This window comes from Podarcis liolepis (genome assembly GCF_965112155.1).
Source record: "Podarcis liolepis genome assembly, chromosome: 7".
In the NCBI taxonomy this organism is placed as follows: Eukaryota; Metazoa; Chordata; class Lepidosauria; order Squamata; family Lacertidae; genus Podarcis; species Podarcis liolepis.
The window spans coordinates 55887349-56031527 of NC_139561.1; the positions used below are offsets into that span (position 1 = coordinate 55887349).

Sequence of the window (144179 nt, forward strand, 5' to 3'; positions counted from 1 at the left end):
TAGCTCTATGAAGTATTTAAAAGTCATCCAGTTTATGGGGGGGGGGGGGACCCTTTGAACCCAGAAAAGGAAATAATTATGTCCCAACCTTCTTAGATAGCCTCAATTTTGAATGCCCACTTATTCTACTATCAGAGAAGAGACCAAAAAGACTGATTTAATGATAGCAGGAACCAAAGTGTTCCATGACTGAGTGCATGGAGGGAAGCAATTCTGAAAAGCACCAGCAGAGGATCAAAACTTAGGGCGGCAGCCATCTTGACATTGGTTGTTGACAGTCAGTGTAGACAGTACTAGATGGACCAATGGTTTGATTCGGTGTAAGGCAGCTTTCTGTGTTTCTATGTTCTTATCATTTTGCAAGGTTTCACAGAGAATGGTGTCCAAAGACAGTCTTCATGTATCTAGAAACTCACTCATGAACATATGAAGCCACCTTAATCCATGTTCAAGCATTCAAAGTATGGACTGCTGCTTAAAGGAGTCATGACCAACTCTGTGCCCTCCATATGTTTATTGTTGGGCTACAACTCCCATCAACCTTTGGCCATACTGGCTGGGGCTGGTGGGAGTTGGAGCCCCACAACATCTGGAGGCAGCCATGTTAGCTACCGGTCATAAAACAAATAGGGCCAGAGGGGCCCGTCTCCTGAATTTGCTTAGCAACACAAGTGTGATCATTAAGAAGAACTTTCTGGTGGTAAGAGCTGTTCAACAGGGTAACAGATGACCTTGGAAGGTGGTGGACTCTCCTTTCTTGGAGATCTTTCAACAGAACTTGGATGGCTTTCTGTCAGGGATTCTTTCAGCTGTGATTCCTGCATTACAGGGGGTTGGACTAGATTACTGTTGGGATCCCTCCTAACGGTACAATTCTAGGATTCTATGCTTTGTTCCTGATTGCGGGAAGACTTGAAGTGACTTCTGTCAAATGTGCCTTACAACTACGGGGCCAAATGTCCCGTTTCGCAGATCTCTCTTTGAAGCCACCCTCTATTTGCAGGGCTGTCTGGTCCAAGTGTAGTTTAAAGAACCCCAAGGAGGCAGGACCTACAAGGGTGGCCTGGAAGCTGCCAATTAGCAAGGAGCACTAGGAGAGCAGACTGAACAGGAACACAGCAAGTTACCAGGCCACAACCTCCCGCACTGCAGGGGTGGGGCAGGAAAGTATTACATTATTTATGCAGATACATTATCGTATTTCTAAGGGTGTGTACACACCATGCATTTAAAGCAGATGTGAACCCCTCCCCCAAGAAAGAACACTGGGAACTGTAGTTTAATAAGTGTGCTGGGAACTATAACTCCATATGTGGTGAACTGCAGTTCTTTTTTTGCAGGTGTTTGCTTAAAATGCATGTTGTGTACATCACCTAGACATAAACAAGATGAGCTTGAGCTCTTGGTACAGCAAACTAAATATGACATAATAGGCATCACTGAAACCTGGTGGGATAAGTCCCACGATTGGAATGTAATAATGGAGGGATACAATCTATTTCAGAGAAACAGACCAGACAAGAAAGGAGGAGGAGTGGCGTTATATGTCAGGGATGTGTATACCTGTGAAGAGATCCAAGATTTAGAACCTCAAAGCCAAAGTGAGAGCATTTGGGTCAAAATTAAGGGAGAGAAGAATAACAGAGACCTCATTGTGGGAGTTTACTATAAACCCCCAAGCCAAACGGAGGACATAGATGATGCCTTCCTGGAACAGATGGCCAAGCATGCAAAAGGAAGGGAGATAGCAGTAATGGGGGACCTCAATTACCCGGATATTTGTTGGATGTCAAACTCAGCCAAGAGCATAAGGTCAAACAGATTCCTCATCAATGGTTCCTCTTCATCCTGGAGAAGAGTGACTAGTGGGGTGCCACAGGGTTCTGTCTTGGGCCCAGTCTTATTCAACATCTTTATCAACGACTTGGATGATGGACTCAAGGGCATCCTGATCAAATTTGCAGATGACACCAAACTGGGAGGGGTGGCTAACACCCCAGAGGGCAGGATCACACTTCAAAATGACCTTGACAGATTAGATAACTGGGCCAAAACAAACAAGATGAACTTTAACAGGGAGAAATGTAAAGTATTGCACTTGAGCAAAAAATAAAAAATAATAAAAAATAATAATGAGAGGCACAAATACAAGATGGGTGACACCTGGCTTGAGAGCAGTACATGTGAAAAGGATCTAGGAGTCTTGGTTGACCACAAACTTGACATGAGCCAACAGTGTGACGCGGCAGCTAAAAAAGCCAATGCAATTCTGGGCTGCATCAATAGGAGTATAGCATCTACATCAAGGGAAGTAATAGTGCCACTGTATTCTGCTCTGGTCAGACCTCACCTGGAGTACTGTGTCCAGTTCTGGGCACCACAGTTCAAGAAGGACACTGACAAACTGGAACGTGTCCAGAGGAGGGCAACCAAAATGGTCAAAGGCCTGGAAACGATGCCTTATGAGGAACGGCTAAGGGAGCTGGGCATGTTTAGCCTGGAGAAGAGGAGGTTAAGGGGTGATATGATAGCCATGTTCAAATATATAAAAGGATGTCATATAGAGGAGGGAGAAAGGTTGTTTTCTGCTGCTCCAGAGAAGCGGACACGGAGCAATGGATCCAAACTACAAGAAAGAAGATTCCACCTAAACATTAGGAAGAACTTCCTGACAGTAAGAGCTGTTCGACAGTGGAATTTGCTGCCAAGGAGTGTGGTGGAGTCTCCGACTTTGGAGGTCTTTAAGCAGAGGCTTGACAACCATATGTCAGGAGTGCTCTGATGGTGTTTCCTGCTTGGCAGGGGGTTGGACTCGATGGCCCTTGTGGTCTATTCCAACTCTATGATTCTATGATTCTATATAAATCAGGATATGCATTATGAAAATCTGTGCCCTCTTTGCCCTAATTTTTTTTTGCAGGGTGTTTGTGTGTGTGATGCCTAGATGGCTTCACTAGCTTAGAGACTCTTCAGATCTTCCTGCTCAGTAAGGGAAGACCAGAAGGTGGAGCGGCTAAGAACTGGGATGATTCCGGGGTGGGGCCAGCACATGTACCTCTAGTCCCCTGCCTCACTCGCTGCTCTCATGCATTCTTTGAGCAGGGTTTCTTTATATGGAGCTCCAACCGTTGGTCTGCCTAGACCGTGTGCCCTCTAAAAAGCTGGGAGTGACTCTCTAGCTGGTCCCAGGCAGAAGGCCTCTTTCTGTCCACTGTGTAAGCTCCTTTAAGTGAAGGTGTGCCTGCTGTTTAGCAGGCATGTTCCCTGCCACAGAGACCACCTGGGACCACCTGCACAGCAAGCATGTGCTCTCCCACTGAGCAACTGTCCCTCCTGTTGAGTGCAGGAGTACTTTTGACCTTTTGTCTTTGAACAACTGATTGCTCTGCTGCTCTGCAAACTGCCTTTAGGAACCCTTCAGTTTCAAAAGTGGTTTGCCATGCACCTTGGGAGACCACAGAATCCAAAAATGCAAGTCCAAATCTTTCTTGGACATGAAGAATGAATGGTGTGGTCCTCTGCATATTAGCAAACTTTCAGAATAGAAAAATTGAATTATTAAGGGATGCTGATAGCAGTGTACAAATATATTTGTTTTATGTTGTAATGCCATTTTGTTTCTGTTAGTAATTTTTTTTAATATATATATATAGAGAGAGAGCTGTTCACTGCTATCTAATTAAATGTAAACTAATTTGTAGACTGGAGGTTTTCAAAACAGCGAAGCCTCCAGTTCTTTTATTTTACACTCTTGGCATTCAAGAAGTTGCATTCAATATGATGCAGGTGATGTGTAGGAGTTGGATTAATTTTCAAAGGAAAAATTGAAACAAGCAAATTGAACCAAAGTAAATGATTTTCTCTGTTCAGTTAGCAAAGGTGATGATTAGCTGGTAAAGTTCAGCTTGGAAAAACTGAAGTGCTGATGGAAGAATTTGCCTGTGAGCAGAGCCCCATCCAGCGATATGGCTTTCTAAGCTGTTGACCCTTTACCCACCCTCTCCATGAGCAGAATGAAGGGGCAGGAGGTCGCTGGGCTTCCATTCACGTGTGCTCACACATACGTCTCTTCTGGATCCACATCAATCCATACATTTTAAAAAAAGAAATCTGCAAGGAAACCCATATTTAAAACATGCGTTTTGACTTATTTTCCTCTCAAAATATGAATTCGTACTCTAGACTCCTGTAGTAGATGGACCAATGGTCTTTTTACTTATCATTTTACAAAGTTTCACAGAGAATGGTGTCACAGTGGGCAGGTCTGGTCTGTGATATTTTGTTGCTCAAGCCAGAGGACAAGATGGTGCCCTCCTCCCCACTCCATATGCAGAAGATGACTGGACTGGTGGTTGAACGTGACCTCAGCACTGGTCGTAGGATAGGGTCCTCCATTGCAGCAGGCGAGTTTAGGGTCCCAGGTCAGGCTGAATGGTGAGCACAGCTCCATCCTCCCAACAGGAGCTATAATATTATGATTCTGTAATATGAATAGCTTCCCAGAAGTGTTTAGTATGCCACCATGGAGTGAGAGTCAGGATACTGGGCTAGATAGGCCTTTGGTTTGATCCAGCAAGGTTGCTCCTATATTCATAACTGATAATTGTCCTGTGACAACAGGCAATCATGATATTCCACCCACCCACCACCACTCCAAGTATCATTAGGTTTGCCAGTTAGGAAAGTGTTCCTGGCCACAAAATATTACGTCTTGAGTTCTGGGAGAAGGCAATGATATTGCAACAGAAGCATCACTTTGAGGAAGGATTCTGCCTTGCTAGCTGCCTGTCCCAACAATCCCGGAACAATCCCGATGTTCTGCACAACAACTCCCATCAGCTCCAGCATTATACAAACCATGTTTCCTGGGGCTGTTGGGAATTGTAGTCCAAAATATCAGCAGGCCGAGGAAGACTGATTTGTGGCAAGCAGCAAATGATTAACAGCTGCACGTCTATTGGACAGAACCTTGCTTTCGTTTGTTTTGGGAAAGCCCTATGGCACATGTGCCCATCGAACCGTCTTTTAAAAAATCTTCACGTCTGGTTTCCTGGGGTGCCATACTTTTAATAGCATCTGGACCTGCAGAAAATAACCGGGTTTCTTAAATGCCATCTTGATTTAAGGAGATTTCACGTTGCTAATAGATATGTTATGGTATTCACATGATAATTGCAGTTATCACATAATAATTTGAAATTGCTCTCATTGGTCCTAATGGCTCACTGCCTCTCATGACCTAAGGCACTTGCCTAATCTTGAGAGCCATTCTTGAACTAGAGGAGCGTATTACGGCCTGGGTGTTTTCTATTAGGTGATTGCTATTGAAGGCACGAATTGGCTTTTTGTCATTTCGCCTTCTAAGCCATTCCTAAAACAAGCTATGTATTTACGATTTGTTACATTTCTATCCCATTTTCCTTCCTTGATGAAACTCCAGGCAGTATAGAGTGGGAATGGAGGCAAGGGACCCCAGGTGATCTCCTGTTTTGGCACTGACCAGACGCAGACCTGCTTAGCTTCAGTAAACCTCTATCGCATGGCCTTCGGACCTGCAGCTTGGGAGGTTGCAGGTATTGTCAAGTAGGGTAAATGATGGTTGGGTGAAATCACAAAAAGAGTGTTGCTGCAGGCTTTCCTTCATTGGAATGAGCCCATGACCTCTTTTCATTACCCTGTCATTCATTATAGGTGACATGATAGAAGTTTATAAAATGATGCATGGCATGGAGAAAGTGGAGAGAGTGTTTCCCCCCCTCCTGATAACATTAAAACTCACGGACATTCAATGAAGCTGAATGTTGGACGATTCAGGACAGTCAAAAAGAAAGCCCTTCTTCATGCAGCGCATCATTAAACTATGAAACTCGCTCCCACAGGAGGCAGTGATCAGTGGTGGGCTTTGGGCTCTCAATGCTAAAATTTGGTAGCCTCCCCACCTCTCTCACTCCATTCTACAGCATTATTGTGGTGCCCCCTGCAGCAAGGCACCCAGTTGCAACAGGTGCATCATCCTAAAACTGCCTTTGCAGTGAGGGCCACCAAGCTGGATAGCCATAATGGAAGATGAGAGAAATTCATAGAGGAGAAGGAAGGCTATTGATGGCTGATAGCCGTGATGGCTGTGATCTGCCTCCATGGTTGGAGGCAGAAATGTTTCTGAATACCAGTTGTTGGAAACCACAGGAGGGGAGAGGGCTCTTATGCTAGAGTCCTGCTTATGGGCTCCTCGTTGGGACATCTGGCTGGCCACTGTGAGAACAGGATGCTGGACTAGATGGGCCTGATTGGCCTGACCTAGCAGAGCTCATCTTATGTTCTAATCTTCCAATCCCAATTCCACCCCCATTCTTTGCCTTAAAGAATTTTGATGGTAGACATACTACTTCTGCTGCAGAACCCAGTTGCTGTTACACCTCATACTCACATTTGGGTTATACAGACTTGCAGGATACACACAAGTTTGGCTATGTGTTGGCATTGTTTTCTCTTATTTGTCATCTGCCTGCGTACTGGACTATGCATTTGCTTATAAAATAAATGGAACAGAATTATCCTAAAACTCCATCCATCACATTTAGGAATTCTTAGCTGGTTACCAGTGCTCCTTAATGAAATGTGCATTTTTTGTTATTAAATCAGAACTTTAAAATTGTTTACATGCTTTCACAGGTTGAACGTACCATGTATGTGATGTTCTTGTCAAAAACTCACAGCTTTGCAACATATTTTGCGGTACAGAATGTGTAACTTCATTTGTTAAAATGGCTGAATGCAAAGAGCATCTTAACTACTCACTTAATTTTTTTTAAAAAAAGGTTTTGGGTGGCTGGTTACCATAGTACTGACCCCACAGTCACCTCTCTCTTATACCTGGGCATTTTTGATCTGTAGTCTTAGCATCCAGAATTGTTCCTTCCTTTGGAGTTTCAGCAGCTAAATAAGTTGCAGGCCCTTCAGCTATTCTCATAAAAATTTGCTTCCAGACAACATGGTCTGTTTATTGTGTAATAATCGAAATGGCACTAAATTGCAATGATTGTTGAACACTTAGGAATTGCATTAACCACTTAGCCGCTAAACTCATTTCTCTGTTTTTTCCTCAGTTCTTCTCATTCAGAAGTGCTGGGTTTTATTTCCATTTGTCTTAGTGCTGTTTGCTTTGACACCAAGAAACATTGTGGCCTGTCACACACATCTTTTAGTCTGTTGGCTGTGACCTTGACTTAGAATTTTCCAGAGGTTTTAAAGAGCTGTGAAACTGATACAGTATCTGAACACCCACACCCACACACCCACACACCCCTGCAGTTGGGGAGAGAAAGTGAGGATACTGTATCTGTTCTTGGGGCTGTTTTAGGGACATTTTGCTGCTTCAAGCAACTGAGAGGGTGCCCAGGAAGGATGTCTTTTCATTTTGCAGAATGTGTTTTCAACTGCATGCCCAGCATTCCAACATAGCACTGGATTGGACACTTCTTCACTGGTGAGCCTAGTGCTATGGTCACTGCCAAAGAGACTGCCTGTATTTCTTGTGCACTTTGACCAGCCTTCAGGCTCATCCACAATTTCATTTAATGTGGATAGGGATCACCCTGTACCGCCATTAATTCTCCATTGCCCATACGACGTTCTCCTCCAAATCACTGCATTCTCACGCTTTCCCCTCCCTCAGTCTGGATTTACTCATACTAGGGATACTCTAACAATAAGAGAGTATGAGGCAACCCAGGTTGATGAAGGGGAAAATGTGGAATGGCAGTGATTTGGAGGAAGAATGTAATGTGGACAACAGAGAATTAATAGAGGTACAGGAAGCTCCCTTTCCACATTAAACAACAGTGTGGATGAGTCCCTAGATAACCCCTCTTTGCTATCTTCTTTGAAAGGGGAACAATAAAGGAGAAGTAAGCCAATGGCGGACCTCAGGGTCTCAAATTTCAGTGGCGCACTGAGTGACACCAAAATTTGGTGCCCCCTGCCTCTCACCTTCCATTCTACATCATAGTTGCAGCACCCCCTGTGGTGCCCCCAAGACTCCACACACATTGCGGCCGAACCAGTTGCACTCCCGAAATCCGCCTCTGAATAAGTTGTTTCCCTTCCGGCATTCTCTAGATTTCCTACATCTCTCGCTGTGGGATGTCCACTTCTCTCCGCACTTAAGCAATTAGGGGATGTTATTTTGAAACTGGACTATAGTCAAATGTGAAAAATTTAATCATAGTTCTATAAAAAGGGCTTTAAAAATCTCACGTATCCTTACAACACCCCTGTAGATGGTGGAGAGGGAGGTAGAGAGGTTTGCCAGTTCATAGCTCAGTCTCCCAAAACACTATCATTTAATGAAAGAACTAGACAAAATATTGTTGAATACATTTCCCTCTAGAAATCTGTCGCTTTCCCCCTTCCTCATCTGTCTGGTGATAATGCTTCTACAGTGGAACCTCGGGTTGCGAACGTGATCTGTGCGAGAGGCACGTTCGCAACCCGCAGCATTCGCAACCCACAGTGCCGTGTCTGTGCACGTGCAGGTCACAATTCGGTCTTCTGCACGCGCACAAAGCACAATTTAGTGCTTCTGCACATGCACGAGCGCCGAAACCCAGAAGTAAGCTGTTCTGGCACTTCCAGGTTTGGAGCAGTGCGCAACCTGAAATCGTGTAACCTGAAGCGTATGTAACCCGAGGTACCACTGTACTTAATTACACCCCCCCACAATTTCTACTTCTAAAAACCCCACAACCTGGTCACTTCCAAGATGTATGGAAACTTTGTTAGTAAAGTCAAAATATTGGAAGGGCATTTCCCTGAGAGGTGCATCCTCTGTGTTGATTTGTATCTCTGAGATAGGAATGGGAAGAGCGAGAGAGAGAATGAGGGAGGGCTGCCTCTTTCTCCATGTTAAACCATGTTGAAATCCTACAAAACCAACAAGGCAGCTGGCATGATGATGATGCGATGCAGGTAAGGAAGAGTTAACCGGGAGCAGAGCAGGGGATGGCTGGGGGGCAGGAGTGCTTCAGAACAGAGCAGTGTTCGTGCGAAGGCAAGTCATTTCCCGAAACACTGCAGACACATGGCCTCCGGCTGTCTAAAACCTTTGGAGACCAAAATGGCTCGCAGGAGTTAGAAGTAATAAGGTGTTTTTCCCTGCTTTCCCCTTCACTGAAATTCTGTGAGGTTGCTATAGATTACCAAAGGAACAATGTGGCTGCTTTTTTCCCTTCCTGCGTGTGAGCACGCCTGTGTTTTATATGGGTATTAAGATCCATTACAATCTGACATTTTTAAGATTGGTGATCCTGTAGTTTGGTGTTAAATTGAAGTTGTTTGTTTTTGAATCTAATTCTTTCATTTTTCAAAGGTGGTGGGGAGGCAGCTATACTGCACTGAGAGCTTACTGAGCTATGCCAGGATTTAGTGATTTGATTCGAATCTCTCTCTCTCTCTCTCTCTCTCTCTCTCTCTCTCTCTCTCTCACACACACACACACACACACACAACTTGAGACACAATTATTCTTTTAAAAAATATCCCCAAATCATTCAAATTATCTGCTGCACATTATATCTGTGTTTCTCTCCCCCTCCCTCTTTCTCTTTCTCTCTGTGTGTTTCAGGTAGGTATTGGAGAGATCTTCTGCAGATGCTTGCCTTCATGCATTCCTTACATGATACCGCTTGGACAATGGTCTGCCCAGCATTTCTTATGCCTAATATAGCCTGTTCATGATTATGATAACTCTATATGTCTGCAGCAGCTAAATAAACACCACATCAAGTAAATTACTGCAGCTCTGCTCTTAGGGCCAGGAGGAATTCTGAAGGACATCTGTTAGCTCTTTCTCAAACGCCCGAGCCTCAGTCTTGGGTTCCAAACGTTTCTGTTGTTAATTACTACTTGAAGTATATGAAATAGCCGTGGAGATGTCCCCAGGAAGGCGAATCTGGTTTTGTCTAATTCTTCGGCCTGTCCTCGGTTCCCTTGCCAAACCTCTCAGTCTGTTATTCTTAAATGGAAATCATTTTTATATACTTTGGTAAGTTGGTGCAATACAATTGTGCCTGATTTTAAATAGATAGAAGTAGCAGCCTCCGTGATTGCCTGTGCAGGCAAATCATTGTAAGAATGTTCTGTTTGTTGTTATTGTTGTTGTTTAATGGGAAAGAATTGTATGTGCATCTTAACATTTTGGGGGATAAGTGGAGAATTGTTGATAACTATATTTCTGCAGCATCTAAATCAGCCTTTGCCAACCTGGTTCCATCCACATGTTTTGAACCAGAAGCTCCATCAATCCCCGCCAGAACAGCCATACTTGCTTGTTGTCTTGCTGGCAGGTGAAGGCTGCTTTATTCTGACAGGCCTTTGGGAACTGAACGTGTGTTTTTGTGTGTGTGTGTGTTTTTTAAGGAAAGAGTTTTTAATAGTACTGTTCTGTTTTTACTATCAGTATTTTCAATAGATTTTTTTTACATTGTTTTACTTCTATTAAAGTTTAATTGTGTTTTAACTATTATCTTTCATATGTTTTTAGCTTTTTGTATTTTATCTATGTCATTTTAATCAGTATAAGCTGCCTTGAGCAGAATAATAATAATAATAATAATAATAATAATAATAATGTCCACCAGTCAGTCACAGCATTAGATGGAGCCAGTCACCATCACCTGCTCTACCACATGAGCCATACAATGGGGTAACCCGGGTCAAACCCGTAGTTATTAGAGATCTGGGATTCTAACACCAGCACTTAAAAGGAGAGCGACATTAACAACTTGTCACAGACAACTAATTAATAATTGCCCTTTACATGTGAAGAAGATCTGAGGCAGAGAGAAATGATTAAACCTGCCATTGCTCCTTTTCTCCCCTTTTCAGATTCTGTCTGATTTTTATTTTATTGGAAAGACTGAATCACAGTCTTTACTGTGCAGCTAATTCATCTTTATGATTTGAAACATCCGGTCGAGGCCTTCTTGAAACACCCAATACAGAAAGCTGACTTAGCTACCCAATGGACATTGTACAGTCAATGTTTACTGGCAGACATTTACTCTTCAGGGTTACAAACGGGGCATACCTAGACCTACCAGGAGATGCTGCCAGGGACAGAACCCAGGACCTTCCATACACAAAGCAGATGCTCAGCCACTTCCCCAGACAAACAAGGTTTAGCTTTGCAGACTGTCTGGTGCCTTTGTTGTTGGGAATAGACATTTTTCAGGGCTTGCCACACTTAGCTTTCCTCTGCTCTTTCCAGGCATGGTCCAAGCTTTCAACTTCCATGTTGGAGTAGTCTCCCTGCCTCCCCCCCCCCGCTCTTTAAAGCTTAATTGGAATAAGCAGCAATCCGTGGAACACCTGAAACACCATTCATTTTGCTTTACCTTTAAACAGTGTGTTTTTGCATGGATAGTGCTGGGGCACAAGAAAGAACACTTGGGCATGGGGCTTCTAAGCACAGACCTGCGCCTAGAAAGAGTGGGGCAAAGGGTAAGTGTGGATAAGCCTCAGTGATCACTGAGGAAGTCTCGTATTTAGTACTCACCAATAGGGATGGGTGGGCGGGGGGCAGATTCAGTTGAGTTCACATTTTATTGTGAACTTTGCAATTCTGGAACCAATACATGAACTGAAATGCAGCAAGCCTTCAAAACCTGCAATTCTTCAACCTAAAAAATGTGCACAAAATGTATATATTAGGGTGGTCAGGGGGAAAGGTGCATACAAATGCATTGTTAGTGAAAATAACACACACAAATACGTTATATTAGGGGGAATTGCTTACAAAGATGTGTGCATTAGGAAAAGTACCTAGGAACAGTCTGCTGGATGAGGCCAAAGGGGGCCCATCCAGTTCAGCACCCTGTTCTCACAGTGGTAGACCAGATGCCTCAACTGTTAGAATTCCTGACCTTTGATTGCAGTCATGGGATTTTTGTCTTTCACACGACAGTATGTGTTTTGACTCCACAGAGTGGGAAGTGACGGAGACAGGATGTTTGTGTTACTGTGTTCCGTGAAGTGGAACTATTGTCCTTTGTTCTTTTCTCTTTGTTGTCTGATGCTAGAGAGAGAGGAAGCCATGTTGCAGTGCTCTGTGTGTGTTTATATGTAAATAAAGTAGATTAGCCAAAATGCTGAGTTGCTGAGGTCTGTCACGTGCATGATGCGCAAATTCTGCGGATCCCTAAGTGTGCAGGTGTCGGTAGGCATCAGTTGCTGTGATGTTCGGGCAGAAGAAAGCTTATGAAGCTCCCAAACGATCGACCAGGAGCGAGGGAACATGCCAGTCGGGTATGTGTCTCTGCCAGGGTCCTACTCGAGTGTAGGCTGAACTCCTGACACCAATGAGGAGTCCACAAGCAGGAGTCTAGCAGAAGAGCCCTCTTCCCTCCTGTGGTTTCCAGCAACTGGTATTCAGAAGCAGAAGGTTGTCTTATCCCCCATGAATGTGTGCAGCCCTCTTTTAAAACCTTCCAACTTGGTGGCCATCACTGCCTCCTGTGGGAGTGAGTTCCACAGGTTAATGATGCTCTGTGTAAACAAGGGCTTTCTTTTATCTGTCTTGAATCTTCCAACATTCAGCTTCATTGGATGTCCATGAATTCCAGTGTTATGAGAGAGGAAGAAAAACTTTGCACACTAAAATACTGGGGATTTTAAAAAAATAATTGAACCTTTTAAAAAGGAAGACAATAAACTGCTGCAGAATTGTGGCGAACTGAACATAAGTTTGGCAAAATGAAAAATTGGGACGGGCAGATTTCTTCATCCCTGTTTGGCAGTCGGAGGGCCTCCATTTAGAGCCGGCTGTGGCAAGCGTCCTTCCAGCCCCCCAGCACCTTGGCAAGATGACAAACAACGAAGCCACTGCCTCAGGAGATGTGGGGAGCTTGAGGAGGGCATTATTCTTAATGATTAACGGTGACATTTTCTCCCTCAGTCTGCAGTGACCATGTCTGGCATGGATTTTTCATACTTGAGAAACTCAGCTGCTCTGGGCTGCTGTGTTGTGTGAAAATTGTTGTCGTCTGCTGAAGTGTTGGGCGGGGAGGCAGAGCTGGACAGTGGGAGTATAGTAAGCTGCCTTATAACCAAGTTAGACAATTGGGTCCATCTACCTTAGTCTTGCCTACACTGGCTGGCAGCACTTTTCCAGGGTTTCAAGAAGGGTTCTCTGCTCGCCTGACCTGGAGATGCCATTGGGAATTGAACCTGGGATCTTCTGCATGCAATGCAGATGTTCTACCACTCAGCTATGGCCTTTCCCTTGAAGGGCACCAACAAGCTCATGGTCAGCCATGGTGATTTTTCTGACTGGAGATGTAGAGTCAAGTGACTACCCATGTATGGGCCAGGACACCAGGCCTCCCTAAAGGGAGAATCAGAGAAACTATTGAGTGGATACTCTCCTCTTATCTTAGGGACAGGTGTCTGTCTCCTTTGAAGCAGTCTGGCTGGCCCAGAGCATCCTTCTGTTCTCAGGTCAAAGACCCTTCTTCATCATACTACAGTACAGCCTTAGCCAACCTGGTCATGCAGGTTGGGGGCCAAAGGGAGCTGTGGTCCAAAACATCTGGAGGGCACCAGGTTGGTGAAGTCTGCTAGATCAGTGCCCATGTCAGCAGTGATGTGGCTGTCGAGTGCAAAGATAAAGATTTTTCAAAACCAAAGTGATGAAAACCTTATAGATTTGAATTGGACCCAAGTATCCTTGCCCAAGTTACATCAAAACCAGAATGGAAGATACCACCTACACACAGCCCACAATACTCAGCTATCAAGTGGATAGAAAATTTTACTTCAGAAGAGAAAGCCTTAATGCGTCAATATTGGATTTTGCCAACCATGGCCCAAATAGAAATCCTGGAAAGGCTAGACTTATTGAGAAGCTATTTAACAGGACTCTGTAAAGGACCTCTGGACAGTTAAGTCCATTCAAAAGCGACTATGGCGTTATGACGCTCATCTTGCTTTAAGGCCGAGGGAGCCGGATTTGGCCACAGACAGTTTTCCAGGTCATGTGGCCAGCATGACTAAATTGCTACTGGTGCACGAAGGATCGTGATGAGTGCCAGAGTGCATGGAAACGCCATTTACCTTCCTGCCGCAGTGGTACCTATTTATCTACTTGCAGTGGTGTGCTTTTGAACTGCTAGGTTGGCAAAAGCTGGGACAGAGCAACGGGAGCTCACCCCTTCGAGAAGCTGTTTAACAGAACTTAATTTGTGCAGTGCAGAAGAAGAAATGGGCTTAAAATTAAAATTAAAGGAATTTAAGTTACAAGTGATAAAGGAGATAAAAATGGGAAAGGGAGAACAAGTCCCAGGAAAGGCAAACCCAGAGATGAGATGGATGATGGTACAGTGAATGGCCAGATCATTTCCCAAAATGACCCAGCACAGCAAAGGGTTATGGCAGAGATAAATCTGTTATCAAAAAATAATGTATGAAGTAAAAAATAGGAAAACTTACTTCCTCCTGCAACATAAACAATTCAGCAGATGACAAATCCTGAGCTCTGGACAGAAATGAGATACCTAGATGAGGAGGAATTTGGATCAACACAAAAGGAAATTACTCTGGTGGCCAATTTAGATAGGAGAGGCCCAGTGATTACAAATGTGAATATAATATACCCAATGACTGAAACCATTGGATATCCAGATACTACCTCCAGTAATGAAACAGCAAAAAACAATGACATTGAGCTGCAACAAAAATGGGCAAACCTAAATAAAAATGCATTGCCCTGGGACTGACATGGATTAAATCGTTGCAAAACTAAAGCTAAATTAAAACGCCTGAAAGTTTGTGATGATTACATCCTTCCTGCTGCTAAACAGCTAAGAATTGAAGACTTTTACCCACCACAGACTTCTATTTCCAATTGCTTTGCGATTCCAGCCGAAAGGGACAAAGATGACCCTCCAGAAACTACTAACAGGGATAAGGTGAGTGCTATAGAATTTGCCCAAAAGGATGATGCTCCCTGGGCAGGTCAACCAGATGACCCAGGCCTGGGTATAAACATGCCATTGGAAAATGAGACCCTGGGAGAAAATCTCCAAGAACCTTCACAGACCCTTTCTGAGCAAGAACAGCAGAGAATTATAGCAAAACATGACCTGTTAAAGGAAAACCTACCCACGAGTAAAGAAAAATCTCCAAACCCTCTAAAGCCATCTATGATTCGACCAATCTGTGACTCAAATATTAAACGGAACATCTCAGCAGTGCCCTTCAAACTGAGAACAACATCTTTCTCAGATCTAAAGATAATACACTTAACTTAATACCCTCAATAATTGAGGGAAATCAAACTGGTGAAAGCAATGGTGCCAAGTTTTTATTCCTTGAAAACCAAGAATCCCCACAACTGAACTGGAAATTTCAAACCCCACTGATAGACCTGAATTCAGAGGATATGGAACTTACCGCAACCCTCCCTAGTGCCCCTGATATAAAAGACTATGTCCCTTTGGATGGTCATAGACCTTTGGATCAAACTGTAGAACCTGATTGGCAATAAGCAGGTGGCCATATTGGGAATTTTTTGCCTCATCTCTTGGAACATTGCTGGATGAGGGGCAGAAAGCTAGTGACCCAGACTTCATAGAATATCTTAAAAGCTTTTATTGTATATTACTGCAGGAAACCTGGTTGCGTGTTCAGACCCAGAAACCTCCCTCCTAAATAACACATGGCTCAAATTTTTGGTTTTGGTTTTTGGCAGAATTTAGGTCACAGCTTTATTGATAACAGAAAGTGACTGGTTGCATAGGCTCTGGTCTGACTAGCTCCCTGCCATGCAGGTAGCGCTGACCCAGGGTTCCAGCATAGGTCAGCCAAGGGTGAACACCTGGACCCCGGCACGGGCACAAGCCCCTTTCAGGAGTTGACCAAACCACCGAGTCCCTGGATTCCTTTAACAGAATACTATTCACATAGGGATGGAGACAGCTTTCTCCCATCCCTATCACCTGAACCAGAGCCTATCTGCAACCTTACAAGTTGTGATGATTTGCTACGTGGCTGGTGAAACTCAAATGGCAACAGCCAATCAGCCAAGTGGGGGAAATTCCTGCTGTGCCCCTGTCCCAATGACAGATGACACATGATGGCATAGCAAGGTCAAGCCCTAAAAGTAGGGAGAAGTGGGAAGGTGTTCCGAATGCACGTGCTGAAAGAGGAAGCTCTGGGTCATGTGCATGGGCATAAATAGGTCCCTTGAACCATTTGGATTGCATCCCATTGGCCAGATTGCACCCAGCTTCGAGGGACCTACCAATCGGGTGTTGTGGCTGTCCAAACATATCCACCCACAACACAGGGTGTCGGTTGTCCAGCTCTCACCGCAATACGCGCCCTCTTTAAGGGAGGACCCGAGTTAGTGACTGAGGTAACCATTTTTGGGTTTTCTTCATATAACTTACCTGCTCATAGACAATTCTCCAAAGGCACCACAAAGCTGGCCTATTGATCTTAATCAGATCTGCTCTGCCATTTGAAGCAACTCCTCTTGGCACTTATCCTCTATTAGCCCAGGCTTACCTTTTAACTATGAATAACCAACAAGTAATTTTTGTAAATGTCTACTTCCCTCCCTCAGAAGACAAGTCTGTAATCCAGTATTTGTTGAGGGATGATACTCCCAAAACTACCAAGATTGTTTCGGGGTACTTAGCTGAGATCTTTAAAGTTAAATTTAAAGTTGCCTGATTTATTCAATGGTGGTTATCTAGTCTTTTATATATTGTATGTGTTTAGATTATCAATGTACTGGTATTTGGATGACTTTGTATGATTTTGTGATTTTACTGTTTTCACTTATGCCAATAAAGGCTAGCAATAGTAGTAGAAGAATGATGAAGCTCCAGTAATTAGATGCTTTGTTTTGTTTGTGAATCAGGATTCAGCTCCGGGGTGCCAATCTAGAAGAGCCTGTGGAACTGCACTATGAGTAATTTTAATCAAGGGTGAAGAATGTTTACATGGTGGGGCGAATATGCAGAAAATGAAAAACTGAAGTTCCCTTTACCTATACAGTGAGGTATGCATCAGATCTGTTATTCATTAAGGTTGTCATCACGTTAAATATTGGAAGAAGGATTTTCATGTCTGTTCCCCCCTCCAAATTAATATCTACTTCTTGCCTCTGAACTGCTGGACACCTCCTCTTTCGTAGAAGCCCACTGGAATGAAGAGAACTTGCTGGTGCTCTGAGTGCATGGGTTGTTTGTTTTGGTACTTCTGGAAACCAACATCTTCCTCTTCAGCTCATGCATACCTAGAGGACGCAGGTTGGTGCAGCAGAGAACCACCCTCAAGCAACTAGGGGAATAGGTTGGGGGTGAGTTCAAAGAGCAGTGCCACTTCTTCCTCCTTTAAGAACATAAGATGAGCTTACTAGATCAGGACCATTTCGTCCAGCATCCTTTTCTCACAGTGGCTGACCAGATGCCTGTGACAGTGGAAGTAGAACATAGCCATCTTGGCTAGTAGCCATAGACAGTGGCGTAACATGGGTTGTCAGCACCCGGGGCAAGGCAAGTAATTTGCGCCCCCTAACCCTAACCCCAAGATGTTGCGCCCGGTGCAGCCGGCCCCCCTGCACCCCCCACGCTACGCCACTAGCGAGCGCCTCCTAAGCATGTGCAGAGCGCCTCCCTCCGCCCCCGCCACGCGGAGCTCAGCCTGCGCATGGGCAGGCCCTTTGCGTCACGCGCGCTTGGCAATCCCCGGCACCTCTCCTCTCCTCTCTCTCTCTCTGGAGAAATGAAGCAGTGACCCGACAAGGAGTAGCGAAGGATGGGCGTGTTTCGTCCCTGATCCGGATGAGATTAAGGGGCCGGCAACGGGAAGGAGGCGGGGGAGAAGCAGGAGCAGGCCAGCCGGGGCTGCTCCAGACCCCCCCCATCTCTCCCATCGCCGCTGGAGGGGTCATGGAGGCACTGAGCCCGGGAGGCGGGTAGCCAGCCAGGGCGCACCTAGCCAACCTCGCCGCGCCCAGGCGCGCTGCTCTCTCCAGCTTCCTCCTGGCCGGGCCAGCGGCTCCACCTCTTCCTTTGCCTCTTTGAGCCGCTTAATTCCCAGCAAGCGATTAGCAGGCTCGGATCGGATCCTGCGGCAGGCGGCGCCTCCACCTCCTCCTCCTCCCGGCTTTGCTGCTGCTGCTGCGCGGCTCTTTTCCCTCCACCGACGGCGCGCTGCGCCTTGGAGAGGTTCCCGCTTCCTCGAGGGGGGCCGGCCAAACGGAGACGACGACCCCCCACCCCAAACAAGCCTCGATTGCTTGTCCCTTCCCTCTGGACTCGCCCCCCCCCAGATGTTGCTCCCGGTGCGGCCGGCACCCCTGGCACCCCCCACGCTACGCCACTGGCCATAGATAACCTTGTCCTCCATGGATTTGTCTAATCCTCTTTCAAAACCATCTAGGTTGGTGGCCATCACTGCCTCCTGTGGGAGCGAATTCCATAGTTTAACTATGCACAGTGTGAAGAAGGACTTTATTTTATCTGTTCTGAATCTTCCAATGTTCAGCTTCACTGGATGTCCACGGGTTCTGGTGTTATGAGAGTGTGAGGAAAGCTCTTTTCTCTCCACTTTCTCCAAGCCATGCATAATTTTATAAACTTCCATCATGTTGTCTTTTACTTGCCAATTCCCAAATTCCCAAACACGGCAGCCTTTCCATCCTGTTGATCGTTTTGTTTGCCCCTTTCTGAACCTTTTCCAACTGCAATATCCTTTAACCCCTCCCCCTCCTCTCCCTCTTCTTCACATGCAGGTAAGTAGACACAAAGCAAGCAATTAATAGTGTGTATGGCTGAAATAAGTCACAACTTGCTTGTACCAGAGGCTGGGGGAGCCAGAGGCAACGGGATATGTGTGATATTTCCTACAGTTCATTCACCATCCTACTGCTGCAGATTGTCATTCCTGATTGTGCCTTTGAAAGGGTGCAGCATAAATGTTCTTCCAGAACTGGAAAAACAAAAACAGTCCACAATCCAAAGCTGTGTAAACACTGCCCTGATCAAGTGCTTTTCCATAGCACTAAATAATTTATTTGGTGTGTGGAGATGGGAAAGAGTGTGGAAGGGAATTGGTGTGTGTGTTGTTTTTTGTTTTAAGTTGGGACATATTAAGCACACACACAATAGATTAAGCACACACACCCCTCCACCTTGGCCCCAAACAGATGACTAGTGCTATCACTGAGATTGCAATAGGCACTCCTGGCTCTTCGAATGACCCATTCATCTTAGAGAAATGTGGATATAGCACCTGTTGGATTACCTGGGCTCAAGAGCTGATGAAATGGAAATACATCCCACAAGCTCAACCTTTGCAACATATTAATTAATTAATTAATTAGTTACAATTATATCCCACCTTTCCTCCCCAAAACGCAAGATGGTGTGCACCTCCACCACCCCATTTTATCCTCACAACAACCCTGTGAGGTAGGTTAGGTTGAGAGGCAGTGGCTGGCCCCCTAGGTCACCAAGCAAGCTTCATGGATGAGCAGGGATTTGGACACTGGTTTCTCAGGTCATCTGCCTGGCACTCTAACCACTACACCACACTGGCTCCTGTAGGAGTATAGGAAACTGTCTTCTACTAAGTCAGAACAGTGGCCCATTTAGTTTGGTATTGTCTACACTGACTGCCCTCTTCCAACCATGTTTTTAAGCTGGGACCCTTATCCCACTCTGCATCTGTATTGGAATTGTTTCCAAGACATTTTTATTGTTTTGTCACTTCTTCTGTGCCACCCTTGCTGCCTGTGGAAGGGTAGGATATACATTTGATAAATGAACAAATAACAGTGCTGAGCTGTGACCCATCCTCAGACTTCCTGCCCTCCTGAGGTTTTGGACTGCACTTGTCCTGGCTGTGCTGGGTGGGTCTGATGAGAGTTTCAGTCCAAAACATATGGAGGATTTCAGGTGGGGAAAGGCTTCATCATATAAGCTTGGCAACCTGCATTATAGGCATTTACTTGTACAAGTCACAGACTTCCATATGCCATTTGCATCTTAAACAAAATCACTTGAGAACAGCCTCTATTTTGGGCTCCATTTCCGAGTGTTCTTATCTACACACTTTATGTCGGTGCCTCAAGATAACACTGAATAACATATTTAAACAATTCGTGTGTGAAAAACTAGAATTGTAGTTCATGAGCTGATGTCTTCACACACTGGTGAAAATTTAACTCTTTTCCTTCAGATGCCATAAGCGCAGAATTTTTGTGAAAAGGGTATAAAGGTAGCCATAGAAAGCAACAGAGTTGTCTGTCTCTTGTCTAGACCAGCCTTGGATTTAACTACTTGCCTGGTTGCCAAAGGTGACCAGGAATTCCAGGCAGGTGAGTGACAGCTGCAAAATGAGGGGGTTCCTCTCATGAAATGCATTTTTAATGTTTTATTTCAGTGTGTGTGTGTGTGTGTGTAAATTCCACTCATATAATGCAATTTTGGGTTGGAAAACTGCATCACAAAATTTAGAAAAATGCAGATTTCAAAGGATAGCTACCTCTTGGTGCAAGTATTGATTCTTGTAGTCCAACTTGGGTAGGTTTGTATTAAAATGAGAACAGCACCAATTTATCCCCTTTCCTTGTGTAAGGGAGTGTCTTTGACTGCTGGTCATTCCTGCTGGTGTTTAGTAACTATATTCTGCAGCAGTGTGCAGAAAGAAAGAGTCTGGCAAAACTGCTGGTTGGAGGGATAACGTCAGGTTTATTTGTCATGGCAAACAAAGGCAGTCTAAGCCTAGGTTTTACATGTGGCCAAGATGAGGCTGAGAAGTTAACACTAGCATATACTGCCTGAACTGGGAGAAGAAGCAGGAAGGAAGTAAAGCCTGGAAGGAAGTGATTTAATTTACCAACAAGTTCTTACCATAAGAGAAGGAACCAGGAGGAAGAACTGGTTGGTTGTCTTCCTGGAATAGGTAGCTTATTGCAAGCATTGTTGTTTTCCCTCCCTTAGGATAGAAATGAGGTGTGCAGTGCATAGGTTGGCTTGCTGGCTGACATTCATCACCTCACTGGTTAAAACCACAAGGGGCTTCTTTCCTGATGTACTGCCCTTTTAACGGAAACTGCCCACCTCTAATTCTGAAGCCAATCTCATAGAAGGTGGCAGACTCTGGAAGATTGAGTTTCCTGCTCCATAGGATACATGCTCACCGCTCCAGAGCTTCTCTCTCATGCAGAAGATAGTTTGGTGGCTTCCCTTTGGCTCAGATCTGGGGGCTCTTCTTTCTGGAGCTGGTGGAGCTATCATCCAGAGAAGACTTGCCCCCCACTGAAGGATGAGACCCCTTCAAAGTTTTGCCCATAGCCCCCTGGAACAAGGGTAACCCCACACTCCAGAAGAACCCCACATGCTGGTGTTCCATGGAAGAGGCAGCACTCCTTGCTGAATGTGGCTGGCTTTGGCAGTGATTTTTTTTTTTTAAAGGATGGATGGTTTACCATCCCAATAATTTCAGTTCTTTCCTCCTCTTTGCCACCAGCTGTAAGCTCCTGCCAAGGAAGGCTGGCTGTTAGACCTAGGCTGGATGAGGGAGAGCCTTATGGCTCCAGTGTGTTTCTGAGTGAACCCTTTTAAATCATGAGATGAGCACAGAAATCTGGAAATTTGAAAGCCCAGGGTAGTCCGTCTTCTTTCCTTTTGCCTGCAGGCTTTGGAGCCGTGATGCTCTTCATTTGTCTTGCTTTCAGAGAAACCTCCATGAGCGAGAGAGACAGCGACTAGAAGCAGCCCTTTCATTAGCAGCTCAATGTCTCCTCCGAAGGTTCCTTTCAAAGGCAGTCAAAGGGCTCTGCAGAAGCTGCCCCCAAGAGCCTCCCGGGGCTGCAGATATCAGGATATACAATATCAGTTGCTGTGGTGGATGAAGTGCCAATGGTACCCTTGGAAATCTGCTCACCAAACTCTTTCATCAAGCAGAAAATCAGTTAGTTTGCAGGAGATGGCCTGTGGACCTTTGGACATAAGCTGAGCCTGCTAGATCAGGTCCATCTAGTCCAGCATCCTGTTCACGCTGTGGTCAGCCAGTTGCTTGTGGAAAACCCTCAAGCAGGACTTGAATGCAAGGGCAGCCTCTCCTCCTGCGATTCCCAACAACTGGTCTTCTCTGGCAGTGGAGAGAGAGCATAGCCATCATGGCTAGTTGATAGCTTGCTTCTCCATGCATTTACCCAGTCCTCTTTTTAAAGACATCTGAATTGGTGGCCATCGCTTTCTCCCGTGGGAGCAAGTTCCATAGGTTAACTAACTAGGACTTTCTTTGATCCGCCCTGAGTCTTCCAACATTCAGCTTCATTGAGTGCCCACAATTCCACAGGGAAATATTCCAAGGTGGAACAATCCAATGAGAGTCATAGTGGTGGGGAACACTGGACTCATTCACTGCAATCCAACTGCAATAGAGGTAAATGGGCTTTAGCCCACGGAAACCCGGCGGGCTTTTTCACACTTAACTCTGTTGGATTATGCCCATGGGTGGCTGGGGAGATAAGCATCATTGTGCAGCGTGCCTGAAGTGGGCAAGAAAATTGCATTGAAAAAGAGAAAAGTGTAGATTGATTAGCACAATCCAGTAAGATTAAATGTAATTTTTTTTTTTGGCATGATCAGCACTCCAAAATGAGTAGAGCCTCATTAATACTTGAAGAGTTTGAAGCTGTCTGCCAGGTGAAATATGAATGCAACAATGTGAGATTTATATTGTGCAGATGTATGAATGGAGGTTTGCAAAGGGCAAATCTTGGAGCACAAACACACTTGAAATTGCGCCAGCAAATGGAGACATAAAGAAATCAATTTAAATTTAAGCCTACCTTTCTGTTTAGCCTTTTTAACACTGTAAGTATGGTCTGGGTGGTGGGAAACCAGCAGATTTTCATTTCATTTGTTAATTGCGTGTTTTATCATGCATTATATGTTGTAACCTCCCTTGGGGGTCTTGTGACAATGGGTGGGATATATGTTTTAGAAGCAAGCAAGCAAGCAAACAAACAAACAAATAAACAGGTGCAGACCTGAAAATAACTCCAATGTCTAGTTTCAGGATCTGATTGAGAATGTTGAAAACTTCCTTCAGGGAACAACCCAGGGAAATTCAGTGTTGTACAGTTTCCAGTGTGCATAACAGCAGCTAGGGATGGAAAGAACTGTCTGTATTGGTTCTTACAGATTCACATTTTTTCCAACCTGAAATTCGGTTCTCCACATTTCTACGACAATTTCCATTTTTAAAAAAAATCATCATAAAAATTCTTCAGCATTTTATTGGAAATTATTCCTAATAAACATGTTTTTGTCTGCAGTTTCGAATAATCCACACATTTTTGCAAGCAATTTCTCCCAATATAATGCATTTTTGTAAGTTATTTTCACTTATATATTCTTTCTTATGCACACTTTCCACTAAAATATGCCATTTTGTAAAAAATAATTTGGTTGAAGAACTGCATCACAAAATTCAGAAGTGCAAATTTCGTAGCTTGTTTGTGTTTGAGTTTTCATATTGTTTCGGAAAATGGAAATCTATTAGTTTTGGGAGGGTGGGAGTAAAAAGTTCCCATTTTGCCTCAGGTGGTGAAACAGGATGCCCCCCTCCCAGTGTAGATTTGATAGATTTGACTTTAAATGTGAACTTTCACTTTTTGAAGGAAGCCTTCTTGTCTCTCGTAGCTTCTTAGTGCTCACCAAACACGCTGACATCCACTTGGCCCAAGTGGCCCCTTTCTCAGTTGAGCTTCCTACCTACCTACCTACCTACCTACCTACCTACCTACCTACACCTAAGTATTTTAAAGTGACTTGACCCTCTTAATCCAGAAAAGGGGGGCTGTCCCTAGCTAATACAGTTCTGAGAATGCTGTTCCTTTCCTGTTAATGGTGTTAGAAGGTCTTTGTGGAAGGGGCTAGAGAGACAAAGGGCGAAGGAATGCCTCCAACTGTCTTCATGTTCACTCCAGAATAACACAACTCATCTGGAAGGATATAGCTCTTTGTCTAGGCAGCACACTTCTGCTAGAACACACACAACAATTAAATGGTATCAAATGTATTAACTGTTGTTCTGAAAGTGAGACCTAAGTATTTCAAAGTTATATTTTTAAGGGCATGATTTCTTGAATCAGATGGGTGAGGTATAAATAAATAAATACAACAACAACAACAACAACAACAACAAAAGTTTCTGCCCTTGGTAGCCAAAATTGTAGCCATGCAATGGATGCTACACCCTGAGAAAGCAGAGAACAAATGACTCAGTAGTGATGAGAGAAATGCAGAAATATGGAATAAGAGTGTTGCACTCTTCAGCTAAAGTGCCATGCATTTTAGTCCCTTATTCCTTATGGAGCAAGTGACAAATAAATCATAAAAAATAATACACGTCATTGGGGAGCAATTCAAAATAAGTTGATACATCTAAGGCTTGATGTTATTTAATCTCTTAAATGATTTAAGTAGTAAAATAAATATTTAACAAATGATTTCCCACAAGGATGGAGAACCTATGGTGATTCAGATGACACTGGAGCCAGGTTGCCTACAGCTGGAAGCGTTTTGCAGGAGGGATTCAATGGCAAACTGGAATTTAGGTTTGCACAATTAAAACGGATTAAAGCACATGTATCCCTTAGTGCAACAAATCTTCATGTTCGGGGGGAAGCACATAGTTTTTGTGGTTAGAAAGTGATGGCAATGAGTACTGGAAAGTGTGGGATTAATAAATGATTAACATGAAGATGCATAAACACTGCACAAGCAAATCGGGATGAATGCATATTTCCATATAACTGCCCTGCAAATGAATGCTTTGCAGAAATGTGTAATTTAGGCAAAATTGCATACAAAAATGTGCATATTAGTAGAAATTTGCACTAAAATGCTGATTAATTTTCAAGAGCACTTAAAAAAAAGAAAAAATGTGGAAATGTGGAAAACTGAACTTAATATCGGAAAAATGAGAAGCAAAAATTGACAGATTCTCCCACCTTAGAGAAAATCTGTAAATTTATTTCTTTTTCATTTTTGTAAATAATTTTTATTGTGATTTTTCATCAAATTTTAACATATTCAGAAAATTCAGATTACATTTTACATTTTCAATTTACCCCCCCCCCCCCGACTTCCTCCAACTTCCCTTTCTGGTTTAGAGTATATAATTTCTGTTCTGCATATAATTTTGCATACCTTCTATGCTAAAGTAAGTTTATTTCCTAATATATTCTTAACCTCTTAGTCCCTATTTGTGTTTACTGTTTGTATTTGTTCATTGTAAGTGTATTACTCAAATCCTGCAAGTGAGTTCATTTCAATGCATTGCTTCTGTATATATATCTTTAAAAGCTTCCCAATCCTTTTAAAAGTCATTATTGGCTTTAACTTTAAAGTCTCTCAGTTAACTTTGCCATTTCTGCTTATTCCATTAACTTTTCTTGCCATTGTTCTTTCATTGGTATTTTGTCGCTTTTCCATCTTTGAGCTAGTAGCATTCTGGCCGCTGTTGTCATGTACATAGATTCTTGTCTTTTGGTAAATCTTGACCTACAATACCCAATAAGAAAGCTTCGGGAGTTTTGAAACAGGTTATCTTAGAAAATCTGTAATATTTTTTAAAAAAAAATTTGCATAGCAAGCTGCAAAAATCCCTAAATGCAGCAATTTCACTTTGTCAGTTTATGTTTGCTTTTTGATTCCCCCTGCCTTTTAATGTACTTTTTAATATTCTGTAACTATTACATTTTGTTTCTGGTTGGTGGACCGTAAGTGAAATGAGGTTTGGATTTGGATTTGGACTTGCCCCTGCCTCAAAGAAATTCAGGATTTTAGTCCTGCTAGTGTTCCTTTAGAGTTCAGCTCATCAGCTGGTTTTCGCTTTTGTTTCTGGGCCCTGCAGGCGATTTTGGCAATGATTTTTTAAGACACAATAGAGCACATCCTTCCAGGTGAAGGTTCATTGGGCTGAAGTTGCTTTGTGAAACACATTGCCTGTGTTGTAGTCAGACTTCGCATCTGTCTTTCACATGCAAGCAACACTCTGGAATATGCTCTCTCGCTGCATCAACTCCGGCGGAGCTGCATCATGTGATACAGACAGAAAAGTGTTCCAGAACAAATTTAATGAGGGATTTCTCTCTTTGTTTGTGTGCATTTGTGGCTCCCGTATGCCTAGCCTTCTCCACATTTCATAACATTAAAAATGACTGCAGCACATCTGTGAAATGTTGCAACGGTGTTGGTATTTAAGGCACTTGTAAATACTCGTGCAAATCAGTCCCCCCCCCCCATGATCATTTGACTGCAGGGTGATGGGTGTGTTCCTATGCCTAGAGGAAGCGAGGTGGATTTGCATCCAAGAGGGTGTAGTAAGAGAGTGTGTGCCAAAATAGTCTTTAGGAGCAGTTGCTCACAGTAGAGGAGTCAATGCAACAGGAAAGGACAGGCTTGCACACTGAACCAGTTTTGTACATAAGTACTGCTAACTGAGATTTGCATTTTTTTTCCATTCAAAAGAGAATGTTACAAAAATATCACCTGGAATCATCTCCGTTGTCTGTAGAATCTGCTAATTAACATACCATACCCTGCGTTCTCCCGATTGTTATTTCTTTTATGAGCTGAGCGTTTTGCAATCTGGGCACTACCTCTCTGAAGTTACTGGGGTTGCAATCCTAGGCACACTTGTCTGGGAGTTACCCTAGGAATTACTTCTTGAGTAGACACGCCTCAATCACACTGTCAAAGTGCTTTCAGTCATAATTAACTTCCATTTCTAGTCTGCCTTTTTAAAAAAGGTTGGGAATAAGTAAAAAATGAAATAATAATAATAATAAAAATTAAAAATTAAGTTCAAGCAATACCCTAAATCCCATAAACAATGTAGCCTAAAACTGATCTTACACTGCTGCAAATGCATCCCAAAAGAGAAGTGTTTCCATCTTTGGTTTGGACCCATTAAATTTCTTCCCTGTATTTGCTCCCAGGCTTTGGAACTCCCTCCCTAGAGAAGTTAGAGTGGCTCCCTCCTTGCTGTCCTTCTGCTGGCCTTCTTATTCCTACAAGCTTTGGGAACTGACTGCTTTTAATTAAAGGGCTGGTGCCATGCTGTTTATATTGTAATTACCTGCATTTTTTTAATAGATCTCATATAGATAGATAGATAGATAGATAGATGATAGATAGATAGATGATAGATAGATAGATAGATAGATAGATAGATAGATAGATATAGTTTTGATTCTATAAATTCTTAAATTTTTTTTGATGGTTGTTTCCCACCCCACCCCCATGTTTTTGTTAGGATATTTCCGTTCCACCTTAAAGGGGAGCAGGATGTTTGTGTCACAGCCTGCGTATTTCCTGTTCACAGGATGTTTATGTTTCTATTGCTTTCGTTTTCTCTCTCTGTCGAAGACACTGATGCAGACAGTCATGTCTTTCTTTGTTCTGATCAACGCTGAATAAAAGCTTGTAAATAATGCTCTCCTGAGTGCGACTTCTGGCTGTGCATTATCTGCTGATAAGAGTGTGCATGAGCCCTGCATGTTTCCCATCATGACATTAATACAGCTTTTTTGTACGGGATTTTGGGGGAGGAGCTGTACATGCTTCCACCTGATGGAATGCAGATACAGAAGGGAATGGTCTGTAAACTGCGGAAATCCTTATATGGTCTCAAGCAGAGTGCCAGGTGTTGGAACACGAAACTCACTGAGGCGTTGCTTTCTCTAGGTTTTCACCAGGGCAAAGCTGATCCATGTGTGTTTGTCAAGGAGGAGGGGCAAAACAAACTGTATTGTTTATGTTTTGTTGATGATCTTCTGATGTTTTGGAAGAATCAGGCTTTCTACCAAAGCACCCTAGCTCAGCTGAAGGAGCACTTTGACATGAAGGATCTTGGTGAGGTATCCAACTATCTTTCTCTGCAGGTGGAGAGGGACCAAGCAGGTAATTTTCTGGTACACCAAACACAGAAAATTGCTGATGTATTAACCAGGTTGAGTTTGGTTGATGCAAACCCAGCAGACACACCGATGGTGACAGGTTACCAGGTAGACAGTACTGCTGAAGCGTTTTCTGACACTACGCTGTACAGATGCATTCTAGGCAAGTTGAATTTCATTGCTAGATGCTCAAGACCTGACATAGCTGTAAGCTGTAACCTGCTTAGCAGACATGCCAACAATCCTACTGTTCAGGATTGGAAAGCTCTGAAGCGCATATTTGAAAGGGACTATGCACTACAGGCTGAGGTTCACCAGTCAGAAGACTGGAGGTCTTGAAATCTTTGCAGATGCAAGTTTTGGAAGTGACACCACGGATGGTACAAGCACTTCTGGAGTATGCTACATGTACAACCACTGTCTGTTTGACTGGTTGTGCACGAAGCAGACAACAGTGAGCCTAAGTTCCTGTGAAGCAGAACTCAATGCTCTGTCATTTTCACTCATGGATTGTGAATGGTTGTTGCAACTGTTTAAGGACATCAGAGTGTCTGTGAAATGTCCTGTACAAGTGTATCAAGACAATAGATCGTGTTTGGCTTTGCTGAACTCAGAGAGTTGCAAGCAAAGAACCAAGTACTTGCAGATTAAGCTACATCGTGCAAGAGAGTGTATTCAGAAAGGACTCATTCAGGTGTCCTACATGCCAGGAAATGAAATTCCTGCTGATCTGTTGTCTAAGGTTGTTAACAGAGAACAACTTAAGGCTTACATACAAAGGTTGCAATTGGGTTGAACCACAGGTACTACAGGTTACACGGAAAGGGGGAGGATGTTAGGATATTTCCGTTCCACCTTAAAGGGGAGCAGGATGTTTGTGTCACAGCCTGCGTATTTCCTGTTCACAGGATGTTTATGTTTCTATTGCTTTCGTTTTCTCTCTCTGTCGAAGACACTGATGCAGACAGTCATGTCTTTCTTTGTTCTGATCAACGCTGAATAAAATACCTGGAATGTGGCCAGGTATTTTCAGGAAACTCGTGTCGCTAATCGCTCATACTGCGTGACTATGGGAGATCGATGGATCGTCCGGCAGCCGGCTTGGGGGCCATGATGGACTTTATCTCCCTGGCAGTATCCCAACAGTTTTTAGCCGTTCCTATTTTATCTGCAAGCTGCCTTGAGCCCCTGTCAGAGAAAAAGGTGGGGTATAAATAAATGTGTAGTAATAATCATGCATGCCCCACAACCACCATCCCTGATCTAAGGTGGATTGCCTGGGAGGAGCTCATCCCTTAAGTGAACAGAACCTCAAGCTGCTTACGCTTTTAAAAGCCAAAAACCAGCACCTCAAACTGAGACCGCAAACAGGTGGGCAAGGAGTGCCAGTCCTGCAACATGGGCTCATGGGAGCCATGAGCTCTCGACCACTGGCCTCAGATAATAATTGGGCTGCTGGCTGCTGCCCTCTTTGAAAGTTTGTATCCAATTAAGTCATACTCAGAGCAGACCCACTGAAGTCGAAAGAGCTGGCTGTGAGTATGGCTTAGATTCATCCTGAAGTTTTCACACCGTTGTCAAGGATAGCCTCACATGAAGAGCTCCCTGGGCCTACTGCAGTGAGCAGGCAGATTCAGTGAGGCAAGGCGACCCATAGAAGGTGCCTTGCCCAACAACCTTCCCCCAAGCCTGGAGCCAAGATTGCTTCTTATTCTGATTGATAAAAGTCCTAGGCCTTATCTGAATTGTCCTAAAAATTCATACTAATCTGACAATGTGAAAGACATTCACGGAACTTCTGAATCACAAACGAAAGGCTCACCCATATTTCTGCTTGTCTTCTGCCTAGAAAACATGGGTCCCACTTGTCCCATCCTTTCTAGGCACAGGTCTGAGTGGTTTTCCATTTGCCCCCCACTTTCCCTGGCAACTCCCCCTCCCGCTCTTTATTGCTGAATTGGAGCAAACGTCACTCTGCAGAAAACCCTACTGATGTTTGCTCCAATTCAGCAGTAAAGAGCAGATTATTTTCCTGGAGAAAAGCAGCAAGAGAAGCGGAAGTGTGGACGAGCCCTGAATGTGCAAATGAGGTATTCATTATGCAGTTGAATCTGCTACTAGCCACAATGGTTATGCTCTGTTTCCTTCCATAGTCAGAGGCAATAAATGCTTCTTTTTAAAAAATAAAATAAAATAAACTTTTAATAAAGATTCTACTGAGAAAGACAGCTTGTTTATTTCTGAGCAAAAATATGGAACGCTTCACGAATTTGCGTGTCATCCTTGCGCAGGGGCCATGCTAATCTTCTCTGTATCGTTCCAATTTTAGTATATGTGCTGCCGAAGCGAGCACACAATAAATGCTGGACACCACAGTGGCCGGGTGTGGCTTGGCTACTGTGGAAACAGGATGCTGGACCCGATGGATCATTGGCCTGACCCAACAGGCTCTTCTTACATTCCCCCACCTGCCGTCCTATTGTCTTTTTTGTTTGTGGATCTGCAGACTGGAGGCCCCTTGAACTTGTGTGAGCTTTCATCTGTCTTCCCTGTACCTTTGCATCTTTGATGGGTCCAGACAAGCCGTCCCACTGGCCTGCCCTCCTTCCACCTGGGCATATGGGAAGATGAAGTGATAATGCTCTCTGTAACTTTCTGCCATCTACCTTTCCCCTCATGGCCTCCATATGTCAGGAATACTTACCTTCTCTCCGTCTCCCTCCCTCCCTCTCTCGCTCACCCCTCCTGCCAATACTACATTCTGTATGCGGCAAGGCAGGGCTGAACTTCAACCGCTACATGACAACCAAGATCCAGGGAGGTATCTCTGCATCTTGGCTGCACGCTTCTTGCTTTTGGGCTCTTGCTGGAAGTGGTAAATCTGCCATGAGAATGGGCCACACAGCTTGGAAAGAAACAAGCCAGTCTGTTTTATCATTATTGCCTTGTCTCTCTGGGTCACAGAGAAGCAATAGCCTCAGTTCAAGATTGTGTTCAAAGGATAGATGTCAAGACTGACTTTCTTTCTGGTAAAGAAAGGATGGATAAAATATTAACTGCAGCCTCCTGTTTGCCCTCGCCTTTTGCTTTTCCTGAAAGAAGAATCTTGCAGCATATTTCCACAGTTCTCTAATTTATTATTTTTTAAACCATAGATTTTTCTCCCTTTCTTCTCAGAGGTGGAAAGTGAAAGTAATGCACATTCATTTAACCATATGAAAAGAGCCCAGCCGTTCTGGAATAATCAAAATACTTTGCAACCATGGAGCAGTTAGAGGTAATTTGGCTTCCTAAAAGGAGAAACGCACATTTTGACCATTGTTAAGGCTAAATTTCAGGTTAAGTTTTTTTACCTTGCCAGTCAAAATGTGACACTTATTCCATTCATCTAACACATTCTCAGAGCCAAACTCTTGGCTTCAGCAGAGATGCAGGGCACCCTACTACTGCCCATGAAATTTTGATCAAGTCTTTATCATTTCCATCAGTCACAGAGCAAGTCTACTTTCACCAAAAATGTTCTGCTCCCCAGCTTGCCGATTTTGAGAGGTTTCCTTTTCCTTTCCTTTCCTTTCCTTGGAGTATGCAGTCAGCAGGGAAGTTTTTTGGTGGAGACCCCACTGAAATGAAAGGGAATTTGTGGGAAAATTGTGCCATAGTGGTAGAAATGGTGGCCACTCAGGAACAAGTCCTGTCTCTCAAGGTTCCACTGAGGTTTTAAAGAAAGGGTGGGATATATTCTCCACATCTGATTCCATCAAACACTCAGCACAGTAGCAGAGAATGAAATAATGGAACGTAAACAGTTTACAGTCATTTGCTTTCAATATATATTTTTGCTCTTATTACTTGCTAACAGAAAAAAAACAGTGACATGCATTTAATGAAAAATGGATACACATGCATGTATGTATTTTCACAAACCATTGTTTCAGCTTGCTTTTCTTGACAGTTTTAAAACTAGGTTTGTTTTTTTCTGGATCATTAAAATTATATTAGTTCATTTCAATTCATTTATTTCATATATAAACTGCTTCCCATAAAATGCCGCAAAGCAATTTAACAATTAAAAAAAACCACTGACCATTAAAACATACATAGAAACAGTTTTCAAGTCCAGTCCATACAGTGGTACCTAGGGTTACAAACACCTCGGGTTATAAATACTTTGGGTTACAGACTCCACTAACCCGGAAGTAGTACCTCAGGTTAAGAACTTTGCCCCAGGATAAGAACAGAAATTGCTCACCGGCGGCACAGCGGCAGCAGGAGGCCCCATTAGCTAAAGTGATACCTCAGGTTAAGAATGGTTTCAGGTTAAGAACGGACCTCAGGAACGAATTAAGTTCGTAACCAGAGGTACCACTGTATATGGACTCGGATTCACAATCCTCCATTTAAAAGGCATGCTGGAAACAGAAGATCTTCAATAGGCAGAAATATAATCGAAACAGAGCATGTATGATATGTAAGAAGAGGACATTCCAGTGGGCAGTCGGTGCCTCCATGCTTGTGATGATGCCTGTGATAGCTCTGCTCTACCTCTATGGCCAGAGGCAACAATGCTTCTGAATACCAGCTGCTGGAAACCACAGAGTTTGGTTTGTGGGTTTCCCCAAAGACACAACTAGTTGTCCACTGTGGGAGTAGGATGCTAGACAAGATGGGCCATTGGCCTGATCCAGTAGGTTCTTCTTATGTTCTTATGTCCAGATTCCTGTATTGTACAGAATGGACCTTCTGATGAGTTGGTATCTGTAGGAAGCCCTCTCTGGCAGCACACAGTGATTAGTTGGGTATATAAGGGGTGTGTGATGATCGATTAGGTAATCTGGTCCCAAGCTGTGTGGGGCTTTGCATGCCAACACCAGCATCTTGAGCATATCCTGGTATCTAACTGCCAGCCTGTTTAATTCTTTCAGTGGCAGTGCAACATTCTGCCCCAGTGAGCAGTTGAGCTGCCACATTTTGTACTAGCTGCACCTTCCAGGCCAGCCTCAGGCCAGCCCTGCGTAGAGCAATTGCTTACAATATAGAAGATTGCAAGGAATTCATTCCAGGGGCAAATACGTTGTTCAAAAGAAGTTGGATGGTGTTTCCCTTTCCTTTTTTTTTAATGCTATCATGCTCCAGTCCTGTGTTTCCCAGAAGAGGCATCAGGTTGGCCACTGTGTGAGCTGGATGCTGGACTGGATGGGGCATTGGCCTGATCCAAAAGGGCTCTTCGTATGTTCTTAAACCTTTGAGAATTAAAAAAAGACTACACAGAGTGTCAAGCACCTGAAAGACTAAAGAAAGTCTATTCGTTTTCATGGACAATAATCTGCTCCATCCAATCTATAAATTAACTCACTATACTTTTAGGCTCTCCTTCATCCTATTGGGTCCCAGATTGGTGTGCAAGTAATACAATGCAAAATATCAATGTAACACTACATTAAAAACCGGATGAAAATATGCAACTATGCATTAAAATAGTTTTGCTCTCTTTCAGGCTGCCTGGCCAGACAGGACCCTGTTCTGCGTGCAGATCCTTGAGCAAATCATTATCCTGATTCATGAAGATCAAAGAATGGAGCAACCTGCTTTCTGCTGGATTTGGAGGCAAAATGAAAAAGAGGTAGCTATTTCCTCACCACCAATAGAGTTGAAAGCGAGTTGCTTATGGGGTGTCCACTCTTGGCTGCTGTGGGAAATAGGTTCTGCAGGTTTTTGTACCATCCCCAGAACCCTGTGAAACCTGTTCAATGAGCTGTGATAAAGGAGAGAAATGGGTGTGATAAAAGGAACTTTATAATGGATTTCATATACATTTATGCATATATAACTAAAGGAAACTAATGATATAGGTGGGTTTTTTTGGTTTTTGTTTTCAAATATGACAACTGTATTGAATGGATCGATGGAGGAGGAATTCGATTCAGATCTCATTTGAAGCCATATCTAATAAATTTCCACTTTCCAAAGCAAGATGAGAACAGAAACGCAAACTTCCTTCGAAACTTGCACTTATCTAAATTTTGCGATGCAGTTCTCCAGCCATACAATGCCTACAAAAAGGCATGTAGTAAGGAAAGTGTACATAAAAACGACTATATTGGCATAAATAATGCACAGAAATGCATTGCATTAGGGGAAATTGCTTGCAAAAATGTGTACATTATTCAAAACTGCACACAAAAATGTGTTTATTAGTAGAAATTTGCACTAAGGTGCTGATGAATTTTTATGAGGATCATTTTCTAAGAAATAAATTCAAGACTGCTGCAAAATGTGGAGAACTGAATTTAAGATTGGGAAACTAAGAGAACACAAATTGCATATCCCTTTCCATCCCTAATTATATTTTGAATGCTTGTTCATGTATGTTTTGTTATAAAAAATAAAGTAAAATAAATGAGTGTTCAGACCACATGAAATCTCCTTGAACCACTTCCAATGCTGCCAGTTGCACTGATTTTAATGTAACTGGGTGTTATCCTGACCCTGAGACAGTCTGAGAGGGTGGCAGGATAGTGGTTAGAACGTTGGGACAAGATCCTGGGAGATCAGGGATCAAATCCCCATGTAGCCATGAAGCAAACCGGGTGGCTTTGGGCCAGTCACCATATCTCAGCCTAACCTACCTTCAGCGTTGTTGGAGAGGTGTTTCCCACCTTGGTCTCTGTGGTGGAAAAGTGGGATATAAATGCAATAATAAAATAATACCAGGATAAAAAGCAAAATTCCTTTCTGTAAAGGGCCAACCCGACGCACAGAAGCATTGTTTAGCTTCAGAGGATAATGTTGGAGCAGTGCTGGGCGATTCCTCCCATGCCTGATTCATATTCTTTCTCTTTCTCCCCCCTCTTTTCTGTCCATCTACCAGCTGTGGATTGTTGCGTGGCCTCCAGCTAGATTGCTTTAATCTGGCACCGCATTAGGCCTTTGTCTCCAAAGCCCCGAGGGTGAAGTCAGGCTTTCTTCTGGACTCATAAACCCATCCAGCCAAGCTATTACGACAACCGCAATCAAAACCTCTTCATTTATGTACAGCACCTTCTCTCCCTCCCCATTCCCCCTGCCCCCACTAGCCTATAAAATCAGGATGTGGATTGTGCTCTAATCCTTTCCGGGGGGGGGGGGGGGCTTTGCTGCACTAACCCAGCAGCAGCAGTTTTCAGTGCTTCATGCAAACCATGATTTTTCTCCACTGTGACAAGCTCGACAGTGAGGCAGTGCTGCTTAGCGGTTATAGCGTTAGGCCAGGGACTCAGGAGAGGCCCACCTGACACATGCTGATGTACTTTTGGGTGCCAGGCAAAGATCTTAGGTTAAAGATTCCATCCCTTACATCTCCTTGCCTGAAACCCTGGAGAGGCGCTGGCCAGTCAGTGTCAAGAGAGACATCAGAAGCTGACTGGTGGTGGATCTCCAGGCTTACGGATGGGGGACTGTCCCAGCTCTCCTTGGAAATGCCGGAGGCTCAACCTGGGACCATCTGCACGCACAGCAGATGCTCCACAAACTGACCTCTGGCCCTTCCTCAAAGTCTCCAGGCATCACTCAGTTAGATGGACCTGTGGTCTGATCTGGGAGCATCATCTGCTCACTTCTGGCTTTCCTCTCACATGAGACATTTTTAATGTTTCATTTTATCCAGCTACTGTATTGGCCCAAATATCATCTGCTCCCGAATATAAGCCACACCTTTAAAATTGGAGGGGGCGGGGGGAAACCTGAATATAAGCCATTTCCTTCCTCACTGCTCCTGGCTGCATACCGTAAGGTTGCGAATATAAGCCACACTTTAACTTTTCATGGTTGGAATTTGGGGGGAAAGTGTGGCTTATATTCAGGCCAATGCGGTATTTCATTCTTGTGTGGTTTTATTCTGGTATGTATGTATGTATGACTGTATGTATGTATGTATGTATGTATTTCCTGCCTTTCAACCTAAGGTTCTAGGGCATGTTACATTAGAACAGTTTAAAAAGTTACAATTGCAAATAATGCATTAAAAAAAAAATCACTGGAAAAAATTATCTCCAAGAGCTGCATATAAATTAAAATATCTATTTATTGCTAGCCAATTTGACACTTAGCCGGAATAAAGTCTATTTTCATAGCTGATATGATTTCTGATAAGCATCCTCTCCTTGACTCTTCTTTTTCTTCCAGAGAGCCAAAGGAGGTCCCACAACAGGGGACTTCCACTGGGGACTTCTCCAGGCGCAGCTTGGTGCTCATATGCCGAATGAAATCCTAAGCACATGAAATGTGTGCTTCCGTGTCCCAGCTGAATTACCTTGAGTCGTGACCAATTGTTCTCCAAAGCTACTCAGCCTTTTGCACATTTGGAGCAGCTGGTTAGTCAAATGAATAGGATTTTTAAAAATAGTCTTATTCCCTGGTGCTGTGTCTTCTGAAAGCAGCAACACGATTGGGATCTATGGAGAACAAGGCAACAGAAGGAAGGAGGGGTTTCAGAAGCTCTCTAATGCTCAAACTGAGGAGGAGGAGTGGACATGGGTGCCCCTCCTCATAATGTTCCTGCACATTGGATCTGCACAGTCAATGTGTGCACCCCTGCTAGTTTGAGCTCTCGTGTTCTTTTTGAATGCCTGAAGAAGGCTGGAATCTTCCAAGCTGCAGTATTGAGATGTGCTTTCAAAAGCAGAAATGCAGGGCACACCTGATTTGTGGGAATGCTCCCCATAGCCTGTAATCTAGGGTGGACCCTCCATTAAAATCCAGGGCTAGCAGCTCAGAGAATGCTGGGGCAAACAACTACTGGGAAGGATGGCTATGTTGGTGAGAGATACAATTATGCATGAAGCCAAAACCTGCCATTAATCACAGATTTCAGTTTCCCAAGAATCTCAGCCTTCTTCTTCTTCTTCTGGTCCTGCAAATATAAGCTTGAAAGCATGTGGTTTTTATCGGGTGAAATCACAGGAGGCACAAGGATTTCCAGCTACAGAAATCAACAATTTTTGTGTGCAGAATTTCTATTATTCATTAACTAGTAACTGTTGATAGTGGAGCCTTTCTGAAGGCCAATAGAGCTCCACTCACCTTTCCTTCCAAACTGCAGCCATCGTTTCTCCACTGGACACAATAAAACTGGTTTTTCACCTCCTTAGGCCAGAAGAAGAGGGGTGAGGCTGTGTTGCCCGAAAACTGGATGGGGCTTGCTAGGATGCGGCCAATGAGGGTTGTGCAGCCATACCCTCCAACCATCTCTATTTCCGGGGGACATTCCCAGAATTACAGAAGCCACCCGGAGTTCTGATTTGATCCCGCATTGTCCTGGGGATACGCTTGCAGTGGTGCTGTGCTCTCACATGCGCCAGCTGACTTGTGTGACAGTGTGACATCAAAAGATGTGCATACCGCTTTTCATCAGGGGAATGTTGGAGGGCATGTGTGAAGCCAGCCCAGACACACAAGGCTCCATCTTGTGCAGAGCTTTGGCTGGTAACCTAGTGAGGGCAGCACCAACCCAGCCCTTTGCTGGCTGGCTAAGAATGACCAGAATCTTGGGGGACTATGACTGAAAGATAAATGATTGGGTTGGGGGAGAGAACATTTCAAGGGGCTGTGGCACAGGGCTGGTAGTTCTGTAGTACCTCAAATAACTCCTTACTCCCTGCAGACACTCTCCTGTGCTGAAATCCGCAGGGGTAGTTCCTCTGCCCTCATAGGCATGGTGGGTGGCCTCCTGGGAAAGGGCCTTCTCTGTAGTGGCTCCTAAGCTGTGGAACTCCCTCTCCACAGAGCTGCGACCAACACCTTCATGGTACGGCTTCTGAAGGATGCTGAAGCTGCACTTCTTTACTCTGGCTTTTGACACTTGAGGTGTATGTTTTTAGGATGCACCATATTTTGATGGTTGTAAATTGCTTTAAATTGCTTTTAACATTGTGTTTTAATACTGTAACGTGCTCTGGGACCTTAGGGTGAAGAGGAAGTAATGAATAAATTAAAAATAATATTATTAACTACTAAAGAGCATAGAAAGAGCCCTGCTGGATAAGACTGATGGTTCACAGGGCCTTTTTGACTGTGGTTCCCAGGTTATGGGATGCCCTCCATAGCGAGGTGCACCGGCCCCCATCATTATTAATTTTCAGGAGGGCTGTGGGGAAAGTATGTTGTTGTTTTTTGTTACAGCTTGACACAAACAGATGACAAGCAACAAAAAAGGGAAAAGTAGAAGAAACATCTATTTGCCCAAATGACGCTTCGTATGACCAGGAAATACAAAATTCTCCTTTAAATATATTGATTGTTTGTACATAGCGTTTACAAACTCCTTCTGTTTATTAGTTTTAAGTTGTCTTGATGTTTTTTTCCTTTACATTACTGGAAATGCCTCCATTTGGACTAAACTTAAAACGCCTTGTCTGTACATGTTTGGCAAAGAAATAAAACAGTTTACTGAAAGAACACACTGGAGTGACAAATAATTCATCGGAAGTGACTCGCTTCACATTGTCGTGTAGTCATAAGCAATGATCAAAAACATTTCGTGTTAAAATATTAACAGAATACCCACAAAGATGTATTAATAACTCGGAGCTCTGAACGTTCTGCCATTGCTCTCGCCAAACATGCCGTAAAGCTGTCAACAAACATGGATGCTGTTTACGCAGCCAATTAACTCCCGCCGTTTCTGGCTTAAAGCAGATTTTCCCAAGATGCCCAGCAAAATGTTTCCTTTTCCTTTATCTTAAGAGGAAGGGAATGGGGAAGTGATGCTCTTGCCCAAGAGAGCTACGCAGGGGTAACATGGACAGGCTGGGAGGGTGGGTGGGAAGTCGGTGGCACACCCTGGCAGCTGGACCACTGAGAAGAGCCCCACTGCCAACCTGGTTCTGCTCCTTTTCTTCACCTCTGCAACCTACTTGCTTGTTCACCTGCCTCTCGCTCTGGCTCAGATAAGGCTTGGCGCTGGGAGGGAGGAGTGGAGACCACACCCACTGTTCACTAGCTCTCTGCCCAGCCCAGCCAGCAAGCTGGCAGTAGCAATGAGCAAATGGAGGGGCAGCAACGGAGAATGATCATGGCAGCGAGGAGGCAGACCTTGTTGAGGGAAGGGTGTCCGTGGAGGATGTCTTCCCCAAAGACACCCCCCCCCCAAGACACGAGCTGGCTATGCTTCTGTGCATATGGAGAAAGCAGTGTCCAACATCCGTCACACCATTGCGAGGGACCGTTGCTCTTGAACAATACAGCACATCACTGGTACTCCTAACAGGGCTGCCACCCAAAGTGCTCATTCGAGGTGCTCATTCTGTTGCAACAGCTTGAAGAACAGGACCTAGGGAAGCGGAGGTGGGGTGGGGGGTGGAATACCTGTTTTTCGGACCTCGTGCTCAGCAAAAAAAAGGCATCCAATCTGCATGGTTCCAAGTCGGATTCAATTACTCTTTGTTTGCCTTCAAACTCAGATGCCCCTGCTCTCTGAGCACCGGTTGGGTTAGAGATGCAGCCTGGCAGTTCTCTTTGTTTTGTAGGGCGCAGTCTGCTGCGGTGTAACAATGGAGAGGAAGAAAAGGACGGGGGCAGCTGCCACTGATATTGCTGTTCTAAAATGCACAATTTTTTTTTTTTTTTAAAAAAAATCACATGCAACTGAAACAAACTTCAATTCGGCAACCTGAAATCTCTAAGTGAAAAAAGACGTCCCAATGTTAAGTTTTCTTTTCTAGGGAGGGCCTCCGTCTCCCAGCGCAGTGATTGCTTCCACATGGCATCCCCCCCTTTTAAACTGCTGTTTTGCAAGTAAGTGCCATGATGTCATGGCTCAAACTTTTCCATCGGCTGGAACCATTTATGGTGCCACCTTCCCCAAACTGAACAAGTAACTGAAGCTGATTCATGGAAATACTTTTTTTAAAAAAAAACACCCCAAAACCCTGCGGACATCAAAATGAAATAAAGTAGGGCTGCAAATATTTTGAAAGGGCCTTCTGAGAAAAGTATGAAGGCTTGGGGCCACTTCACACATGATGTTTTACCTAAATGGTGAGAAAGGGAAGGTATCGCATGACGAGGTTGGATGCGCATCTCATGTTGGGAGCTGTAATTGGGAGCAGATTCTCAGCGCTTGTACACCCAGAAAAACAGATCTTCACACATGGTCATACGTATCTTCCCTGTTGCATTTATAAGCAAATACAGAGCTAAGATTCTGCAAGATTCTGATTGATCCCATGCCTGTTTGGGAGATCATATGGAGCTGGCCTAAGTGACCAAATAAAGTATGGGCCTCTTGGCTAAACTTGGGCAGGTTATGATTTTCCAGCCTTAGTTCTGCTTCTGGCTCAGCTGGCTCAGCTGACAGGATCCATCTCACTTGGTCTCTCTCTCCCACGCTCTCATACTTCATCTTTTTTTTTTACTGCTGCCTCAACATTTTCACAGGAGTTTGTGCCCAGGACTTGAATGGAATATAGTGCAACAGTTCTGACTCCCCACCACCACCACCGCTGTACAAATTGCATACTAGTCTTGACAGAAAGTCACCTGTAGATGCAAAGAAAGTTCCTCAATGAAAACCCTCACTTATTCAGTAAGGATTGTTCAGACAAATTTCTGTCGGCCTAAAGCTTTTTGTGGACCAGAGTCCACTTTATTAGATGCATGGGGTATTACCTTGAGTCTGAAGTGGACTCTGGTCCACTACGCCACTGTGGTGTAGTGGTTAGAATGCTGGGTTAGGATCTGGGAGTCCAGGGTTCAAATCCTCAGACTGGCACAAGACCACTGGGTGACTTGGTCTGACCTCACAGGGCTGTTGTGATAAAAATGGGGAGGGGGAGATGCTTATTGGAAAAGTGGGACACAAATGTAATAACTAAATCAACAACAGCTCATACCATCTTTAAGATGCTACAAGACTCTCTGTTGTTGTTTTGCTGCAAGGGCTACCTCTGGAAGTTTTGAGTACATATCCTTTTGTTTTAAAAAAACCCCAATGTCCCAAATTTCTGTGTTGAGGGACATAAATCATGTAGCTTCTGCAACTTTTTAGTTTCCCAAACAGGATACATTCTTCAGATTGTATACTGGGGGAAAAATCCTCAAATTGAGGAACCTGCCATTAAAAAATGAACAAATGTAATTTTCTGGGGAAAGGGTTACTGACAGTTGAAGCTTTCCTCAGTCTGGTACGAAGACAGAGGGGATGATTCCCCAGATTCTCTTACTCAAGCATCACTGGAAATGAACAGGGAATGTGCAACAGCAGTTACTCTTCTTGTTTCCAGTGAGGGAAACTTTCAGCGGATGGTTCCGAGGTGAAAGAAGCTGAACTGGTTTGCTGACAAATGTGTAAAAGTAAAATAAGATTTCTGCATATTTGATCTTTGACTTTATAGGAATGTCTGTGACATAATAAACAGCAAAGAAATTGTTTATAAACTCACAGAATGATCTTCAGTTTTGCAAAAATCTTGAGGTAAGGGCAAGGGAAGTTATACAATATTAAGTGTATACAGTACTATACAATTCAACAGGCATCTTACATACAAAAATGATGGCCTTAGGACGTAGTCTTTTTTTTTATTCAGAGTGCCATAAAAGTAGAAAAGATGTTAATTAAATGCATTTTACAGTGGCAGGTTTCTCTGCAGGTGCAGCAATTGTTCTGCATAGGTAACGTAGACCAATAATAGCTTTTGGGGAGATTTGGAAAAAAGAGATGACTGGATCTGGAGACTCAACTTTAGCTGCATCAATAAGACTTGGTGTTCAGAATACCCACCTACAGTTGTCAACTGACCTACCCCACTCCCACCCCCAGGTCTGTTCTGTTCTTGTGTCTTTTAATAACAACAACTGGGTCCACAGAAGTTAACAGGTGAGGCTTTTCACAGGATGGAGATAGAGAGATTGATATTATAACTACTGCTCTTAAAAGTGCAGCGACAAGGTTGGCAACCCAATGTTGTACAAAGAACTGGCACCTCCTTGCTGCAGTTCTGTAGAAACATCCCTGAAATCAACAGGAGGGAGTTATCCAAGAGTTCAGCTGAACTCTGGAGCAATGCCTGTTTATTCCAGTGAGTCCTGAGTAGGTTCCTGGTAGCTTGTTACAACATATCCTTCAACTTCCAAGGACAGAATCATAACAATCAGGGGTGTATCAAATATTAATACTCTTCAGAGTACAGTGGTACCTCTGGTTACAAAAGCTTTGGGTTACGATAAGGTTACCAGATTTTTTTCAATGAATCCGGGGACACTTTTCAACTTCAATGGATTTTGTATGGGGACTGTAAATCCGGGGACTGTCCCTGGGAAACAGGGACGTCTGGTAACCTTACGTTACGAATTCCGCTAACCCGGAAGTTGCAAACTTTGCCCTAGGATGTGAACGGAAATCATGCACCAGAGGAGCACGAGCAGCGGGAGGCCCCATTAGCGAAAGCGCACCTCAGGATAAGAACGGTTTCAGCTTAAGAACAGACCTCCGGAACGAATTAAGTTCATAACTAGAGGTACCACTGTAGACTCGTTGAAATTGATTGACATGACTAACGTAGGCTCATCAGCGAGTAGAATTTGGTTGGCCACAGCCCTGTCTACTGCATCAGAACACCTTTTTTTCTATGCATATTACAGAAAAGATGTAATTTGATATTTGTGACTTATGAGTACTTTTGTATTTTCTTCTGAATGGAATCAGCGTATCATGGGCAGGGTACATCTGTGCTACAAGCTGCAAAAGGTTAAATGGCTGCTTCCTCTCAGCAGGTAATCCTGGGATCTGTAGTTCTGGGAAGGGAAGAGGTTAGGGGGCCTTGAGCAGGCAATTCTCAGTCCCCAATTCACTCTATGGCCACATTTGCAGCATAGATTTAAAGCACTGTGATACCACTTTAAACAATCATGAATTCCGAGAGTTATAATTTGGTAAGGGTGGCTAAGAGTTGTTAGCAAACCCCTATTCCCCTCACAAAGTTACAGTTCCCAGAGTGGCTTAAACACCCACCCATCCATTTTCACAGGGAACTCCCAGAATTGTAACTCTGAGAGGGGAATAGGGTCTCCCTGCAACTCTCAGCACCCTTAACAAACCAAAGCTCCCATAATTATTTGGGGGAAGCCGTGATGGTTTAAAGTAGCATCATACTGCTTTGAACATGTGGTTCGAATGTGGCCTATGAACAATGTCACTTGCTGTGCAATCCTAAGGCGTATGGATGAGATGCCAAGGTGGTTCCACCACCTTATCCAATGCTCTGCCAGGTTCAAGCAGAAAAATGCTTCACATTGCTGTCTTCATCTTTCACCCTTCCTCCCATAAGTCAAGAGTGTGACTAAATATCTCTATAACCTTGTGGGACTGGGAGGGCTTTGGACCCAGCCACCCTCCTGTTGTCTGCTGAAACTGGAGCTCCTGTAATGTTTCCATGGGTGTTGCAATTCCAATTACTTTTTTTAGTTAATCTGCCAGTGCAACGCCAATCCCGCCATTATAGAGCCCTGTGCAATCAGGATACGATCAATAGGATCACAGCTGTGGGATCCGCCTGCTGTCTTTTAAACTAAGCCTGTGCAGGATATACAGTCCTCATGAGCCACAATCAGTGAGTGGAAGTCAGGGGTGGGGCCAATGGGTGTGATTCTGCTTTCCTCACCCACATGTTGATTGCACATTCATTTGTCATGCTTCTGTCATCAGATCTGCAAAGCTGAAATGCAATTTCTGCTGAGTGATGGAAAGCTAACATCTTCTGAACCTGGAGTCCCAAACAACATTAGTTTTTAAAACATTTATTATAATGCAGGAACAGAAAAGCTGTGCTCCCTTGCCAAATGTTTTTGGACTCCAACCCCATGAGCCCCAGCCAGTATAGCCAACATCAGGGATGCTGGGAGCTGAAGTCCAACAACATTTGGAGGTTCCTAGGTTCCCCATCCTTTGGGTAACAACTCCCATCAACATTGCTGGATGGTTGGCATCTGAAGGGTACCACATTGGTGAAGACTGCTGCAATGCATCACACAGAGAAATGAGCTCATGAGACAATGGTCTGATTCAATCAGGCAGAAAAGGTGTTCTGTTTGTGTCCTATATATTCTCAAAGCAACAATAACATTGGGTTTTAAGTGAGGAAAGAAAGGTCATAGCAGCTGCATGGCCCATTTCCACTTTCTGGATGACCTCCAAACTTAAAATCTGAGATGAATGAAAGAACGCCACAATCTTAACTCAAGTTCCATGGCAGTGCCTGTTTAATGCTGAACAATCTTATTTAGGAACTTGCTTTGAGTCTCCATTTCCGATTTCTTTTTGCAAATGTTTTGCTGCAATTCAATCTCGTCAGTTGTGGGCAGACAAGGCAGCAAACGTCAAACCACTGCATTTATCTCAAAGGTGGGTTGTGCGGGACTGAAAAGAATTTGCAAAGAGTTCATTCAGCACCAGAAGAATACAAATTGGTCCCTGTTTGGGGTGGCTTCTGTACACAGACAACTGGAAGCGTCGTAGAAAAATAAGCCATTTGATACAATGCGCAAAGGCAACCACAGAAGGGTAACGGGGGTGGACAAATGGCGATGCAAAAGCCTGTCAGACAGGAGAGGACATGGGATTCATCGGGGGCAGGGGGGCGGGGAAGACACTTGGCACGATACCGTCTCCCTTTGGGCAGCTCCCATGTCCTTGATCCCACCAAGGGAGGAGGAGGAGAAGGTCCCCCAGAAAGTCAGATGGTGCACTCCTTCAATGGGCATGTTCGAATTGCGTTAAATTGGTCCTTCTACTAAAGTCCAATCAAAGGCCAGTTCTTCACTGAAGCTTTGTCTCCATTCCGCACGCTTTCCTGCCGAGAGGACAATCCCACAAAACTTCACGATGCTGGGCATGCCGCCCAGCAGTTGACTAATAAAACAAATGAAATTATTATTATTATTATCATCATTATTATTATTATTATTTTGTATGCTGTCTTTTTGCTTCCAGATAAAGAGTTCATGGCTGGCAATGGTGACAGGTAGTTTCAGAGAGATACCACTCGGGCAACGTCGCCCAGGTTAATACTGTCTTGCAAATCCTTAGTGTTTCCACACGAGACTATTAAAAACACTTCTACGTTCACAAAGGAAGGGGGGAAGGGGGGTGTCTTTAGTCCAGGGGCTCTTGCTTTATCCTGATTGTGGTGTTGGGCTGCAGTCTCCTGTCCTCACGACATAGTACATATTCGCTGAACTGAGAGGAATCCACGCCTCCTCCACAGGACGCCGCCACGTTGAAGCCCTTCTGGAACAACCGTTCAAGCACCTGAGGGGGAAAGCACCAGTTAATATTGGAGGAGGCTCCGTATCAAATGTGCTCATGACTCTGAAAGAACCAAAGGAATCGCACTGAACTGAACTGAAAGTACGAGTCCTATATCCACCCGTGAAAGCCAGGACACGCAATGTGGTTAATGGGTGACAGTGCAAAGGTTACGCACAGTTACAGTGGTACCTCGGGTTACAGACGCTTCAGGTTAGAGACTCCGGTAACCCAGAAATAGTACCTCGGGTTAAGAACTTTGCTTCAGGATGAGAACAGAAATCACATGGTGGCAGCGCAGTGGCAGCGGGAAGCCCCTTTAGCTAAAGTGGTGCTTCAGGTTAAGAACAGTTTCAGGTTAAGAATGGACCTCCAGAACGAATTAAGTTCTTAACCCGAGGTACCACTGTATTTCTTTGCTGAAGTCTCTGTGCAGCCCCACATATAGGACTCCGCACATGTCAACTAGGGGAGCATTTCAGGCACGGGGAACATTGCATTTGTTTTCCTGATTAATATGCTAGTCCTGTGGTCCTTTCATACTGCAGTACTTGGTGTGTTTTGAAATTGTGAATTGTGTTATGATTATTATTTTTTTACCGATACACCAGCAGGTTAAGCTAAATTTCATTCACACCAGTGGGCGTGTTGGGGGGGGCACAACAGCAAACCACATTGGACAATGTCGCTGCTCCCCCAACCCTTTCCACACAGGCGTGTGCTTCTCTTCCCCCATTAAAGCAGCAGGGAGAAAAAATGTATGCCGCTATACGGCCCTAAATTTCATCACTTTACTCCCATGATATTCTGGGTTAAAGGGGCTCCAAGCATAATTTTTTTTTTTTAGGAATCAAGTAACATGGAAATGAGTGCTAAGCTTGCCCTAAATCCCATTAGTTTTCCGGAAGTGGCTTGTATTGCTGTGCGAAAGTGCAAATACAATTCAGAAATTAACAGTTAGGGAAACGGTGAGGAAATGGTATAAAACTGCCATGTGAATGCAGCCTTAGACTCTGAAAACAGAAAATGGCCGGCCCAAGGCAAACAGCTGCACTGGCTGAGGCTGAAGGGAATTGTAGCCTAAAAGATCAAGGGGGCACCAGGTTGGCAAAGCCTGCTTTAGAGAGCTACTGACAGTCAATATTAAATAAGATGGACCAGCAGCCTGACTCAGGGTAGGGATCAAAGCAGAGATGACATAAGGGTGATAAAACGAACGTCCCGGCTCTTTTTCTTTCCCCAAAAACAGCAGCCTTGGGTGGGGGATTAGATCAGGGGTGCAGCATGTCCAAAAAGGGGGTTTCTTGCTGCACTGTGGCCCTGATCAAAATTGCCCTGGGTGCTGCCTCTAGACGAGATGGGGCAGTTCACACATTGAAGAGAAGAAGCCTGTGGCTAATAGCAGTTTTGGGGAAGGGGTGAGTTAAGTTGGATGCAACACTCTGCGCAGCTGCTTTTTGAAAGCTCCATGTTTGGAGCTTCCACATCACATCTAATTTTACCCTTAGGAAAGCCCCACATTATACAGTAAAGTTGTCACTGAAGTAAAATGTTAGACAAAGGCGATTTGTAGCTCAACTTTCCCCCTGTGGCTAAAGGTTTGTATTATTACCTAAATTTGAAGAAATTACCTGAATTTCTTCCGAATGCTGTCACTGACTACATACTCACAATGTAAGAGCCTCGACACAAAAGGAAATAGGAATGGGTTGGGAGGAGGAAAGCAGCCTTGGAGCTCCACTGGCTAATGGGTGGGGCCAGGCTGGTCTCCCCATGGCCTTCTATGCACAATGTTTCCTTGTCCAGCCAGACGACAACCCTGTGAAACAGGCCAACTTTAGGAGGAAAGTGATGCTCAGGGATGGAGTCTGACTTATAAATTGCTATCCATTTTGTCCACAGCTGAAGATGCACTTGAGCTCATGCCTTCTGTATCCAGCCCTACTCACTGGCTTTCCTTTTTCAAAGCCATCTCAGCTTCCTGCAGATGGACGCTATTTCATTTGTGCATGTTGCCCTGCAAAGTATTTTGGTCTCGTGGTCCAGAGGTGGTGAAAAGGGCCCCCGAGAGCCAGCTAGACTCTGCATGATACATTTCTGGTCTTTTCAGGATCTCCCAGCATATTATGCAGCGATAATTCTATAACTTATTCCTAAATGACTGCAGCGTGATTAAAGTCTTGCTTACAGCAAACCTCTGCAGAAAAACCCAAATATTAATCAAACAAACAAGTACTCTGCAGGGCAGTTCAGTACATTATGGAGTAAAATACTGGCTGGTAGTGATATTGATGCTACCTCTTAAGGAAAAGCAACGTTGGGGCTTCAGTCATCATAAAATGAGGCCATAACTCATCATTAATATGCTGTGCTAGATGGGGGGAGAAAAAGCAGCAGGCTGTTATGAGCATCTTCTTTACTGGTGTAACCATTCTGGCCGCTAAGGGATTTTCCTACCAAACAGGTTGGGGTATTCAGGGTGTATGTGTGCTGTTAATGTGCCTGTGTTTATATTCCTGCCCGTGCCCTTCAGCCACCTAAAGTAAGTCCTCACCGCTAATCTCAACTGGGCAGCCAGTCAGAATGGCTGCTCAGCACTCCACCTCTGGGATGCCACCTGGCTTGTGGTATCAACCTGAGCTTTGAAGGGGTTCAAGGACACCTCCATGGCCCAGCAGAACTGCAAGCTCCTACTTGGCTCCAAACTGGGTGTTTTCCCCCTGCATCCATGAGAAGAGCCTGTTGGATCAGGCCAAAGGCCCATCTAGTTCAGCATCCTGTTCTCACAGTGGCCAACCAGGTGTCCCAATGGGAATCCCACAAACAGAACCCCAGCACAAGAGCCCTCTCCCCTCTTGTGGTCCCCAGTAATTGGTATTCAAAAACATTTCTGCCTCCGAAGAAGAAGCGTTTGAATTTGATATCCCGTTTTATCACTACCTGAAGGAGCCTCAAAGCGGCTAACATTCTCCTTTCCCTTCCTCCCCCACAAGGTGAGTGGGGCTGAGAGACTTCAAAGAAGTGTGACTAGCCCAAGGTCACCCAGCAGCTGCATGTGGAGGAGAGGAGATGCGAACCCGGTTCACCAGATTACGAGTCTATCGCTCTTAACCACTATACCACACTGGCAAGCATAGGGATCGTGGCTAGTAGATATCAATAGCCCTCTCCTCCATGTATTCATCTAACCCTCTTTTGGTGGCCATTGCTCCCTCCAGTGGGTCCCATCGTTAAACTATGTGCTGAATGAAGAAATATAATACGAAGCGCAAATGTCACTGTTTCAAAGGACAGCCAAGCAAGATGAACATTCTCTGACAATAAAATGCTACAGCAGGCTTATAAATAAATGCTTGGTTCAACAACTTAAGAACAAACGAGGCGATTCAGTTACTCCAGAACACAAAATTCATAAGCAATGTAGCGACACATGACAAGGGGATTATCAAATAATAAAAAGCTGCCGTTGTGTCAAAAGCGATACACCTCATTCCAGGTCCCCCCAACACTGCTCTGGCTGCCAATATACTAAAGCAGGAAGGCTGGGAACCTTTTTGCAGTTGAGGGCTGGGGAATGAAAAGTGACTGCTTGCAAGTTTCCAACAGGCATCTGGCTGACCGCTGAGAGAACAGGATGCTGGATTAGATTGGCCATTGGCCTGATCCAGCAGGACTCTTCTTAAACACATAGGTTCAGTGCTCTCCCCAGAATCCTAGACCTACCAAATCCCCCTACAGAGCACAGATTATATGGTTTGCCAGAGGTGATTATAAATATTTCGGTGAACTCCTCCATCCTTTCCTTTCTCCCTCCTGCTTTCAATTCCAAAGTCTCCATTTCACTTTCTTTTGGTAGGCAACAGACAGGCCTCCTTTCCGCCAGCCACTTGGGCTTCCCAAGTCATGCCAGGCAAAGCTGAGCTTTGATCTCTTCTCATGGCTTCTCTTGAACCCTGCGAGCATTGACTGGCCCTGGGACAGTGTTCGAGGAGGCAAACATCTGCCTCGTTCCCCTGACTTCTGCCCTGATCTTGTATCACTTCGCAATGCAAGAATGTGAAAGGACCCGAGGGAGAATGAGCAAAAGGCCTAGAAAGAAAAAAATACCCTTTTCGGGTAAAGATTAAAAAAATGAAAGGCGGGATGGGGAGAAGAGATAACAGTGCACCTGCTTAAAGCACCCGGAATGACCATCACACAGTTTTGGAGAAAATTAGACATGGCCCACCTTACTACTTGGTACATGCTGGAAAAACTAACGAATAAGCTGAGAGTCCTTAGATGTGAAAGAAAGAAGAATGATTCCGTACCTGTTTGGTCTGATTTTATTTCATTTGTAAGCAAGAAGGAACATGGCTGAGGACCTCCCCCAACCCCACCGTGGCCTATGAATGAATATGGCTAATTCAGCAACTCAGGGCATTTGAATACTTTAATTCATGTTTTGTGACCACAGACAGACAGATATGCTTCTGAATACTAGCTGCTGCAAACCACAGGAGTGGGCAGTGCTCTTCTGATTGGGTCCTGCTTGTGGGTTTCCCAGAAGAAGTATCTGGTTGGGCAATGTGAGAACAGGATGCTCTCTGCAGGGGCCATTTGGCTGATCCAGCAGCCTCTTCTTATGTGCCCTTCCCTTGCCACACTTTTAGGCTGCAAGCAACCCAGAGCACGCTTCCCCTTGACGCATGTTTCACTGAAATCAATGGGAGCAATTTCCAAGTTCACAGTGTTCAGAACTGAGACGTCTCCCGTTGTTTCTCTGGGGCTAAACATCTCCAATTCTGCCAGTCTTCCCTCCCGGAAACTGCCTTCAAGACAGATCCCTTTAGAATCATTCTCATAGCTCTCCTCTCCCAATTTGTTCAAAGCCTTCTTGAAGTGTGCTGCTACCCAGAAGGAAACACTCTAAAAGAGATCGTCTCTGTGGCGAGCAGAGCACGATTTCCCAAGTTTTGGAAACAGAACATCTCTTGTCATAAACTGGGGGAGGCCTTGGCCTTTTCAACCACAGTGTTATATGGCTGAATTTGCTATGTGTTGTAACGATGCTTATGGTCATTATGTTTTTGCAAGGAAAAATGGCATTTCTGGTATCTGTGATTTTACAAGAAAACCTACAATGGGAGGGATGCATTTTGCACCAAAAAAGAAAAAGGGTCCTTTCCAGCCATTAACATTAGCAATGTTCAGGACAATAAGTCATGAATTAGCAACAGAAATGTGAAGCCCTGACCCCATAATTCTTAAGAGCCAGCGTAGTATAGTGGTTAGAATCTCAGACTAGGACCTGGGGTTCAAATTCCTACTCAGTCACTGGATGATTTTGGACCAGTCACTGCCTCTCAGCATAGCTCACCTCACAGTGTTGTTGTGCAGATTAAATGAGGAGAGCAAGAATTGTGTACGTCACCTTGCGCTCCTTGGAGAAAGAGGTGGAATATAAAACCCTACAGGTTAAGTCTTTTTTAGCATGGAAATACAATTTCTCTGGTTTTGTGTTATGTCATGTCCCCCACGGCAGCCATTTTGTGACTGGTGCCTACAGCACTGTTTCAAAATGTCCTCTCGGTCTAAAACCTGGACCGACCTTTGCTGTGGTAAGTTTACCTCATCAACCTTGTCACAAAACTTGTTGGTTTTATTTATTTACTTAAAAGCACTTCTATTTTCTGTTATAAAAAAGACGTAAAAATAGGAATTCACAAATAACAAGGTTGAATCTCATTGGCCAGGGAAACTCTGTGCCAAGAGATATGTCTTCACATGATGTGGGACACAACTGATGGATGCTGCCTCCATCAGAAGGAAGGTCATCTCACAGAGAAGGGCAAATGGCAGAAAATGCCTGCTTTCTAGTTCACTGCCCTGCAGTGTTTTGTAAGGTGTGCCTGCCACTTTGCCACTGAAAATAGTCTTTGAAATGCATCACGGGATAATGTAACATATATCCTGAATTATTTTTCAGCTAAAATGGACAGCAAGCTCGCAAGCACCCGCTTCTGTGACACCACAATTTGCAACACCTGATGTTTGCAGCAGACAAAATTTGCAGGTGTCGTCGAGAAAGAGTCTATACATAGCAGAGGGTGTTGTGCGTCTTCATTAAACAGAACAGAATGAACTCCATCCTCTGTTCTCGTTCAAGAGCTGTGCATTTTAAAAAGGTCGTACAGGGCTTAACGATTCCATTTTCTGAGAAAGCATTTGTGACTAGGATGTGGGGCGAGTCCTCTCTCTCCAGTTATGAATTCAAGCCAGTCTGGTTACCGCCCCCCCCCCATTAAAAATCGTAAAATGGAATTCAGAATTAAGCAAGTATCCAGATGCAGAATGTGGACCTTCAAAATTCTAAGCCAGCCTTTGCCAACACCTGGCACCTTCCAGATGTTTTCGACAGCAACTTCTGTCAGCCAAATTGCAACCCGAAACATCTGGAGGGCACTGTGTGGGCAAAGGCTGTCCTGAACCTTGAGGACAGATTGCTGTCACAGTTTCAAATCCCCTGCCTAACCATCAGCAAGCCAGAGATTAACACTGAAGACTCTGTCGCTATGGAGGGCTTGGATGTTTGTTAACCTGAAATGAATTACCATTTAGATTTAGATGGGGCAGGGAACAACCCCGGGGTATAAAACAAGAAGCTTTGCCCTACAACTTGTTGAAGAGAGACCTCACTATCATAGAATCATAGTTGGAATAGACCACAAGGGCCATCGAGTCCAACCCCCTGCCAAGCAGGAAACACCATCAGAGCACTCCTGACATATGGTTGTCAAGCCTCTGCTTAAAGACCTCTAAAGAAGGAGACTCCACCACACTCCTTGGCAGCAAATTCCATGGTCTAGCCCAAGAGGTTGCCAACCTTTTTGGGCATGTGGGTACAGCTGTAAGCTGGAGAAGCTGTTGTGGGCACCATCCCCACCCACCTATTCTATTGGCTGCAATAAAACACTTCTTTCAAAGGTGTTTTCTGTGGGGGGAGGGGACCCTATGGGTGCCAGTGAAGGCTTCTGTGGGTGCCATGTTGGCAATCCCTGCTCTTGCATAAAGGATAACAGACTGGAGAAACGATGTGCCTTGTTTGGGTTGACAAAGCCACAATGTTTTTTTATTTTATTTTATTTTTTAAAGGCCATAAGCCAGCTTTTTGAACTGCATACTGCTCTTCACCTGGGCCAGGTATTCAGAGCAATAAAATTCCAACCACCCAAAGTGCCACAGTGACATGTTTTGCAACTGACTTCACTTGGTTTCTCGCTGTAGCCTGAAGCCCATTTGCTCTGCCCAAAACATCCTCTGCCAATGGAGGCCTTTCCACGCTCTACTCCCCCCTGCCCGTGCCCCCTGCCAAACATCCTGAGACAGGCAGCTGGATGCTCAACTCTCCCAATGAAAATGCCCTCATTGCTCTGGTCCTCGCTAATGAGTGTCAAACTATCAAGGCTGCTCAGTGCCAAGGTCCGCTGTAGGGTAGCCCTCCCATGGGCGAGCTCCCCTATTTAGGGCGGGGGAGAAAGCCGTTCAGAGGGGTTTGCCAAATCACAAACTTACATTTCTCGCATCCTACCTATCCGTCTTTCCTTGTTTCATATGTTAATTTTAAAATCTTAAATAAAAAATAAAAAGGAAGAAAAGGGGGGGGGGGAATAACTAACTCAATCAAACCCCCATAAAAACCTTTGAGTATAAAGTGGAACACATTTTGTTTAAAATACTCTGGGCAATTTTTATAGAACATCCTCTTGAAGGGGAAAAAAAGTGCAGAGATCATTTTTTTAAGTCCATCCCGGAGGCTCTATCATTTAATTATGAGTGGGACATAAATTATGCATTTACACATTGTTGCGTTTTCTATAAAGTGGCATGGAGAAGCAGCTCCCCCTCCTTCCTTTCCTCCTTTCCCCTCTTCTTCTTCTTTTTTTGTAGTTTTGGTACACTCTTTTTTCTTCCTAGGGGCACTTTGGAGGGAAGAAAGGACTGCGGGGTATGAGCTGATGAAAAAAAATTAGCATTTGTCAGCCTAACGCCATTATGAGATCAGCATGGTGCTAACACACACAAAAATCTAAATCTCTCTTTCTCTCCCCCACCAACAACTTAGACTTAAGGGAAAAGGGAAAGGGAGAGAGAGGAAAAACGTCCATGATCTCACCAGGCAAAAAATGCCTCCTTCTTCCAGTGACACAGAGGCAATTGGGCAGAAGGGACTCATCTGCTTAGTACTGAACGTGAAAAGAAAATGATAGAACGGATGAGGCCCATTACCTGCACCGAATTCAACCGACAGTATCCGTTCAAAGGAAACCTAATGACGTGGGTGGGGTCTTGGTTCCAGCCTGCGTTGACCGAGTTGCACATGACGTCCCCTGTCTCTGGGAAGATCTCCTCGATCAATGCCTTCTCTCCGCTCAGTGCAATCCTTTCCCCGAGATCCGGAGTCACCCTTACAACCAAGCAGTCACAGGGCTGGAAGTGCTTCCTTTGTTCCTTCTCCTGCTTCCATCGCTCCAGCTCCTTGATCATCGGCTGCAGCTGGTAGTACTTGGCCTCTTCGTATAAAAGATTAAAATCCTTTTAAAAAAGGAGAGAAAGAGAGCTTACGTATCTCAGCACTTATGGATTTCATATATCTAAATCCAAATCTCTATCTATACAGTCGTACCTTGGAAGTCGAACGGAATCCGTTCCAGAAGTCTGTTCGACTTCCAAAACGTTCAAAAACTAAATCATGGCTTCTGATTGGCTGCAGGAAGCTCCTGCAGCCAATCAGAAGCTGTGGAAGCCCCGTCGGACGTTCAGCTTCCAAAAGAATGTTCGCAAACTGGAACACTCACTTCCGGGTTTCTGCGTTTGGGAGCCAAAACGTCTGAGTACCAGGGTGTTCAGGATCCAAGGTATGGCTGTATCTATATCTATACACATGGGTAGGCAAACTAAGGCCCAGGGGCCAGATCCGGCTCAATCACCTTCTCAATCCGGCCCGCAGACGGTCCAGGAATCAGCATGTTTTTACATGAGTAGAATGTGTCCTTTTATTTAAAATGCATCTCTGGGTTATTTGTGGGGCATAAGAATTCATTCATTCCCCACCACCCAAAAAATATAGTCCGGCCCCCCACAAGGTCTGAGGGACAGTGGACCGGCCCCCTGCTGAAAAAGTTTGCTGACCCTGTCTATACACATAATCTGTCTGTGAAGAGGAAATTATGCATGTAATCTCCAAAGGGCTTTGGGGAATGTGCATATCTCAACTGAATTTTGTACATTTTCTGGTCAATGTGCACAGTCTCCAAAAAAAAGCCTTGCCTCCATCTCTATTTCAGAACTGTGCAATCTGAATCCTGCAGGCTGCTTCTGTCCACTTCCTGATCTTACGGGTATCACAATACCCTCTTCACAGATCAGCCAAGCAGTGAGAAGAAGGGGCGGGTTTTCCAGAAATGTTATTTTCTGGCAGTCCAGCCTTTTCCCACCACTCTCAGTTGTTCCTCAGTCAGCTGAGCAGCACAAGGGGGGCTGCAGGGAGAAGAAAAATGTGACCCGTCCCATCCTACAAACCTGACAGAAACGATCCCTCTCCACCATGCTGCTATTAAACTGAGGTAAAAGCTCAATCACAGCATGGAATCCGTCATCGTGGGGATTTTAGTGGAAAGAAAAGTTCACCAGGAAGGGTTACCCACACAGGAAAAAGTGCTGGGAAATGCATCGTTTCCACCAGGGAGGAGCTGCCTCCATCTTGTGCTCCAAGGGAAGAACCTGGGCCTTGAGGTGGAGGAGAGGATTGAGGTAAGCACAGCCCTGCTTGAAACAGCCTGCCTGAAGGCTATCCTTGCCCCAGCCCTTTCTGTAACCATTTGAGCTGGATGGTGCCCCTGCTTGAATGCACACCGCAGCTCTGAAAACCATGGAAATGGGAGGACCTTAAGGGACTACTGTACCCGTAGCAGAAATAACAGTGCTTAATAAAGACTATTCCAATGCAACACACTGGATGTCTGAAGCTAAGGAGCTGGCTGCTCAGTTCAAGTCAACATATGGAATTCAAGATCTAGACTCCAAACTCAGCCACCCTAAGCCCCCTTAGTTCCCCCTTGCCTGCCTGCATCTTTCCTGGCAACAACACACAGCTCCCTAATAGTCTCCTGTTCAATTTGCACCTTGGCTTCTCCTTTCAAAAACTCTTAAGTTTCCACAATCTCTTGTGTCCTCAGGCCTCTTCCTAAATTGTCCCACTCTCCTGAGCCACCCTTTCTCTTGACCAACTTCCCCAGTTGGTCCAACTCCTCTCTCCTTCCCTCAACAACATACACACCCCTCTCCTGACCATAAGTACTTCCTTGCCTCTGAGTGCCATCCTTTCAATTCCTTGGGTCCCAGGGGAACCTCTTTTCAGTTCTGTTCGTAGTAAAATATTTCAATCCCAACCAAACTGGCAACTCTCATTTCCTCGCAGAAGATGGACAGCAATCATTCCCTGAACAACTGACGATTTCACGTCACAGTCTTCACGGCTACAAGCACAATTCAATACAGTTTCTCTCATGATCTTTTGACAATCCCCCTAAAGGAAGGTGCTACTATGCCCTTAATGTTGGGGGCTGAGGCTGGGGGAAAGGGAAGCTGCTGAAAGGAGGTTCATTGTAGAGGTGTGATTTGAAACTTCCTGGTTCTTAGCTGTGTGTGTTTTGGTTACTATGCTAAATGAGCTCTCATGGAAAAAGAACACTCATCCGCCCATGGAAATCTGGCAAGCAAGCTGACTGCAAAAAAAGCCATCCTTTGGAATTCCCCACTACAGGACAGTGTTCAGGCAAAGCATTTCACAATGTTCCTCAAATACTTGGCAGCCAGCCCTACGGCACGACAAGAACTTGAATGAAGCTTGACTTAACCACACCCACAGAGTACAGGAAGTCTCATCTTAATATCTACAATGATAAGAGTCAGTTGCAAAGCCAAAGATCTCACTGGGGCTCACTGGGCCTTCTTTTAACCCCTCCAGAAGTTTTGGACTGCAACTCTTATCATTAGTCCAATGTAGCATCCGACTTCCTTTTGAGTGTGTTGAGAGAAGCCTGCTTTAAGTTAGCAGAAGCCTGTCTTAAAACTTGGCTTTTCCTTCATTCTCTGGGGTAAAGAAAAATGTGCAAATTATTTCTGGTGGCTTTTCTTTTTGCATCAGATATATTACATTCTGGGATCCTGTTAAGACCCTGCCAATCTTAGGGTCCTGGTAGAAAATGAGAAGGAAGGAAGGTTCTGCACTTAGGCAGGAAGAACCAGCTGCACAAATATAAGATGGGAGACACCTGGCTTACTAGTAGTACAGGTGAAAGGATCTAGGGGTCTTGGTGGATCACCAGCTTAACATGAGTCAACAGTGTGATGCAGAAGCAAAAAATGCTAATGCTATTCTAGGCTGCATCAACAGAAGTATAGTGTCCAGATCAAGGGAATCCATAGTACCACTCTATTCTGCCTTGGTCAGACCATACATGGAATACTGTGTCCTGTTCTGGGTTATCACAATTTAATAAGGATATTGACAAGCTGGAAAATCAGAGGATGGCAACCAAGATAATCAAGGGTCTGGAAACCAAGCCTAATGAGGAGTGGTTGAAGGAGCTGCGTATGTTTTGTCTGGAAAAGAGGAGACTGAGAAGAGATATGACAGCCATGGAAGATGGAGCAAGCTTGTTTTCTCCTGCTCTGGAGGGCAGGACTCGAACCAATGAAAAGAAAGGAGATATCAACTAAACATCAGGAAGAACTTTCTGATAGTAAGAGATTTTGACAGTGGAACAGTCTCCCTCAGGAGGCTGTGGACTCTCCTTCACTGGAGGTTTTAAAGCAGGTTGACTGGCCATCTGTCATGGAAGCTTCAGCTGAGATTCCTGAATTGCAGGGGGTTGGACCTTGGGGTCCCTTCCAACTCTACAATTCTATGACTTTCTCATTTTGATCTTTTTCAACATTCCTTTTGAGAATATATATATATATATATATATATATATATATATATATATATATATATATGACGCTTTCCTTGAAGGTGGTGTTTCTTGGTTGAATAGTCTGCCAATTCATGCCCACCCCCACAAACCCCTTCAGTATATCTTCAAAAGTTTTCACCTACTGATCGCGCAAAAGAGTTGCAGCCTCTCCCAGTAATGCAAAGTTTTCAAAGCTGCTCCCAATTTGTTTCTGGCCCCTCTTCAAAGAACTTGCTTTGACCCACAGAGACCTTGGTTCCTGAAGGATTCCCTTTCTCCATATGTACCTAGCTGTAGCTAGGTCCTTTGAGCAGACCCTTCTTCAAATGCCCCATTAATCTGAGGTTTGAAGGGTGGTGAGGCCTGGAACTTTACACCCTCCCTTGAGGAGCCCCACATGCCCTAGTGATGGGCCCATTGAGGTCTAATGCCACACCCATTGTTCAGAAAAGGAGCCGGATGCCTGATTATCACACCAGTGACTTTTAATTTTCACCTAAGAGAAGGGCCTTTTGTCCATGTTGACAGGGCAGCACCCAAGACAGCCTTGAAAGGCAGGTGTGAGATTTTGTTCCCAGCCTTGCTGCGCCCGGGAGTTTGCTAACACCCCTGCTAATCTGATGCTGCTCATCTGATACAGGGATGATTTCACTCCCACTTTGTACTGATGACTTAGGGCAGAAAATGACAGACTCCAGCCTGGAAAAGTGCTGACATGGAAAGAAATGGCAAGGAAACCTGAAGCACCTTCTTTGCAGCTCCCTGCAAGGGGCAAATAGCAACCCACAGGGTCCGTCAGCTAACAGAGTCCAACTGGCTGAGATGTGTTCAGTGGCTGCTAACATTAACAATGTTCAGGAGTCTGCATACGAAGCACACATTCACAGAAGCCTCTGCTTGGCTGTAGTAGCTCTATCAGCTGCTACAGGCATCCGGAGCCCCTCCATTCCAGCCTTCTCAGCAGTGCCAATGGTGCTCCCCTGAATATGGCTCTTGGCTGAGAGATGTTCTTGCTTTACGCCTTCCTGTGTTTAGCACGAAGGTCTGTGCAGGGTCTCTTAGTGCAGCTAAGGAACCCTGCAAAGATATTCCTTCACACTCAACAGGCACAAGTATCAAGACACCTGGAGACCTTGGCTGCCACCTCCCCCTGCCCCAAATTTAAGCCCTCTCATGTACAGATGAAAACCTGAATGGATCTTGTGTAAGAAACAGATGCCCAGGCTTGCTCCACCAGTTACACTAAAAATGACTGAATCTTGAATACAAGAGGGTGGCTAGGCAGATTTGGCCACTGTAATATGCAGACAGCCACCAGTCCTTAGTGTGGGCTATGGGACTCCTGTGGCTCTAGGTTGCTCTTGGGATTGGGCTACCTGCCCAGAGACATCCCTGTTCAGGAGGCTAAGAAAAACAGCTGCTTTGAGCAACAGATAATGGGGGCTACTAAGGGTGGCCCAATTGGGCTGGATGCACCAGTATGTTCTCTGAAATGAATGGAAGCCCCACAAGAGTATGGCAGCCCCATATTCATTTGTCTTGGACTCCTAGGATGTCCATGTGTGAGGGCAAATGTACCTGGAGGCATCATGCAATCTCTACAGGGAAGCTGTTTTGTGGGTGTTTGTAGGTCCAGGACAGACCTTCTTCTTCAGAATAGACATTATCAATTGGGGGGGGGGGAGATCAGCCTGGATGAAACCCTGGCTCCCTTCCAAACCTGCAATCCTGTATCTCTGACGCTAGAATGTATAAGAGGGAACCTGTTGGACTGGTCAAACCCGTCTCTTTGTCTATTTCTTCATGCAGTGCATAGCTAAACTATGGAACTCATTTCCCCCAGGAGGCAGCAATGGCCACCAACCTAGACAGCATTAAAAGAGGATTAGACAAATTCATGGAGAAGGCTATCAGTGGCTACCACCCATGATGGCTATGTTCTGCCTCTATGGTTGGAGACAGCAATGCTTCTGAATACCAGTTGCTGGAAACCACAGGAAAGGAGACTGCTCTTGTGCTCCGGTCCTAATTGTAGGTTTCCCACAGTCATCTAATTGGTCACTGTGGGAACAGGATGCTAGACTAGATGGGCCGTTGGCCTGATCCAGCAGGCTCTTCTTATGTCAAGCTAAGTACCCAACTTCTGCATCTTAAGTGAGTTCCGTTGTCAGAGAAATAAAGGGTTGGGCCTTCCCCACCCGGTTGGCCTGTAGAAGAACAATAGCTAGATAAGTTGTTGTGTGTGAGAGTAGAAAGCTGGATGCTGGAGACACAGAGACATGTCCTGCTCTGTGGTAGGCCTAAGCTGAGCTTTGGGGCTTCTCTGGGAATCAAATGGAGAAGCAAGATCTGTTGGGGTTTCAATGCTGTCAGCTTCTCCATCCAATGCATAGGTTATGTACCTTGGGTTACATACGCTTCAGGTTACATACGCTTCAGGTTACAGGCTCCATTAACCCAGAAATATTACCTCAGGTTAAGAACTTTGCTTCAGGATGAGAACAGAAATCGTGCTCTGGCGGCGCGGTGGCAGCAGGAGGCCCCATTAGCTAAAGCAGTGCTTCAGGTTAAGAACAGTTTCAGGTTAAGAACGGACCTCCGGAACAAATTAAGTACTTAACCCGAGGTACCACTGTATGTGGAAATAAAACCATGCGTCCTAAAGAAACCACAGTCTCCGCTGACCTTCGTTCCAAGGAAACCAAACCCTGGGGGAAGTGCTTGGAACTCCTGTAGCCTCTTACAACTCGGTGGCTGGGATGGCACTTAACAAGACTCTTTCTGCACAGGCAGGCTTGTGCCTGGGTCTCAGCGCATGTAGAGTGACTGGCGCATGCTAGGTGAATTGCAGGGGGTGGGGGAACAGAGGAAGCCTGTAGAGCCAAGCCTGCACCCCATACCTTCTGCTTGCTACATGAAACAACTTTGCACTCCTCTGACTCAATGGAGCGACAGCAGTGAGCGACAGGAAGGACCCCTGAGCCAGTAATTGCTGCTGTATTTACAATTCACAAGCCCATGAAAACTGTATTAGATATTAGGAAAAGGTGCTCTCAAGGGGTGGGGGGAGGCTGTCAAAGGTAGAGCACTTTCAAGTCTCATCTTATTAGCAACTGGAACTGTAGTTAATATTCACTGTAAACACACCAGTCAGATGCGATAATAGAGACTCGCTAGCTAGGAACTCATATGCAGCTGCCTCCGTAGCTCAGCCTGAAAACAACACTTAAAAATTGCAATCCTCAGAGGCAGAAATTCTCAAAGTATATATTTGGAAGCGGTCCCGCCGAAATCTGAGGATCGACAACTTCCTGTGTTGTTTGCACCATTCTGCCTCCCAGCCAGCACAAAAATACTTCTGTAGCCCTCTAGTCTCAGCGTTTTTTAATTCTCTCCTGAACTTCTAAGTACAGGCAGACTTCTAAAATAGAGCCAGTGTGGTGTAGTGGTTCAGAGTGCCAGACTAGGATCTCGGAGACCAGGGTTCAAATCCCCATTCAGCTATGAAGGTCACTGGGTGACCTTGGGGGGGGGCAGTTGCCACTTCTCAGCCTAAACTACCTCACAGGATCATGGTGAGAATTAATTGAGGCGTGGGCTTGATGAAGCATGTAAGCCCCCTTGGCCTCCTTGGAGAAAAAGGTGGGATATAAATGCAACAAACAAACAAGCTCATATGGATCATCGGAGCCATGGGGAACCAGCACATAACTGTGCAGCTTGGCTCCCTGCCTGAGGCAACCCAGTTCTGTGTGGAGACAGGTGACTTCCAAAACAATGAAAAATAGCTGAGTTTTTTTTGCGGGGGGTGGTTTATCTGACTTTGGAAGTCCCACACTCACCTTCCTCTCCCTCCCTTTCAGCAACCTCAGCTCCTCCGATTCCCCACAAAGCCCCTCCTCTGTAAAAGCCCCTTACCCATCTGAGCTGGTGGTGGGAGCAGCAGTAGCAGCCCTCAGGTCACTCTGCAGTTAAGAGGCAAGGAGGAAGGTCTCTCATTCTCCCCCTCCCCCAGTGTTCTTGGGAAAGCTGTCCAGGGTGCTGGAGGGGGAGTATTATTGGCCTGACTAGCTGGATATAAACTTTCCACCACTTCTAAGGTATAACTGCATGTTCTCTTTTTGTATTGTTTAACTCTCTAATGTTTCAGAAACTACTGGCTGCCAATTAGCTACTGGGCTGGATTCAAAGTGCTGGCATAGACTGGGACCTTGATGCCTCAATGATTGCCTCACTCCTTATATATCCAATGGATAACTGCTTTCTGCACGATCCTACTGCAGATACCATCTCTCTAGGACAGTGGTTCTCAAAGGGTGCCGTATGTCACATTGGTGGGGCAGGAAGAATCAAGGACAATCAAGGAAACATTTAAACATTTCAGTGTAGCATAGTGTAGCATAAGATAGCATAGTATCAAAAGGGGAAAAAATTATTTGCAGAATATGGATAGGTACCTTTGCAAAATGAGAGCAAGAACATCAAGTGATACTGAGGACAATCCTAGTTGTGATCCAGAACTGCCGTTCAAACAGAGTGCTGGAGAAGACTCGTTTAATTCAACACCAGTAGCAGGCCCAAGCAAACCTCCCCAAAACAAAGTTGGTCGGCAATATGTGGAGAGCTATCTGAGTCTCAGTTTCACATGAAAATGTCCCTCAGCCTATGAGTTTGATCTGTGGTGAGAAGCTTTCCAATTCCAATATGGCCTCAAACAATATAAAAAGACACCTGTTGTTAAAACATGGAAATCTGGCAAATATTCCATCAATAGTTTGAAAGGCCTTTGGAACAGAAGAAATGCCAACGACCTTATTATTATTATTATTATTATTATTATTATTATTAAAAATGAGTAAAAGTCTCAGATAAGATGTAAATTATACCTTACCAAGTGGCTGACTTGATTGCTCAACAGACAAAACTACATAACAGTAATAGCTGAAAAATTGATTAAGCTTGCCTGCAGCTTGATTGTGGAAAAAATTGTTTGGTGATGATGCTGAATGACAAGTTATGGAAATTCCTTTTGTCTGACGAGACAATTTGCAGAAGAATAGTTGATATGTCAGATAATATTGAGAACTGTGTTTCCAAAAGTATGAGGAATGCTGAATTTGCCATTCAAGTTTATGAATCTACTGGCATAATTGGAAAAGCACAATTGCTTGCCTCTGTCAGATTCATTCACAATGATGAAATAATTACACAGTTCCTGCTTTGCAACGAGCTAGCAAAACATACCAGAGGACAATATATTTTCCAACCCTTGTCTGAGTATTTGGGGGAAAGAAAAAAAAGATTTAATGGGATTCTTGTACTGGAATTTGTATGGATGGAGCATAGTGTGTGAAAGGGAATGTGAGAGGCTTGGTGGTACTTGTCAAACAGAAAAATCCAGATGTAATATCAATTCACTGGGTTGTTTTTTTACACAGAGGCATTAATCACCAAGACCTTTCTAGGTGATTTGAAGTTGGTTCTAGATCAGGCTACGCACATTCTGAATTCCATCAAAGCAAAACCACTAAAAAAAGATAGTATGTAGCCAGCTTCGTGTGCTTCTTCTTAATTGTTGTTAGATCCTGATAAATAAGCTAAAAATGAGGAAGTAAAATTGGCTTAGGAAAACTGATCCTGCCTGGGGCTTTGCCTATCCTTTCCCTTTCCCTTTCTGGTATCTATGACAACTAGTGGGCCTGTTTCTTAAGCTGTTGCATCTGCAGCCTAGCATCTGACAAGCACCTTAATGAACAGAAAGGGCACCCTCTGACAGAGCATGCAAGTTCCTGTTGCTCCAACATCAGACCCTTGGCAAAGCAGTCCCTTTAACAATAACACCAGCAACATCTGGGTCATGTGCAGACAAAACCCCACAGTTTCCTAACTATGTTTGGAAACCCTGTTCCAATCTGGTTTACAGCAAACTATGGCTAACCTAAACATTGGTGCATACCGAGAGTAAACCACAGTTAGTTCCCAAAACTGAAAGGGATGGAAAGGGGAGGAGACCACAGACGCATGCAGGCAGCGTTTTTCCAGCCTCAGCATAGTGGGGGAAAGTACACCGGAGAATACAAACTCACTCTGAAATAAATGGCTTAATAAGAGAACAAACTGATTACAGGTTTCTGGCCTGTCTTACCTTAAAGTCTTCTGGGAGCAGCAGTTTCGATGTTCTTAAGAAGCTTAAGATGTATCTGAAAATTTCACCATCTCGATCAATGAAATAATGTTGTTTTAAACTGTCCAACACAATAGGTTCCGTGCCATTAAACAGCCGGCTTATTCTGGGAGGGGGAGAAAAAGGAAAAGGGGTGGGCACAAAATGGGAGTAGATGGTCACATGATCTTGCGAGAATCACAGAATCTTAAGACAGTAGTTTAGCAGATCTGTTGCTGAATCTCAGAAGGCTCTTTTATGGTCACCTGGCCCACCCTTTGCCATCAGGGTTCCTTTCAGATATTTTGGATGCTGGACCTGACAAGAATTATAGTCCAAAACGCCTGAGGGGCACTAGGCTGGCCAAGGGTGGCTTAGTCCAACCTCAAACTCCAAGACAGGAGCTGACAGAAATAGAGTTCACAATGCACAGTAAACTGTGTATAGCACACTCCCCCATTTAACCAACACTATCTTTGTTATGGTGAGTTCATTATTAGGGTAACCCCAAAGATTAACCCAAATTTCCCACAAGGGGAAGGCTGCCCATTACCCACAAAATTATGATTATTATTTTTAGTAGTAGTATGCTGTGGCCGGAAGGTAAGTGGCATTTCCGTGCGCTGCTCTGGTTTCGCCAGAAGCAGCTTAGTCATGCTGGCCACATGACCCAGAAGCTGTCTGTGGACAAACGCCGGCTCCCTCGGCCAGTAAAGCAAGATGAGCACCGCAACCCCAGAGTTGTCCACAACTGGACTTAATGGTCAGGGGTCCCTTAGCTTTACCTAGTAGTGGTAGTAAGATCACAGGGCAATTCACGATATAAAAATACAAATTAAAACCATAAAATAGTATAATAAAACAAAAATAAAACAATACCCCCCTTCCACAGATACATTTAAAACACCACAGAATATTAATCAGCCAAATGCCTGGTTGAAGATAAATGTTTTTGCCTGGCGCCTAAAGATATGTAATGAAGGTGCCAGGAGAGCCTTCCTGGGGAAAGCATTCCACAAATGGAGAGCCACTGCAGAAAAGGCCTGCCACCCTCCAGACCTCTCGTGAGAGAGCCACCCAAAGAAGAGCCTCAGCTGATGATCACAGTGTCTGGGTCAATTCATATGGAGAGAGGTGGTCCTTGAGGTATTGAGGTCCTGAGCTGTTTAAGGCTTTATAGGTAAAAACCAGCACTTTGAATTAGGCCCGGAAACTAACTGGCAGCTGGTGCAGTTGGGTCAGGATCAGCACAATATGTTCAAACTGTCACATCCCAGTGAGCAACCTGGCCGCCGAATTCTGCACCACGGCCACGACCCAGACAGCCCCAAAGTATTCACTTTTGTAAAAGCACACCCTCAAAGAATCTGTCATCCTCTCCTGTCAGTCGCGCTGTTGCAAAGCGTGCTTTGAATCCTAAAAAGAGCCCTCTTCTCAGACTACACTGCCTTCCTTGCAGAAGGAATCCCTCTAGCTCCTTCTCTTTCCCCTCCTAATTTGTTTGCATCTCTCAGGAACCACAAAGGTCCCACCAGAATCGCTAGAGTTTGGGTGTGATTTTTCCACTCGGGTAGTTTGGGGACAGGCAGCTGCCTGCCTCCCTGCATGGCCCAGATCGGAAAAGGCTCTTTTTGATGTTGCGCTGGTCTCCCACTTCATGTATAATTTTCTTTCCACTATCGCTCCTAAATCTGGTGTTTCCAGTTCCTTCTAATTTAGTAATCATCTGCAGATTTCATTAGTGTGCCATCTACTCTCTTCTGGATTAATTACAGAGATAGCTGAAGTTGCTGGAGCTCACACAATTCCCTGCTGAACGCCAACGGAAGGTCCCACCCTTCTCTGGAACCCACCATTTGCGGCTGGTCACTCCCTGTCTTGTTTACAGATTCACCACCCCAGAACCAAGGCAGGTGACACATACATGGAATTGTTTGGCATTTGAATTAATTAGGTACTTGTCCAATATGTATTTGCAAATCCCAGTGCACAGTCTGTTTCTCTCCTGCTCCCCTTCCCTCTCCTCACCACCACAACCACTAAGCCACAGCTATTATGAAACGGTATCAAATAAAACAACTCAGGTAAGGAATAAAGGTAGTGACTATTTTGTGCCTAATTGATGTGTGACCGTAAATGCATAGGTACTTTTGGACCTGGAAGAGGGCAGAATGGGGCGGGTTTATGTGCATGGTAGCCAGGGGTGGAACCTGCACAGAAAATGTTTGCCGTCTGTATAGAATGTCAGGCACAGTCACATGCTACATGGAACACAGTTATGAGTTTGCCCAGCTCAGAATTGTGGTTCTCCAGAGTCCCAGATGAGATTCTCTCCCAGCCCTACCTGAAGATGTCGGGGACTGAACCTGGGAGGTTCTGCATACAAAGCAGTTGCTCTGCCACTGAGCTACAGCCCTTCCGCAGCTCGGTGGCAATTTCTCCTCTTACACAAGCCAGGGTCAGCAATTGCTATGGCCCTCTGGAACGTGGGCAGCTCCACACTCGGCAAGGCAGCCTTCCGTCACAACAGCTTGTGTGGATGGCTTGCCCGTGACTTGCATTCACAACCCCGGGAACGTTGGAGTTCCCAGCATTCCCAGGTTTCAAGACGAGGATTATGTCACTTGATGTGCTGCCTATGGAGAATGTTTCTGGAGCCATCCTTATTTTCTCAAGATCATTTGCTTTCTGTCTGATTCTCAGCTCAGGGGAAGCCCTTAGGCCATAGGTCTATTGCTCTGCTGACTTGGGATGACATTGTCAAAACAAAACAAAACAAAACAAAACAAAACAAAACAAAACAAAACAAAACAAAACAAAACAGCATTATTTTTTAGGTAAAGAACTTAACCAACAAATGATCTTCACATTCAGAAATATCCGAGAAGTACTTTGCATCCCCAAAGATTCTTCTCTGTTGTTTTAGCAACCTGAAGATTGAACTCCAGCTTAGATCAGTGGTTCTCAAAGAGTGTGGCAAGAGAGGATGGCAAGTGTGGAGGGAAGATTCAAAGACAATCAAAGAAACATTTAAACATTTCAGTGTGGAACCTCATACCTTGCACTGAATTTCTATACATATGTAAAGGTATGTATGTCAGAGGCTCGTTTATAATTATATTTTGAGAGTGATTCATGTCCATTGTTTTCTGCTTTCTATGTTATAAATCAAGCAACTACTATGAGTTGCTGCTTTTTGTTTTCCAATGTATTTCTTACCAATAAAAATAAGGTGTGGTGCAAATAACTCTTTATTCTGAAAGTGTAGCCCAGAGAAAAAAGTTTGAGAACCACTGCCTTAGATCTTGGAAGTCAGGAAAGGGTTAACTGCATCTGGGCACTATGTGCATGACTGGAACTGGAATTCCACTGACTTTTTCTTCCTTTTGGTTAAAACTGGAATCAATTAGTGGGGGATACACTGATAAGACTTGTGCTCAATCTTGTACTGAATTAATTGAGCAATGCTGTAGCTTTCAAGAACATTTACAGTAGTGATGAAAGTAGATTAGATGTTTGCTGGGACTCCCATAAAGTTACGGCTTTAATTATGAATGTGGGCGAGCTGTTTTGCTGGTGTTCTGTGCCTGCCCTTTCCTGCCTCCTTTTGCCATGCACCTCCAGATGTTTCCTTCCTCCTGATTTTTCTTCAAGGCAACCTACCGACTGACTGCACACAGTCTGAAATGGGGCAAGGCCAGTGTTTTTTTTTCTGGGAAGAAAGGTGGGGGAAACTCACCATCAAGTTTGCTTTTTTATTGCGGGCCCAGTCGCAGTGCCGCTCCCCATCTGCTGGGCAGTGGCTAAATGTAAAATGGGATTAATAAACTCAAGCAGACAATGATCTGGATTAGAAATGGCCACAACTTTACGACTATAGGTGGATTTTTTGCTCAGACACTGGGTTTATATCTGTTCTAGCTCCCCAGACAAAATTATTATTATTATTATTATTACAGTGGTGCCTCGCAAGACGAAAAGAATCCGTTCTGTGATTCTCTTCGTCTAGCGGTTTTTTCGTCTTGCGAAGCAAGCCCATTGACAGATTAGCGGATTAGCGCTATTAGCGGCTTTTAGTGGCTTATCTGCTGATCGGATCAGCTGATAAGCAGCTTAGCGGCTTAGAAAAAGGGGGGGAAAGAAAAAAAAACCAGCAGGAACTCGCAAGACATTGTCGTCTTGCGAAGCAAGCCCATAGGAAATTCGTTTTGCGAAGCACCTCCAAAACGGAAAACTCTTTCGTCTAGTGAGTTTTCCGTCTTGCGAGGCATTCGTCTTGCGGGGCACCACTGTATTATTATTTAATTAAAAAGGGTAAAGGAACTCAGTTCTGTCGAACTCCTGTCCCCCAAAAACCATGGCCAAGGACACTCAGGAGGTGAGAAGCTTTACCTTCTGCAAGGTCTAATGGCTGAAAGCTTTCCAGTCAAGTCATTATTGGGTGGACAGGAAACTTATTTTTTTACTTAGTTATTTTCTTACGTTTTCTTACACTTTCCTACCTTTCTTCCAGCATGGACCCCAGGGGGCTCTCAGGCAGTCTCCCACCCAGGCACTGACCAGATCCAGACCTGCTTAGCTTCAGCAAGGTGATGGCCTCTTGTGCCTTCAGACCAAACACCCAATAACCAAACAGGGCAAACTGGAAGTTCACCCCTGTGGGCATTGTATCATCTTTAGTGGCGATTCCTTCAAGAAAGGGGGTTGGATTAGATGACTCCTTGAGTCCTTTCCAACTCTACGATTCTATGAATTCGGTTTCACTGCAAAAAATCCTCAACCGTATGCTGAAGAACCGAGTAAAACAAAAGTATTCTGTCTACTTATTTCTAAATTATTATTATTTTTAGTCCTGCCTTTTAGGGCCGAGCTCTCACCAGGCGACTTTCAAAGTAAATTAGGATTAAGAACATTGCAATCAAAATAATCTCAAAACACAGAAGAACCAGAAGAAGAAGAAAAATCAAGCCAAAGCTTGGCAGTGGAACAAGAATGTTAGGGTTGATCGAAACACAACCTAAGTAGAAATGAAGCCCACCCCAAAGATGGAAGGGGAACTCTAACGATACAGCACCACCACTGAGAATGCCCTGCCCCAGATCCCTGCTAACTCAGTATTACAGCCACGGATGCCCAGAAATTCCATGCAGGTGAGCTCAATCATCCTCACTTCAACCCCCATATCTGTGATCAGTTATTTCCAAAAACCTTTAACGATCCTGAGTTACAAGTTAGTAGGCGTAGATAGCCCTTTCCTCCATGAATTTGCTTCATCCTCTTAAACCCATCCAAGCTGGTGTCTATTAATGCCTCCTGTGGGAGTGAGTTCCATAGTTTAACTGTGCACTGAGTGGAAAAAAAGAACTTTTCCTGTCCTGAATCTTCCAATCTTCAGCTTCAATACACGCCCTCTGCAGGGGGGGGGGGAATCTATATCCACTTTCTCCATTCCATGTCTAATTTTACAAACTTCTTACTTGCCTTCTCTGTAAACCAAACAGAAACATTTCCTCATGGGGCAAGTTGCCCCACCCACTTGATCATGTTGGTTGCCCCTTTTTTCAACCTTTTCCAGTCCTACAGTATCTGCTTGGAAGTGAGGTGACCAGAAGCTAATTCCAAATAACTCACCCACCCTGTGTCCCCAATGACATATATATGAACACCATTACAATAAGAAACTAGGAGAAACCTATCAAGCATCAGCAACAAGTGAGCATGGCAATCTGGATGTGAGGCTCTTCCTAGTTGGCATGGGAGGTGTTAGGCAGTGAGTCACATTGTGTAAGAGTAAAGAGTTACTGCAAACACACAAGGGCACCTGTTTTCGTCACCTGCGACGTACTAGAGTCGATGCACTTCCCACAAACCCTTCCCCATCATCAGCAAACACAGCAGCTTTGTTTGTGCCTGCACTGCACTGTGCCAGGTGAGAGGCAGGATTCCTGCACCGAGAAAAGGAGGTGCCACAGATTCTTCTGGTCTAGCCTTCTCTTTGAAATGTTGTGTGTTCCTTGTGTGGAGATTTGCTTCTTTCTTTTGCTATGAAAGGGCACTGTGTCCCGTGAGCCCCCACCTGATAGCACAGGGAATGCATGGGGAATGTTTTCCAAATTGATGGATGACACAAACTGCCCAGGGTATCCAATACCATTGAAAGAAAGCTTCTCCACCCACTTGAGGCCCGCCTATCATAAATGTTGAGGAAGAGGCAGTTTCAAAATGGTGGCAGGTGGAGGTAGCGTTGGGCACAATCAGCTGTCACTGACTGACATCATTTCATTTGGTATCCTATCCACCTTTGGAAATCGTTAAATCATACTTTTCCCTTCCTGGCTCCACACGTCTCTCCAAAGTATTTCCCCCCATTGCCTGTAATTTCTTCTCCCCTTCTCCTTTTCACACTCAACAGACAACCTATTCCCTTATGAAAGAAATTTATTAAACTTCTTTCATCCCTCCTTCTTTTACATCCACTTCTTTCTCCTACAACAGCATTCTTCTTTTATCCCCTTCCTTCTTCCTCTTCCCAATTTGTTTATTATATTTTTTAATATCAGCTTATTATTACTACATAGTGTTGTTGTTTTTGTTGTTGGTCGTTTAGTTGTGTCCGACTCTTTGTGACCCCATGGACCAGAGCACGCCAGGCACTCCTGTCTTCCACTGCGGCCCACAGTTTGGTCAAACTCAATTACATAGTATTAGTAATTATTAAATAATATCCTTCTGGCTCACTTTGTCATTTTCTTCAATACATCCTCCAGCCCTTTCTCCTGAGGAAGGCCTTCTTTCCCTTCTCATCCCCTGCTTCCCGAAATATTTATGTTTCTCCTGGCCACCTCTGCTCAGCATACAAGGCGATGCCTCTCCTGGAACTGGTCCCATCTGGTGCAGCTAAAGGGCAGGAAAGTGAGGAGCAGGCCTTGGGCAGGCAGGAGCACTGAGGCCCAACTGAAGGTGGCCCAAAGCCCAATGGTGGGTCCTGGCTGCTATAATAATGACGATGATGATAATAGTAGTAGTAGTAATAATAATAATAATATATTTATACCCTGCCCACCTGGCTGGGTTTCCCCAGCCACTCTGGACGGCTCCCAACTAAAGGCAGAATTTGACAAATATATGGAGGAGAAGGTTATCAATGGCTTTCAGCCACAATTGTTATGCTCTGCCTCCATGGCTGGAAGCAGCAATGCTTCTGAATACCAGTTGCTGGAAATGGCAGGAGGGCCCTTGTGCTTGAAACCTCCTTGCGGTTGATGAAACGGTGAAATCTGCTATGATTAAATAGGCACAAGATGTTGGACATAACATAATGATGGCTGACTGGGAACGGTTATGGACCACAGGTATGAAGTTTACGGCATGCAATGCCTTAAGAGAGAACATTATGAAAATGATATACAGGTGGTACATGATCCCAGTCAAGCTTGCAAAAATCTATCATTTGCCCGATAATAAATGTTGGAAATGTAAAGAAATTGAAGGTAAATTCTTTCACCTTTGGTGGATGTACCCAATGATTAAGGCTTTCTGGGAGATGATCTATAATGAAATGAAAAAGGTATTCAAATATACATTCTTGAAGAAACCAGAGGCCTTTCTCCTGGGCATAGTCAGCCAATTGGTGCCAAAGAAGGATAGAATTTTCTTTATGTATGCCACAACAGCAGCAAGAATACTTATCGCAAAATATTGGAAGACACAAGATTTACCCACTGGAAGAATGGCAGATGAAGGTGATGGACTATATGGAACTGGCGGAAATGACTGGCAGAATCCGAGACCAGGGAGAAGAGTCGGTGGAAGAAGATTGGAAGAAATTTTAAAACTACTTACAGAAATACTGCAAAATTAATGAATGTTAGAATGATGTTGGATTGAAGTTAAGTGGTTTTTAGCAGCAATGTTATAAAGGAATATGTAAAAATGGATTGTTAATAGGTGATAATTTAAAGTTATAATATATTAAGATAAAAGGTTAAGATAAAATCAAAGAGGGAAAGGAATTGCTGAATTAACTAATTGAACTGGAATACAAAAAAGGGAGGTGTGAGGAGGGAAACAAGCAAATGAAAGATAAGATATGGAAAGACTGATTTGTTTTTAACTGTTTTTATTTTGTATTTTCATTTTCAGTTTTTTTCTTTTCTTTTACTTTTTTCTCTTATTTTTGTAATATGCTGAAATTTTAATAAATATCTTTTTTTAAAAAAAGAAACCTCCTTGAGGTTTCCCATGGGCATCTAGGCGGACACTGCAAGAATAGGATGCTGGACTAGATAGCCCCTTTGCCTGATCCAGCAGCCTTGTCTTGCTCTGCAGGGCAGGACTGCCAGTAGACAGAAATTTGAGAGAAGTGAATTTTGGTGAAACGTCAATGCTATGGTAAGAGCTGTTTAGGAGTGGAACAGATTTGCCTTCAGTGGTGGCCAGCATCCTTTCACTGAAGGTATTCTGGCAAGCATTGGTGAGAGATGCTGTGGTTGTATCTTGCATTGCAGATTCTGCAGTCACCCCTGGAACCCCTTATTTCTTCCTGTCCTCCTGAATATCTGAAGACAAAAGAGAGCCACGGTTGAACTTTCACCACTAATCATGGGTTTTTATAACAAAATAAACTGGCAGGATCCATCAGGGACTTCTCTTCTTTCTCATATTGCCTCAGTTGCCAATCAGGTTTGTGCTTCTCCATAGAGAGGTCATCCAAAAAAATGTGACCAATAATTACAGCTGAAGTTGAGTTAACGAACATATGGGGAAATGTTGTATGTTCCCATTCAGTAGATTGGCTGGGCACGCTCCTTTTGGTGTTTAAATATACACCTTTGGCCAAATTCCATCCAGGATATAAAACGGCAAACATAATAAGCAACCATTATGAAAAGTGGAAGCAGTTTGCAAATGACTAGAACAGAGGACAAAGTATTCCCTTTCTTAATATGCACTTCTTGAGTGGGATGATTGAAGAGGCAAAGTATTTTGGATACAAAATTGCAAGTTATTTGATGGGTTTAAATTCTGCCACAAACAATGGACTTTATTATTTATGGCAAACATTTTGTCTATGTAAACTAGGTTGCAGATTGTTGGAATATACGATAACGCTTGCAACTGCGTTAGTAGCCAGCAGAATATAGATTTAAAATCAAATCCAGACAGCCTCAGCTGCCAAAAAAGCAACTTACTGTAGCTATAGAGTGTAAGATTTAGGAAAACCACATGTGGCCGTGTGGAATTGTATGCCTTCAATGCTATGGAGATAGGAAGTAGGAAAAGGGAATCTTTACATGACTGTTTGATCTGAAAGGGTTGGATTGATACGGCCCCTGTTCTCTAACTAGCAATGGGTAAAACACGCACAATAAACCCTATTTCCTGAAGCTCAATTTACCTGATCGTGGCTATATAAGGTTAGGATTATCAGGGAGGAACTCAGGGCTGAATTTATGCAGCAACTGGCCAAGAACAGAGTAGAATCCAATATCCAAAGAACTCTTGTTTTTGATGTTAAAATCCAAAGTCTTAAGCCCTTACAGTTGTGAAGGTGTTAATTTAAAATGTGGGGTCAATGCCTGCTTGGAACCTTGGAGCCAGAGATGGGCCTGAAAAAGATTTCTAGTGACTGGGGGCAAAAATTCATGGCCCAGCCCCCAGGGCCCTGCCGGACTAACAAATTGGGGATAAATTAAGTAGACAATAACTGCAGAGCAATTATGCCAAACTGAGAGAGATTGCACACACGTCTTCAACGTGACTTGCCAGTGCGCAAAGGTTTTAATTTTATATTGTTTATTTTGGGAATTTATATCCCACTCATTACAATGTGATCTCAGCAGTTGTGTGAATGGCCATATTAACAGCACCATGCAACGAAAGTCAGAGAGGTGAAGTTTTATTACTTGATAAGTGTCTCTGGAAGCTGATCTGCATTTGGGGCAGGCCTTACTCAAAAGTAATGCAAACTATTTTTATGCTGAAGCAGTCAGCTGGTGACTGTTTTTAAGGGTGCTGAGAAATGAATCAGTGTGTGCTCAGACAGGTATATACCCCCCCCCCCGAATCTGATATAGCCCTGAGGCTGTTGTGTCACACCTCTAAAGTCATGCTATATTGAGGGTGGAAAAATATTTTGTGCTGGCTGTGCAGTTGCACCACTTCGACATTTATGGCTACCAATGGCTACTAGCCTCCACAGTTGAAGGCAGGGATGCTTCAGAATATCAGCTGCTGGAAATTGCAGGAGGAGACAGTGCCCTTGTGAAACATGGATGCTGGATGAGATCGCCTATTGGCCTGATCCAGCAGGCTTTTCTTAGGTTCTTTTATCTACACCAGAATTATAACAAGAAAATCCCTTGAGGACATCACAGTTTTACTTGCCAGACAAAGCGGAGGACAAATATTATCTTTGCATTCCTAAACTCCAGCAGCACCTCTGTGGGGGGTTGGGTGGCTGGAAATGTTTCAGCTCTCCCTGATATGTCAGGAAAAGGCAACCCTAAACCCCCATTCCTTTCTGGTCCTCCCCTCGTGCCCAGTGGCGTAGCGTGGGTTGTCAGCACCCGGGGCAAGGCAAGTAATTTGCGCCCCCTAACCCGTGGATTTGCGCCCACTAACCCTAACCCCCAGATGTTGCGCCCGGTGCGGCCGGCCCCCCCTGCACCCCCCACGCTACGCCACTGCTTGTGCCCCCACCCCAGTAGCCAGCTCACATTGCTCACTTTTACTAGCAGCTTCTCAGTTTGCTGGAATGGCAGTGTTTAAGTCGGCTTCAGGAGAAGAAAGCACCGAGAACATTAATTTTGGCAATTAATATTTAACTGTTCCGTAATATTTGTGCTATTTATAATTTATCTGTTTACACTCATTAAAAATGGATGCTGTAGACAGTTCCCTTGCCCCGTGTCAAATTGTTTCGTAATTGTGCATTTATGGAAAATATGCCCTGAAAGGTGTCCTTTTGGATTCTTATTTGTCTGGGCGCCCCGAGCGCAGGGCTCTCGCATGGCTCTGTCGCTCCACTTTCCCCCTGCTCCGCGGTGCTTTTCTCCACACTCCGGCTGTTTGATCCCAGACACAACAGGAAGGGCAAAGCGAAGTTGACAAGATCTCTGAGGCCTTCTCGGCACTTGATATGGAGTCTGTCAATTGTGCTTTGCTCTTCGGCTCAGACGTGGAGCTCAAGCGGCAGAGGTAGGAAATCAGGACATCGCCAAGCTGGAAAGAAGATCTCAGTGGGAGGAAAAGCGCACCCCCCCTCAAGCCAGGGAAAAGAAACACAGGGGGCTTTTTTCCATTGTCGATTGAGAGCCACACAAGGCTATATCATACTTCTTGTTGTTGTTGTTGTTGTTATATTTCTAACCCATCTTTCCTCCAAGAAGCTGAAAATGGAGGCATATGTGGTCCCCCCACCTCCATTTTTCACAACAACTTTGTGAGAGATGGTGACTGGTCCAAGGCCACCCAGGGAGGTTCACAGCCAAGTGGAGATTTCAACTCTGGCTTCCAAAGTCCAAGCCTGAGATGCTAACCTATATGCCACACTACCTCTCACACCAGCAAGGGATGGGCCAAATATTGTAGGACTGTGGAAACAAATGCTCCTCCACCCAACCTGATCATCTCATTCTGTCATTTGTGGCAGGTCACAAATTTCACAGCTGCAGAAGCCACCGACTGCTTGAGCGATGTAGCAGTATTTCCTCTTATCTTCCAGCGCTGTGCTGAGAGATTCCACAGCAGAGTGTGTGAGGAGAGGGAGAAAAATAGTATGTTCTAAGCAATGCAGGAATGAGTTTCCTTCTTCCCTTCCCAACAAATAAAGAGCTTCACGGCCTTTGAAAGCTCTCCTCAAAGTCTTGATGGAAGAGGGGAAACACCACAGCCTGTGAATGAACTTGCAAAGTCAGGTCAGCAGCACTGTGTTGTTGGAGAGATGTGCCCCAGAACTCTTGCAGGGATTTTGAAATGGCAAAACAGCCCTGAGTCCTCATCTGGGAAAAAGGTGGGATATAAATAAATAAGGTAAGAATAATAATTTGATACCTAAGATGTGTATTTTTGCAACCCAGTAATTGTAATTGTGTTATAATGGCTGCAACCCGTTTTGGGACCTTAGGTGGGCAAATGATGATGTTGACAATAATGATAATGACGACGACAACATCAGGCTGCATGAGATATGATTTGGGCCTCAGCTCTCAGTCTCCAAAAACGGTTAACCCAACTTTCATAAGGTGGTGGAACTGGAATGACAGAAGCAGCGGTTCTGCCCCTGGCCTTCTTCTCTCAAATCCCCAAGTCTCTCATTCATATCTCTGAAACCTCGAGTTGCTCAGTAAAAAACTAAAAAACTAAGAAAACCAACCCAAACCTGGTGCTGATCAAGGGTAGGCGAATTGCCTCAAGGAAACCAGTGAGGAAGCAGCAGCAGTTTTATCAGTTATCGAGACTTTCCCAACAACGCCTGCTCCCAGCTACGCTGAAGAAATTGCCACAGGGCTTTCCTGGGGCCAAGAAAGGTGCTCCAAACTGCTTGCATGAAACATTCTTTTCTGAATCTCACCGCAGCCTGCAAATCGTTAAGTATGAGGCATGCCTAACCAACAAAATAAATGAAGGGGGTGCACGATTCCATCAGATTTAAGGACCAGCGACTGTGTGAATGATGAGTCTGCTTGCACCCAAAAGCAATCCAGACCCAGGTGCCTGCTCTTAGGAATGTAGGAAGCTGCCTTATAGTGACTCAGACCATATGTCCATCTAGTTCAGTATTGTCTACACCAGGGGTCAGCAACCTTTTCCAGCCGTGGGCCAGTCCTCTGTCCCTCAGACCATGTGGTGGGCCTGGCTATATTTTGAATTTTTTTTTTGAACAAATTCCTATGGCCTACAAATACCCAGAGATGCATTTTAAATAAAAGCACACATTCTACTCATCTAAAAACACCAGGAAGGCCCCACAAATAACCCAGAGGTGCATTTTAAATAAAAGGACACATTCTACTCATGTAAAAACACGCTGATTCCTGGACCGTCCGCGGGCCGGATTGAGAAGGCAATTGGGCTGCATCTGGCCCACGGGCCTTAGGTTGCCTACTCATGGTCTACACAGACTAGCAGAGGCTCTCCTGGGTTTCTCTCTTCCGGCCCTATCAGGAGATGCCATTGGGGATTGAACCTGGGACTTTCTGCATGCAATGCAGATGCTCTACCACTGAGCTACAGCCCTTCCCCAAATAGTTATTCAGATTTGCAGGGCTACAGCCACCTAAATTATATTCACAGCAGAGCCATTGAAATGAATGGACCTGAGTTAGGTCACACTGGCACCATAAGTTGAAAAAGCCTTACAGGTTCCTTGGGAAAAGGACTGATTGTTAAACTGTTCTTGAGAACTGTAGTTCTGTGGGGAGTAGGGGTCTCAAAAGCAACTCTCAGCACCCTTAACAAACTACAGAATGTGGGATATAATCCACTGGGAGCAATCAAATACAACATTCCTGGCTTTCCTAGAGGGGACATGCAAGGGGATGTTTGGTCCAGCCAGTCAAACTTCCTGTTCCTCCTGGCCTGGAGCATCCTTCCTTGCATGTGATTAGTGGGTGGGTGTGACCTTTCCAGACCTGGTAAAAGGCCATGGCATGCTGCCACTCTCCCTCTTTTCCATCTTCTTTTTGTCCTGCGAACCTTCTGGAATTAACTGCTGGCTGCCAACCAAGCAGTCCCTCAGGTCATCTCCCTTATGGGGTAAACCTGTTTTTATACATTTGTAACTTTAAGCCTTAAGCCTGCCTTCAGGGATCACACTGTGCTTTGCCTGGTCGTGAGTAAACTTTCTTTTTATTGCTTATGCATAAGACTGTGGTGTCTTTATTCTTTGAGGAGGGATTCAAAGGGTCCTACCAGCAAGATATTAGAACACATTTCAATCTGGACAAGCCAGATTGAATTGCGTATTGTCTTAAGAAACTCACACAGGTTTGCAACTAGTTTTCTGCAAAGGGGAAATGTACTCTGCTAAGTAAAGGAACTTGCTAGCACAAGTTAGGAAGGATATTAATAAACAGTATATCCTCTCCTGCCACCCTGAACATTCCCACACAGAATTCTTGGGGGCTGTGGGGGAGAGGTGAAACTCTGGTATCATAGAACTTTAAGCATATGCTATGGATGTGGCATAGTCCTATCCATCAATTTCTATGAGTCTATTTTGCGTGTAACTATTGCCAGGTGTAACCTAAACATTTTAAAGTGACATATCTCGCCTTCCTCTTTGGCAAAGGGCTCAGGTATGGACTGTGTACCTGCTACGTGCTCCCCACCTCCCCAGACATCGGAACCGTGCTGATCTGCACTGAGGTCTGCTGAAGAGGAGTGGAATACAAATTGCTTACATAAATAAAAGGACCCCTTGATAAAATTAAGGGCAGATGTCAAACAAACATGAATATGTGAGTGTGCCATGTGTGCTTCGGCTGAAATTATCAGGCAGTAATAGCGTGGGGTTTGCCTACTTTCAAATCATGGCCTTATTTCCTGATTTGTGACCTTTAATTGTAGTGATCCAATTAATGGTAGGATATAAAGTGCTCTGGATTCTTTCACTCCTGTGTGTCACCGTGCAAGGTTAAGGCTTCTCTGGTTGTCCCCCGCCCCCCAAGGGCAGGAATGGTTTCAATTTGCATTTCCTTGCTTTAGGAACTTTAAAATTATCCCAGCCTTATGCACAAACTCTGCACTTAATGGGGCTTTCTCCCACTGAATAAATTACGCCTCGCCTGACAGTCGAAAACTAACTTTCCTTCCACATATACCTAAGAGAAAGTCCTCACCCCACACATTTAAACCAGTATCGTTCCACTTTGAACAGTGATGGCTTCCCGCAACATCTGGTGGGCACCATGTGGGCTGCCCTTGCATAAAGGGGTTGCTTACTTCCTTTTCGCACATATCTAGAGGCAGAAGGGGACTGGGAAGGTGAAAATTCTCTTACCCAAGACCTTGGAACACATGGAGTCAGATATGACAGCGTGGGCTGATGCAGATGAGCAGAGACTGCGTTCTAAGAGCCACTGCAATCCTGACTGGTCCCACAAGATAATAGGCTTTCTCCATCTCTAATTTCTGTAATAACACTGTGTTCCTACCTTTTGACTTTGATGCTGGAGTGCCACAGGAGCATGTTACTTCTTCAGCGCTTTTGATGGATATTACATCCACTAACTATTAAGCACCTGGAGGAATGACTGGATCTATTTCTACCGCCAAGATTTAATACTTTTATATTTTTCAGTGCAGATGAGAATATTTTTTTTTTTGCCAAAGATGGGAGCTGGCTGTACGCAATCAAGACATATTTTTAAAAGTCAATGTACCAAAGAGAGGCTGCGCTGAGAAATCTCTTTTAAAGTTCCCCATGCATGTGTGTGTGTGTGTGTGTGTGTGTGTGTGTGTCAAACTTCCAGGAACAACGGATGAGGGGATGAAAGAGAATTGAGAAGTATACGCAGTGCGCTCCTGAATTTGAATAATGAATCCAATTAGGGTTTTTTCCATGACTGATACAAATGCTGATCCAACTCAAATCAAGTGGGAAAATTGGACAAAAACGTTTGCCAGCTATCAAACAGGGCAGGCCTCTGCTATTAAAGCACTTTTGGATGGCAGAGGTGGGGCTTGGCTTGGGGTGAGCAGGCCCTGCAATGAAAGAACTTACAAGGCAGAGTGCACCAGCCCTGATGGAAGACACAGCGGCAACATTCACACAACCGTTTATTCCATTTCTCCATTGTTTCCCTAACTGTTCACTTCCATATCACAGCCAAGCTCTCACACGATGCAAAAGCCACTTCTGGAAAATTAACAGAATACAGCGCTTGTTTTGTGCTCATTCTCATGATATTTGATTCCAGAAAGAAAGAAAAAATACCTGTTTGCAGCTCCCTTTACCCAGAAAATCGCAGGAGTTAAAGTGACAAAATTTGGGGCAGTATATCGGAGAGGCAGTTCTGTCCTGCTGTTTTCATGGGGGAAATCATGCAGCAGGCCTGTATGGAAGGGGTGGGAGAATAGTGATGCAGTTCAGTGATGCTCATTGTTGTGTCACATCACAGCCACTGGTGTGGATGAAATTTAGCATGACATGCTGGTATAGCGTTCAAAAAGCCACAGTTCCATAACACAACAGGTACTGCAGTGTGAAAAGGACATTACAAAATTGGGACAGAAGCACTAGCATTATAACCGAGAAAACTAACGCAACATTCCCCACATCTGAATGCCCCCCTTATTGCATCCTGGTGAGTCTTCTTCTTACAAGCTCCAGTTGCACAGTACAGACAGTGGTTGGCTTATGGGTGGGTGGAGAATCCCTGCTGCGAAATGCCATTCTGAGGTTGCCACTTTGGGGTTGCCATTAGAGTGAGGCACTACCCTGAACCTATTTCACAGCCCTTGCCCTAGCTCCCACCAAGATGACGGAAGCACTGACTTGAGAAAAAGGGAGAGATCTTGATAGACGCAGAGAAGACATCTCGGCTCAGCAACGGGCAATGGGTCACAGCAGCCGCTATGCTCGGCCTCAACAACAGGCAGAGGTGAGGCTAGCTGGACAAGCAGCAGCGGTCCAAATTTAAGATCAGGTCAATGAGTTGAGAGCGGCACAAAAGCAATGAAGCTGTTCCAACAGGTTGACACACCCACCTGCCAAGCTTTGAAAGCCGAGCCAAGCTGCGCTTACTCACAAGACTCTTAGGCCTTGTGAGACTGCGCACATGCAGGAGCTCATTGCATCAGGGAGGATGTGCCTGTTCCCAGCAATGGGAGTACTGCTGGGTCCTGGGTGACCAGGTTGTGCCCCTCCCTTCTGACTCTCCATCCCTAGTGGTGGACTGATGCCTCTCGCTGCCCCTTGGATTCTATTGGTGCTCTCCTCTCTCCAGGACAGAAGAGGGGAGAAGGGAGTCCTGCTTCCCCAGCAGGGGACAGTACCCACCTCCTCCGGCCTCTGTACCCAACTCTCAGCCCCTCCCATATCATCCTCCAGTTACCCCTCCATACCCATCACTGCCTGGCATGCCACTCCTGAACCAGGAGACACCCTGAGACTCATGACAACCCCCAGCTTAGTTGGATGTGTGTCGCTTGATGGGAAAGTGTGGAAAGAAAGTTGCTGGCTGCCGTGTGGTAAAAGCCAGGGTGTGTGTGTCTGCAGAGATGGGGATGAGATGGGGGTGAGGTTCTTGGATGCTGAATATGCAGTCTTGGAACCAAACCACCTGATACAGGTGCATCATATGGAACAGAGTGGAGCATCCTATGCTAGGCTTCTTTTTTCATATTCTGCTTAGCTTCACTTATTTAGTTACATTGGCTTCTTTGTATTGTTTCATTTAAGCTATTCAGTTAGCTTAGCTTATCTGTATTGTTTTACACAACACTATGGACTATTATTTTTGGTACTTATTTATAGCTGTTCCTAATGTGCTTTGAATATATACAGATTGTTCATTTGATAAACTGTGAGATACTCTGGCCACATTTTTGGGGGGGTGGGGTGGGGAGGTGGCATTCAAATAAACTTAAACACTGATGGCATTGCTGTGCCTCTTAAGAACATATCTATGTTTCCAGGGCCTTTAGTGGGCTGTTGTGACCTTAATTCTGCTATGGGTCAACAGCTACGTTTTTAAAAAACCTTTATTGAATTTTAAGTTGCTTATGCTTTTAGAGTTACTAAACACAAGCCTTGAAACTTGACATGCAAAGAGGTTGAGAAACGTTTTGATAAATAAATAGCAGAAAAATATCCCACAATTCTAGCACCACGGAGACAGTGGACAACAGATGGGAACCATCAAACATACTAATCATCCGTAATAGGCCACTTTTGAGAGGCCATTCCTTTGAGGGAAAGGAGACAGATGTATGCATGCGTCATAAAGAGAGCTTGATTTATCTAATAAGAAGGGTCAGGACTCAGGCCCCAAACCTGGGGAAGACACAGCCTTTGGGACCTCAAGATGATTGTGACTACAGCTCTCTCATCAACCCTCAGCATCACACAGCCGCGCAGGCAGGGGCTGATGGGAGATGCAGTCCAAAACATCTGGAGGGCATCAGGATGGGAAGGCTGGCATAGGCTCTGGCTACTCAATGGCAACAGAAGCATCACATGTCCATGCTCAGAACACCTTTTATCAGTACAGTTTCATGTGGGGTCGCCTTTCTCCATATATGCTCGCTTAACCACTTCTATCTGCAAAACGGACACTTAGCACATTTATTGAAGCATCTAATATGGCAAAGTTCAAGTACTAGAGAACAGACTGTGCTCTAAGTTCAATCCAGGTAGGGCTACGAAAGAAACGCCCTGGCTGAGAGCTGCAGAAAGCTGTGTTTCCTTAAACAATGCAGGGCTGGATAAGAGTACCTGGGGTAGTGTAACTCAGCAGGGCAGTTTCATATGTTCAAGAATGAAATCTACACGGCAAAACAGAATGTTTGAGAAATTCCAATGGAAGCTGATCCAATTCATTATTCTTCAGATTTTCACACTCCTCTGAATTTTGCAATACAGTTCTTTGTTCATAAAAGCACCGAACTGTGTAGTTTTAGAATAAAATACCAGTATGGTGTAGTGGTTAAGAGCGGTAGCCTCGTAATCTGGGGAACCGGGTTCGTGTCTCCGCTCCTCCACATGCAGCTGCTGGGTGACCTTGGGCCAGTCACACTTCTTTGAAGTCTCTCAGCCCCACTCACCTCACAGAGTGTTTGTTGTGGGGGAGGAAGGGAAAGGAGAATGTTAGCCACTTTGAGACTCCTTAAAAGGGAGTGAAAGGCGGGATATCAAATCCAAACTCTTCTCCTCTTCTTCTTCAAAAACATATGCATGGAGCTAAAATGTGTATTTTAATGCACATCTTCATGTGGGTTCCTTTGCAGATCAATGAGGAACTTATGGATGAGCAGGTGCAAAACCAAGAACAGATCACAAACAAACTGATCCACCTATCCCTACTCAAAACACATGTACTGCAGATTGTAACAAAATAATAATAATAATAAATTTTATTTATATCCCGCCCTCCCCAGCCGAAGCCGGGCTCAGGGCGGCTAACAACAATAAAACAGTACAAAAGTACAACATAAACAACATTCTAAAATCATTCATTATAAAAATTAATTAATTCAAGCCACTAGCAACCATTGGGCCAGAGCTCTGCGAAGATTGCCGAGGGAGGGAGTCAGGCTGTGCCCTGGCCAAAGGCCTGGTGGAACAGCTCTGTCTTGCAGGCCCTGCGGAAGGATGTCAAGTCCCGCAGGGCCCTGGTCTCTTGTGACAGAGTGTTCCACCAGATCGGAGCCACAGCCGAAAAAGCCCTGGCTCTAGTTGAGGCCAGCCTAACTTCTCTGTGGCCTGGGACCTTCAAGATGTTTTTATTTGAAGACCGTAGGTTTCTCTGTGGGGCATACCAGGAGAGGCGGTCCCGTAGGTACGAGGGTCCTAGGCCATATAGGGCTTTAAAGGTTAAAACCAGCACCTTAAACCTGATCCTGTACTCCACCGGGAGCCAGTGCAGCTGGTATAGCACCGGGTGAATGTGATCTCGCAGCGAAGACCTCGTAAGGAGTCTCGCTGCAGCATTCTGCACCCGCTGGAGTTTCTGGGTCAGTCTCAAGGGCAGCCCCACGTAGAGCGAGTTACAATAATCCAGTCTGGAGGTGACCGTCGCGTGTATCACAGTGGCTAGGTCAGGGCGAGAGAGGTAAGGAGCCAACTGCTTAGCTTGGCGGAGATGGAAAAATGCCGCCTTTGTTATAGCTGCAATCTGCGCCTCCATGGAAAGGGAGGTGTCGAAGATTACACCCAAACTCTTAACAGACGGTGCTGGCACTAATTGCGCCCCCGCAAGAGATGGGAGTTGCCCCCCCAATCCCATATCGCCCCGTCCCAGCCACAGGACCTCTGTCTTCAAAGGATTTAGCTTCAACCGGCTCCCGCGTAACCATCCAGCCAAAACTCCAAGGCGGGGGGGGGGGGAGAGAGAGAGAGAGAGAGAGAGAGAGAGAGGGAGGGAATCTGGAATGTGAGAGACAGAGAGGATGATGATTGGGTAGCAGGTCAGAAGGGGGCAAAACAGGACTGGGGAACCTCAGGCCATCTAGGCCTCTGTATCTGGATTCTCCCCAGGACACACTGCTCACTGGGCCTGCACCACACGCTTCCTGAGTTTATAGAAGAGGTGAACAAGAGGTGAAATGATAGACATTTATAAAATGATGGATGGCAAACTGTGGAAATTACTCCCTCCGGAGGCAGCAATGGCCACCAACTTGGAGGGCTTGGGAGGAGGATAGGCCAAATTCATGGAGGAGGCTATCAACAGCTACTAGCTATGCTCTGCCTTCACGGTTGGAGATGACAATGCTTCTGAACACCACTTGTTGGAAACCACAGGTGGGGAGAGTTGGGCCCTGCTCCTACTTGTGGGTTTCCTACAGGCGTCTGGTTGGCCACTGTGAGACTAGGTGGGCCACCTGATCCAGCAGGCTCTCCTTATGTTCATTAATAAAATGAGTCATCCCTTCTGTGGCCAGGGATTGCCAACTGTTCCCATTTTGGGGAAGTGCTCAGTATCCCAGGCTTGTTCCCTCCATCCCAAAAGGTTGGTGCCACCTATGCATGTTGCCTTAGCCATCACAGCTCCATCTGGGCCCATCTTTTCACCCAACACAGTGGCACGGAAGCTGCCTTTAGATGAGCTCTGCCCAAGAAGCAGAAACTGCACGTAGACATGGGGGCCCTGTGCACAAGTACGCCTGTTTCCATGAGGATTTACTCAGTCCTATTTGAATATCACATAAGCAGGTAAAAGATTAAAAAATATATAATCACATCTATAAAACATCATGTTTTAGAAGACTATTGTGGCTGCTGCTGCTGCTGCGGGTCCCTGCGCTCTTTTATGTTTCAAGTAACACAAATTTGGGATGTAGAAACTGGTGTCTGAGCGAAAGCTCTTCCCATTAAAACAAATCCCTCAACCAACATCTTCGTGTTCCTTGGCTCCCCTAAGGGCCTAGCTCTGCAGGGGGAAGAGCTCCTCTCTCTTCCCGGTATGAAGAGACTTGAAGGCACTCAGCACCTGGAAGGATCAGCCTACACTATTCATCCGTTTGAAAATTGTAACTCAAACAGTCCCCCTTCTTGCTTCAATCCCATTGCTATTTCATTGCTCTCTCTCCAGATTTCCCCTCTTCTGCAGCAATAGCAAAGAAGTTCCACATTGCTCCCCTAAAACATTCTACTTTCCTCTATGTCTCCATGGCAGTCTTGTCATTGGACAACAACTCCCATTATTCCCAGCCAGATGCTTGCTCTGTCACCAAGGTATGACTGCCCCTTCCCTCTCAAGCAACCAGGGTTGAAAAGAAAGCAAAGGTTCTTTTTGTCTGGCCAGAGGGAAGAGAGTGCATGTGAGCAAGACTGTGTATATAGGTATCATCTGAATGTGTATGTGTATGAACTGTATGTCCACACACACATGGCTTGAGAGTATAGCCATGTTCACTTCTTCTTGGACATGCCCACCTTAGATATGTGGCCCCCAGGGTAGAAAAGGCGCTTTCATTCCTGGGTTAAAGCATTTTGGTAGCAATGGCTGTCAACTTCAATGGTTTTAAAGGGAGATTAGGCAAATTCAAGCTTTCAAGGGCTACTGGGCAGAGAGGCTACCTCAAATAACGGGGGAAGATGGTTGCACTCATAAACTGCCTCTCTGTGCAATTCCCAGCCCTGGGACATTGCACATTGAAAGCAGTATCACACCACTTTAAACAGGCATTTATTTATTAATTAAAATGTACATACCGCCTGAAAAACTCAAAGCAGATTACAAAAAAGATAAAACAATAAAATCATCGCTAATAAATTTACATGGCTTCCCTCAAGGAATCTTGTAGTTTGCAATGGGTGCTGAGACACATTAGGGAACACCTATTCCCCTCACAGAGTTATAATTGCCTAGGAAGAGAGACTTGCTTTTATACAACTTTGGGAAATGCAGCTCTGTATGAGGAATGGGTGAACAGGGATCACCTCACAACCCTCAGCACCCTTAATGAACTACAGCTCCCAGGATTCTTCAGGGGAAGCCATGACTGTTTAAAGCGGTATCATGCTGCTTTAAATGTATAGAGTAGCTGGGGCCCCCAGAAGCATCCGGCCTGCTCTGCCTGAAAGCAGAGTGCTGGAACAGGCAGACCCACGGTCTGGACCGGTGTGGGTTTATTTGCATCATCTCACATCAAGCACCCAGATGTTCATGTCCCACAAACGCTGCAAGAGTCTGCACCGCTTTCTGTTTCACAGTCCCCACCCACACTTTGCACTCGGAAGGGCTCTGTGCATTATCAAAAACCCAACTTGTGGAGGAGACAGTCTTGCTGCAAAGCACATTCAAAGCCCAACTATCAAGAGGCAACGCTGCGTCTCTTGCATTTTTACAGTGACCTCGGGACATGATTTCCAGCAAAGTGCACCTTATCTTTCTCTCTCTTTATACCTCCTCCAGGAGACTGCCAGATGCAAGGATTAAAACAAAAAAATCAATAAGAGAGAAACCCTTTCCTTTTGAGCAGAAACCGGCTGTTGTAAGCGAACACACCGACAAAACACTTTCAGCTGGATTTGCCTGCTATACAAAAAAACCCCTGATCTGCTTCCACCAGAAGCATCAGTTCCAGATTGTTTTGGGGGTGGGGGGGAAGCAGGGCTCTTGGGAAATCACCACCTTGCGTTCCTTGCCACTTCCACCACTGCCCATTCAATGTCCCCTTCACTATGCACCCAGTCCCCAGCACTGCACAGGAGGAGATGTCAATGGAAACCAAAGGCGGGAGCAGGATTATCCTTCCTCTGATTCTCAACATTGCTCACACCCTTGGAGAGGAGAACAGGCAGCAGTGGCAAGAGGGGTGAAAAGGGCTTTGGTGGGAACCTTTTGAGAAGTGAGACACGCCCTATCTGCATAGCCCCACCCCCTCATCTGCATAACAGGACCAAGGCTCCATAGCTTGGTCACCTTAAGTGTGACGGACTGTTAGGGATTTGGCTTTTATCACTGAGACAAGGACAGAGCCTGTATAAGTAGGTTGGCTACGTCAAACAACATTCTGCCATGTCAAAGCCTGAATACAGTCATACCTTGGAAGTTGAAGGGAATCCGTTCCGGAAGTCCGTTCAACTTCCATAACATTTGAAGCGCCTGCAGCCAATCAGAAGCTGCGGAAGCCTCGTTGGACGTTTGGCTTCCAAAAGAATTTTCGAAAACCGGAACACTCACTTCCGGTATATCAAAAATTACTGATTTGGTTATACTACCAGAAATACAAAGACAGGTAGTTATGAAATGGTTGTTTATATTTGGACTATTTTTCTGCTGTACTTTATTGGAAGGAGAAAAATAATCATTTCCTTAACAACAATTTAAACAAAAGAATTTTCGAAAACCGGAACACTCACTTCCGGTATATCAAAAATTACTGATTTGGTTATACTACCAGAAATACAAAGACAGGTAGTTATGAAATGGTTGTTTATATTTGGACTATTTTTCTGCTGTACTTTATTGGAAGGAGAAAAATAATCATTTCCTTAACAACAATTTAAACAAATTATTTAACTAAAGTAATAACATTATAGCATATGTATCCATGTCTGTTAACTGATATGGTTAAACATTTTTTGTTTTAAAAAAAATTATCAACTGATTTAGCACACATGAAAAAAATTAAACAAATCCTTATTTCCTGATGAATAGCCTTTGGACTATAATGTAACTTAAATAGAAAACTATCTTTAGAAAGATTTTTCCTCCAAAAGCATTTATATTTTAAACATCCGATTTAAATAAAAAAAAATCCGATTTATCAGATTTAAGTAATAAAAAAAATCCATTTTTAAAAAAATTATTTTTAAATCATTGATTTTTATCCACCCTGCACAGAGTAGATGCTTTCTGGTGGTTAACATCAAGCATGGGGCCATACATGGAAGGACTATCCCGCAACAACTTATACATATATATTTATTTCAGTAACTTGGTATACATCACCCCATTGACTTTGCCACACATTCACTTGAACACAAGTTAAAGCCCCTTTCATGCTCAATAAGGGATGGTTGGAAACTAAGCAAGCAGGGCTGGTGAGTGCCAATTGTGGCTCCTGCACAGGAGGGCATTTTCTGTTCAGGTGTGATGCTGGAACACAGTGGGGATGTGGAGTGGCCTTGGGTAATCAGGACAGATTGGGGATCATACTGGTTCACTACCCAGCAGCCCTGGGTAATCCCACTGCCCATTTTGGGACCCACTGTTCTGAACGTTGTGCTTTAATTGCTGAAAGCTGCCCTGGCTTGGCATGAAGGGCAGGTGAGGAATTTGATGATGGTGGGGAGCATTGACTGGGATGCCTAGATGGACATGGGAGGCAACAAGGCAGGCAGAAGCAGATGCACATGCGCCACTCAGAGGCCTCAGCCTGGGGGTCGTGGTGTTGGCACAGCAAAAGCTGCCCTTTGAAATCCAAGAGAATCTGCAGAGGCAGAGAGACGCTGAGCCCATTGACAGTGGCTACCTCCTGCTGCCTACAAAGCTCAGGAGGCCCAGAAGGGCAGCAACTAGGCATGGACATGGCTGTAGTAGAGACTGCTGGGAACTTCCAGCCACAGGCACCAGCCTCCTGGGCCAGGATGACGACGCATCAGGAACGAAGGACCAGTTGACTAAGCAGCATCAGCCCCTCTCTTCCTGCAAGCCCTTTGCCAGGAAAAGGGAGAAGAAAGCGCCTCCATCCCCAGTGCTCAAGCCCTGCTGAATACAATGGAATTTCCTTCTGAGTAAATTGTCTGCAATTGAAGCTAGCCATTTTTGTGGCCTTATCTACAGCAGCTGCCACAAACTGGTGCCCTCTGGCTGTGTGGAGGGCACCAGGTTGGGGAAGTCTGATTTGCAAGGCTGCCTTAGAAGCCACAACCCCAGACCTAAAATTAACAGATCTGCAGTCTAGAAAACCAGTTCCACAACGAAACGCACGAGTCTGGCAGTGCGACCTTATTGCCAAAATAATATAAATCTGAAACTGAGCCACGTTACCTTTCTCTGACCTTTGAACAGCAGAAACTCAAAATCCAATGCACTGTGATGTGCCTGTGTGTTTGCTCCCCCCCCCGCCAACTGGGTTTAAACAAACGGTGTGTGAGTGTGTGTGAAATCACATGTTTGTTATGATGGCTAAGCTGGTCTCTTCTCGCTTCTCCAGAGGCCCTCATTCCACTGATTTCCTTGTGTTGCAGCACGGAGCAAGGGCGGCCATCTTTGGCCCTGGGGGCAGGAATTGCTCCATTCAGCACGGCCTGCCTTTGCAGCACTCAAATTGTCCTAATCTCGTGCTTTTAACTCTGCACTTAACAGGGTGGGTTTTTTGTCATTTAATTTGTCTTCATATTTCTGGAGTTCTCAGATACTAATTGCACAGGTATATACATTACCTAAGTATTTCCAGGTGATGCTACTAAGCAACTGAAATGGAATGTGTGTTTGTTTTAATTAAAAAATATGAGGTTTGCTGTATTTCCCCTTCTACCCTTTTGCCTAACTGCCTGCCCACCCCTTCCATGGTTTGTTCCTATTGTCCTCTAGGAAACTCTTTACATCGCTGACCTTTACATGAGAACTCCCTAAAGGCTTTCTCCCTCAACTTGAATTGGATCGAGTCCTCCGCAGCCCCTTCTCTATTGAAACAGAACATGGCTTCCTCAAGAAAAGCACGTTCCAAGAAACAGGAGTTGTGCGTGCATGTGTGAGAGATGCATCACGATTTAAAAATGAAAAATAAAGCCTTTCAACTTAAACTTGTTACACTGCACTGCAATCAAGACTCGGAAAGCTGGCTGCTGAGGTTTCCAAGTCCCTCCCGTCCCATTTGCAGGCTACAGATTGGTTTAAAAAACATTAGGAATATGTGATAATAAAACAGCAACACAAACACAGAGCATGTCTGCAATTATTTAGCAACTGCCACCAGTGAATTTATCCACCTAGATAAATTATCATATGTGTGAGAGTGTGTTCGTAATATGCGCTGAGTTGTTTGTGGGGTTTGGGTTTTTTATTTTTTATTTAAAAATGTCGCCTTTGATGCTGCTAGAGCCTTCGCAGGTTTTTTCTCTCTCAGAGCAATCACAGTCTGTCATGTAAATCTCCACCCAGGTGTCAATGTGTAATATGGCCTCTTTTGTGTTAGGAAGGGTGAAAACATGAATGAGAAACCCAGAGGAGACGGCTCCGAGACACCAACGCTCTGATGTGTTGCCTTGTAAAACACAGCATTAGCCTGGCAACTCTAGAAAGACACTCTTGGGAGAGTTGAGCTCAGAGAGAGGCCAGAACTAGCTCTTGGAACCTCTTTGTGCGCACCACTGAAATGAATGGTGCCTGGATAATGAATGTGCACAAGTTTAGCAAGGGAGGAATGAATGGGCACCCTCTTGTGAACATAGGAAGTTGCCTTAAAAAGAGTCTGATGCTTGGCCTTCCAAGCTCAGCATTGTCTACACAGGTGGGCAGCAGCTCTCCAGTGGTTCAGAAAAAGAAGCCTTCCCAGCCATACCTAGAGATGCTGCCAGAGACTGGACGTGAGACATTCTGCATGCAAAGTGGGTGCTCTACCACCAAGCTATAGCCCTTCCCCAATTAAATCTCCACTCATTTCCATGGGATTTGCTTAGGTGTGGGCTCCTGGTGGCCTGGATGATGCCTCAAGCAGAATGGAGTTCATTCATTTTAACTAGATCCTTGTGGAAAGCATGGTGAAACCCCCTCCCCCCCCCAGATGTGATACTGCTTTTTAAAGCAAAGGTCTTCAAACCATAACACGGGGTGGCAGGGGGATTCTGGGGTTCCTCAGAAACTTATGAGGGTCTCCTGGATTCTGCAGTTGCAGAAAGTTTGCGGAATGGTGACGCACCTTCAGTTTAGACTGGGGAACATGATACCCTGTGTAAACCAAATGTGTGTTCTAGAATAGAGGTAGCTGGATTTAGAGAAAGACAACATGGCTCCAGAGGTACAGTTGCACAGGTCGGTGTGTGTGTGTTTCTGCAGCAGGCTCCCTGTCTCCAGCATCCTAGTGCCACTCAATCAGCATGAAAGGGGCGCTTTTTAGCCATGAAGAACTCTTCTCACCCTTTGTGCTGATTGAATCATAGAATCATAGAGTTGGAAGAGACCACAAGGGCCATCGAGTCCAACCCCCTGCCAAGCAGGAAACACCATCAGAGCACTCCTGACATATGGTTGTCAAGCCTCTGCTTAAAGACCTCCAAAGAAGGAGACTCCACCACACTCCTTGGCAGCAAATTCCACTGTCGAACATATTGGAGGACTCCAAATCATTTGCTTATGTACGTGCACAGAAAATGGTAGATCTAGCTGAGTGGCCACACATGGAGATCTATACTGATCATTGCAATGCACCCCAAATTATTATTATTGTATAATCTTAGAAGGTTGTCTCATCATGTCTGCAGAGATCTTTGTAACACAGAGTTGGTCTGCCAATGGGTCTGGTGCCTGAAGCCAGAGCAGAGCCTGCCATCTTCCATTCTGTAGACATGACCAAGCCAGCGTCTCCATTGTCTCCCAAGACAGATAAGACAACAACAATGAGAAGATTGTATAATCTTAGAAGCGGGTGTGGTTATGAGGGTGTGTGGCTGTGACTATCACAAAGGGACTCTGCACTGATGAATCTTACACTACACGGCTACATGTTGCCTTGTCCCCATTCCATCTGCAGAAGCCAAGTAGACTGGGAGTTAGCTCTTACTTCAACTGCTGGTGATAGGACAGCTTTTTCACTACATCTGAGATCAGGATAACATGGGGGCAGAACAAAGGCAGTCTGCACATAACAGCACATACAGCTCTGACCCCTTCAAAGGGAAACAGCCATGGGTGGGACCAGCTCAGGAAGAATGCCTGGGCAGGGGGGGGGGGGCTACCGCTTCTGTCCCCTTCATACCCCGAGGCAGTAACCTCAATCTGCCTAGTGATAGGACCCATCCTAACCCTAGAAACCTCTGCACCATCCATGGTCCTACAGCAGACCCATTTACCTGCCTGACAGGTAAATGGAGAAATGTTTCCCAAAGGTAGAAACTTTGATAGCCACCACTTTAAATGAGGAAAGCAGAAATGTTGAAATTTCAGCTCTGGTGCTTTATGTTACAATTATTATTATTTATGTAGCACGTAATAATAATAATAACATTATTATAAAAGAACACAAAGACACCAAAAAAATGTAACAGAGGAAAAAGTAATTCAGAGTTGTAGCATAAAGGAATAACCAATGTAGCAAATTACTATCTTTACATGGCACTTTTGAGAGCTCAAGGTGGTTCATGCCCTTTATCTAGGTAAAACTTTAAAACAGTCTTGTAAGGCAGATCCATATTATCATCTTCACCTTGGAGATGGGGGTAGATTTAGCTATGGCTCAACTAAGATCATCTTGGGAATTTCACATTAAACCATAGCTGAAAACAAACTATTAGTTGGTCGTGAATGAGCAGTGCGCTGGTGCAGGCTGCTCAAAAGTTCCCACAGCGCTGCTCCCCTGCCATACCACAGACAAAACAAACCTTTTTCTGCTGTCCAAACCCAGGCTTGTGCTTTGCTTGGATGAAACAATGAACGGCAAGCTGAGAACGAACCCTGTGGTTTATTTGGAGTGACACAAACCACAAGCCTGGATGACACAACATGCCAGATTGTGGCTTGTTTCATCCACTGCACAGCAGCAACTGGGGAGACGTGCTGTGGGAGCTTCTGAGCGGCGCATATCTGTACGCTCCCCCTTCACATCATAGCTTGTTTTAAACCATGGTTTAACGTGATGTGTGAAGTAGGCCAGAATGTTGACTGATGGATAAGAATGTAGGGAGGAGCCTGCCAGATTAGGCTAGTGGCCCATCTAGTCCAGCATCCTGTTCTCACAGTGGCCAACCAGATCACAAGCAGGATGTGAGCACAATAGTACTTCCCCTTTCTGTAGTTTCCAGCAACAGGTTTTCAGAAGCATTTACTGCCTCTGGCTGTGGAGACAGAGCACAGCTATCGTGGCTAGTGGCTGTTGATAGCCTCCTCCTCCACTATATTGGTGGCCAGCACTGCCTCTTGTGGGAGGCAGTTCCGTAGTTTTAACTCTTCATTGAATGAAGTAGTACTTTCTTTCATCTGCCCTGAATCTTCCGGCAGATTCTTAGTTTCTTAGCGACTGAATCGGAAGAAGCGATGGCTTGGACCAGAGGTTTAAACTTGTGGGTCCCCAGTTGTCCTTCGTGCTGAGCAGTGGCCAGATGGAGTCTAACAACATCTGGATGAGCAGTGGTCCCTTACGATGATAAGCTTGGCATTCTTGACATGAAAAGTAGCTTCACTTGCTATTAATGCAATGGAACTAGCTTCTTTAAAAATCTGGTCAAACCAGCCAAACTGTGCTTTGATTGTGACACAATTAATTCATTCCTGGCGAAGTACGATAAGCCAACCTGGCGTGTTTTGGCAAAACAGCCCGACAAAGATGGTACGTTATGGGGAACAGACTGAGGGATGGACCTGTTCATTCACATTCAAAATGTGTTTTGAATATTCCAGTCATCAGTTATGGGTTACCAGGCAGTACACCCTCTTCCTCTAGAGTAGCTCACTCTCAATTTTGAGGAAATTAGCAAAAACTGTTTGGGAACCTGATTTTATTTAATTAATTTATATACCACCCTTCATGTGAAGATCTCAGGGCAGTTCATAACTGGAGACAGCTGTTATTGATATTTACTGCCTATTTATTAATTGCTTTGTTTTACTGAATTGTGGTTCTATTTCCATATATTTTCAGAAAATGATGGACTAAATATGTGAGGTTGGTTAGGGGAATTTCATCCTGATATGCCAAGTGGTAGTGCCTTTATGCTGTATGATCTAATAACAGGTAACAACTGGAAGATCTGATTAACAGAAATCAGGTAAAATGGAGAAAGGCCCTCAGCACTCTAAATATTATATTTGCAGCAAACATCTGACAATAACATTGAGATTTGCAACAATAATAACATTGAGATTATGGACTAACTAACATCTCTGAAGGCATTATGAATGGATCAATAAAGTATAAGGGGCCAATTGCCTGTGCTTTATAAATCATTATGAGAGGCAGAAGACACAGAAAACAGAGCGAAGCAGATGTGAGAGGGAAGTCTGATTTCTTGCTGCAATCCTGCATGCACACTCCTGGAAATAAGCTGCACTGCACAAAGTGGGAGTTACTTTTAAGTAAACATGCATAGGGTCACACTGGGGCTGGGCCACCATTACAGGATAGGTGCCCATCACAGTAAACCATTAGTGCCCATCACAGTAAACTGTGGTCAATGGGATACACCAAACACAGAGATCCTTTCCGAGAGCAACATACCATTTGCTCAGATAAATCATGACTGGCAAGCCAAGTATAAACCTTGACTTAATGTTGTGGTTTGGCAGAAGAAAAACAAAGCACAACCCCCGGTTCAGATGTAATGCTAAGCCAGGAGTCATAGTCTTTCACTCTGATGGTAAATTACTAACCATTGTTTACTGTGACGTAAAAATGCTGTCTTTGTATGAAAGGTAATACATGTAAGATTTAACGTTATTTATTATTATTACTACCTTAGCTCACTGTTCGCTTTCAGGCTGATGAATTCTTTAAAAATAGAATTTCATGAGTTTGCCATTTAGAGGGATTAGGGAATGACTGGGCTGTATCTGCAGCCAGGTCTACTCAGGGTAGATCCATTGAAAGCAACGGACATGAATAACATTGATTCCGTAATTCCAGCAGGTCTACCCTGAGTAGAACATAGCTGCATACAGCCCTACATTATAATTTATTATACACTGCCGTTGTTGTGCACAATGCCTGACAGAGTACATGAGTCAGGTCCTAGCTCTAAGGGGCCTACAATCTAAAATTTGACACAAGGGAAACCACAGAGAAAGGGAGGAGAGGTGGAGATAGAGGTAATGAAGGGAAGGGTGGGCAATTATTTCAGTTACACATGCTTAAAAAATATTAAATACTAAATAAAACTATTGGACGTAAAACACCTTTCAAGACCAGGAGCAAGCCATCTCTTTTAAGGGTTTTGATAAATCCAAAAACCCAAGATTTACTTGGGACTTTACTGGAAAGATAATTTCCTGTCCTATGCAAGTTTACTTGTAAGTAAGACCTAAGGAGTTCAGTAAGAGTTATTCCTGGATGAGTATATATAAGGACTGCAGCTACAGGCAATGCATCTGTCCCCAGTGGGGAAAATAAAAATCCCACTCAACTCAGCAGGGCTTAATTACAAGTAGTTCAGGCTGGATATTTTTAACTGTCAAGGCACTCTAACTGATATTTAGGTTATAATGGAGATGGTGAACAATGGAGGTGAGGATGCGGGAGGAAAGTTAAGTGCCCCGGACCTGGATCAAGACCTGCATGTATTCCAGTTTTACTTCCCAGAGGGCTTTTTCCTTATTGCCCAATTAAGTGCATGTGCGTAAGAACTTAAAAAAGTAAGGAGAATCCCTCCCACCTTATTTCTTCAAACAGACGCCTTCACCAACCACATAGGAACCTTAAGCATTGTTACCTTTCTTTCAGTCTGCAAAAGCTGGTGACAGACTCATTGAATCGTAGAGTGGAAAGGGACCTCCTGGATCATCTAGTCCAACCCCCTGCAATGCAGGAATCACACCTGAAGATGCCCTGGCAGACGGCCAGTCAACCTCTGCTTAATGAAGGAGAGTCCACTGCCTTCTGAAGGAGTCCGTTCCACTGTTGAACAGCTCTGATGGCCAGAAAGTTCTTCCTATACTTTAGTAAAAAAATCTCCTTTCTTGTCATTTAAACCCACTGTAGGTCTCAATGAAAATGAGTTGGCTTCCATCTTGGTCATGAAAGGTGTTGCTAAGAAGCTTAGTCTCTGTGACATTTTAAATATCTTCTAGCAACTACATATTTATCTGGGAAGGTGAACCAAGCCAAGGTTTAGGGGACGCAGGCAAGACCATTCTTTAGAATGAGTGTGGTGAGCCACTGGTCCTCTTGCTGTTACTGAACTACAATGCCCATCAACCTCAGCAAGAACAGCCAAGAATGATGGGAGTTGTAGTCCAAAAACATCTGGAGGGCCAAAGGTTCCCCACATCTGCTTCTGCGTTATTAACAGGAGTGACTCTTGTCTGTTGTGCCAAGAGGTATGAGAAAACCTCAGGATAGGCTGAGGTCTCCCTCCCTCCCTGGTTCCTGATACAAAGCCAGCCAAAGTGTGTATCTGCTAATTGGCTGTCATAGAGCTCTGGTGGAGAACAGAAGAAGAGCCTGCTGGGTCAGGCCAATGCCCCATCTATTCCAGCATCCTGTTCTTGCAGTGTGGCCAACCTGTGAGGAATGTGAAAGGATTCAAGCTCAAGAAACCTCTCCCCGTCCTGTGGTTTCCAGCAACTGGTATTCAGGAGCATTGTTGCTTCCTAAGAGAAGATGCTTGCCTGAAGACCCTATTTGCATACCACACACCTTTGTGATCACCACCCATGAGAAGCCTGAAGTCCTGCAAGTCCTCTCTCCCTCCACCCCTGTTCTAGGAAAACCCCTTCTCTCGTATTTCCGAACTCTGGAGGACCAAACCCCAAACATAAAACAATGTTGAGGCCTTGTAGACCGCAAGCAGTTTGTTTGTTTACAGTGGTACCTTGGGTTAAGAACTTAATTTGTTCTGGGGGTCCGTTCTTAACCTGAAACTCTTCTTAACCTGAAGCACCACTTTAGCTAATGGGGCCTCCTGCTGCTGCTGCCGCGCGATTTCTGTTCTCATCCTGAAGCAAAGTTCTTAACTAGAGGTACTATTTCTGGGTTAGTGGAGTCTGTAACCTGAAGTGTCTGTAACCCGAGGTACCACTGTACTGCATTTATGTGTCACCTTTCCCCCTCCAAAGTGTGCAGGGAGGTGTACATGATTCTCCTCCTCCTCATTTAATCCCCACAACAACCCTGTGAACTAGGTCAAGCTGAGAGACAGTGACTGGCCCAAGGTCAGCCCAGTGAGCTTCATAGCTGAGTGGGGATTTGAACCCTGGTCTGCCTAGTCCCATACTCTACCCACTACACCATACTGGCTTTGTTCCACCTCCCTGCACCCCTAATTTTCCTTTGCCCCCCTCAGTACTTATCAATTTTATACTTAATCAGTTAAGGCTCAAGGGGACCCAGTAAAGAATAGGTTCCCCTCAGCTCCATGTCACAGAGGAGATTCCTTTGCCTTGAAGTCCAAGTTGGCTTTCACCTTTAGATGATCAGGGCGAGAAGTCAAGAGAATCCTGGGGTATTTCGGCTACCTAATTCTAAGGGAGACTGCTAAGTGGTTCCTCTTGTTGCCCTTGCATCTGGGAAGTATATCAATGCCTCTAAGAGCCACTGAAAGAGGATACAAACATATGCTCCCCTCTGGAATAGGCAAAATATCTGGCTCTTCCTCTCTCACCTGCTGCTAACCCATTCTTTACCTCTCAGTCTACCTCACTAATGAGATTTCCCACGCTACCCTGGTTAGATGTACTTTGCACCTAGAACGTTTTTACTTCTCCAATTTGCTGGCTTTTATGCCCACTGTACATTTCCCCTCCTCTTCCTTATTTGGCTAAAGGGTCACTGCTCTCTCCTTTTGAATTATCCTCAAATCGCTGCTGCTTCCCCATTCTTTCTCTCTCACCTTTTGCTTCTTAACTTCAAGCACCCCTACCTCTGGAGTTCAAACGACAGAGCTGCCAATTGGGTTCAATGCTCTGTATGCGTTACTATTTTTATTGCATTGGTTGCTGTTATGATCATCATTAAGAATATCTTTTCGTTGCATTACTCCAAAACGACTCAAAGCAACTTACAATCACAACAGAAATATTAAAAGCCATTGCAATAAATGCAATTGACAAAAGCCTAAAAAAATCTAAACGGACACATCTATACAGACAAAAGGCAGGTCTAGAAGATCCTTTGCCACCAAAAAAGACCAAATTCACATAAAAGCCCCTTCACCTAAGGGCCAAAACAAATGCCCAGGTAAACAGAGAAGTTTTTGCCTGGTGCCTAAACTAGACAAAGAGGTCACCAGGAGAGTCTCCCTGGGGAAAGAATTCTACAAGAGGGGAGTCACCACTGAGAAGGTGCTTTATACCAGGGGTGGGGAACGTTGTTGGATTCCAACTCCCATAAGTTCCAGCCATCGAGGTCAATGGTCAGGGATGGTGGGGCTTGGAAGCCCAGCAAGATCTGGATTGCTGGAGGGATCTCATTTTCTCCTCACAGCAACCCTGTGAGGTGGGCTAGGGTGAGAGAGTATGGCTTGCCCAAGGATGGATTTGAATGCAGAGCTCGCTGGGACAAGCCCACATCCAACCCGACAAGGGTAAGAAGTGTGACCTGCCTTGAAGGTTTGTTCCCTAAGATAACGTTATCTCACAAACATCCTAAGAGGTTATTATTATTATTATTATTATTATTAATTTCATAAAAATTTATACACTGCTTAATGGAGGGGGTGGTTAACCATCAAAGCAGCAGCTTACAAAAAACAACAACAAAAAAACCAGTAAAATAATCAATAAGAAAAAACTAACAGCAGTAATTAAGATTACAACAGACTAAAAAAGACTGGCGCTTGCATCAACTTTCTCAACACCTCCGTAGGCTTCTCTAAATGAAAAAGCTTTTAGCAGGTCATGACAAGAGTACAGTGAAGGTACTTGCCTGATGTCAATAGGCAGGGAGTTCCAAAGTTTTTACAAATGCAGAATGGGTATTTTGTGGCACCTATATCAGTTCCAGTACAACTGCTGAAGAGGTTAAGTGGGCATATATGGGGTAAGGCGATGTCGTAGGTATCGTGTGAGAAAGATTCATCCTTCATCGTTTAGCTCCCAATAACAAACGCAAAGTACAGAGTGGGTAACGTGCAACATATTTTGCTAATGTATCAAGAGAACAAAGGAAGTACACAAACCACTTCTGAACTTCTATGAACTCTTAGGTTGCTACACTTAGTGCAAACATCAAATTACATTGTCAGTAAGTCTGCTACTTAGCCATCATGCAAAGACAGGAAGGGAGTATCAGTGCCCTGTGATTCCCTCTTAAACCTCCCTCTCTCTACTCAAAAACTGGGCCCAGTTCCCACTTTGGAACCAAGAAAAAAAAGGGGGGAGCCTCTAGGGAAGAATCAGTGGAAGGGTTAAGCTCCCCCTGCACTGCCACCACCAATTTGGCCCTGCAAATGCCCTTCCTGCTGCTACCCATGAATATTAAGATACAGCGTCCTGCTAGGGTGTGTCATTTTAGGGGATGAAATTTAATTTTTGCAAATTTCTTCAGTGAGGAGTCTGGCTATTCAAATCTGCTATTATTGTTGTGATTGGACAACATTTAGCTTGGTAAATCTATGTTTGATTAAAAAGCATATTAACTGCTCTTGGAAAACCAAAGCATTTTCATTATACCTTTTGAAATGTCGAGTAATATTAAATAATTAATATAATATAATATAATATAATATAATATAATATAATATAATATAATATAATACTGCAAGTTCTTGGCTATCATTTGTAATGATTTATATGCAATTTTACACACATTTTACTAATCAAGCAAAGCTAAATTAAAATTAATGTAATCAAAATATCTTTTGAATTCCCAAGTCATATTACAACTTTTTAAAACCTCTCGTTTTTGGAATTTGAAAGTTGAAAAATTCAGCATGCCCTAGGTCCCACTCCCTGTTGCCATTTCTCTGACTGTGATATTCAGACAAACAGATCATCCTCTTTGACTGGTCCTCCCCCAGAGGTTTGTACTGTAAACTTAGTAGTTGTGATTCTTTCATTGCAAGGGATTGGACTAGATGATCCTTGGGAGTCCCTTCCAACTCTACAATTCTATGATTCACCACACCTAAATTAAACTTAGGAATTAATTTTCCTCAAGTCTCATTTTTCCATGTTTCATACTCGTTTCTCTTCAACAATTCCAGTGTGGATAATACTTTAAATATTTCCAGTTGTTATTTTCCCTCCTTTCTTTCTTCTCTCTCCCCACTCCCGCTTTTTCCTTTAATCATGAAACAGATGTTTGGGGCTGCAGCACTTTCTCTGAACTTCTGCGTACATAATATCAGCGGCTTCCAAACCTTCTGCCTTCAAGCAATTCTTCCAACATTGGCTTTGCAGCTAATGGACATGGACAGCATTCTGCCGGTGATTATGGGAATCCTGCAGGCTGCCTTACACTAAATCAGACCATAGGCCCATTAGGCTCAGGACTGACCGCACTGACAAGCAGCCGCCCTCCAGGAAAAGGCCTTCTCCAGCTCTACAGGGAGATGATGGAGGCTGAACCTTGGACCTTCTGTACAACCAAGCATAAGAACACAAGAACATTCCTGCTGATTAGGCCTGGCCCATCTACTCTAGTCCAGCATCCTGTTCCTATAGTGGCCAACCAGATGCCTGAGGGAAACCCACAAACAGTACACGAGAACAAGATCCCTCTCTCCTCCTGCGGTTTCCAGCTACTGGTATTCTGAGGCATTGAGGTCTCCAACTGCAGAGGTAGAGCATAACCATCATGGCTAGTAGCCGTTGGTGGCTCTGTCTTCCATGCATTTGTCTAATCCTGTTTAAAGCCATCCAAGATGGTGGCCATCACTGCTCCCGAGGGAGCCAGTTCCATAGTTTGCGGAGTGAAGCAGTACTTTCTTTTCTCTGTCCTTTATCTTCCAACATTCACCTTCATTGGATGTCCACAAGTCCTTGTGTTATGAGGGAGAAGAACTTTTCTCTATCCACTTCCTAAGTGCCATACACAACTTCATAAACCTCTACCATGTTGCCTCTTCCTCGCCTTTTCTCTAAACTAAAAAGTCCCAAATGCTGAAACCTATCTTTATAAGGGAGTCACTCCATCACCTTTATGTTAATTTTTTCATTCATTCACCTTCATCATTTGGGTTGCCCTTTGAAGCTTTTTCAGCTCTGCAATATCCTTTTTTAGGTGAGGCATGTGCTTCCATGGAGCTACAGAAGTGTTCCAGAGCACATGTAGAGTTCAGGCAGGGCACAGTTGGCCCTTACTAGCACCATGAATTAAAAGCATGTCCTACAATACACCCCACATCTCCACTACCCTTCAGTATGACTTGGTAGGAGACCAGCCATAGTCGACATGGGCCAAGCTATCATTCTGCTCCCTTCTATCTTCCTGGTCTCCTTGTGGCTGGGAATGATGGGAGTTGTGGTCCAAGGCATCTGGAGAGTGTCAGGTCGACAAAGGCTGCCCTATGAGGCCCCACTGAAATGCACTATACATTTCAAACAGTGTCCTATCACTTTAAACAGAAATGGCTTCCCCCCAAAGGATCCTGGGAGCTGTAGTTTGTTAAGGTGGGTGAGGGTTGTTTGGAGGCCACCTATTCCTTCTCTCAGAGCTAAAATCCCCAGAGTTCCCTGGGAAGAGGGCCTGATTGTTAAGCCATTCTGGGAACGGTAGCCCTGTGAGGGGTATAGGAGTCTCCTAACAACTCTCAGCACCCTTAACAAACTGTAGCTCCCAGAATTCTCTGGGGGAAGCCGTGACCGTTTAAAGTGATATCACAGCACTTTGTGTGTATTATGTGAATGTGGCCACTTATATCAGGAGTGGCTAACCTTTACTGACCCAAGGACCACAACGAGGGCTGGCCAACCCTGAAGGCTGTATGCCTCCTTCGCATGAACACACAGGTGTGCATACACACATTTGGATGAACACACAATATTCAGACCCCAGCACTCTTTTGCTAATTAGCAAAGAAGCAGAATGGAGTTCAGGGGTGAAAGGAAGTCCTCGTTTTACCTTTCCTCCCTCTTCTGAGGCTCCACCATCTTGGGAAACAGAAAGGAGCCCTTCTTCCTAAGACCTTCCTACAACAGCAGCACCCCAGAGGGAGAAAAAGGCCCCCTTTAAAAGTAAAAAGAGGCAACTGATTTAGAGACATGAGGTGTTTTGGACACCCAAGAAAGACCAACAACAGCTAGCAAAGGGTGAGGAAGAGGAGCAAGCTGAACACAGATTAACAACAAAAATAAAATTCTTTTCTTTACAAAAAAGGCAAATGAGGGAGGCACGTTTGTAGAGGGCAGATATGACCTGTGGGTCTGCTACCCCCACACAGAAGAGTTTTTGAAGAACCCAGTTTGAAAGCCTCACAACCCAAATCTCTCACTCGCGTTGTTATATTAAGCATATTTATGCACTGGGCTGATGCTGTCGCAATAAACTTCAAATCAGCACCTTCAAATAAACATCCCCTTAGAAATCAGACAGCAGGGGAGCGTAATTAATCATCTTCGTAGTTTAAATGATAAATATTTCAGGCCATGATTCTTTTCTACAGGTCATTAAAGTATTCCACTCCATCTACCCCGGAACGAAATCGCAGCCATAGTGCAGGATATCTCTACTTTGGGTTTAGAGGTTTGCCAGAATCAATGCAAAAAAACTCAAATTCAAAAAGAAATTGCACAAAAAAATTGAGCTTTCAGCAAACACTTTATCTTTCTGAGGAGAAATCCTATTTCCATATTGTAGAAGTAAAGGTCATGTATTATACATGTATTATCTCACTGCCAGACTTTAGATGCTTAGGCAGAGACGGGGTACCTGTGTCTTCAAATGTTGTTGGGACTCCAGTTCCCATCAGCCCCAGGCAGAATGGCCAATAGCCACAGATGATGGGAGTTGTAGCCCAGCAAGACCTGCACTGAGGGGTTCCCACACATTACGCACCAAAACAAACCCTGCTACCAAGTGTACTCTTGACAGTGACAGGGAAGCTGCAGACAATCCTGGCCCTCTGAGCAGTGAACCTATGTGATCTACGTTAGCAATCATGTGCCTGTCTCACCCATACGCTGCATGTTTAGGTGCACACTTATAATGTGTGAAGCAGAACCTCTGACAGCCAAGGCAAACATGGAGTCAGATCGACAGACCCAGGAAGACATTCACTGGAAAGTTCTTGCACAATGAGCCTACAAAAAGCAATTGAGGATTTTCTCAACAGAACAGAAACCATGCACTGGGCTTGCGTAGGAATCTTTCTAACAGATTTATCCCTCAGTCTGCAGACCTGGTACCAATTTTGAGACCTGAAGGATCTTCTTTTATAATGAGAGCTTTGAAAGTTTTGCATATATAGCTCCCTCTCTTTTCAACTGTGAGTCTTTGAATCATTAAAAAATGTATGAACCAAGCCTCTGTTAATTGCCATTACACCACACAACTGGACCAGTGAATTGCAACCCACCCCCTTCTATCTGAAGCCGGCATATTCTGATGCACATAAAAATTAAATCCCATCCATCATTCAGGTGTTTTTTTTGGGGGGGGACCCCTAAAACTTAATCTAAACACCTTCCCAGGACAGTCTCTTCCCCAGAAACTCAGCATCTTGACAACAAGCTTTACAAGATAGGTGGGTCTTTAGCATCTAACCTCTAGAATGGTACACAATTCAGATATGTGCAGCAACAAACTTATGCGCAGCTTCGAAGAAGATGTTTGCCCTGAAAGGCACCAGCAAACAGTACAATGCTGCACGTTTGCTTATTAATTTCTTTCGGACTTGTGTGCCTGTAAGAAGGTGCTTAGAGGCAAAGATTGCACCTAAATGGGACTTATTTCCAAATAAACTGGAAGAACCAAGAAATGACAATGCAGTCAACAAATTACTGTCTCTCAAGTCAACCTTGAGCACATTAATTCGCATATGAATACAATTTCTTTCAGCTGCACTTCCTTTTTTCTGTTTCTGAGCTCAGGATTACTGCAGATGAAACAGACTTGCAAATTAAGCTCCATCGAAACAATTTCAAAACAAAAGTGACTGGAGAACAAGTGAGCAAATTCCCACCGGTGACAAATTCACTGAAAAGACACAACCCTTTGCGAACTCTCTTTGGGGCTGTCAAGTGTGTGCACACACCTGGGTTAAAATCACCTTTCAATGGGCACATTTATTTAGCTACAAAGCAGCGGTACTGGCGAAGGCGGACAGCAATCGCAACAGGTGCTTCAAACACAATGTTGCAAGACAGAAGGCGGGGAATGTATCGGAGGGTTCAATCTGGAAACAGCACAAGCATTTCTCAGTTTCCGACTCTACTCATCTTACGGCTGAATTCCTGCTATCAAAGAGTGTTAAGTTCCATGCGTTGGACGCTGCCAGGAAAAGTGTTGACCTTACCTGGAATCTGGGTACTTTGTCAAGGTGGCCAGGCTACTGGTGTACATGTGTCCTCCTACATCAATGTGCACGGGGGCGTTGGATTTGGTGAGCTGAGCTGGGAGAGGGATTCCTTGGGCAGCCAATGGAGAAACCGGAGACCGTGTTAAAGACAGCCGGGACATCGCTCTGCCTTCCTCCTAGAAGCCCCCGACAGAAAAAAGAGAAGAAGAAAAATCCTCTTAAGCACAGCTGTGCTTTACCTTGATTCCAATGAGATCACAGATCTAATAAGATCATTTTTGCATCTGCCTGATCACATATTCAGCTAACAAATTATTGCCACCTTCGTAATTAAGTGTATTTGCATCATACTCTTCAAAGGACCAGCGGGCAAAGAGAAAAGATGCTTATTAGCAATAAGAAATCAAGCAGGGGGGGGATCTTTTTCAAGGTGTCAGCCTCAAGGGGCATAAAACAAACCGCAAAATTCTAATTAAAGGTCGCGGGCTTATGTGTTAGATGTGAAATATCCCCTGACAAACGAATAACCAATTTGTGAATTGGGATTCAGGGGTTTTTGCAAGTTTGTCTCAGTAACGAGACACCTCTAAATTAGTGACTTCCTCAGTACCTAAGGCATTTCATTTAGACATGTAGTAAAATTCGCATCAAACATAGAACATTTTTTTAAAAAAACTACCTACACAACACAACTACTAATACCTATTTTTTTATCTAGAGGAAAAGTCTTCTAGCTGCAGAGGAGGCTAGAACAAAAAACGTCATTTAAAAAGTGACCACTGTTACCCTCTGTATACCATTTCCAAATATCTTGTGTTCTCAGCTGAAGTCATATATTACAGACCTATCTAGGCATACAGACAACAATCCTGTTTATAGTCAGTTATTTATTTATTTCTTTTTTTAAAAAGGAGTTTAAACTCAAAACTTTCTTTCCATAAATTTATTCACTAAAATTCAGATTTCTATGAAAATGTCAAGAAACTTTGATTGCCCTCAGCCTTCGAGAGAATAACAATCAGATTTTAAACTTAGACAGACAGCAGGTACTTCAGTTTGCTTTAATGCTTAGAAGCGATTCTAATCTGGATAAAAGAATACTGTCACACATATAGGCAACCAACACAAAATCTTGCAAGACATTCCAAGTGGAACAGCCTATAAACTTGATTTCTAAACACCCCCCCCACCCACTCATTACAGCAAAATATGCCAAATATTACAGCTATGAAACATTTCAGAGAATGATTTAATTGACTTGGTATTTTTATTTGCAGTCACAACACAGAGCATCTATATTCTGCTAACATCCGACAGGCACACCCTATGCAATATTTCACAGTGAATTTCCATTTCTTACAGACTCCTTTGACCGTACCTCTCAGAATCCAAAGTCTCCCTTTTTAACATCATCGCAACAATACAACTAGCTTGGACAAAATCACCCCAACAGGCAGAAAACATTTGCTTTTCCAAATTGCACAGAAACTGACTGAAAAGTAATTTTGGGACATGGTTACAAAGAATATAAACTCCACGTTTAATTGACTGTTTTGCCACTCTGCCACCAGAAATACATCACCCCATTACGGATCCACATCCTTTTCTGTCTTGACACGCAGAAGTGCAGAACGGACATCTAACCTGAGCGCTACCCCAAAGATTAGTGCTGTCCCAGATACTTCAGCCAGTTGGCAGGAAATTATCATTAGCATTTTGACAATAGCACCACCTTCAAGTAGAGGGGCTGAATTCTTTAAAAGAGCAAATGACTCTTGCTTCTTGCCCTGAGCCATCTTAAGCAACTATTTCACATGATCAACGGAACTACTTGCTTTCAACAAATAATTTAAGAGTGTCAGCCCCATTGTCTTCTGCCATTTCTTCCTGCTTGTAGATGCCCCATCTCCCCAGATGCCTACAAATTCTCCCAACACCAAAGAACACAATAAGCTCTAATACGCACTAGATTCCTGGGTTTAAATTTTTGGGGGGTCTCCAGCTAGAAGCTTGATGTCAGCACTGCCTGTCTTTGTTCTGACCCCAGCTAGCCTATTATCCCCTAATAATAGTGTTACAGGAGCTGCCTAGGAAGTCCCTATAACTAAAGGCAGCAATTTCCTTCGTGAATAATCACCTTTCTGCCTTCCGCCTCCTTCAGAATGAAATCTTAGCACAGAGAAAGCCCTTCAATTCTTACTTTGCACTGGTTTTATCTTGCAATAGAGACTTCTGGCAAGAAATGACAGCCGCTAGATAAAGGCAGAAGGCACAGACTGTTCCGACTTTCAGAAGCAGGATTCCCATTGAATTTACAGAAACAGGAGTGTAGTCCAAGTGTTCTAGCTAACCTACAACAGCAACATCTCTGTCTGAGGGTCCCTCATCCAAAATATGTCTCCTTGGAATCAAGTTCCACTCTATGAGGCATAACCCTGGTAAGAGGGATTAGGACTGCAGGCTCACAGCTCCATCACAAGCATTTTTACTCAGAAGTAAGTCCATCTGTTTCCAATGGGCTTCACTTTCCAGCAATTTTGAATATGGCTACAATATTAATTTCTCATTCTGGATGTCAACTGTGCAATCTAGCAATTTATACTATTCCCTTGCATGGCTTTTTGAATTACCTCTGTGCACTGTTGCTGTCTCTCACTTGTTAGATGCAGGAAAAAAATTATTCAAGTCTGCAGTCCACAAAATTGAGCAGATGCTAATCTAAATCTAATGGGGACCCAGATCTGAATTCAGAGTGGACTAGAAAGATGGGTACGCAGATTGCAAAGACACCACCCAGGTTTTTGTCGGTTTTTGTCACAGAAGATGGATATTATGAGCTGAACTGTAAACATGCAACTGACTCTTTTGCTCTCATTCACTTAAGATGACATTTTTCTCAAGCACTGTATCTACACCATCAAAAAGTATTCAGAGAAAAGGTAAATATTTTTGTATTTGTATCTAAAGAATGCACTGAAAGAACCAAACTGTATTTTGGTTTACTGCTTCTGAAATGAACTTTTGACATATTCTGAGGCAGTCTCAAGTGAAAGTTTTTACAGAGTAATTAAGAATTGTGTGTGTGTGTGTGTGTGTAAACTATGCACACTGTATTAGTTCAAATTATCCCTGTGTGGTTTGTCTACACAGGAAGAGGATCTCTGGGAGTTTGCTGAAGGCAGAGACACTGATTCACTGGGAAATTCTCCTGCGCCAGTCCTGCTTGAAATGAATGGGCAGTCTTGCAATGCTCTCATTCAAAAGAAATCTCATTGGATGATGCCAACAACCAAGAGACCTGATACCCAAACTGCCTCCATGTTGGTGTGCAGAGCAGCTTTCTAGCATCTCTCACCAGGATCTTCCAAAAGGCAGCTTATTTCTTCCCGCCTTCCTGTGCTAACTGCCTAAGTGCTGCTTGTAAAAACTATTTGCCCGTGGAAAGTGAAATAACCACCATCCTATGCTCATTTACACACAAAATGATTTTGTGTCCCATTGAGCTCACAGTTGTTCCGCTCTCTAGGGGTGATTAAACTAGCTAGGCTGCTACAGCTTGCAATGATTTCACCGAATCGCTTCCCCATGAAGTTGCTTCTTTGCTAAGCTGTTATTTTAACCATAAAAGGTAAACAGAAGGCAGTTGTAAGAGCTCCATTCAACTCCATGCCCAGGGCTATCACCCTGGGGCAGAGAATGCTGAAAGACTGCAGAAATTTCCAGGGTGTTGCCTCTGTCTTCATTCTCTCTCTCTCTCACACACAAGCCTACAGGAATATTATTCATTTAATATACACTCTAGATGCTACAATTTGAAATCCTAGTAAAAAAAAAAAGACTTCAAAAGTGCAAAATAAGTTTGGGATGGATAAAACTTTCCCTTTTTTGTACATACACACCCTGGGGGGCCATAGTAACCAATACTGCTGATGATGGGGTGGGGTTGTGTTTTTTTGGAGGGGAAGGGGAGAAATATATATATAGATCTGTATACCTGAAAGCAACTGCAGAAACTAAAAGGCAAAGCAGGCAAAGGCCAAGGGAGGGAAGGTGAGAGGTTGCAAACAATAGGAAACTACAGCAAATGGTATGCAGGGATTAAAAACAAAAAAGGGGGGGGGAAGCAGGCAAAGAAAGGAGCTCCAAAAGAGGGACAAAGTTTAAATCAAGGCACACAGACACTTAAAAGCCTACAGATGGGAAGCCAGACTAATTAAGGATGTAAAAACGCTTTTGTTTCTAAAGTTTATTGTTGCCAGGATAAAAAAAATTAATTGAAACTAATGCTGTTATTCACTCATGCAGTTTAATTCCTTCATGCCCATTTAAGAGATGAAATGAAAACTGCGGGTTTTTAAGAGATGCCTTGAAACAGTGCAATATACTCCCCCCCCCCACCGCCCTTCTCTAGGATGCAAAAGGGACATCTTCCTTTCAGCCAGCCAGCCACTTATCAAAAGCTTCCAGTGCATCCAAACTACTCTGGCTAAGGACTAGAGTCCAGCAGGAAAGTCTGCAGGAGTCCCCCTGGAATGAATCAAGGGAGCTTGTGCAGGAGACCTTCCTGGGCTGCACCTCCTGCCTTTTATCAGGTCAAATCTAAAACCTGCTCTCTGGACCATCCCTACGTTGGGCTCTCTTGGTCAAAGGCAGGTCTAGGGCAGCAGCTGGATATAAGCATTTTTCACAGCACCTTTTCTGCCCCGTAAGTCCTTGTCCTCAAGAGCTTTTGGAGAATATTAGTGCTCCCCTCCCTTTTGCAAAAGTCTTTTAACCTTTCCATAGAAAATGTGCCCGTGGGTTAAGACATAGAAGGCCTGGGACCATTGTCTGTGCAAAAGATGCTCATCTCTCCACAGTTGGGAGCCTTAAAAAGCCAGGGATGCAGGAGGTGGAACAACTGCACAGCCAGGGAGTTGACAGCTGAGGTGTAATCTGGTCATTAGGAGTGTATTGGGGTGCAAGTTCATGGCCTCCTGTCATTATCTGCCTAGGTTTTTTATGGGAGTGGATGGAGAGTTCAGCCAGAGCTATTGCTAGGAAGTGGCTTCCTTTAAAAATTTCCCAGCTCACTTAAGCACAGAACTTGGTCTGCAAGGTGCTTTCTGTCCCTCCATCCTATGTGTGCACACAAACAAACACAACACAAAAGCCTGCACTTTCCTCCGCAGGAAGAAGTTGCATGGGTCCCAGCTGAAACTTCCCTCTATATTGAAAGTGCAGTCTTCTGTAGGCTCACGTGGAGGGCCATCCCATTATGTTGAATGGGCCCCAGGTTAAGTTCTGTATCAGAGAGCAGCCTGGGGGCCTTTAAGACTAAATCTCTGCACAAACTCAAGCAGCCATCCCCATCTACTCGCCAGCGTGCAAGTGGCCCAACACATCCAAACACCTCGCTCCGCTCTCCTTTTTGAGTTCTGGTCATCCTCTAAACAGCATTCAGGGAGGCTCGCTCCAAACTTTTGGCTTTGCCAAAGAAAAGCTCCCAGCAGTAGCGGGAAGCAGCTCCCCCTCCCCAAACAAACAAACAAAAATCAAAGAATAAAATTAAATTAAAAGAGCAACATGGCGCCTTTTCTTCTTCTTTCACAGAAGCAGCAAAGCAGGCAGATGGAAGAGGCAGAGAGTAGTGTCCCCCCTTCTAGAAAGGGGAGCTCCAGCCCCAGAGCAGGGCTTGGGGAGCCCCGCGCGCGGCGTGTACCGACAGCGCAAACCGACGATCGCCGGCAGTCCTGGGCCAAGCCGGCTCGGCTCGCCGCCCTCTCCTAATCGCTGGCGCCAGACTTTCATTCACAGCCCGCCTGCCTGCCTGGGGCTTTGGCTCCCCCTCTCACCCGCTCCCCCCAAGCGCTTTTCCTTCATCATCCTCACGATTTCTTTGGCCTTTTGTGCAGAACCAGCCCTCGGGGAAGGGGGCTTCCTAAAGAAGGGACGCCCCCCCTTTTCCCCCAGCCGGGGAGAAAACGGAAAGCACCAGGAGCGCCAATGTTGCCCCCCGCCCCGCACTCACCCCCAAAGCAGCCGGCAGCCCTTTCTGGCGCCCCTCATCGTCACCCCAACCACCGACCCCCCCCTCCAAAGCCGCAGCGGCTGTCAAGGCGCGCTCGCTCGTGCATGTACCATTCAAACGCCGCGGGGGCCCCAGCGAGCGCCGCGCGCTTCCCTCCACGCCAGCCGCAGCTCCCTTGGCCCCGGATCCTTTCCACCTCCCCCTTTCCACCCCTCTTCCCGCTTCTCCAGCTTGATGCTAGGAGGGCAGCAGCGAGAGGCGAGCAGCCTCGGGCGAGGGGGCTCCAGCCAAGCTGGCCATCATCGCTGCTGCCTCCTGCATTTTTTGTCTTTTCTTTTTTTTTTAACGGGAGAAAAAAAATAATAAAAGGCAAAGCTACAAACATACGCGCGGCCGCGCGGAACAAGCGCGCGCACGGAGCCATGCGTGCACACGCGTGCACACACACACACTGTGCAAAGGAAGGGTTTGGCTGGAAGTGTCACTGTAGCTTTAAAAAAGGCAGCTGCACACACAAGACCCAAGATCCGAGTTGAGTTGCAAGAACCACTTGGGGAGGGGGGATCCCCTGCTTTGGAAGGCGCGCACGGTGCAAACCAAAGGAGGAAGCAGAGAGAGGGAGAGAGAGGGAGAAGCAGGAGGAGCCCGCTCGCCCGCCCGCCTTCCCCCGCCAGCCCGGGTCGCCCGCCTTACCTTGAGCGCAGGCGGCGAAGAAGAAACGCCGACGAGCTGGGCCAAGCCCCCCGTCCTCCGCGCCGCTCGCTTGGCGAGGCGGAGGGAGCTCGGGGCGCCTTTGTAGGTTCCTCTGGCTGAGCTGCCTCCGACCCTGCCGCCGCCGCCGCCGCGATGCAATATTATTGTAGATCTATTTGCCCAGGCTTCTTCTTCTCCTCTCTCTCTTTTCTTCTTTTCTGTTTGTTTTGCCTCGTCTGCGCGGGGAGGGGAGGAAAGCGGGGTGGCGGAGGAGGAGGGGGGGATCGGGGAGAGAAGAGCCTTAAAACAGAGGAGCCGAGGCTGCTCGGGAGAAGAAAGGCAATAATCTCCTCTCTAAATAACGCGGGGAGAGGAGGGGGGAAAGGGAGGGAAAAAAGAAGGGGGAGAGAGAGAGAGAGAAAGGAAACCGCGAAAGGGAGACGGCGGCAGCAGCGGCTTCTCGCTCTGGGCTCTGAAAAAACGCCTCCGGCTCCGCCGCCACGTTAGGCTGCAATTAGCTCAGCCCTTTTCGCTCTCCTCTCGCCTGGGCTAGTTTCGCAGGAAAAGCTGATCTTGGCCCCAACCTTCTGCAAAATCTGCCCTCCCCACCGCCGGATTTGTTGTTGTTATTTATTTTTCTAAATTAACTCTTTCTGTTTCTTGCTTTAATTTTTAAAAAGAAAAAAAAAATCCTGTTGCAAATCTGCCTCCTCCCAGTCGCACCGACTTCCCCCTGCAAAATTGCTCCCCCCCCTTTCTCCTCGCGAGCACCAAGCTTTGGGTCCTGTGTCGAAATCTCGCCTCTTTTTTTGCTAACGGTCCTGCCTCTTCGTCTTTCTTGGCTGGGGGTGAGGGGGGGGGAGGATAACGGTTTGGCGCCGCCGGAGTCCTCAGGGCCACGTCCCTTCCAGAGAGACTTTAGTGCAAAAGAAGGAAAAGGTGGGGGTGGGGGCGCGAAAGGGAGGGAGCGCGCGCGAGGGGGAGCGCAAAGCTGATTTTAATCACTGTCATTTGGTCTGATGTAATATTTCCCGGGGCATTTCCCAACTAGGCATAAATTTGCAGCTCCCAAATAAGTCAGGCAGGGCACGTTTTGCACATCGTTGGAGTCCTCCCTCGTTACAACGAGGGGAGCACCCGGGCCGCTGCTGCACTTGTTGATAAACTGGAGCAAGTTTTGGAAACGGGTTCTCCCCCCTCCTTCTTTTAATTACAAGACGAGCTCAGCGATCGAGGGGCTCAAACGGAGAGCCAAGCAGAATAAGCCTCCCCTCCCCTTTTCGATGACTCCTCTCTGCTCTTCTTTGGGGATCCGATTTTGTTTTATTCTCTCCTCCCCGACCCCCCCCCCGCGCCTCGGCTTGCAAACGCTCCCCCAATGCCCCGCAGGCCACTGGAAGCGAATGACGTCCGCGGCCAGGCATTGTGCGGCGGGAGAAAAGCGCCCTGGCAGGCCGCCTCGGGCCAAATGCGCCATTTCCATTGATGGCGCACGGCGAGAGATGGAGATGTCTGCCGCCGCCGCCGCCACCGAGGCTTTGCCCAGGCAGGCGAGCAGCTCCAGGGGCGCTCCTGCTTCCTCCGGCCCGGCCGCAGCAGCCTGGCCGGGCCTCCTCCCTCTGCCCCCCCACCTCCCCGCCTGCTGGAAGCTTTCTCTCTCCGCCTCCTCCCTGCGCCTCCAGCCTTCGCCATAAACTTTGAACAAAAGCAGGTCGGATTGCGGGCCAAGCGTTTGTGCAGCGCGCTCCCTCCGGGGGAAACCGCCTCCAGCCCTCGGCGCCCCAATGAGGAGCGCGCTTGCCTCCCCTTGGCTGGCTGGCTGGCAGAAGCAACTTTCTGCCTGCCTGCCTGCCTTGCTTTCTTCCTAACATTCATGGCCTCCCAAACTCCTCAATGTGCTCCCGCGGAAGGAAAGAATGGACTCTCCATCGGCTTCGACGTGCGCAGGATTGCACTCAGGCCAGCCAAAAAGACTAATCTTACCCCGGGCTTCTCCCCCCCCCTCCCAAATTATTGGAGAGGCATTTCTTGATAGAGGGGGTTGGCCTGGGAAGTTCCTATTTGATAGCCTGTACGTTGTCAATTTCACAGATATGAGCGCCATCCCTCCAGCCTTTCTTGCCAGTGATCAGTTGCAACTGCAGACGTTTATTTCCTCTCCTGGAAGGAACAAATAGGATCCCTGTCGGCCAATCATCCAAACCAAAACGCACATCATTCTCCACTGCCCCGCCCCCCCTCCAGAAGTTCCCATTAACCACTTTTCCATGCGCACACATTCCAATTAGACGAAGCCGAACTGATGGGAGACGTGCGTCCCCACCCTTCGTTGCCCTCTCAAATTACAATGGTTAACTGCAAGTCTCCATTATTAGTACAATTTCTCCAGAATATCCTTCTTTTTAGCTTTACTGTAAAATCTGCACTAAGGACATTAAAATGTGTGTCAGTGTTATAGAATACAGCAGTTCAAGAAATTGACAGACATAACTAGGAGACCTCAATTATTCACTTACAGTAATTAAAATATGGGGGCAGAGAACTTTAAGAAAAATATCCGTGTGTGTGTGTGTGTGTGTGTGTGTGTGTGTGTATTCATTCATCTGACCCTGGCTTCCCCAACCAGATGTTTTCCATACTGAGGCTGATGGGAATTGTAGTCCAAAACATCTGGAGGGCAAAGCTTGGGAACAGTTCTGGTCTATTGGAGCACATTGCATCGCCTCCACCTTCAAGCATGTTAAGTCTCCCCTGTGTTCCTCTCTGCAATTCCAGTGAGTTCTGTAGCAGTTCTTAACTGGGATGTTGATCCCGAGGAAACTATTCCTTCTCTTGAGATTTTGTATTACTGACTGCCACCACCTTCCCCAGTCTTACTTTTCAAATATTATCCTCACTTTACAAATCTTTTTTTGAGTACGGTGGTACCTCTGGTTACAAACGCTTCTGGTTACAAACACTTCTGGTTACGAACACTTCAGGTTATGAGCTCCGCTAACCCAGAAGTAGCTGCTCCCAGTTGTGAACTTTGCCCCAGGATGTGAATGGAAATCGCGCACTGGAGGTGCACGCACAGCGGGAGGCCCCATTGGTGAAAGTGCGCCTCAGGATAACAATGGTTTCAGCGTAAGAACCGAGCTCCAGAACGAATTAAGTTCATAACCAGAGGTACCACTGAACAGTAAGCCCTCAACTTATACTCTACACGGGGTTTATACTCTAGGGATCATTCCTAAAGCCAAACTTGTGTATTGTCAGGTTCAATGGTGCGCTGATTGCCAAAAGTATTTTTTCCTGGAACTCTGCCCCCTTTTAAATTTTTTGGCAGGTGCATAAAGCTGAATATGCACAAGTTAAATACATGGAATTTGCAACCTTACTGTATGTTCAGAGGCTAAGGTTCTTGTATTAATTTACAAAGCCCCAAATAACGTGGGTCCTGGGTACCTCAGAGATCGCCTGATCCCTTTTAGCCCTGCTCGATCACTGAGATCATCTGCCAGAGGGTCTGAGTTGTCAAGGCTGGCTTGACAACAATGAGAAACTGAGCCTTTAGTGTCATCAGCCCAGTCCTGTGGAACACACTGCCACTAGAGATTTGGCAACTTCTGTGCCAACTTTTAAATGCCTGCTGGGCCTATTCTGCCAGGCCTGTGCAGGCAATTAAGAACACATTCTTCCACTATGGTTAATTGATGTCTGCTTTTAATTTTTTATGGTTTTATTGTATGGTTTAATGTTTTTATCGCTGTAAACCTTTTTATTTTTATTACATTTTATATACAAATACTTTTATAAATAAATTTTAAGAAATATGTCTGTTGGATTTAAACTAAGTTTAAACTTTAGCGCCTACTAGCCACAAGGAGGAGCAACTGCAGAAAAACTATACAATCTCTGCCCCCCCCCCCATCATTGCTATTGTTCTGAAATGGCTAAGGAAAATGAGAATCACCTTTCCTGTTTCTAACTTTTCCAACAAAAGTCAAGGCCACATAATTTTGGTCTACCCACTCTTGGTTTTCCTGATCCTTCTCCTCATTACCAAGGGATACAAAGGAAAAGACGCAAAGCCTCTTTAATACTGAGGGTTCAGGGTTTTTGTGGTTTTTTGGCTTTTTTTAAAAAAAGTTATCTTCTGTAACAAGGATAAACAGAAAGTTTTTTTTCCTAAGGGGAATTTATTTATTTATTTATTTCCCAAGTACAAACTACAGGAGAAGAGGGAAATTTTCTCATTAAAGTTACATCCCTGCAGTTAGTTCAATTACTTGATATATGCAGAAGATGTTGTAAATTTAAAGATTTAAATAGCTTACAAAGATGCCGGAGGCTCCATCAGTTAATTTCCTTAATTTATGGATTTTTTTTTAGTTCAGCTTCTGAAATGGGGGGGAAGAAGAAAAGAAAAGAAAAAAAAGAACTAGGTCAGTGGAGAGATTTGCATCCAGCTCAAGATTTCCCAGTTTGGTTCTGCTTTGTCCATCCCAACCAGCTCTGGGAGACAGTCAGTGGTCATCAGCTGCCCACTGACCTTATGAAGAGGACCGGTGGCCTTGCCCTCCAGATGGTTGGACTACAACTCCCATCATCCCTGAACACCAACCATGCTGGCTGGGACTGATGGGAGTTGAAGTCCAACAACATCTGGCAGGCCAAAAGTTCCCCATTCCTGCCCTAGAGGCATGACTTAGAAAGGGGAAAAAAATGCAGCACTCGAAGGCAGGATCCGATCTGAAACATGAACTGCATTCTGAACAGCATCCTGCTTGCCAGCAGATTCTAGGTGCAATTAGACAAGGCTGCTGATTTGGCCTTTCTGGGTCTTTTCTAAGTTTGTGGTGGCAAAGCTCAGTGATAGAGGAACATCTGCTTTGGATGGTCCCAGGCTTGATCCCCAGGGTAGGGATGGGGATGTTCCTTCTATGAAATCCTGGAAAGCCTCTGCTAATCTTTGGAGACCAGCCTTGGCCACCCCTGGCACCCTCCAGATGTTTTGGACTACAACTCCCAGGAGCCCCTGCCCCAGCATGAGCTGTATTCCAATATATCTGGAGGGTTCTGGGTTGGCCAAGGCTGGTGTAAAAACTATTGAGCTGGATTGCCCTATGCTGTGATTCCCTCTAAGGTAAGTTCCCTTTATATCTATGGGTAACATAGAGAAAATGGCCTTGGGCCAGTTTGGCTTCTGCTTCAGGCTACTTATCTCAACAGCCAGATTGAAAGGGTGGCTACCAAAAAGCCACACTGAGATTTAAACTTTACGAGCGGTCGCCATCAGCACAAAAAAAGGAGGCAGCGATGGAAAAGAGATTTTCTTCCAATGACACGTCTCTGCCTATATATGCCCCTTCCAAAAATTACATTCACCTCTGTCGTACAAACTAGTAATAAAACAGTATTTTAACCCTCTGGGCGAGTTGATCTCACTTAGAATCAAGTGAACATAAACAGCTTTTGGACACAGGAGCAGTTGGTTTTGGAAAATATGTGTTATGCAAAATTGCTTAGGTATTTGCAACAAACCAGATGCACAATAAAAGAGTGGGGGGTTTTTGAAAAAGAAAAAGAAAGAAAGTTGCTCAGAGAAAATGGTAGTTTGCCAGCTCTGCTTGAATCAAGTCCTAGGTCCATTCTCTGATGGCATCTGCAGGCAGGGCTGGGAATGACCTCTGCCTCAAGCCCTGCAGAGTTGCTGCCGGCCAGTACTGGGCTAGATGGCCCATGGTCTGGCTCAGTACAAGACAGCTTCCTATGATCTGATGATGCATATTTTCCTGCAATACAAGCCTATATATTATTCTGTGATTTTCCTTTCTTCTGAGTCCTGTCTGGGTCTTTCTGTGGCTGGGTTTCAGTACGTGCGAATACATACATATGAATTAATACTTAAAAGACGCAATACAAACTAAATGAGACCAGGAAGCAGCGTTGCAATGTGATTCAGTATTGCTGTTTTCTGTCGGTAACATTTTCTTTTCCCACTAGATGAAGTTTCTAAGATTTGCAAGGTACATGTCAAGGACGGGTATATAAATGGATTTTTATTTATTCACAACTCGAAGACTAATTGCTTCTCTTTGCCTGAAGGCCAAGAGATTGGTTTTAATATGACACTTCAAAAGTATTCATAGAACTACAGAGATACTAAAGTGTCATTGTTTTAAGAAAGAAATCGCACTGTGGTACTTGTGACCCTGAAAAATAAAATCTTTCTCAAAGTGCTGTAGGTTCCCCCCTCCCCCTCTACCAGAGTTTAATTTAAAGCCCAACTATTTAAAAACTGTACAAAGGAAAAATATTAAATATTATGTCGCAACCATGAAAAAAGAAACCATTTTAAAAGGAAGCGTTACTTCCGAGCAGAACTGTTATGTCCTTTAGAAAATACATGCAAATTCACAATGACTTGAAACTTGTGATCTTAGCAGCAGAATATCACCATGAAAGATGTTATCATAGGAACATCTTTCAGTGTAGATGGTTTTTTTTCCTTCCAAAGTTTTTTGCACTTGTATGAGGCTGTGGAATTGCTGTAAATAAGTTATTTCAGTGGAATGTAAGGTTTGACTTTAAGGACAGGATGAGGCCAGTATAGGTATATGTAATAGTTAGTTGCACTCTGATTTTAAATGTTTGCATGGTTTTTATATTGTGTATACATGTTTGTAAACCACTTTGCTTTTTATTTTATTTTATGAATAGCACAGTACAAATATTTTTATAAATAGATTCTCTTTCCAGGAGCAGCCACTCAGATGCCCATTAAAATTATGCAAGGGAAAGCAGTGATGGGCTTTCCTCTGCCATTTGTTCCCAGTACCTGGGAGCCAGAGGTCTGAGGCCTCTAACAGTAGAGAATCTCTCTAGACAGCATGGCTAATGACCTTTGACAGAACTCCCTTTTTGCAAATGTGCCTCATCACTTCCTCAAAGCCACCTGAACTGCATGTGGGAAACCTGCAGCCTCAGATGTTGTTAGGCTGCATCGCACTTCATCCCTGACCATTGAGCCATGCTGATGGGAGTTGGAGTCCAACAACATACAGAGGGCTGCAGCTTAGGCACCCCTGATCTAAGCTAATGGCCTTCATCACCTCTTGTGCCATGAATTCTTGTGTGAAGTACCACTAATCTGTTTTATTGGCTGATCCTAAAACTATAGTGTTAATTATCCTGTCTGCTCCATACTATTACCCAAAATTTCACAGACTTCTATTCTGCCCTTGTAGTTCTCTTTCTAAAAACCACCGAACTAGAAAGCTCCAAATCCTTTAGACTTTCCTTGTGTGTACTAGACCTAATATGCACCTTCTGGACTAATACACTGATCAAAACACAATTATCCTTTGGATTTTGCCCTTTTATGAATTTTCAGTTTTCTCTTTGAGTTCTCAGCTCAAAAATGCAGCAAATGGGGAAATAATAAATAAATAAATAAGCATACAATAATTCATACAGATGATAATGCATATGAACATCCATATGGCTTTTTAAAAATAAATCTGAACTTAATATGGACATGGGTTGGAATGGAGTTATGAATGGCCTCATGCAAGTCTGCATGGGCCAGAAACAGGCTGATCATTCATCCCTTCTAGTAAAAAAAAAGGTGCTCTTAACCCTGACCATTTTGATTGCTTTATCCTTCCTGCATTTTTGTCTGCCTCCGTGCCATCTTTTTTTTTTTTTTTTTGAGATGGAGTAACCACAACTCTACACGGATGGGGCCCTTGGCAACTCTTGTTATGCCGCACCCCTTTCCAGGCTATGCCCCCTTAAGGGCCCTGCTCCACGCCATGCTTTTCCTTGCTTTTCCTTGGCTGCAAAGTGTCCATGAATTGTGATGATGATGATGCCTCTTCTTTGGATGGATGAAGGTTGGAGAGAGGTGGTTATATGTAGAAACCTCTGACTTCTGCATAGCTGGAATGTAACCTACTGTCCAAAAGGTACTACACCTGTTGCCCTGTCCACTTCTGCATCTGGTCCCCACCAGAGGCTCAGCTTCTGCCTCTGTTTTCATCCTCACATGGATCTGCTCCAGCCCTCCAGTCCCATGGAAGAGGGAACAAACTTGACTTCTGCTGCTCCAGTGGGTAGGACCTGGACCAATGAATTCAAATAACAAAGAAGGAGATTCTGGCTAAATATTAGGAATAACGTTCAGATGGTAAGAGCTGTTTGACAATGGAACAACCTGCCTCAGAAAGTGGTTGGACTCTCATTCCTTGGAGGTTTTTGAACAGAGGTCAGATGACCATCCTTCAGGGATTCTTGAGCTGTGATTCCTGCATTGCAGGGGGTTGGACTAGATGACCCTTGGGGTCTCTTCCAACTCTACAATTCTATTATTCTACTGGGCATTGTACTTTAGTGCCTGTGATCTTGGCTGCTCCTGGCCTTGTACCGACTTGAAACTGCTCCATGTCCTTTGATCTGCAATTGTTAATGCAGCTCCAAAGTTTCTATTCCTATGAGTGACTTTTAATGGAAGCCTCGCCTGAGTCCTGTGTTAATCAAATGAAGAGTTGCGGTAATTAAAAACATATATGATTCTAGACAAATATACTTGCACAACATACACACATCTTCACAATCAAATAAGTGCAAACATGGAGGGTGTGATCTAGTCATTGCTCTGCTGTAGACACTTGTGTCCTCCAGGGATTCTCACAAATCGACATGGTTTCCTTCGAAGCCTGAGTCTGCAGCTGGATTGCTGACTTAGCCAAATTATGTGTAAAATCCCATGTAGGCAGACGCTGGTTCCCTGCTGGATTCACATCTGAAGTGAGTTGTATGCTTTGCTTCTTCTTGCAAAGATCTGAAAGAAGACATAGCAGAAGGACCAAAAAAAGGAAAAGGAATCCCTCTGTGTTACTTGTTAAGAACTTCTGCAAAAGTGGGTTCCCTTTCCACTTTGAATGCTTAGAATTGGCTGTTCCTGTTGAGGATTTGGGACTAGTGTAGCTTTTCCCAGACTTGATCCATCTAGATGTCTTGGACTAGAACTCCTATCAATCTGCCCCAGCAAGTGTAAGAAATTTGTACATGGGTTGCTGGCAGAGGATGCTCTGAATATTACAGAACAGGCAGTTGCGTGTCGAGACCCCACAGCCGTCCCCTCATTGAGGAATAAAACACCAGGACACAGATATCAGGTTAATGTTATTGGGCAATATTTTGGCCACAACTTTATTGATTACAGAATGTGAGCAGTATTGGCATTGAATGGACCCGACTATATCTGACTCCTGCCTGTTGCGCAGGGAGTCCGGTAAGGGTAAACCACCAGAAGGGGGAGCCCCATCGATGCAGACCAATTCGAGCTTCCCCAGGGGTTCCCACTGGGGTTGTGTCATGGCCCTAACCCTGCCCCAGGCTTCGGACAAGATCCACACCCCCGGATTCCTTTAACAGAATACCCTTAAGCTTGGAGGGGCAGGTGATGGCCACACCTCCCCTCCCCCATCATAAGGTCCAACAATGCCTAACTGCAAAACCTTACAAAGTTGTGACGATTGCTATGAGGTAGGTGAAAACCAAATGGCCCATGCCAATTTTGCCAAGTGGAAAAATTCCTACCAGGCCCCTCAACGGCGACCAACTGAGGTCCATAGCAAGGCCAGTGAAGGAAACCTGCAAAATAGGGAAGGAGGGTGGGATATTGAGGAAGTGAGCCAAGAAGAAGCCCTCCAGCTCACGCCTCCGTTTAAATGGGTCCCAGCCACGCCCACACCAGCCAGCGGATTGGCTGGCTGGCTGCCGACGTGGCCGGGATCTCCCGGGCAACGTGGGACTTCGTCCCCTGCCCCCGGAGGAGAGTGGGTGGCCACGTGGTCCACTGTAACTCCTCTCCATGGTCTTTTAAACTGAAGGGGGGGTAATCTTTTTTTGTTACTATGTGATATATATTTGTGTTTTATATTGTAAACTGCCCTGTTATCCTCGGAGGAAAGGCAGTATAGAAATTTAATTAATTAATTAAAAAATTAATACTAATAAGAAAATAAAAGTATATATGTTGCAGGCTACATCAACGCTACAAAGTGTGGCATCATGCTTAGAGAGCCAACCCCTGATGCATACATATTAACAAACAATAGATACTTACATGTCTTGCACATTTATTCAAATTTCAACCAAGGCTATTTAGTTTAATTAATTCAGCAAAATGAATGAACTTGATCCAGTGCTGCCAGACTTGATCAAAGTCTGATAGTCATTTACACCTTCACTGCCCCCCTGCCTCCCACTCACCTCTTAGCACGACCCCTAGGTAATCCCATCACCCCCTAGGGGGCAGCATCGCCCACTTTAGGAGCCACCGCTCTAGAGCAAAACAAGGCTTGTAAGCATCAGACTCTGTTCATGCTGTCGTTTAATAAATATAAAAATGCACACAATTTTTATTTTTTGCACACAAGACATGTACTGTAAATATCTATTGTTGTATGCATATGTATGCATCTGAGAGCAAACTCTTCTTTTTCTCTTGCCTGAACGTATTTGTAAATATGCACATGGATTTCTTACCTGGCTCCATGTACCTGGTTTTATTTAGCGTTCTTTGGGAGCCAAGCACAGGCAGAGAAAAAACATAAAGGTCATCATGTCTTGCAGACGAGTAGTCTGCCTCCCCCTGCCCCCCTTACCTGTTTGCCTAGCTTTCTTTCTAGCCCTTTATATACATATATATTTACTCTCATGTCACTCTCTGGGCGTTCTTGTCAATCAAAGCCATCTACCTGGAAGGTTATTCAAACAAGAAACCATTTTAATATTCTGCATTAACTCGGTAATCAATGCTTGAAATGTGGAGCTCAGTAATAGTCTATAAACAGAGCAGGTAAATTTAGCTTGAAATAAAAATGATTTGGTGCTACTGGGTGCAATACAGCCCGCTTATTAAACAAAGTTTATGGTAACAATTACCCGTTAATGTTTATGTCCATTTTAGCAACATTATACTAGTTCCCTTCTCTGTGGCGGAGGCAAAACTTAATATGCGGTGAACTATTACTCAGTTTAACATTCTGCTCCTTCGACTTCCTGTTGGATACGAATGGAAATTGATTTTCTGACACAAAGAGCTTCCTTTATGTATAAGGCACGTTTAAAATGAGCAAGTATCGCATTAGAATGTTGTCTGTTTTCCATCAATAACGCCTTATTTTCTTTGCAGTTGTGCCAAGACAGTCATCTTGCGGTGTTGTTGTATGTTCCTTGCTGACAGACGCTTGGAGCTGCCCAGGGCTGAGCCGGCTGGAGTCAGGGTTCCTTTGTTGATAAGACCCACCCTGTTCCTGTGATTATGATCTGCTTTAATTTTAAATTGTTGCAACGCGCCCTGGGACCTGCTGGTGAAAAGTGGGGCATACCCTCCAACATTTCTCCAATGAAAATAGGGACGCCCTATTCCATAATAACCACAATAATAATATTATTATTATTCAAAGCCCACCCATCCGACTGGGTTGCCCCAGCCACTCTGGGTGGCTTCCAACATATATAAAAACATAATAAAACATTAAACATTTTTTAAAAAATCCCTATACAGGGCTGCATTCAGATGTCTTCTAAAGGTTTTACGGTTACTTATCTACTTGTTTCAGGGGTTGCATAATTCCATATCCTCCAACATTTCTCTGATGAAAATAGGGTTGCCCTAAGGAAAAGCCGGACATTTCGGGGTTAAATCAGAAACTGGGATGGCTTCTGTAAATCTGGGACTGTCCCTGGAAAATAGGGACACTTGGAGGGTCTGGGGTTGTAATTATGAATGAATGAACGAATGAATGAATGAATTGATGAATGAAGGTTCCATTTTCCTTCTAACTGGACACCAGGAAATGGCAATATTAATAAACCAGTAAGAGAACATTTCAGTCTTCCTAGACACTTTGCCACTGATCTGAAGGAAGCTTTGCTTAGAATTTAAAATGGAAGCTTCAGTGTGAAACATTAGAATTCCAATTCATCAAGAAATGTAACTCAATTCACTTGGGTCTGAATTGTCTGTACTGATTGGCCGTGGCTAGGGATGAGAGGATATGCCAATTTTGGTTTCCCTCCATTTATCATTTTTGAATCGTAAGTTTGGTTCTTGACAATTCCACATTGGTTTGTGATTATTATTTTTTTTAAAAAAGTTCACATGAAAATGCAACAGAATTTCAGTGCTAACTTCTCTTAATATATGCACTTTTGAAAAACAATTCCTCTAATATAAGGCATTTTTGTCTGTTAGTCTCACTAATATAAGCATTCATACGGACATTTTACCTCAGTAGATGCATTTTGTATATGTTACTTGGCTGAAGAACGCCATTGCAAAATTCAGAAATGTGCCCATTTTTAAGGATGCTTGTGCTTCAGTTTGCATGTTGTTCCAGTATGTGCTATAGGTGAGAATGTGCACTCAGCTATAAATATGAACTGAATCCAATTTCTTCCCCTATCCCTAGCTGTGACTCACCAGTATTTCAGGCAAGGGACATTTGCAGTCCTACCTGGAGTTGCTAAAGATTGAACCTGGGACTGTCTGTATGCAAAGCTGGGGCTCTACCATTGAGTTATGTCCCCCCACAACCTTATGGGGCAAATCAGGCCCTTGAAGGTGGAGGCAGAAGCTTAGTGGTCTGGTCTACAGGGGGCCAAGGTCCTATAACTATTTCTGTAGCAGGGTCCCTGTCTTCCGTGTCCTAGAGCCAAGCAAGGCAGCATTAAAGGTCACCAAGAAGAAGTCTTCCCACTCTTTGCACTGATGAGAGCCAATCAGAGTGAGAGGAGGCGAGTCAGTCATGGAGGATTGGCTCTTAGGGTCACCCTTGAAAAGGGACTCAGGAAGAACAACAACGAGGAATGGTTTTGTATGTGCCAAAGCTAAGCATATGGGAACACTCGGGAGACAAGGTGCTTCGGTTTCGAAAGAATGGCATGTAAATTCTGTTATTTGTAATGGAGCTTCAAGGAAAGCACCATTTAAGTCACTCCAGAAGAAGATATTGCAGCACTCTGAATCATCTGCCCAGGTACAGAAAATAGTAGATCTCGCTGGAAGGCAACAGATTGACGTCTGCACTGATCATTGCAGCATCTTCCCAATTATTAGTACAGTACTGCACAATCTTGGAAGGGGGTGTGGTTGTGAAGGGGTGTGGTTGTGACTATCATGAAAAGACTCTGCACTTTTGAATGGGCTACTGAACCACTGGGTGTGGGTGACTGGGACTGAGACCTCATTTGAGCTGAGAAGACCTCACCCATGGTGAGACCACCATTGTCTCTCATCCAAAAGAAGTCAGTGCTGGAATGGCCTGCTGTCCCAATGAAACAACAATTTATTCCATGTATTTGAGAGAGAACCCTGGCATTTAAAGAAAAGCAAAAATGGTCCCATTCCCTTGTGGGCCAGCCTGGACTGAAATCAAGCCCCGGGTCCACCTTTTGAGGCCACAACAAAGCCTTAGTGCCACATTACGAAGGTGGGTGGCTCTCGCAACTCAGTATCTTGGCTTTTGCGGACAGGAGCAGTGTGGAGAGTTAGAATCCAGGGGTCACTTGTAGGTCAAGCTGCTTTGCTTAGATTAAATTACCTGCTCAGGGAGGAATACTTTAGCAGTTATACCTGATGGTGGCAGTAATTGTGCCTGAGATGGCACTACGACGGTTCGGCTCTGGCTGAGAACGAGGGTCTCCTGCTGTTTCGCCCCTTGCCACTATCTTCCTTCTGATCAAGGCACCAGCCTCCGGGGGATAGGAAGGAATCTTTCTTTTTTGTTATTTTTAATTGATAAGTGCAGTTGTTCCGCAGCAGAATGGGTCATCTGCCTGTGACCTCTCATTAAAATATACAGCAAAAGCTCTATTGTTGGGTTTCATTAATTAGAAAGCACTTGAGGAAGGAAAGGAGGGGACAACACAACCCCCCTCCTCCATTATAGCTAGCGATGTCTATACCAGAAAAGCAAGTGTGCTTGACAATTTCATCATTCAGAAACTGTTAGGGTAGCAGCTTACTCATTGCCCCCAAGAATGCATGGAACATGCATATGCCAATTTATCTACAGTTGCAAATTTGGAAATCATTGCTATAATTTAAATAAAAAGCTGACCTTAGTGGAGAAAGCTGAGCCCAGGTGACCTGTTTGCCTGCTCAGTCTGCCACCCAGAACCTCATCTGCTCTATATATTGAAAGCAATATCATACCTCTCAAAGAATTATGAGAGCTGTGTTTCTGTTAAGGGTGCTGAGAGTTGTTCAGAGGTTCCTAGTCCCTTCACAGATCTACCTTTCCTTGGGGTTGACCATTAAACCACTCTGGAAGCCATAGCTCTGTGAGTGGGATTGACCATTAAACCACTCTGGAAGCCATAGCTCTGTGAGTGGGGATTCGAACAATGCTCCAAGCCAACACTCTAAGCACTACACCACATTCACACGACATGTGCTTGGGTTTCTGTGACCCATTCTGGAGGAATCCGACCCCTCCCATACACAACATCACTGATACAACTGGCCCACCCACCTCAGGCTGGTGACACACACACTGCTTGGGCCATACAATAAGTGGTACTTGGCCCCCAGACACCAGGTGAAAGCACATCAACCTCCTGAATCTTCAGGCTGTTCACCTGGCAACCAGAGCCTTCCGAAGCAACCTTTGGTCAGTCATCGTCTCGCAACCTAAGCCAGATGTATGCCAAGCTTGAGCTCCTTGCAAGAAAGAGAAATGTGATCATGAAAACCATAACCCAAGTCCAGCATTCTGCTGTCACATTAGCTACTCAAATGCCTTTGGGAAGCCCACAAACAGGGCATGAATGGAATAGCCCGCTTCCACTTGTGGTCCCCCACAACTGGTGTTCAGAGACCTCTGATACTGGAAACTATATATACCCATCATGCAATTGTACAGTTGGAAGGAACCCCAAGGGCCATCTAGTCTAACCCTCTGAAATGCAGAAATTACAGCCTAGTAACCATTGATTGCCTCCTCATCTACGAATTTGTTTAATTCCCTTTGAAAGCAGTCCAACCTGGGAGCAATCACTGTATATCGTGGGAGCGAATTCCATATTTTAACTAAGTGCCATGTGAAGAAGCATTTCCCCCTTTGTCTGCCCTGAATCTCCCAACATTCAGCTAAACTGGAGTCTTCTTATTTCCCTGTATATCAGTTTTGTGCTGCTCTTCAAAAATAGCCCTTCCCTCAACACGTGGAAAGGCACCACCAGTTTACTGGCGTTCAAGGGGTTATTTATAAGCGCTCTCCATTGCATAGAATGAGAGGGGCTTTTACCGACTGACAGTGACTTGATAGCTATGCAGAATGCGTTGCTCATTAAAACATTTTTTAAAAATTAATTTTAGAAATTCTCCATTTTGTAATTAATAGAAAGCTCTCTTTTCCTTCTCCTCTGATCTCCACGGAAGCAGGGAAACAGCGAAGAGACCTCAGGACCCAAATGAAGCCTGTGAAAAAGGCTGAAAACATCCAGCAACCTCAACGCCACAGCAGCCAGCTCTGGGTTTTCACGCTGCATTGCAAAGTGCACTGAACCTCTTTCAACTGTTGAATTTCTCGGGAGGGCTGCTCGAGCTGTACTGACACTTGGCTTCCCAGAAATAGATGCTCTGTCCTCAGCCACCACAATGGTGAATTGTGAAGTTGTTTGCATTTCTCCCTCCCTCTCCATCTGTTTAAGATGCTTTAACACATGGAACTGATAAAAGAGCAAGCTGGGTATGGCTCCAGAGGACCAGGGCTCATGGAATCATAGAACTGTAGTGTTAGACGGGACCCTGAAGACCATCCAGCTCCAACCCTCTGGAATGCAGGAACATACAGCTATCCTGAGTGCTTCTTTCCCTTAAAAAAAATAAAATGGTTTTTGTGGGGGGTACTCTCATTTTGACTCAAGAAAAATCACCATTTTATAGTTCAAATTGGGAAAAATAAATACAGTAAACGGAGAAAAGTACAAAGATTCACAAAATGTTTTTTTGGGGGATATGCGTACACCTGTGTCGCCCCAGAAAAAAAGCACTGGCTAGCCAACACTCTAACCAACTAAGCTATTCTTCAGAAAGGAAGGAAGGAAGGAAGGAAGGAAGGAAGAAAGGAAGAAAGAGAAAGAAAGAAAGAAAGAAAGAAAGAAAGAAAGAAAGAAAGAAAGAAAGAAAGAAAGAAAGATTTAATGAAAGACATCTAGTGTTCAAAATGCAACATATGGACTTTTCTCTTTCCGCCACTCCTTTTACCCTGTTTTTGCACCCTGGCCACCCACATGGAATTTGGTCAATGGCCACATGCAGCCAGCGGCGTAGCGTGGGTTGTCAGCACCCGGGGCAAGGCAAGTAATTTGCGCCCCCTAACCCCTAACCTGCCGCCGCTGCCAGCTTCTTCTTGCTGCTGCCTGGTCTGGTCTGGTGTGGTTCTCTCCCGCGCTCAGCGCTGCGCTGGGCGGCCGCTGCACTGTCCCTCCCCCAGATAGTCCCTCGCTCTCTCTCTGCACCGCACGCCTGGCACCCACCCCCTCCACAGTGGGCGGCGACCCAGCGGTTCAGATCAGATTCACACAGCCAGCACTGCAGTGGGAGAGAGTGAGTGAGCCAGGTAGGGGCAGAGAGGTGCGAGTGCGAGCGCCCCCCCAGATGTTGCGCCCGGTGTGGCCGGCCCCCCCTGCACCCCCCACGCTACGCCACTGCATGCAGCAGCAGGAACAACTTCTTCTTCTTCTTCTTCTTCTTCTTCTTCTTCTTCTTCTTCTTCTTCTTCTTCTTCTTCATACCCCACCCATCTGGCTGGGTTTCCCCAGCCACTCTGGGCAGCTCCCAACAGAATATTAAAAACACAATAAACATCAGACATTAAAAACTTCCATTAACAGGGCTGCCTTCAGATGTCTTCTAAAAGTCAGATAGTCATTTATTTCTTTGACATCTGATGGGAGGGCATTCCACAGGGCGGGTGCCACTACCGAGAGGGCCCTCTGCCTGGTTCCCTGTAACCTCACTTCTCACAGTGAGGGAACTTATCTGCTCACTGCCTGCTCATCCCTTGCTGCCAGTAAACCCGGCTTGGAATGGAACAACTGGGAGCTACCTTTAAGCTCTCAAAGGTTCCTTGGTAGCCACATCCTGATCTGCCCCACACTTCTTTTTGTCACTGAGAACCACTGTGGTGTAGTGGTTGGAGTGTTGGACTATGCACTCGGAGACCAGGGTTCAAATCCTCACTTGGCCATGAAGTTGATTGGGAGACCTTGGGCTAGTCACTGCTTCTCAGCCTACCCTACCTCACAGTGTTGCTGTGAAGATGAGGAGAACCATGTATGCCCTTGAGCTCTTTGGAGTAAAATGTGGGGTGTAAATGTGATGAAATAACTAAATAAATGGTTAATTTATCAACATACCTCATTTCCCACAAGTAAAACTGTGCTCACGATGCACACAAAGTCTGCAAAATTACAATAATGTAGTAGCAATACATAGTAAGTCATATAATAGCGCGGCAAAATAAACTAAAATTAAAAGATGATCAGCAACGAACAGTACGTTTAACATGCATAAACATTTATGTCATATATATATTAAGCAACTCGCTTCAGGCTGGAGGGTGGGGCAAGGCAAATGGGGGAAAATCTCCTCGTTGATGGCAGACACATCATATTTAGAGAGATGGAACTTGCAGATATATCAAAGCTTTCAATATTTGTGTGTGAGAGGGGAAGGGGGAGAGTAATGTTTTGAAGCAGACAGTGAGAAAATTGCCTTGTTGAGGTCAGAACCACCAGAGCCTCTGGCAAGCTGGCCTTGGATGGCAAGTGACAAAGTAGAGAGACAGGAAAAACTCTTAGTGGTAGCAAACAGCCAGATCTTGCTCTGTATATGATAAAGCAATTTGTCCATTGTAGGATTCACTATTGCTATAGTAGGACACTGATTCTGCAGAAAAAAGACAATCTCCATGTAAAATACTAATGTATTTAACATATTTTAAAATGGAATCTCTCTCTCTCTCTCTCTCTCTCTCTCTCTCTCTCTCTCTCTCTCTCTCTCTCTGTGTGTGTGTGTGTGTATGTGTGTCTGTTTTAGATGAATCTGATGGCATTTCACACACTCTGGTGACCTGCAGCTTGCAAGGACTGGAGGATGGAAGCAGAGGAAAGCATCAGTATCAAACCTCGTTGAGAAAAAGGTCTGCCTTTCTCCTGCTCCTCGGGTACCTTCCTTAGACTGTCAGTTTGAAAAAAGCTCATATTTTCTTTTTCTTGGTTTGTTTTTTTTAAAAAATATAATGTTCAGTCTTCACTCAAGAGACATGACAGGAACCAGTCGCTGTTCATTTGAAATGATTTTCATCTCCTGCATCCTGGAACGGACAGGGAAGCAGGTCTCAGAGGCAACTTCCACGTACCAGTCTGCTGTGCGTGTTTATCTGTGACAGACTTGAGTCTTCAGGATGGTATTCTATCAAGTGACATTCCCAGTCATGGTGATGTGTGTCTAAAAATAGGTCATTGTCAGATAACTGGGAAGGGAAGCATGTGAAGTTAGAAACCAGGAAATGAGGAGGGAACCAGCAGAGTCTTATTCATGCTTGCCTTAAGGTCATCCTTAAGGGCCCCAAGCTGATGCAGCTTTACCTGGGAGTTAGCCTGATTGAGTGGATTGGACCACATCTCTGAGTAAAGATTATTATGATTACTTTATGACTCACCCCCCCTCACCCTAAAGTCCCAGGGCAGGTTGCAGCATTAAAGCTGCAGACAGTGCAGAATGCTGCAGCACAATTGCTGGCAGAAGTGGGGCCTTGGCATATAATGCCCCTGCTCAGAGAGCTGTGCTGGTTGCCAGTTTGCTGCTGGGTCAAGTTCAAGGTGTTACTATTAGTATATAAAGTCTTGGGACCCACGAGATCACCTTACTCCACATGCGCTCACTTGACCACTTTGATTGGTGGGTTTGGCACTTTTACAGGGGCCACATAATACCTGCACAGCATTTGTAAGAACCTGATTATTTGGTGTGGCAGCACCTACACTTTGGAACTCCCTGCCTATTGATATCAGGCAGGCGCCTACACTGTATCCTTTTTTGGCTCCTGCTGAAGATGCTCTTGTTCGGACAAGCCTACCCAGATACAGTGGTGCCCCGCAAGACGAATGCCTCGCAAGATGAAAAACCCGCTAGACAAAAGGGTTTTCCGTTTTTCGATGCGCGTCACAAGACGAATTTCCCTATGGGCTTGCTTCGCAAGATGAAAACGTCTTGCGAGTCTTGCGATTTTTTTCGCTCCCCCCTTTTTTTAAGCTGCTAAGCCGCTAAGCCGCTAATAGCCTTTTAGCCGCTAAGCCGCTAAGCCTTTAATAGCCGCTAAACCGCTAAACTGCTAATAGCGCTAATCCGCTAAGCCTCTAATAGGGTTGCTTCACAAGACGAAAAAACCGCTAGACGAAGAGACTCGCGGAACGGATTAATTTCGTCTTGCGAGGCACCACTGTATTCAGAAAGTTGATGCGAGTTTTTGTTTGTTTGTCTATTGTGGCGCTTTAACTTTTTCTAAGTTTTAAATTATTGCTGTAAATTGTTCTTAGTGACAATTCTATTGCTTTACCTGTTTTGTAAACTGCTGTGAGGTTTCTCGTACAATCAAGCAGCTGCGGCGGGAAGGTAAATGGCGTTTCCGTGTGCTCTGGTTTCTGTCATGGTGTTCCATTGTGTCAGAAGTGCTGGCCACATGACCTAGAAAGCTGTCTGTGGACAAATGCCAGCTCCCTCGGCCTGAAAGTGAGATGAGTGCCACAACCCCAGAGTCCTTAAAGGTAAAGGTAAAGGGACCCCTGACCATTAGGTCCAGTCGCGGACGACTCTGGGGTTGCGGTGCTCATCTCGCTTTACTGGCCACCTTACATGTGGCCAGCATGACTAAGCTGCTTCTGGCGTACCAGAGCAGCACGCGGAAACGCCGTTTACTTTCCCACCGTAGCGGTACCTATTTATCTACCTGCACTTTTGACGTACTTTCGAACTGCTAGGTTGGCAGGAGCTGGGACCGAGCAACGGGAGCTCACTCTGTCACGGGTATTCGAACCGCCAACCTTCCGATCGGCAAGTCCTAAGCTCAGTGGTTTAACCCACAGCGCCATCACCTTACATTTTATTAAATAACCAACAAAATGAAACAACTTTACAAACCATTGAAAACAACTTACAGTGATAAAAAGACACACCTCTAGTGTTAAAAGCCAGGTGTATAAAGAGTTGTGTCTTCAGAACCATCCGGAAGATGTATAATGAAGGTGCCAGATGCACTTTTGGGAAGGGAGTTCCGCAGCTTAGGGGCCACCACAGAGGATGCTATGCATAGGATGACACTTTGCCGAGAGCGGGTCCTAAAAAGGACTACTGGAGATTAAGCCTCATTGAACAAAGGGGGAGGGATTCACTGGTCATTGATGGACATCCCATCCAAAGCAATGAGACTTTAGCAATGTATTTGGCAGAACATCAAACTTCACAAAAATAGGAGGAGATTTGCATGTCATACTGTGCACATTTCTCTCCTAGTAGGCCTACTGTGGCTTACAGGATGCTGGGCTAGAGAGGTCTTTGGTCCAATCCAGCAAGATTTCTAGTATTCTTAAGGAAGCTGTGACTAAGGGTTGTCTTCAAGACAGATAAGGAAAAGTATTTCTACATGCAGCACATAGTTCAAGCCATGGAACTGACTGCCACAGAAGGCAGTGATGGCTACCAAATTGGCTGCCTTTAAAAGAGGACTGGACAAGTACACAGAGGATAAAGCTATTGATGGCTACTACCTGCAGTGTATATGCCCTGTCTCCAAGGTCGGATGCACTAATGCTGCCCAATGCCAGTTGCTGGAGACCACAGGAGGGCAGAGAACTCTTGGGCACAGGCCTTGTTTGCAGATTTCCCATTGAGGCATCTGGTTGGCCACTGTTAGCACAGGATGCTAGATGGGCCATTGGCCTGATCCAGCAGGTTCTTCTTCTGTTCTTATGCAATTAATCCCTACACAGAGTAAGCCCACTGAGATTAACACAAGTCACTGCCATTCACCTCAGTGGGTCTCCTCTGAGTAGGACTAGCACTGAATGCCACCCTAAGTCAGTCCACAAATAAACTTTTCTGGATTGGGTCTCTATGGTTTTAACCGCATATCTCATCCTCGTTTTACTGCCCAGAAACAGGTCAGGAGCAAATAAAATACCCCACACCTGGAAAGGGGCTTCAGCTCAAGAAAACAAACTCTCCCCCCTTTCTTGGCTTCATTTGAGGTATCAGAACAAAATATCCTCTTTCATAAAATACCACATTAGTTCCTTTCTTTGTTCCCTTGGATGAAGTTACAAAATCCCTCCTGCTTAACATTCTGCATTTGTGATTCTGCCGCCCTGCTGGACAGTTTCTCTGGCAGTAATGAAATTGGGCAGATTCCGGGGATGGCCTTTCAAGAAGTTTCACCACTCATTTTCTCTCTCTCCAGATAATTGTTTAGCACAACCCTTTTTTTCTTCAGCTGGAAAACCTTCCCCTTCACAAATTGCTCTTGTGGTGTTTGGGGTGCTGTGTAAGGCTGGAACACAATGATGGCTGTTTTCAAGTACTTGCCAGCGCAAAGAGATATCAGGTGGAGTCAGAAGGATTGTACCCTTCCGTTTACGAATGGGATATGCAGGCAAAAAGCAAATGATCAAGGCTGAAAGAAAGGCAAAAAAGAAAAGTGTGACATCTGGTGGAGAGAGATAATCAGTGGAGGACATCTTCAAGACCATTCTCTTGCAAACTTGGATGACTTTTCAAATTGGCACACGATCATCTGGCTCATTTGCATTTGTTTTCATACCTTTGAAAATAAGGAATGCGATTAGGTTGCCCTTTAAACCTTTTGCCTTCCCAGCCTATAATATGGTTTGTATTCACAGCAGATGTCGTGCTGCTTTTCAGAGCACCTTCGCAATGTTTCCCAAACTTCTGAAAGCTGACTCTTCTTATTTTCTGGGTTAAAACGGGAGGCACGTTTGCGTCTTTCGCTTCCAAAAGGTTTGTTAGTTTGAGAGTGCGAAATAAGCACCCCACTTCACCACCTGTGAAGCCCATTTGCTGCCTTACAACAGCAGCAGTTTAAAGTCAGCTCCAGCATCAAGTATCCAAGTTGGTGTTTAGAAGCTTGGAGCGCAGTCTTTCCTCATTTACAGAACTGAAGGCAGCCTTCAGATCAAGAAAGGCAACACAGAAGCACAGAACATTTGACGACAAAATGATTCGAAAGAAAGCAATTATTTGTGATGCAGAAGCCCACACGAAATCCAACTTGTTCTTTTTATTGCTTTCAAGTCTTCTACTCTGTGTAGTAGGAATTCAGCACAATTTGTGATTATGTTACCCTTTGAGTAAAGGGGGAATACGGTAATTACAAGGATGGTTTCCATTTCCCATCTTGTAAATAGGAATGGTGGCACTTCCATCCCCATCCTGTAGAATTAAAAAAGTTAATCCCTGGAATCCACTAAGTGAGGCTGCCTTTATAAGTGTTAAGCCAGAATTCTGGCTTCATTAAGTGCCTTATCACAGCTTCGTGATCTCATTTTGTGAGACAGCTGGCCAGAAATCCAGGGCAACCAAATCTGAACTAATTTCCAAGAAGTGGAGTTGAAAAATTGGAGGGTGTTTTCTTTTTAAATGGTGAACTCAAGCTCTGGGCCAGGCATAGGCAAACTCGGCCCTCCAGATGTTTTGAGACTACAATTCCCACCACCCCTGACCACTGGTCCTGTTAGCTAGGGATTATGGGAGTTGTAGGCCAAAAAACATCTCGAGGCCCAAGTTTGCCTATGCCTGCCTGGGCTCTTGATGTGTCTGATATGTCTTTTACTCTGTCTTTTACTCTGAGGATTATGATCCAATCCTGAAGAGTAGAAGACGGGGAACCTAAGGTGGTGGAACTGTGGTTGGGGTGCTGCTGGCAGAGAGGCAGTAAGAGCAGAGCACTTATTTTATTTACTATATCCCCTCTCATTTAGAACAGGTAGTTTCCATTGCAATGAGGAGAGCAGTGTTTCACATCGGGTCTCTCTGTTGGCCTTTGGAGAGGAAAATATGCTTCCTAGGGACTGGAGGATTGCAGGATTTGAAAGTTTTTGTGCTGCTATTTATTTGTTCCATTCTTGTATTTCAATATTGTATTCTATTCTTTCATTTCTTGCAATCCACCAGAGAACATGTTATGTGGCACGTTACAGATGATTGTGATAGTAAAAACAACCACCACCACCTGCATGTTCAATTTCACTCCAACTTATTTCTGAATTAATTGTTCCTTAGTCTTCCTTAGCTTCTTGTATTTCTGCTTCCTATCTATGAGGGTCTTTACTGCATCACCCAAATCAGTAAGACTGAATCCTGTGGCAGTTGTTTCAGCAAGGACTTTCCCATCCTTGGTCTATTTTGGTTCTTTATCAATAATCTTTTATAGGTCTATAGTGGATCACAAGGACGAGTTCAGCATTACAGTGGTACCTCGGGTTAAGTACTTAATTCATTCCGGAGGTCCGTTCTTAACCTGAAACTGTTCTTAACCTGAAGCACCACTTTAGCTAATGGGGCCTCCTGCTGCTGCCATGCTGCCGGAGCCTGATTTCTGTTCTTATCCTGAAGCAAAGTTCTTAACCTGAAGCACTATTTCAGGGTTAGCGGAGTATGTAACCTGAAGCGTATATAACCTGAAGCATATGTAACCCGAGGTACCACTGTATTTATAATCTGCTGGAATGTGCCAGTAAAATTGACTGAAGTTGACATCAGTTGCTTAGATTATGAAGGCCGATTTGGAGAAGAAAACATATCTTCAGCATCTAATGCAAGTTTAACACTGTTTTTTTTACCTTATTGACTCAGATTGCTCAGGGAGAGAGGGGATGTCTTCGCCCAGTGCCCATTACCTGATTGGTTTCCTCATGCAAAATTCCAATTAACTGAAGTGTTATCTGGGCATGTGCGATGACTGCCTGAACTGTACACACCTCAGATTAACTGTGCGATGCATTTTCAAATCGGATAGAAGCTGGTTTGAGGGAAAGCGCATGGAACAGGAGCATTTCTCAAGAAGCTACAGAGTAACAAGAATAAGCCTCCATTCTCTATCTAATCTTAAGGCCTAAGCCATTCTCACAAGAGCTAGGAGTAGAGATGTTTATTTCTTTATTTCAGTGACTGGATGCCTTTAAGTGACAATGAAGAAATAGACGTAAGTTAACCAGCCTCCATGCCAGCTCCTTAGCAATATCAGGAAAGGAAGCCTTATTCTCCCTGACTGGAGATATTAAATCTAAAAATGAAAAAAAATTCCTCTTCTCCCTGAAAATCCAAGGAGGTACTTTTAACCTAACCATTTTTCTTCTATTGCTCACCCACTTCTTACAAGTACTGACAATGTATCTGCTGCCATCTTGTGGACTTTAGTGGCAAAGAAAGTCCAACATTTTATTAAGACACTGGCTCAGACACTGTTTCAACGGAAGTTAATTTTCTGACGTGCTCTGATTTGCAGAGATCTAGAGGAGTGGGGAGGAATGTAAACATGCAGTGTAGGGCTGCACTAAATATTCACCCATTCACTCAGAGTTCTGCACTGGCTGCCCATTTGGTACTGGGTTTAGTATTTAAAGCCCGTAACAATTTGGGACTAGTTTACCTACAAGATCCCCTTATATACACCAACTTGACCACTTCAATCAATGTAATTAGCACTGCTATCAGTGCTGTTGAACACGATATTTTAGTGTAGTAGCAGCTACACTTTGCATCTACACTTTGGAACTCCCTGCCTATTGATGTCAGGCATGCGTCTTCACTGTACTCTTTTGGTGCTGGCTAAAAACATTCTTGTTTCAACAAGCCAGTCCAGATGTTTAGAATGTTGGTGTAGGTTTTAACCTGTTTTTAGTCTACTGTTATTTTAATGTTTCCAAAGTTTTGAACTACTGTTAATTCTTTTGTATTGATAATTTTATTGTAAATATTTGTAAACTGCTTTGAGGGTTTTTCTTTACAATTGAGCAGTGTCTAAATCTTACGAAATAAGGAAACAATTTCTGGAAGCAATTAACACAGAAGTTCATGCTGAATGCAAACTGCATTTTGATAGATTTCTAGAAGCGGCTTTTACGTTGCGTGAAACGTGATACGAAAACTAACAGTTAGGGAAATGTTGGGGAAACAGAATAAACTGCTATGTGAAGGCAGCCTAAGTGTGATCATCATCATTTTCTCACAAGCTCCTCCCAGGCCAAGATCTGGAGCCTCTTGGTCACACTGGCTCCTCATAGGCCTTATAGCAGTGGTTCTCAAACATGGGTCCTTAGCTGTTGTTGGACTACAACTCCCATCATGCCTGACCACTGTCCCTGCTAGCTGGGGATAATGGGAGTTGTAGTCCAACGAAAGCTGGGTTGGAACACCAGGTGGGCTTAGGGCTTGAAAGCTGAGCACAGGCCACGCCAGCCTTGCCTGACAGGCAGCACCCTATTTCTGTCAAACAAAGAAGGAAGCAAAAGAAGAGGTTCACCATAACCAAACACCTAGCGAGGCCTGTGTATATCTGGTGGGCTGCAGTTATCTTGATGGCTGAACAGCTGTGGTGGCACAAGCAGGGAGCATCACGACCTGTGTCTTTATCAGGAGGCCCACATCTCCCCTTCGAGACCCATTCATAGTTAAGTTGTTGAAGCGAAATGTTTCTTCAGGGATTCTGGAGAATAGTACCCAGGCCAGCTCATGAACCAATGGCCCTGTCAGAACAGGTGGCGCAATAAAATGTAACATTTCGAGTGTTTTGTGTGGTGTTTTATGAATGAAACTGTGCCACTGGATGCCACTATTGCTTCATGTTTAACACTAGAATGTCTTAATACTCCTTCCTTCCTTAGAAATCTGCTTCCTTTTTTGATCCCTAATATCATAGTAAGGGATTTATTTGGTGTTTGGTTGGAGAGACTATCCAGTCAGTTGTGGTGGAAGTGTGTATGGGATGACCTAAAATAATCTTCAGGTGGTTTATTTGCAAGCAACACTTCCCCAAGAGGGAAAAGTCTGGCTTGGGAGCAAATCAAGCGCTTCTGTCTTCCAGGAACTGTGAAAGAGCAGTTGACGTAGTGATTTCTTTGCCTTCCCCTTGGAGCTGAGGTGGTTGGGGGAAGCTTGGGCAAAGGGAAAAAGGAGGAAGAAAAGATGGGGCTGATATCATTGGTGGGGGTGAAATGAAATGGAGGAAGAGGAGGGATGGGGGTATGGCAAGTGGAGCAAGCAGGGGGGCACCCCATAGCTAGGCAAAATTGCATGCAAGTATGTGTGAGCCCTAAGCTGTTATGGGATTCCCTTTTGACTTGCTGTTTGAATGTTTTAATTTCTGTTTTATTTGAGTTGTCGGCTTCATGGTCTTTGTATTGATGTGCTCATTTGATGAATTGTTGTGTGCCGCCATGGGAACCTCCAGGTTGAAGGGCAGGATGTAAATAAAACGAATGTCTGAATAAATAAATAATACAAGTAGATGAGATTCCTGCAAAGCAGGGGGTTGGGCTAGATGACCCCTGGGACCCCTTCCAGTGCTACAACTCTACGATTCTGTGATCCTCAAATTGGCACGAAAATTGCATGTGAATTTTTGTGAGGATTTTTTTTTTGAAAGTTCACAAACTGATGTGACAATGTGGTGAACCAAATATAAAGTGGGAAAACGGAGATAAACCAAAATAGATTCACCCATCCCTAGAGAGGCAGCGTGGCATAGTGGTTAGACGGTTGGACTAGGACCTGGGAGACCAGGGTTCAAATTGCTGCCCAGCCACATAGCCCACAAGGTGACCTTGAGCCAGTCACTGCCTCTCAGCCACACAGGGTCATTGTGCAGATTCAATGAGTAGGGGGAGAACCACCTTGAGATCCCTCCAGGAAAAGGTGGGATATAAATGCAAGAAATAACAACAACTTACAGAGTGTCTTCTCCCCTGTCCACAGTCACCAGCATTTTTGATCTCTGAAATGGCCGCATCATATTGCGTGTTCCTATTACCCAACTCGCCCCCTGTTGTTTTAATCTGGGGGATCTATGGCTGCTGCTGTCAGAAACACAGAGCAATCCAGGTGCTCTTTCAGGTGTTGACAGGGAGATGAAGAGACCGAAGGACAATAACAACCACACAGACGCACAAAAAGCTCTGCCTGGGAAGCTGCCGGAGAGCTGCGAGAGACCCCTCAGACACAGCATGGACTCAGCCGGAAGGCTCTGGCACTGCCATGGAAACAGGGAGAAGACAAGAGCAGCATTTCCCTCAGGCAAGGAAGTCTAGTGGAGGATGTAGGAGGAAAAGCTTCAGCTGCTGCCACAGCCCTCCAACTCCTGGGGGAAGGAATGGAGGGTTGGAATCGAGGCTCCCTGCTCTCCATTCACTTCTCTCACCTGCTTCTCCTGGTTATACTCTTCTCTCATGTTGCCTCTTCCTCCCCTTTTCTCTAAATTAAAATGTCACAAACACTGCCGCCTTTCCTCACGGGGATTCTCTCTATCCCCTTGATTGTTTGCGTTGCCCTATTCTGAACCTTTTCCCAATTTTACAATATCCTTTTTGAAGTGACCATAACTGGACACACCTTGTATCTCAAATCCCTTGGCTCCCGAACAAATCGGCTCCTGAATGATTGACACCTGGAAGTGAGTGTTCTGGTTTTTGCATGATTTTTGGAAGCTGAACATCCGGCATGGCTTCCACGGCTTCTGATTGGCTGCAGGAGCTTCCTGCAGCCAATCACAAGCCGTGCTTTGATTTCCAAAAGTTTTGGAAGTTGAACAGACTTCTGGAACGGATTCTGTTCGACTTCCAAGTTATGACTGTATTCCAAATCACACTCCTTCTCCCTCTCAGTGACTCACACACCAGAGTGAGAGGTGAGTGAACAATATGCAGGCTGCAAATGGGGAGGCAGCCCAGGGAGCACTTGTCAGTGAAGCCCCTGCTGGAGGGTCGTCTTCGGGCAAAGATCCAATCCTGGTCTGCCTTGCCACCAGCCCCACAAAGTGGAACATTCCTTTGGCTATGTTGTCCCCCCATCCTCTAGGGTGGCCTCATCCATCTTAACCTTACATTAAATGCAACATTATTTTGATTGTATACGTTGCCATCTAACTTTGGGATGTTTTAAATTTTATTTTTATAACATCTGAAAGTTTTTAAAACCTGCTATTTGTACATTGAAAACAGTTAAACGTTCCCCCCCTCCCATTATATTCATTACTTCTAATTTTTTCGCTGTTTCCCATTAACTTTTTTCATTCATAACTGGAAAAACTTCTGTTTACACTTTTGCCCCATCTCTGTAAGTGCATATTTAGAACATGTGTATAATTGCTTTGGAGTGGGCTCAACTCCACTTAGAAGTTTTTGTAAACTATTCTTATCTCTAAAAAGGGATTAGAAATGCAGCGGTTCAAAACGCTTTAGGAAAGATTTTATTAAAGCTGAGCAAAGTAGGGGGCATTTCGCGAAAATATTCAGTAGAATAATAATAGAAAAAGGGCTCCCCTGTCGTTACTTTTTCTCAGGGATCTTTGCGATAGAGCTGGACACAAATGATTCTTCTGGGATCCTTTATTGGCTTGGATCATTTATGTGACCTTTGTGGACAGCATTGTCCTCAATATACCCAAGCTCACTTTGCTTCTAATGGTATCTGGAAACAGTCAAATTATTCTGACTGCACAGAAGCATGACATCATGGCATCCCATATATGATCCCTGATTAGCTGGGATCACTTCTGAACCAGGTGGGGGAAAATTGGCTATGAACATGGGAGAACAGCCATAAAAAGGTAGAAATTAGGGGCCTGGGGGAGTTACACCTCAGCACCATGAAATCACTAATTTCAAGCAGAAACTTGCGCTGAATTTCTTTTGGCTAATCCCTAGTTTTCATGCGTTCAATGCAAGAGATCAAACTCAATTACAAATGGCTGCATCTTTGCAGAAGTCTATTAATAAAACCGACACATAAAGATTCCTCTTCCGGTGGCATTTTAATCAATCAACACTGACACTCCTGCATATCAATAATGGAAAAAAAAGGCACAAGCTGAAAGCTGCGTCAACCTCCACATGTATCAGTCTTTGCTAACTTGGTGACCTCCAGATGATTTGGACTACAACTCCCATGAGCCTCAGCCAGCATGTCTGATGGGAGCATGGGCATGCTGGCTGGGGCTGGTGGGAGTTGGAGTCCAAAAAATCTGGAGGTAATCAGGTTAGCAAAGGCTGGTCTGAAGGAAGACAGGAAATCGGGAAAGAGAAGAGGGGCTAAGTGCTTACTTGCTGGACGGCTGAATCAATGTGCATTTATCAGCAAGAGAAGGTCATATAGAACCTCAGGCTAGGTGGAAAAATTGAGCTGGGGGGTGGGGATTCTCTGAGCATCACTAGATTTGGGTCAGCAGACCTTAAAATAATTCCTTGGTAAAAACTTGTCAGTCCCAGTGGGTATGTTGGGATATTGAATGGTGGCAGAAAACAAATTCCATCACCACTGATTTAAGAAGGATATTGACAAGCTGGAATGTGTGCAGTAGAGGGTGACCAGGATGATAAAGGTTCTGGAAACAAAGCCTTATGCAGAACAGTTGAGGGATTTGGGTATGTTTAGCCTGGAGAAGAGAAGACTGAGAAATGATGTGATGGCCTCGGTCCAGTATATCTGAAGGAGTGTCTCCACCCCCATCGTTCTACCCAGACACTGAGGTCCAGCACCGAGGGCCTTCTGGTGGTTCCCTCACTGTGAGAAGCCAAGTTACAGGAAACCAGGCAGAGGGCCTTCTCGGCAGTGGTGCCCTCCCTGTGGAATACCCTCCCACCAGATGTCAAAGAGAACAACAACTACCAGACTTTTAGAAGACATCTGAAGGCAGCCCTGTTTAGGGAAGCTTTTAATGTTTGATGTATTACAGTATTTTCATATTTTTTTGGAAGCCACCCAGAGTGGCTGGGGAAGCCCAGCCAGATGGGCGAGGTATAAATAATAAATAAATAAATAAATAAATAAAATGGCTATCTAAATAGCTAAAGGGTCTGTCCCATGGAAGATGGAGCAAGCTTGTTTTCTGCTGCTCCAGAGAGGAGAACCCAGAGCAATTGGTTCAAATGATAAGAAAGGAGATTCTGACTAAAGATTAGGAAGAACTGCCTGACAGTGAGAGCTGTTCAACAGTGGAGCAGAAGGTGGCCGACTCTCCTTCCTAGGAGGTTTTTGAACAGAGATTGGATGGCCATCTGTTGGGGGTTTTTAAGCTGTGATTCCTGCATTGCAGTGGTTTGGACTAGATTAACCCTTGGGACCTTTTCCAACTCTACAGTTCTATGATTTTAAGAAGTGAGGCATGATATACATCTTCCCATTTTCAATTCATTTCATCTGAAGAGAACTCCTGGCTCATCACTGAAAGGAGTTCCCAAGACACTGCAATTAGGAGAGAGAGAACATCTAATGGGAAGGCTCAGAATGAACGATATCCTTTCCTTCACTGCAATGCAAAATCAGAGATGAAAAGGAACATATAGAAAAATGCCGCAGAGCCCTAAATTCATTTTGTGACCTGTTTCTCCCCACCCCAAACGATTCTGCGAGGGACAGTAGTAGTAGCACGATCCCTGCATTCTTGGCATCACGCTCAGAACACTATTAAAAAGTCAGGCCCTCCAATCTGAAAGCACTGCCTGTCTCCAGCCACTTCATTATTAGCATTCATATTCTACAGGAATGTGCTGCTGGCAAGAGGTGAAAGGCATCTGGGGTGAAAAGAAATTAGTTTCATTATGCAGTAATTACAGGAAAAATTGTGATCGCTGACTTTAGTCGCCCTCTCCAGTTACTGCAGCGCTGCTGGTTAAAAAGATCTTGATCTATGCCGTTTGGCTAATGATCAACAGTTTTAGGAACGACATCTCCTGGCAGCGAGATCTTTGCATTATTCTCTCCTCCAGTTGCTGGGTCTTTCAAACTGTTGAGGACTAACACACCAAGGGCTTAGCCACACTTACCTGTCCTCCATGCTTTCCAGGCACATTCCATGCCTTAAAGCTCCATGTTAAAGAGTGAGTTTTGTGTGTGGAAAGCTCTGCAGCAAAAAGGGGGAAAAAAGAGTGTTTGGACACAAAGCCTTAATTCAGCGGTTGGCAAAGTTTTTGTGGCTTGGGCCGGTTCACGGTCCTGCAGACTCCACAGTGGGCCAGAGTACGTGTGCACGAATGCATGCGCAAATGCTATTTCCAGTGCTCCTTCTGGTGCAGAGGAGGCATGTGCAACTTTTCATTGGCTGCAGGAGCTTCCTGCAGCCAATGGGAAGCCGGCCAGTATCGCTGAAGGCGGTCCCTGCTCTGCTCCGCAACGGTTTTGCACAGCGCACAGGAGCTGGCCAAGGGGGCAGCGGGGGTCCCCAAGGAGGCGGGGGTCCATGAGCCAGTTAAACGACCCCCATGGGCTGCTTGTGGCCCATGGGCCTTAGGTTGCCAACCCCTTCTTTAACGTGTGGAGCTGTGCCTCAGTAAGTCCTGGGTGTACATTATTCTTCACTGTGGAATATATCATGCCAGAAACAACTTAATGCTCATTTTAGTTTCCCTTGCATTCATGATAAATTGACCATCTCAGAACAAGAACAAGGACAGGAAGCAGGGACCCAAATGTATTTTCACAGAGATAAAAAGGTGCTGTTGGAAAGGTATATTCTGAGATGAAAGGGCTGTTAAGGCAGCTTTCCAGAAAGCAAGGCCAGGCGCCAGTGGCAATAGAAATGATGAAAGCTCAGGGATTTTGATCAGGAAGTTCTCTTGACCATGTCAGTGGAGAATTTCTGTGCTGAACTGACAAGCAGATTTGCTCTGCGCAGCAGCCAGCTCAGTCTTCAGCAACCCTCTGGTACTTGGCAAAGGCTGAGGCAGATCCTTCCTTGCTCACCTTTGGAACCTTTTACAACCAAGGGGATGCACAAAATGGTGGCAGAACCTGGCTGTCCTGGCAACGGCAGCCCCATTTGAAAGATCGGGGGAAGGAATGGTTTGTGTGAAACCCTCTTGTTTTTCTGCATGTACAAAATGGGAGTCAATAGGTTGCACCCTAGATTCCTCCCCCCTCCAGTACGCTAATATTCAATTTATACAGGGCTAGAGATGGTGGTGAAATTTGATTCAGTTCTCATTTAAAAGTCGATATATCCAATTCTCACTTTCCAAAACAACGTGGGAACCGAGACACAACAATCGATTGAAATTTGCACTTATCAAAATTTTTCAATACGGTGTTTACACAATGTTTTGTGTAATGTTTACACAATGTTTACACAAATGCATCTATTAGGGAGAAGCGTGCATAAAATGAATATATTAAGGGAAGTAATAGAATAGATTACTTGCAGAAACAAAACTGCATACAAAAATGCTTTTGTTTGGGGAAATTTGCACAAAAATGCTGATGAATTTTCATTAGGTTTTTTTTTTTTTATTGAGCAAATGTGTAGAATGGAATTTAAGTTGGGGAAAATGGGAAACTGAGATATCTGAAATTGCCAGATCCTTCATCCCTGTCTACTCCATGGAGGAGTATTCAAGCATCCAGGCCTTTGTGCTGCGCCAACCTGGAGCTGGCACAGCAAAAAGAGTAGGAGAAATCTCTTTCCACAAGTGTCAGCAATCAGCACAAGATATTTAGTTTAAATTCATGCAATCCTAACTGAATCTCCTAAAGTAGGTAAAAAAATTGGATAAAAACATATAACCACATGCATAAAACATCCTGTTTTATAAGACTATTGTGGCTACTGCTTCAGTAGAGGGTCCCTGCGCTCTTTTATGTTTCAAGTAACACAACTTTGGGATGTAGGAATCAGCGTCTGCATGAAAGCTTTTCCCATTAAAACAAATCCTCCACACTGTATATCTTCATGTTTCTTTGCTCCCCTGAGGGCCCAGCTCTGCAGGTTGCAGAGCTTCTCTCTCTTCCCAACATGAAGAGACTTGAAGGTACTCAGCACCTGGAAGGATCAGCCCAGTACTCAAATCACTACTCAAACACAACTTCCTTTCTTCAGTCCTGTTGCTGTTTTATTAGAGAACTTCTTTTCGTAACAACAACAAACGTCTTCTAAAGGGGTTCATTTCTCTTTCTCTTTCTCTGGATTGTTTGAGGAGCATTAAGAGAGCTCTGCTGGATTTTCAGCCTCGGTTGGGACTCAAACTGCTCCTGTAAATGGGCTTCAAAAAGAATTTGCTGTATTGACAGTTACAGCAAACCCTTCTGAATTTTGATGGAAGGGCAGCTCTGCCCACCTGTCAAAGTTAGCATGTGCGTGTGTGTGTGTGTGTGGGGGGGATAAGAAGCTAGGTCCCAGTTCCCAGCTCCTGCTGCAAAGTGATGGTGACAGATGCACATTTTTGAGGCCATCACCTAGAAGGCCCCCTCACAACACTCTTTCTCCCCAAATGTGAAAACATCAGAACCACCTGGAGGTCCTCTTCTACTGATCTTAAT

At 44.7% G+C, this 144179-nt stretch overlaps 1 protein-coding gene and 1 long non-coding RNA gene across 6 annotated transcripts; both read right to left on the minus strand.

The window, feature by feature from the left end:
- Nucleotides 1-41338: 41338 nt before the first annotated feature.
- On the minus strand, nt 41339-111908 carry KCTD15 (potassium channel tetramerization domain containing 15). Of its 5 annotated transcripts, none has more exons than XM_083515210.1 (5): nt 110576-111908; nt 103870-104048; nt 63411-63555; nt 53535-53840; nt 41339-45269 (listed from the first exon to the last, which is right to left on the minus strand). In XM_083515210.1, exons 2-5 carry the CDS (start codon nt 104031-104033, stop codon nt 45114-45116), a joined length of 771 nt encoding a protein of 256 aa, XP_083371336.1. In that variant the 5' UTR covers nt 104034-104048; nt 110576-111908; the 3' UTR covers nt 41339-45113. The 5 variants fall into 5 exon arrangements, with proteins under 5 accessions (XP_083371336.1, XP_083371335.1, XP_083371338.1 ...); XM_083515209.1 differs by lacking the exon at nt 110576-111908 and adding an exon at nt 109993-110065; XM_083515212.1 differs by lacking the exon at nt 110576-111908 and adding an exon at nt 109883-109907.
- Nucleotides 41339-114242, minus strand: LOC310712313. Its single transcript, XR_014528849.1, has 2 exons — nt 113504-114242; nt 41339-42159 (listed from the first exon to the last, which is right to left on the minus strand). It is a non-coding gene; the product is annotated as an uncharacterized lncRNA (long non-coding RNA).
- Between the last annotated feature and the right edge of the window lie 29937 nt (nt 114243-144179).

What these genes read in the sequence shown, in the direction of transcription:
- KCTD15 (XM_083515208.1), bottom strand. Translation starts at nt 105,511, where the DNA reads ATGTCCGTTCTGCACTTCTGCGTGTCAAGACAGAAAAGGATGTGGATC. An exon ending in GGATGTGGATCCGTAATGGG is followed by an intron (nt 104,049 to 105,454) that starts GTGATGTATTTC and finishes GGGGGCTTCTAG; the next exon opens with GAGGAAGGCAGAGCGATGTC. An exon ending in ACAAAGTACCCAGATTCCAG is followed by an intron (nt 63,556 to 103,869) that starts GTAAGGTCAACA and finishes TCCCCCTCCCAG; the next exon opens with AATAAGCCGGCTGTTTAATG.